General features: G+C 42.3%; 1 protein-coding gene across 2 annotated transcripts; it reads left to right on the top strand.

Annotated features, from left to right (window-relative positions):
- Window positions 1-2,288: 2,288 nt before the first annotated feature.
- LOC106599307 (catenin delta-2) lies at window positions 2,289-106,132 on the top strand. Of its 2 annotated transcripts, XM_014190470.3 has the most exons (23): window positions 2,289-2,555; window positions 18,328-18,461; window positions 28,740-28,852; window positions 46,796-46,830; window positions 47,696-47,812; window positions 50,086-50,231; window positions 50,410-50,950; window positions 51,819-51,962; window positions 54,723-54,969; window positions 58,474-58,530; window positions 72,794-72,926; window positions 76,733-76,946; window positions 81,151-81,334; window positions 87,663-87,780; window positions 90,730-90,915; window positions 92,238-92,426; window positions 92,703-92,853; window positions 97,670-97,898; window positions 98,965-99,049; window positions 99,625-99,751; window positions 102,401-102,532; window positions 102,695-102,771; window positions 103,118-106,132. In XM_014190470.3, exons 2-23 carry the CDS (start codon window positions 18,375-18,377, stop codon window positions 103,367-103,369), a joined length of 3,564 nt encoding a protein of 1,187 aa, XP_014045945.3. In that variant the 5' UTR covers window positions 2,289-2,555; window positions 18,328-18,374; the 3' UTR covers window positions 103,370-106,132. The 2 variants fall into 2 exon arrangements, with proteins under 2 accessions (XP_014045945.3, XP_014045946.3); XM_014190471.3 differs by lacking the exons at window positions 2,289-2,555; window positions 18,328-18,461 and adding an exon at window positions 24,812-25,085.
- The last annotated feature ends 3,102 nt before the right edge of the window (window positions 106,133-109,234 follow it).

The following is a 109,234-nucleotide window of genomic DNA, read 5'->3' as shown; positions in this document are numbered from 1 at the left end:
TTAACATTTGTCAGAATGTTTGAAAACATGCTTTTGTTTTTATTTCTCTGAATGTGACTCAAGCTGCCTGTGTAAAAGGATGAGCTACAATGCAATAGAGCTGTGGTGCCTCTCTCTCTCTCTCTCGTTCATAGATTTAGTAAGATTGGGTTGGGGGAGGATGTGCATTGGGGGCTAAATCCCTGGCATTTCATCCTATAATCTTCTCTTCAAGGTCACGTGCGAATTAGTTTTCTATATCCACCAGAAAGTGGACATTGATCCAAAACGGAAGCACTTGGGCTCAGACTTTGCTATCGTCTCTGTGGGAAGGCCTCCGAGCCGGGGAGACTGGCTCAGCTGGGGATTACAGCCTGGTTTCATCTACCAGGTCTGCGTCCAAAATGGCACCCTATTACCTATGTAGTGTATGACTTTTTTTTACCAGAACCCTATGGTCCCTGGTCAAAGTAGTGCACTAGGGAATAGCGTGCCATGTGGAACGCACCCCCAGGCTAGCGCAGGGGGGAGCACGGCTCACATGACATCACCACCCCATGCATGGTCTACTGGGCTGTTCTGTTGCTAAGGTTCACCAAGGAACGCAATTATGGCACAATGCTCATTTGTGAGCGATTGGATTGTTTGACGTGTTGTGTGCTATGGGATATGGATGGTGGAATATTTAACCTTTAGATGTGTGTGTGTGTGTGTGTGTGTGTGTGTGTGTGTGTGTGTGTGTGTGTGTGTGTGTGTGTGTGTGTGTGTGTGTGTGTGTGTGTGTGTGTGTGTGTGTGTGTGTGTGTCTGTGTGTGTGTGTGTGTGTGCATGCATGTGTGCGTGAAATCGTTTTTTCTCTTACTGTGTATTGTTCTCCTGAGTCCACTGACTGTGTCTCTCTATTGTTTCTCTGTCAAGGTTTATCAGCGGTTACTCCTCTGACACTGTCTGAACCCTCCCCATGCATCCTAAGTGACTGATGATGCTACTGCAAACTCAAGTGAGATACAAATCAAAGGTAGAGTCTTTGCTGCCAAATCTCCTTTCAACTCAGCAGCATTTTTTCCATACCAGAACAACATACAGTACAATGTTATTTAGGCATTTCTTTAATCACAACTGGCAATTATGTCGGGCTATAAGAGCGGTGCATGGTGTGTGATACCTGAGAGAAGAGAGTGAGCTCATGTGTGCTTATTCACCCCTAGGGACAGGATAACACACTACTGATAAAAACAATGAGCAGCAGCCAGGGAATGACTGCCTTCTTCCTCCATGTTGAATTATTATGTTATGGCTTGATAGGTACCTTCAACAATACTGATGAACATCGTTTGCTGTAAAATGTGCTTTGGTATTTATGTTGCACATTTAGAGCGTGACAGAAAATGCTAAAATATGATATTGTTTTCACCAAGCGTCCCCTGTATGCTATGTGTACCTTTGTTTGAATGTAACGTGACCTTTTGTTTGACCTTTTTTTATATGAATGATTTTTCTTAGGAAAACAGGTGCAACATGTGCGCTCCAGGCTACTGTATGTGAATTGTGTCTTGGGGCTATTCAGTGGTTTCACCTTGACAGTGTGTGCTGAAGGAATAGCAAACCTCTACATAATGCACATTTGTTTATTTCAAAGGTGGTTACATTGTGAGTGGGTGGTACAAATTTTGATCAACCTCCAAAACATCCATCCACTCCCCCAGACCCAAATACAAATGGTTTAACATGACTGATCTTGCCGTCTGCCTCAGTGGTGTGCCCTTTTGCCTCAGAGGAAGTGATGTGGCGACTGGCCCACGTTTGTACAGTAGTCATGTTGCTGCTCTATGCCAAAGGGCCCCAGGACAGATGATGTCACCTAAACTAGGTTGAGACAATGGAGGGATGACTACAAGAGTGGAGAAGAAAATAGATGCTTAGACATTTGTTTTACTTATAGAACATTAAAAAAAAGTAAGAAATATATTTGTCAATCCAATTGTATTTATGGACACCTAGTCCCATATAGGTTCAATAGATGTCCCATATGGGGCTAAAGTGACCCCCAATTTATAATTTCAATTAAAAGTATCAATATATACGGAAATATTTCTTTCTAAAAGTAAAAACTAGTAGGCCTAAGAAGAGAAGACTAAACTCATGTCAGATGATACCTATTCGCTTGATGGCTGTGTGGCTAGGCTACAGATGGCTTGAAATGTGGGGAGAGAAGAGATGCTCATCCTTGTATCACCAGGAGATGTCGTTGCCTGTACCCGTACCTAAACTGCACAACGTTGTCTGACAGCAAGGGGAATGATAAAGACAGGGGAGCATAGGAGAGAGTAAGCGCCGCTGCCTTCTCTGCTGCACAGTGCACACCGCAGTGAAAGGGTCTCCCTACACTGCCCGTACCTATAGCGGTCTCTCTTGGCCATTCAGTGGATGCTGTCTTTTCTGGCAACACCAACGTCGAGCGTAAAGTGTGTTTTCGGACAATTCGTAAGGAATGCTTTACATATTTTACATGGTTTGAATTTTGGTTACCAATCGAGGGGAGTCGAGAACAACGCGGTTCCCCGGCATATTTTACAGTAAGCGCAATGTATTTCCAGTTGCTTTTCCAGCTGTCATACACTCCAAACAGTTACAAAATAGGACGCATTTGTCAGTCGTCTCGGGAAGGGAGGAACAATCGCCAGCTCTGGCTTGCCTTTGCATACATTTTTCACCCCTTTGTTACTCTGCCAGATGTTTTTGCAGGGTCTGAAAGTGTAATATTTCAGGTTTATTGTGGGCTATAGCATGCATTGATTGTGGACTGAAAATGGAATCCATTAGAGGATGATTCGCTAGCTAAAGCGGGGATGCTCTGAGAAAACACCCTATTACTTTCTGATTGACCTAAATTTGAACGATATATTTATAAGATTATACTGGTCGACATCAGATCGCATTAGATGACCGTCATTCTTTTGTCTGTACTGCAATGCTGTAGAAAAGGTGGAAAGGTGAGATGAAATGTCTCATTTTCATAGCAGATGATGACTACCAATGAATAAGATTCATTCATTCTTAAGTTTCTAGGCTATGCATGATTAGGTATTCTATGACTAGCAGGTCTTTCATCACCAAATGTAGCCTAGCTGCATCATTTCTGTCTATTTGAATAGGGTGCATTGCCTCAGTTAGATCAACTCCATATAAAATTGCCCTCCTTTTTTTATTTTATTTGCATGTGATGCTCGGCGTTTGATCGTGTTTTGACTGCAATGTCTGGCATGAATATTTAAAGAATAGACAAATATAGACTTGTTTCCAAAACTCGTTTTTTTCTATCAGGAATAATAACATTGATGTTAAGTTGAAGGTATAAGCCATGTTGAAACCATATACATCATTGAATGAATGAATGAATGAATGAATGAATGAATGAATGAATGAATGAATGAATGAATGAATGAATGAATGAATGAATGGTTGTCCAGGTCTATAGGTAAGGCTAGGCATTTATAGTTCAATATTCTACATCAGGCCTGTTTGTGTGTAAAGGGATGAGAAACTCACATGGTCAAAATTCTATAGATTTTATGGACAAATCACCCTCATAAGCCCTGATAAATTGTTTCTATTTTCATACAATAGGACACATCCTGTGGTCAGATGTATATGATGTTTGTCTCCCCAGAGCCACACAATGACCATTGGCCCTCACTGGGTCATCAACAACAATGATACAGTGTAGTAGGTCCTATCTGGATCACAGAAGCCTTGGCCTATTCTATGACTTTCCAATGGGTTCTGCACATAGGCCTACTAGAGAGGGAGCCTTAATTATGGACAGGATGATTTGATACATTTTGTAAATATAATTAAAATGGTTAAGTGATTGAGAAAAAAGGGTCACTTCCGGTTGTGTTATGATTTTGACAGTGGTTGGAGATATAAGCCACAAGGGTAGGGGTTGTGGTGGTCGTATGGTAAGTTTCCCATTCATCTGTGGGCAAACGTGTCCTCGATACAAGGAAAACATTCCACTTATAGTTGACTGGGAGAGGGTTCTGAAAGCAGTGTCACCCAATTTGTTATCAATTTGAATCATCCATTGTTTGACCTGATAAGCTTGTATGATAAGCGTTGTTTTTCTTCAAGGGAAATGTGTTGAATGGGTTGTCGTCTGAGTGCAGGTTGCTGTATTCCAATCTTCAAAGCGGCAGATTGATATCATTGTCTGTCCCAGCCCCCTGCCCCCAGTCCCCCGCCCCAGCCTCAGTTCCTTGTGTTGATGGAAGATAATGGACATAGGCCTAGGTCATCAATTCCATGAAAGGCTGTAGTAGTACAAAAAAAAATCTAACATTTCAAACTAGCAGAATGCTGTTATTATCATTAAATATTTAAGTGCTGCACGAAATGGACCACATTAGCATTGGTAATAAAAAAGATAGTTTGTGTTATTAGTAACCAGTGCTTTTCAGTCATTTAGCCTATATGTTCATAGGCGGCAGGTAGCCTAGTGGTCAGAGTGTTGGGCCAGTAACCGAAAGGTTGCTAGATCGAATCCCTGAGCTGACAAGGTAAAAATCTGTTGTTCTGCCCCTGAACAAGGCCGTTAACCCACTGTTCCTAGGCTGTCATTATTTGTAAGAATTTGTTCTTAACTGACTTGCCTAGTAAAATAACATTTTTGTTGTTGTTGAATAATCTGTTTTACTGCTGATTAGTGGTGTTGCTGGCTGGCCCTATCTGTGAAGGCTAATTGAAACTCCAAAGAAAATCTTGCACTGACTAGAGGAACCAATGCATCATAGGTGCTGGAGGAATTTTGATTGAAGTAGATTTTTCTGAAATACCATTTGTCATGCACTACAATTTGTCAGTTATGAGAGACAGACAGTGACACATTTTCAATCAAATTAATAAGTAAGTATTTTGGTCTGCAGCGTTCTCAATGTAAATGGCAGACTGGGATGTATCTCAAAGATTGTTAATAAGAGATTGTGACACACATACACTCCCCTACGCATTTATTTGGACAGTGAAGCTAAAACTTTTAATTTGTCTCTATACTCCAGCATTTTGGATTTAAGATAAAATGTTTCACTGAGGCGACAGTACAGAATGTCACCTTTTATTTGAGGTTATTTTCATACATATCTGTTTTACTATTTAGAAATGAAAGCACTGTGTATCTAGTCCTCCTATTTGACTATGTGATAAGTATTTTGACAAATTCACTTATGTGTATTAAAGTAGTCAAAAGTGTAGTATTTGGTCCCATATTCCTAGCACACAATGATTACACCAAGCTTGTGACTACAAACGTGTTGATCTTTGTACCTCTAACTTTCTCACTCATCATTATTCACAATTCATTCATGATTATCCGTAATCGTGGTAGCATCCACATTAATGTAGATGTTTCTTATTTACAATAAAAGTGATTCCAAAAAGACACAATACATAATTTACCATTCATTCCTATTTGGCACAAAATAATATGAAACACAACCAAAATAAACTTCAAATTCATCCAACAAGCTTGTAGAGTCATTGCGTGCTAGGAATATCGGACCAAATGCTAACCTTTTCACTACTCCAATACAAATAAGTGAATTTGTCAAAATACATTCAAATACGTGGACTAGATACATAAAGTGCTTTCATTTCTAAACGATAAAACAGATACGTATGAAAATACCTTAAAATAAAAAGTTGCATTGTGTGCTGTTGCCTCATATGAAACATTTGATCTCAAATCCAAAATGCTGGAGTATAGAGACAAATTAAAAGTTTTAGCTTCACTGTCCAAATAAATACGTAGGGAGTGTAGATTTTTCTGTTAGCCCACTGGGCATAGGCCTATGCCTCAAAGGCTGCGTCTACATAGGCAGCCCAATTCAGATTCTTTTCCAACTAATTGGTCTTTTGACGAATCACATCAGAGCTTTTCACGTCAGATTTTTTTCAGAGCTGATTTGATTGGTCAGCAGACCAATTAGTGGGAAAAAGACCAGAATTGGGCTGACTGTGTAAATACAGCCAAAGCCACACTTTATCGCTTTCCAAATCAATCAATACCTTTTAATGGTTGCCAAGTTGTTGCCATGATGGCTTTTGGCTGTTTGTGTCAGTTGTAGTAGATTTAGCCTAATGAACCGTCTATTATGGATTGAAAGAGACTGTGATTACTATTGCCCTGTATTTGAGGTCAGGGCCACCCTTTAGCCACGCTTCCCTTTAGCTCACTGTTGTAATTAGTTTTACCATAATGCTGTCCTTAAGTCACTTGAGTTGTGAAGTGGAAAATTACAACCACGGTTCGACTCAGTTATTTATTACTGATCACCCTTTAGAACACTATTCCTTTTCACTCTGTCCCCGTCTTGTTTCCTCTCCTTATTTAATTATACATTTATCTCAGTTTGGATTGTTGGAGGAACATAGTGTGTTAGGGGAAGGGAGGGGAGGTAAGGGCTGGGGGTCTCTTATTGTCTTCCTGGTTCTCTTCTCTCTCCCTCCCCGGTTTCTCTTCTCTCTCCCTCCCCGGTTCTCTTCTCTCTCCCTCCCCGGTTCTCTTCTCTCTCCCTCCCCGGTTCTCTTCTCTCTCCCTCCCCGGTTCTCTTCTCTCTCCCTCCCCGGTTCTCTTCTCTCTCCCTCCCCGGTTCTCTTCTCTCTCCCTCCCCGGTTCTATTCTCTCTCCCTCCCCGGTTCTCTTCTCTCTCCCTCCCCGGTTCTATTCTCTCTCCCTCCCCGGTTCTCTTCTCTCTCCCTTCCTGGTTCTCTTCTCTCTCCCTCTCTGGTTCTCTTCTCTCTCCCTTCCTGGTTCTCTTCTCTCTCCCTCCCCGGTTCTCTTCTCTCTCCCTCCCCGGTTCTCTTCTCTCTCCCTCCCCGGTTCTCTTCTCTCTCCCTCCCCGGTTCTCTTCTCTCTCCCTCCCTGGTTCTCTTCTCTCTCCCTCCTCGGTTCTCTTCTCTCTCCCTCCCCGGTTCTCTTCTCTCTCCCTCCCCGGTTCTCTTCTCTCTCCCTCCCCGGTTCTCTTCTCTCTCCCTCCCTGGTTCTCTTCTCTCTCCCTCCCCGGTTCTCTTCTCAGTCTCTGTGTGTCTGTCTCTGTCTCCCAGTATGAAGTGCAGTCAGGTCTGTGAATATCAAAGATGACTTCAGCCATTGTTTGGACTTAAAACCTCTCTTTTCATTAGCCTCCCTCTCCAAAGGCTGCTCTGACACGGACTAATCTTCCCACTTTATTTTCACCACATATTTCTACACGAGGCTGAACATTATAGCATTAGAAACCCAGACTATAGTGCTTATAATTAGTGGAGTACAGTGGAAGGATTCTTCAAATACGCAATAGAGAAATTAAGTTGTACTTCTATTCTAACATGATGTTTTTTAATCTCATTAATATTTGTGTTGTTATTGTGGAGAATAATCTTTTAAAAACAAGTGTTGTCAATCCTACAGGGATTTACACATTTCAGTTTAATCAGCTTTGATGTTTACTAAGATGCTGAAAAGAAAATCAGAAAACATTCATCACACTAGGGACATAACAGGGTAAAGTTATATTTGTGTTTTATATCGCTGTTGAGATACATAATGAAGGCTAGCTAGGGATAAGGTATGTAGAGTAAAGATAAAGTAACTGCAGACAACATATACAGTTGAAGTTGGAAGTTTACATACACTTAGGTTGGAGTCATTAAAACTCGTATTTCAACCACTCCACAAATGTCTTGTTAACAAACTATAGTTTTGGCAAGTCGGTTAGGACATCTACTTTGTGCTTGACACAAGTAATTCTTCCAACAATTGTTTACTGACAGATTATTTCACTAATTCACTGTATCACAATTCCAGTGGGTCAGAAGTTTACATACGCTAAGTTGACTGTGCCTTTAAACAGCTTGGAAATTCCAGGAAATGATGTCATGGCTTTAGAAGCTTCTGATAGGCTAATTGACAACATTTGAGTCAATTGGAGGTGTACCTGTGGATGTATTTCAAGGCCAACCTTCAAACCCAGTGCCTCTTTGCTTGACATCATGGGAAAATCAAAAGATATCAGCCAAAACCTCAGAAAATCATGTGTAGACCTCCACAAGCCTGATTCATCCTTGGGAGTAATTTCCAAACGCCTGAAGGTACCACGTTCAATCTGTACAAAGAATAGTACGCAAGTATAAACACCATGGGACCACGCAGCCATCATATCGCTCAGGAAGGAGACGCGTTCTGTCTCCTAGAGATGAACGTACTTTGGTGTGAAAAGTGCAAATCAATCCCAGAACAACAGCAAAGGAACTTGTGAAGATGCTGGAGGAAACAGGTACAAAAGTATCTATATCCACAGTCAAACGAGTCTTATATCGACATAACTTGAAAGGCTGCTCAGCAAGGAAGAAGCCACTGCTCCAAAACCGCCATTAAAAAAACCAGACTACGGTTTGCAACTGCACATGGGGACAAAGATCGTACTTTTGGAGAAATGTCATCTGGTCTGATGAAACAAAAATAGAACTGTTTGACCATAATGACCATCGTTATGTTTGGAGGAAAAAGGGGGATGCTTGCAAGCCGAAGAACACCATCCCAACCGTGAAGCACAGAGGTGGCAACATCATGTTGTGGGGGTGCTTTGCTGCAGGAGGGACTGGTGCACTTCACAAACTAGATGGCATCATGAGGAAGGAGAATTATGTGGATATATTGAAGCAACATCTCAAGACATCAGTCAGGAAGTTAAAGCTTGGTCGCAAATGGGTCTTCCAAATGGACAATGACCCCAAGCATGCTTCCAAAGTTGTGTCAAAATGGCTCAAGGACAACAAAGTCAAGGTATTGGAGGGGCCATCACAAAGCCCTGACCTCAATCCTATAGAAAATGTGTGGGCAGAACTGAAAAAGGTTGTGCGAGCAAGGAGGCCTACAAACCTGACTCAGTTTCACCAGCTCTGTCAGGAGGAATGGGCCAAAATTCACCCAACTTATTGTGGGAAGCTTGTGGAAAGCTACCTGAAATGTTTGACCCAAGTTAAACAATTTAAAGGCAATGCTACCAAATACTAATTGAGTGCATGTAAACCTCTGACCCACTGGGAATGTGATGAAAGAAATAAAAGCTGAAATAAATCATTCTTGCTACTATTATTCTGACATTTCACTTTCTTAAAAATAAAGTGGTGATCCTAACTGACCTAATACAGGGAATTTTTACAAGGATTAAATGTCAGGAATTGTGAAAAACTGAGTTTAAATGTATTTGGCTAAGGTGTATGTAAACTTACGACTTCAACTGTAGCTGGTATACTGAGAAATAATCTCTTATGCTACTTACCTCATGTACATAGAGGAGTTGGTTTGGCAAACTATACTTGTGTGATAAGTAACCTTGCCTGAGACCTGAAGACTCGTATTAGCGCCCAGACCTAATGCTTTGGCTTTGGCTCAGCTGGATAAGGCGGTCTTGAGTTGTGCAGATATAACTCAGTAGCCTATATCTGGCCGGTTTACATTTGCCTGAGGATAAGCCAGTCATCTTCTTTTCACATATCATTTCACCAATTCAGCTACCCGTGGATGGGCAGGGACGGATATAGCTTAGCGCTCCAAATGTTCTGGATTTTCAGATTCAAGTCAGGAGAGACATGCTGTGCTCAGTGAACATTTTCACTTGTGATGATAAAATCCTCTGACACATGAAATGTGAGAGACAGCAGTGCTCCTGCGCTCTATATTTAGATTTATGGACCACACCTACTCCAGGGCATGTTTGTCATCATTTGACATAATTTTTTCATTTGTTAAGTTAAAAAAACTAAGAACAGGAGAATACCCAACTCACTGCATCTTCCATTAGGCCTACTACCATAAGTACTATTACAACTAGCTACTGTTATTACATGCAGAATATCTGTAAGCTACTTTTTCCTCTGTAGTTGTTTGAAAGGAAGCATTACTTTTTCAGATCTTTCTGATGTGTGATTTCTCTTTATACTGACCTCCATCCATCTTTCATGTCATCACCACTTCTTTTGTTGTTCATGAGGAAAATCCAGTATATGGTACATATGTGAGAACAGTGCCATAGTGTAGTTTGATACTTTGATGCTAACACAGATAATGATTTAGTTATGTCATCTCTACTGCAGGCCTTCAAAAGTAAATCTGATGTATTATGGATGTACTGTACTGGCAAGCAAAATTGTGCTACTGAGAATATCAGTGGAAAAACACTGGTTTGTTGTTGATTCAGATTTCTTTCAATTCCATTCTACATCTGAAGTCTTGAAATCGAATGTTTTACCTGTCAAGCTGTAGTATGTTAGCAGCACAACCTCAGGCGGTCTCAATCCTGATGTTCCACTTGGAACAGCCAAGCCATGTACTGTAACATCAATAGCTGGGTGGCAGGGTGGCAGTTACACCCATTTAGCCCAGGTCTTTACTCTGTGATCACTACCTTTTTGAATCATTTGTGTGATGAAGTCACTCAGCAAAACTCGTGCTTACTCAGTAGATCTAAATGCATAATTCATGATGTTGATGATATTTTTAGATCTTATTTAGATCAACAGTAGCAGATGGTCCTGAGACAAGGTTAGACCTATTATTATAATTAAGACTCACTTTTAATGACAGCTCATTTTAGTGGGACGGTGTGTAATAGTGGGACGGTGTCTTTGGGTCTAGATGTCTTCCCAGCTCCACAAATACAGATGTCGCTGTCCTTTTACTTTATGACACCCAGCCCACAAATAGCACATCAACATTGGTTGGCTGTGGTACTGCTTTGAGAGAAGGGGCTGTTTTATGCTACATGTCAAAGGAAACATTCATAGCCATCATGTTACACAGATGTAACAGTGTCATGCCCGTAGCACAGAACCGATCAGCAGATTGACTTTGGTATTGAGCTGCATATCCATCAATAACAAACAGGGTGGATTTTGAAATGTGTCCCTGCTTCAAGGTCAATTTATTCACTGTATAGTGCAGTGCATGGATGGACTGTGTGTGCGGATGTGGCAATGCTGTGGATGATGCCACAGGGATGTGAGAAGCTTTGTACTTCCTCCTCTCCTCCCCCACGCCGAGGTCCTCTCCTTTATTCCCTTCTGTCATGTCATCAGATGACCAGCAGGGGTCACCTCTGGTAACATTCACTACAACCAATTATGCAGATGGCGCAACCATGTCAATGATCATATTATCTTAACATGCAGATAGATAGGCATGGTGGTGTAATGTCCTCTAATAATGTCCTATAAAAATTATGTTTACGCTAGAGGGTTGATATGGGTTACAATGCATATCCTCTTTAGTAAGACATCCAACCAATGTAATGGATGCTGATTGGGTATTCTTCTGTTATCGTGCCTTGGTGCAGATATTGAAAATGTCAGTGGCTGTGTGTGAGGTAGGTTTACTCACTAGGCTAGTAGGGACTCTGCTGCCACCGCAGTCACATGTAAAGTCAACATTCACCAGTGAGGCTGATGCCTTGGGATGGAAAAACAACCAGGCCATGCAGCTCCTGTAGCTATACTACTGGCTTCACAGCCCCAACCTCACATTGGACGATTAAGCCCTTGACTGCCTCAATCTCAACATAGCCAAGGGTTGGTTTGGTTCATAGTAGCAGTAGTAGTGGCAGTAGTAGTAGTACAGTAAGTCATGCGGTTAAAAGCCTTGAAGCACTAGCTAACCCTCCGGCCTCATCATCACTGGAGAACACAGTATTTACAGGAACTCACATTAAATGCATGACATCAGGTGCAAACCACACATGATGCACTAGAGCACACTATCATAATGGGACTGTCATAGCAGCTTGAATGCCTAACTGATTGAGATGGAGTGAAGTCATTTTTGGGGTCATACAGAATACACAATAAATATTGGGCACATTAATGCTACATTACATAACACCAAATTGTTATTAGATTGTATTATCTGTGTGTCTCACTTTTATTGTGTAATTGCTGCTGTGGTCAAAAAGAGACCTTGGTCTCAATGGGACTCCCTGCCTAAATAAAGATTAAATAATGATCAAGGTGGTAAATTAAAGAAACAGGAAGTATTTTGATTGAAGTATGAAGAGATTGATTTAATTGTTTGGCAATGCCAGCTAGCTTATCTATTACAGATGTTGGATCTTAATTTGATCACCCTGTTGCTAGGGCTGGGAATTGCAATACGATATTATTACAATACTTAGGTGCCGATATGATATGTATTGTGATTCTTAATGTATTGGGATTCGTTACTACGATTTTATTGCGAATTCTATGTTCCAAACACATTGCTCACCATGTCTGTTGCAGAGGGACAAGAAATAGCCATGAGAATTTTTTTTGGATCAGTCAGTGCTGAAAACATGTTGGCTCACCATTTAAAAAAAGAAGATGGAGAACAAGCTTGAGAAGGAGAAATACAAGAGTTTTTGGTGCAGGTACATCTAACTACTGCTAGCTAACGCTACCTAGCAAAACTTAAAGTATATATATTTTACTAATCAATATTTAGTAGTATGTGGCTCAGGAGTATGTGGCTCAGTCGTCCCGTGTGGCTCAGTTGGTAGAGCATGGTGTTTGCAACGCCAGGGTTGTGGGTTCGATTCCCACGGGGGACCAGTACAGAGAAAAATTTATGAAATGTATGCATTCACTACTGTAAGTCGCTCTGGATAAGAGCATCTGCTAAATGACTAAAATGTAAAAATATCGATATAATATCGTAAAAAATTATGCAGAAGAATTGAAAATGTAAAACGTGTAGCTTATTGTGGTTTAAAAAGGCTTCTGAAGTTTGTCAATACCACTTTGAAATTTCAGACTTGATTTTCCCTTGCGAAAAAAATGATTAAACCCTACAAAAAAATGTAATTAATTATAATCCACATTTCCTGTTGCTGCAGGATTATTTTCCTACTCTAGCAAACTGGCTCAAATTAAGATCCTACATCTGTATGATTGTGTTGTTACATTTAAAATGTGGTGTTTGTTTAATGAAATTAGCCTGTCAATAAAACATAGCAGACACTGGCATTCTATTGAGGGAAAACAAAATGCACTCCAACCTAATCAGTACAGAGTTTGTAAGAGAAAATGTTAATAATGCGCTGGGGCTTGTTTTATCACAGCAAGCCCCACATAATTACACTTTATCATTTGTGTCACGCTCAGCCATCCTTTGAGAACATTATTGCAGGAGCTCGTTCATTGCCTCAGCTTGTGCTCAGGGCCGGCTCCAGGCATAAGCAACGTAAGTGGTCGCCTAGGGCCCCGGCCGCTAGGGGGCACCCGACCCAAAAACATAGTTGTTTGTTGTTTTTTAGGAACTCAGTCAGGGTCTCAATTTACTGTTGATAGTTAGAATAGTAGAATATACAATGTGCAAGTTCAAAAGTTTGTTGTGCATCAGCAGTGACTGACAGTCACTCAATTAGTCATGTCAGACAATAGTTTTTAGATTGGTAAGTTAGTCTAGCCAGTTATCTAAATTTGTAGTAATCATGGCTGAATACTGACCAGGCACGCAGGGCACGTGCCCAGGAACCCTGACCTCCAGGGGATCTCCATTGATTTTGTTAGTCACTCTCACACAGATATTATTAACATTGCATAAGTCTTGACAAAATGTGTAGAATTGCAGGAAATTAGCTTTAAAACTAAAGAAAAAAATCTCCACCCCATGGCAAAAGAGGGAGAATTACAGGAAATCAGCTTTAAAACTGCAAAAATATCTCTCTGCCTCATGGAAAAATGTGTAGAATTGCATGAAATGTGTTCTTAAATTGCAAAACGTTATTTCCGTCCCATGGCAAAATGTGTAGAACTGCAGAAAACTTGCTTTAAAAAACTTATCTTGGTCCCATTGCAGAATGTGTAGAATTGCAGGAAATGTACTTTAAAACTTCCAATCAAATCTCACTTAGGGCCCCCCAAAGGCTAGAGCCGGCCCTTCTTGTGCTGATGTCTTCTCTGGGTTGTTGACATTAAATGTCATCAACCCAGAGAAGACATCACCACATTTTGGGCATTGGAGGCCTATCATGTTAGTAAGTTTGCCTAAATCTTTATAAACCTAACCTATCAACATGTAGACTATTGTGGCAGCTTGTTATCATGGAACCTCCTCATGTAAAAATGTGTATAGCGCATTTTCATCAGAGGTTAATATTTTCCGTTAGAAGCCAAACGACAGACTATGGTCAAGGACTTATACCTGGTCCGTCACAGGAACATGATACTAATGTCAGTGGGTCTCATTAGTATCCTGGTCGTCAGTTGTGAATTTGTATTTTTCTGTCCCCTATAGTGCTAATTGAGATACAGTATGCTTCAAGTTCTCATTTCACACCGCAACAACCCTACATCAATTCTATATTCATGTTCCCGCCCAATTATTAAGTGTCAGAGGGCATCGCTACACAGCAGGCCATACTCTCCATCTGAAGTGGACGCTTGCAGACAATACATTGCAACAAACCATCCCCCTTTTTGTTTATTCAAACACTGAGATCCCAACGGTCTAACAAAATGTGCTGAGGTGAGTCTTTGGTTAGCGGAAAAATACATTAGTGTTAACTCCGGAGGGAACAGTCTGTGTCTTAATGGGATGTAATTGGACTGCAATTCTCACTGTTGACAGGTGTCCCAAACCAGAGATTGGGATAAAAAAAAAAGTTGAAGGGGTTGTTGAGTGTGCCATGCCTAGCTATTCTTTTCTGCCAGAATATCTGCAGTTTTTCCCCCCTCCCTCGTCTGAACAGACTTGAGGCGTGTAGGAAAAGTCTCCCGACCAACTTCCTGGGAAGTACAGCGGCTCCCCCAATGTCATTACTGCTAGCCAGGGCCAGTTTAACTCCATCGACCCAAATACTTTAGAAATGCTACTTTCCTGCTTCCTGCCTGCATTTCTCAAGGTGATCACAGATCTCATATTGTTTGTTGTGTGAGTGAATTAATATGGTTGGAAACCGTGTCTTGCTCTCAGCTACCACCCAATTCTGTCAAGTCAGTGATGGAGGGTAGAAAGGATTTGTAGGCTGACAGCTAGGCCCTACAGACTGGTGTACTACAGTAGAGATGTCAAGTGTACTGTCTCTCCAGCTTGTCACTGGGGTGAAGCCCCATGGCCACTACTTACTGTAGATTTAGAATTGATGTTACCATGGACATCTCTGCATGTCCAACAGTGGTTTCATAAATGTATTACAATATAAAAGCTGTGAAGGTTAGAGCATAAAAATTCAGAGGTAGAATATTTTTTTTTAAAAGAAGGCCTTCTTACCTGCTGTCTACCTGTAGCCACTGGTGTGTCTAAATCTGCAGATGGCTTCAAAGCCATCATAATGGCATGATACTGCCCAGAGAGCTTTAATCAATAGCCTCAAATGGCTTCCCTCTCAGATATTTTTGCCAACCTGATAATATTACACTCGATTGCACCCAGAGGTCTTTATCACAACAATGCATAATACGGAATTGCTATTCTGCAAGAATTGTATCTTCTCAAATGTCATGCAGGGAAAGTTTGACAATTTCAGAGGTCTTTATTGTTCAAGGCGTTATGGGATTATAAAAAATTATGCCGCATTTTGCACTCTGCACCTGAAGACTGATAACCTGTCAGTGGTTTCTGCATTCCCCAGCATCTCCCGCCTGCAGCCTCTGCAGTTACTGACTATACTGTAGGATTCTCTCAGGCAATTGCTTTCCTCTCTCATCGAGGGCATGCATCATACATATTATGCTGGGCAAAAAAGCAGAAAGCCAGCACCAATTCTCTCTGGCACTTTTAGCGAGTGTATTCCTTGGCTATTACCATGAATAATGCACATTTGTCATGGTTAAAAGCCCAGAGTGTATTCTTATAGTTGCCAAAACCATCCTCAAGTAACATTGAGAATACAAAATGTGAATCAATATTGCGTACCTGGTGTAAGGTTAAGCAGCCCATTACTAAACAGACATTTTTTTTTTTTTACTTAGATGGGTCTCCTTTAACATCTTGACAGGAGCCTTTTGATGGTAATGAACTTGTGATAGACTCTTTATGTCGGAAGTCTGTATTTAAAATATTAAGTGAAGGGAAAGTGTCTAGACAGATCCACAGATGACTACCAATGCAAAATAAATGTTGCACAAAGTTTTAATGAGACAACAGGGGACACTTCATCAAATACACTCCATAAACATACATTCCTTTGTGGTCACGTACAGAGTTGGTTAAGTTTGGATTTTTTTCGGTCAGAAGCAGTGGGAATAGGACTTCATTTTTGTTCGCTTTGTATTAACGGAGATACATTGTCGATTGTACGTCGTCTGGCTTGGACTGATATCTTTGGAACTTACAATCAATGCTGCTTTACTTTGTGCAGAAAGAAGTCTGCGAACAGTAATGTAAATGGAATGAGTCAGACAACAATATTGTGATGACTATACATTGTGTACAGATATGCAGATGCCTTTAAACAAAGCATTGTTTGTCTTGGACTGTGTAAAGCTATTATGTTTATTCTCAATGTTTAATTACGGATAGTATCAGAGGCAGATGGATATCTTAAGATTACTTACAACATCAAAATATAGGCTTAATTCATCCATACCCTCACTTCCTGTCTCTATGTACTGGCACAGATTTTGCTGGACTGCTACTGGTAAAGCTGATTTGTACTAGTCAATACTTAGGACTGGTCACAGGCTGGAAGTTTGACCTAGAAATGGCTGCAGCTTCCTAATTTAAAAGGCGTTCGATGCTTAGAGGGGGTATTAGTGATGGGGAACAAAATCGATACAGTTACATATCGGGATATTATTTTTGAAGATATTATATTGACAATATCGCAATATTATTTTTGTGCTAGTTGTCTGTACCTGCACCAAAACTCCATCTTGTTTCCAAATTCTTTTTAAATAGGGAGCCAATTTGTTTTCCACACTTTTTTTATTTCCATGACTGATCAAAACTAGTTCTCATGGCTCTCTCTTGTCCCTCTGCAGCAGACATATGGTGAGCAATATGTTTAGACCATGGAATCACATAAAAATCAGTATCAAATCGCAAGACGTGTAGAATTATGACAACCACAATACATATCGTATTGGCACGTAAGTATTTTGATAATATCTATTGTGAAGTCCCTGGCAATTCCCAGCCCTGGGGGGTATGTTGACATATTAACTTACAGTATAATCCATTTTCATGTTTCCTTACAACCCATTCTGTCTGCACAGATGGTAAAATAGAACGTCTGGTGGGGACATAGAATTTATTTTGTTTTCACTATTTATGACAAATAAGTCAATTAGGATAATCCTACTTTAATTCTAAAAGCCCTTGCTATGAATATCCTTGTGTAGCACTGAATGCAAATTCATTTATCATGCTAGTATTTCACTGAGGCAGAGGTCCACGCTAATGAAAGATGAGGATGACATTAGGTGTGGTGACCCAGGAGGGAGGAAACAGTGGCAAGAGAAGACATTCTGTCAGATAAGCGGCCAGTGTTTAGAACTCACAGACTGGAAGAGAGATGAGGAAGCACTGAACTAGGTCAAGGGAGAGAGAGAGAGAGAAAGGGGTGGGAGTGAGACCGAGCAGGAGAGAGGAACACTAAAATGGATGACAAGGGAAGGATTCTGGTCAGCCATGTTAGCAGTGTCCAGCAGGGCTTGTTGCTTGGCAGCATCCCAGAATAGTCTAGCTCTTGTCTGCTTCCAAGGCTGCGGTCGACTTTCCCTTACCTTCAACATGACTGACTGGGTGATCTAGTGACTGCCACGCACAGAGACAGGGATGGGAAGGATCAATTTTGACAAGCTTTCATCGGCTTTTAGAAGCTGTCATCTGTGTTGTTGTCATGGCCATTATTTGCACTCTCACTATATTAGGATTATCTGGAGATTTAGGTCCCTTCTCCTTCAGTGATGGTAGAGTCATTGTTACACACATACACACACACACTGGAATCAGTAGTACATGCTCTCGTCCAGATGATTACTTGGCAGATTATGATATATGACTGATATAGTTTACAAGTGTTAGCTATATCCACAATCTTATTAAATCAGATTAGTATATTTGTATCCAGATTTTCTACCTTGCAAACTACCCTTGAATACAGAAAGTTTTCATTATACTAGGGTTAGAAATTGTGAGCGGTATAAGTGAAACTACAGTATACAGTAATATATTTTGTTGTGATTTGTGATGAACCAACATGAGAAATGTCAATGGATTCAAACTGTTTCATGATATTTAAGTGATGGATATCATAACTGAACAATTTCTGCATTTTCTCCCATAGTGGATGATGTCCCCCTTCTAATGCTGACTGTTAATCCTTTCCCTTTCAGAAGTTATGCCAGTTCCCGACGCAACCTCTGACTCTTAGAACTTCACCATGCTGAGCCCAGTACTAAACGCCTCTAATGGAGACGGCTCTGAGACAGAGACCACGTCGGCCATACTGGCCTCTGTCAAGGAACAGGTAAGGCCTTCCATGTTAATTCTGTGTGTACCGTACATGGGTGACTTTCAGAGCGAGACCAAGGCCCTCCATGCAAAACATATAATGTGATCAGCGTTTTTGCTCATGCTTGATCTTAGGCATCAGGGGATTGAAAGTAATACATTGTGAAAACTTGAATGAAATTTGAATGCCCAATTTTGCGGGACTGTATCAAAAGGGGACAAATGAAGAATATGTGAAAAAATTGTTTTCAAGTTAAATGTCCCTTTAACTGATGGCAACCTAATATGAAGTATGTTATTGGTTCAGCTATATTGCCATCACCACCAGCTTCTTTATTACATTTCTCATCATAAGATCCTGTTCAGTACCTGAAATCCATCCTATTTGATGTTGAAGTAAATGTGTCAGTGTTCTGCAGGGGTGCAGTGAGGTATAGAGACATAAGTAATTGGTTCCATTTGTATTCTGTGTGTGTCTGGTGCAGAGGACAGACTAACATCCACACTGATTAGCAGGTGACACTATAACGGGACTCTATAGAGACTTTGGGTAGGCCCGTTTAATCTTATGCCTTTCGTTTGAAATGTCGCTATCGCTCACAATAATTTTTCTGTATAATATAATAACTAAGTCATTGTTATTGAGTAGAATGTGCAAAACTAGGTTCCGTTTTATAAGAGATTGTGCTCAATAGAATATAATTGGCTTGTAGTTACATTATGGAAGCATGCTACTGATATTCCTCACCAGCAGTAAGATGTAGCCTATTAAATCAAATCAAATCAAATGTATTTATATAGCCCTTCGTACATCTGCTGATATCTCAAAGTGCTGTACAGAAACCCAGCCTAAAACCCCAAACAGCAAGCAATGCATGTGAAAGAAGCACGGTGGCTAGGAAAAACTCCCTAGGAAAAACTCCCTAGAAAGGCCAAAAACCTAGGAAGAAACCTAGAGAGGAACCAGGCTATGAGGGGTGGCCAGTCCTCTTCTGGCTGTGACGGGTGGATATTATAACAGAACATGGTCAAGATGTTAAAATGTTCATAAATGACCAGCATGGTCAAATAATAATAATCATAGTAGTTGTCGAGGGTGCAACAAGCACGTCCGGTGAACAGGTCAAGGTTCCATAGCCGCAGGCAGAACAGTTGAAACTGGAGCAGCAGCACGGCCAGGTGGACTGGGGACAGCAAGGAGTCATCATGCCAGGTAGTCCTGAGGCATGGTCCTAGGGCTCAGGTCCTCCGAGAGAAAGAAAGAAAGAGAGAATTAGAGAGAGCATATTTAAATTCACACAGGACACCGGATAAGACAAGAGAAATACTCCAGATGTAACAGACTGACCCTAGCCCCCCGACACATAAACTACTGCAGCATAAATACTGGAGGCTGAGACAGGAGGGCTCAGGAGACACTGTGGCCCCATCCGATGAAACCCCCGGACAGGGCCAAACAGGCAGGATATAACCCCACCCACTTTGCCAAAGCACAGCCCCCACACCACTAGAGGGATGTCTCCAACCACCAACTTACCGTCCTAAGACAAGGCCGAGTATAGCCCACAAAGATCTCCGCCACGGCACAACCCAAGGGGGGGCGCCAACCCAGACAGGGAGACCACGTCAGTGACTCAGCCCACTCAAGTGACACACCCCTCCCATGGACGGCATGGAAGAACACCAGTACGCCAGTGACTCAGCCCCTGTAATAGCTCACAGAAGGCAGCCATTTTGGAGTAGAACCAAGAGCATGTGTGTAGATGGGAATGAGCCCATCCCCTGCATCATGACAGTGGTTACACTGACACTCCTCTTTCTTTTAAGCAAGAGAGAAAAGGACAAGCTGTGGAATGGTAAAGTGGGCCACTGCCACACATCACACAGACCCATGGGGCTGCTCTGGGACATACTAATGGTCCTATCAGGAGGGTAAAAAAATAAAAGCCTAAAGGCCTGCATACAGAGAGGCACGAGTGTGTGTGTGTCCCTGTGTGTGCAGACCTCCACAAGCTTGCGTTTATTTAAGCCGGTGCACCTCAGTCACAGCTCTTTGTTTTTTTTTCTTCTGTTGACAGCGTTAGGATAGTTGTGTGAATACAAATAAAAAGGCAGACATTTTCATTGTTGATGCTATTCAATGGTGGGCACAATTAGGATTTGTCTTCTTCCTGTGCATTGTGGAGCAGTGAGAGGAGGGAGGTCAAGCGTGAACAACCACTGGTTAAACATTATGACTGGGTTCAACACTAGGAAAAGCTCTACGACTAGGAATATATGCATTTTCATGTCTTCTTACATTCATTTCCATGTTTCATGTTTGGAATTAGATGTCGCCACTCTCTGATAACCTCGTAACTCCAATTTCTTCTTTTTAACATTTATTGAAAGCAGTAACTCCCCTCAATGTACTCTGAACATTTCAATATCACACTTTTTATACATCACAGAACACTGAAATATAACAAAACCATTTGACATAGAAACACCACATTTTCGGCCCCCCAACATTTTTTATTAATTATGTAAATTATGAAAACGTTATTAACATTCCACCCATGAGGCCAACAGAGGACGATTTGGTCATTTGACTGCAGGAAAATATGGTACTTTTTTCCAATTCCTGAAAAGTTTCTGTTTTGGAGATTATCTTACAATATACTGTACCTTCAATTGTGTAATAGTGAAAGGCAGTGTTAATGACGTATTATGGTCAATAGTTTATGACCCCACCACTAGATGGCAAACAGCATCAGTCAGCAAAAGGTTTAACGTGTGATGATACATTCTGTGTATTTACTTTTTTGGGGTGGGGGGGGGGGGGGTGGCCTGACTTTAACCTGCAGCCTGGGGATGGTTCTAGTACTGTATGGTGTGACGTTGTTTTTGGCCCCCAATGATATTTAGATTAACGTTCCACCATGCTTGCTTATGATTGGGCCTCATTTGGATCTGCTAGTGACCATGGTTTGAAGTAGTGATGTACAAGCCAACGTGTGATGCCTCATTTTGTCCTCTCACAATGATCAGCAGCAGGCCACAGGGACAGCAAATGAAACCAGCCAAAGCCATTTGATGTGTAGTATATAGCCTATACGTGAGGGCAAGACGAGAATGCAAACTGGTGTCATCTTATTCAGAGTGCTGGCATATCAAACATCTGGCAATCATTTGTACAGCAATATGGGGAATGCATTTAGCTAGAATATTCAGACATGATTTGAATTGGGGAAAGAGAGAGAATGCTAATCTGCACTTTTAAATCATGGTCACCTCTTAAGACTTAATGGATGTTTAAACAAATGCAGTGAAGTCATTTCAGCAGCCTTTGGTCATGAAATAATGAATGGAAATGATTAAGTCTTGTGAAACAGTCACTCTAATTTGTAACATTCTAGAATGTGGGCTGCTTTGGGCTTAGCGGAGAGGAGACTATTATAATGAATAGGACATTCTCAAATAAAGTGATAGAGTTATAGAGACTGAATTGCCATCAACTAGGCCACAGCTTATAAATAAAAGCAGTTATAATAACCCAATTTGACTCTTTGAGACATTGCATTCAGGGTATTACAGTACTGCTCTTTTAACATATACCAGTCAATAGGTTCAATATGGAGACTCATGACTTGACTGTGAGTGAATGTTGAGCTCAGATAGTAAAGATCTATATGAGGTTCATGGATGACTGGGTCGTTATTGTTCGTGGGCTGACATATGGCTAGCTAATCAGTCATGCAGGGACTTAACTCAACCAATTGTATGTCAGATACTGCGTGTACAGGGTTTATCATTTCATAGTACTGTATTATAAGAAGGGATTTTAAAACGGATCAAATATGTATCCAGTTTGAGTGTTTTGGGGAATAAGACAGGGATATGGAGTGCTCACGTATTTCCATTTCCTTTGTTTCAGACTGCAAAGTGTTTAAGACAGTATGTTTTTGTCAGTTGACTCGAGGGGGATGAACGGTGAAAATTGAACTTGTGTGAATGTCTTGGCTCTGCACCTGGCTTGAATGAGTAAGTCAGACAACCATGACAGAGGTAGAAGGGCAGTTTGAGTGGCGTGGAGGCATACAGTTGCTCTAGCAAATCAGAATGAAGCATTAGACAGATCAGAAAACCAGCACTGCGTTACTCCGCTGAGGAGTGGGTACACAGCAGTAGTGAAATGTTGTCTCAACAGGAGTATTTAAGGCAAGGATTTTAAAGCCCATAGGTTCCTAGTTCATAATTCCTGCCTCAACTCAAGTCCAGCTAATACAATTATCCTTTAATAGGGTACCTTGTTTCACTATATTTCATATTTTGAGTCAGTTAAATATTGTTTAGTAGGACACCCTAGCTTCATACGAGTGTGGTATAGTTTGTGTAGGCCTACAGTAGGTGTTTTGAATAGATGAACTCGGTACTTCCAGAATCTTCTCCAGCCAACCAATCCTGCACCAGGCAATTATTCTGTTACAGGGTGTTCCTTGGTTTTGTACTCCTTAAGTTAACCTCTGGCTTTTTAGAAATGGGATAAAACCCCCAAAATAACTTGTGAGGAATACCCAGGATGACATTTTGTAATCAAATTGTCTCCTCTGAAAAAGTTAAAATGTCAGTCTTGGTACCACAGGGCACAATTAGGCAATTATACTTGAGGACCACACAGCTAGGACCACACAGTTTCCTGAAGCTGCAAAATTCCCATCTTCTGTCCCCTAGTCATTTATTCTACCAACTAATAAATAGGTTTAATGGTGTTTTCAGGGGTGTACTGTTTGCAAGCTATTGGGCATACATCTCCCTCTCCTTCTTGTCCTTGGTAATGGGCTGGAAGTATACTTGATTTTCTTGTAATGCAATTATCAGGCAAGGTTTTAATTGAACAGTCTGCCCATTTTAAATTAGTTAATTATAGTATTTAGAGGGTAGTTCTTCAGTTCTACCACACACACACACATTTGAAAATCTGAGTATTCTACACTGTTTCACAGTATGTAACTAAGAATTTGTTCTTAACTGACTTGCCTAGTTAAATTAAGTTTAAATTTAAAATAACAATTATACGGAAATGTCCTGCTAACAAATTTAGCCATGTCTTAAAGTTCCAGAATATTTTCTATTTCAGTATCTGATTAAAGGGATAGTCCAAATTACAAAATTATATATTGGTTTCCTTACCCTGCAAGCAGTATATGGATAAGGTATGACAGCAATCCATGCTTCGGTTTAGTTTCCCTGGCACTGTTTCCAAATGCTAATGTTTTAAGATTTGTGGCACAAATCCCATTCGTCATGCGACCGATATCATAATGTTTCGCGCATCAGGTTCAAATAATCTATAAGTGACTTTGTTGAGCTTCACAATCAATTTTAGATACTTTCGGATGATTTGGACATGATGCTGGAAAAATGCTAATATCGGTTCCATGACTTGAATGGGATTTGTGCCACAAATGCTAAAATATTAGCATTTGGATACAGTGACTGGGAAGCTAAACCAAAGCATGGATTTTTGTCATACCTTGTCCATAGACTGCTTACAAGGTAAGGAAATCAATATGTAATTTTGTCATTTGGGTGAACTATCCCTTTAAGTGTGGCTATTCGAATTCTGAACATGGTTTAGAATTGGTATACTGACCCAATGACTATTTAAATAAAGACATTTGTTTGGGAGGAGATAACAAAGCTTCTCATATGCAAAGCTAAGTTATTCACTCTATTCTCTCTCAACTGCCTTGAGCTCTATCAGTTTTCATTTGAACAAAAGTACTTTCATTCAATACTTTTCTCAATCATATACCCAAATGTATTTTTCATACAGATTAGAAATAAATAGTGTTTAAAGTGGTGAGTAACAGGAAGCAAATTGTGACTTTGTCATCCCAAGCCTCTGTGGCCCTATCTTCTCTCCCATGGCAGATCCTTGTGTCTTTTTTACCAAGCTATATTTAAACCGTGTCTGGCTATGACATGCTGCTGTATTGTGTACTACCTTCTAAGCAAGGCAGCCCAGCCCAAAGAGTGGCACTGAGGCAGAACAGTCACTGTCTCTCCCTGGAGAGCACAACTCAGAGCTATGGCCAGGAGAGGGGAGGACAGGAAACGAGGGACAGAGGAAAGGAAAGGGAGAAGGAGAGGAGACATTTCTGCTGCCTCAACCCCACAACACTTCCATATACATTCACAGTCCTGCGAGTCTTTGGAGCTTTCCAATTAGCACCCCACTCTGTCCCCCCTCCCTCCCCATCCCTCCGTTCACCCAGCCCCTCCCCACCTCCGCCCGCTACCCTCTCTCTGCTTTTTCAGCGGGGGGCGCAGATGGTGTTGAGGAGAGGAGCAGTCAAAAGAGTGATTGGAGAGCGGCAGGATTTGGCAGGCAGACTGGTGGGAGGGTCCTTTTGTGATGCAATGTTGCATAAATAATGCCAAAGAGGTTCTAAATTCTCTGTTGCCATGGAGACCTTTGTGCCTGGCTGAACTCCTATTCTTCACTGCTTGGAGGCAGTCACTACTGGGCTTGCCATTTTCTCTAATGGAGTTCTCTCAATAAGGACAGAAGAACTTCTAGACATGTTGAGGATGGAGAAAAAAGTGGGATATTATGTGTGGTTGGTGCTTTCTCTGAAGTATGGTCCATGTGAAGGTATGGCTTTGTTAACTTAAATTCCAATAGTCTTTTGGCAGTAACAGGTGTTTGGTTGTTATGCTACATTTGGAGGGAATAGTAAGGTCAGTGATTTTGTTGTTTGGAACTCTGATGGACTTCTGTCATTTTGCTCCCAGATATAACTAAAAAAAGGACTTCAACTTTGCTGGTTCATTTTTGTTACTTCTTCTATCCAAATATATAGCCTACTGCATCTTATCAGCACAACGTTTAGTTGTTTATAAAGTTATGCAAAATATGCATATTGGAAGATAACTAGGCCAGACAATAGCAACAGTTTACAGTTGCTTGCATGTACACAGTTATGTAAAATGCAACTATTATACCAAAAGAAGTACATGGAAATGCACGTCTACTGACACTTGTAGCTCTTTGATGCTATAGCTCAGAGTAGGTTTAAAAAGAGTTGGATGGATCCTTCTTCATCCAGTTCAATGGGATGTTTCTGTGGACCTTGTATTCTGGGTTCTTGCCCAGAATAGCAGGTGATACATTTTGTAGCAGACTTTACATAAACTGCTCTAGAGAGAGTGTTTGACCTTATGGGCACTGGACTCATTTCAGCATTGTCACAAAAGAAGTGGACAGTTTTGTATTGACTGGAGTTGCCTGAGACTAAGGGCATTTTCACATATGAAATTCGGTACCCTGGTTCGGTTTCCTGGAGCTTTTGTGAGAATTCGACAGAATACGTTTTTGCTTTCGCAAATAACAATTTCAGGGTGCGATTAGCAAGACGAACATTCTACGTGATGTTAGCGAGCTAGCTTGTTTACAATGGGCAAAAAAGTTCCACGCGACTCGCGCTGCCGCGTCACAAAAACTGGTACTCTGGTCCTGGATCTTGGCCCCATTACTCACGCAGGTCCAGGATTCATTTCCGCCAGGGTTCATTTGCGTTTCACACATGCTTTATAGCGCGGATCCAAACGCTCCAGAATCCAGATCATAAGGGGATATGTGAAAGCGCCCTAAATGAGACTGGCTGCTCAGATGTAAGGTTGGGCGGTATCCAGATGTTCATACTGTTTCTGTACCATACCAGGGTATACGGTATTACCGGACGTGCACACAGGGGGCGCAATTATTATTTATTTTACGCACAAAACAAGGGACAACAGGGATCTTGATCCAGGAAGGTATTGAATGTCTCTGCTGTAACCAAGAAGCTTGATCTTGACATCTAGCCACTTAGCTAGCAAGTTACAAACCAAATGCATATCTGTAGCCAGGGCTGGATATAATTTATTTGACACAACTTAGATTTCTTATAGTTAACTTATAGTTAGTTATAAGCAGTGGTGTAGCACACTGCGAAGGTGCTGATTTGTGATTTTGTTTGGCCCCATGTGGCTCATGGTCCAGTGTGGCTCAGTTGGTAGAGCATGGTGCTTGCAACGGTAGGGTTTTTGGTATGTTCCCAAGGGGGACCAGAACGAAAATGTTTGAACTCACAACTGGAAGTCATTTTATATAAGAGTGTCTGCCTAGTCTACCATTGACATCAACAAGTTATTGCACTCTTAGAAAAAAAGGTTCCAAAAGGTTTCTGTGGCTGTCCCAATAGGAGAAGCCTTTTTGTTCCAGGTAGAACTCTTTTCAAATCAAATCAAACTTTGTCACATGCGCCGAATACAACAAGTGTAGACCTTACAGTGAAATGCTTACTTACAAGCCCTTAACCAACAGTGCAGTTCAAGAATAGTTAAGGAAATATTTACCAAATAAACTAAAGTAAAATATAATAAAAAATGTACACAATAAAATAGCAATAACGAGGCTATATACAGGGAGTACCGGTACTGAGTCAATGTGCGTGGGTACAGCTTAGTCAAGGTAATTTGTACATGTAGGTAGGGGTGAAGTGACTATGCATAGATAATAAACAGCGAGAAGCAGCAGTATACAAAACAAATGGAGAGGGTGTGTCAATGTAAATAGTCTGGTGGCCATTTGATTATTGTTCAGCAGTCTAATGGCTTGGGGGTAGAAGCTGTTAAGGAGCCTTTTGGTCCTAGACTTGGCACTCCGGTACCGCTTGCCGTACGGTAGCAGAGAAAACAGTCTATGACTTGGGTGGCTGGAGTCTCTGACAATTGTTTGGGCTTTCGGTGTCAGAGGAAAAGGGTTCTACATGGAACCAAAAAAGGGTTCTTCAAAGGGTCCTCCTATGGGGACAGCTGAAGAACCCTTTTTGGTTCTAGAGAGCACCTTTTTCCTATGAGTGTTGTTTTCATCTCCAAATGTGAATATACAGTGGGGTCTGAAATGATTGACAGCCTTGATAAAGATGAGCAAAAATTACTGTATAAAATAGATAACCTATAGCTCAGTATTTGAGTTATGCTCCAAATAACTGGGAAATTATATTATTTTAATATAATTGCTCAGAGAAAGAGATGGTTGTTTAAGAAGCAATACTTTTTTTCTCTCTAAAAAAGGTAGTGTCAAAATTATTGACACCTCTGTTTTCACTACCTTTCAATACCTCACCTTGCGAGGATAACGGCACTGAGCCTTTTTCTAAAATGTTTTATGAGATTGGAGAACACATTGGGAGGGATCTTAGACCATTCCTCCATATCCTTGATATCCTTCGTCTGAGCTTACGGACTACCCTCTTCAATTCAAACCACAGGTTTTCAATGGGTTTCAAGTCCGTTGACTGAGATGGTCATTGCAAATGTGAACGTCTGGAGTTTGCTAAATGGCATTGGCACTTGGATTGGAACCGGTGCGTTGGTCAGATGGCATGAAACACCGGTGGTGAGTTTGGCGTCAAAATGAGAATGCATAAGCAGAAAATAACTCCATACCTTCTGTAAAATGGTGAATCTTTAATGTTATGGGGCTATTTTGTTTCAAACGGTCCTGGGACCCTTGTTAAGGTCAATGGCGTCATGAACTTTACCCAGTACCAGGACATTTGAGCCAAAAACATGGTTGCCTCTGCCAAGGAGGCTGAAACTCGGTTGTAAGTGGATCTTACAGCAAGACAATAACCCCAAGCACACATCAAAATCCACAAAGAAATGGTTCATTGGCCACAAAATCTATATTTTGCAATGGCCATCTGTCTCTGGATTCGAAACCTATTGTAAACCTGTAGTTTGAATTGAATAGGGCAGTCTATAAGCGCAGACGAAGAATATCAACGATCTGGAAAGACTCTGTATGGAGGAATGGTCTAAGATTCTCCTGTGTTCTCCAATCTCATAGAACATTTTAGAGAAAGGCTCAGTGCCGTTATCCTCACAAGGTAAGGTATTGAAAACACGGGTGGTAATTATTATTTTGACCCCTACCTTTTAGAGAAAAAAAGTACATTACTTGTTCAACAAAATCTCTTTCTCTGAGCAATTGTATTAATATAAAATAATATCCTCTTTTTTTTGCATGCAATATCGCTAATTATTTGAATTATTTATGCTATACAGTAATTTTAGCTCATCTTCCTCAAGGGTGTCAATAATTTCGGACCCCACTGTATATGATTTAGGCTTACACTCACTGGATGTTTTGAAACATTTGAATTGTCAATCTTCTTAAGCATAATTGCATGAAGCTATATCTTATGTAGCACAATACAGGTATGCTTACTGACAATCACTTTTTCATGTCTTTCGACAGGAACTGCAATTTGAACGGCTGACTCGAGAGCTGGAAGCTGAACGGCAGATTGTCGCCACCCAACTGGAGCGATGCAAGCTAGGATCTGAGACCGGCAGCATGAGTAGCATCAGGTGTGTTCAGTAGAGTGGCGCCACATGCTCTCCCTCCCTCCCTCTCTGCTTTCTTTTACTCCTCTGTGATGCCATCCTGTTTCCCATCCTCCCCAGCCCCTCCCCTACTTGTTTTCATCAGGTGTGTTCAGTGGAGTGGTGCTACCTCCCAGACCCCCTACCTGTCTCTTTCATTAGGTGTGCTCAGTGGGATGAAAAAACTATTTTGTAGCTTTTCCATAAGAGACAGACAGTCCTTGGAACAATATGGGGGTCAGTCAGCAAGGTTGCTGAAAACCTGGGTGGAGATATAGAATTAACAGCCAGGTTTTGTTGTTTCAGTGTGAAAAATGCAGTTCACATTGGAGAAAAGAAAACACGTTCATGTTGTTTTACCCCTACATCCCCCAATATCACATCTTTCCAATCTCAAAACAGAACAGACACATTAAGAACCACGCCTGGCTGTCTGGCACATAATAGCAATAATAGCCTACTATGGCATCAAGGGGCCAACACAACAGAATATTCTGTATCTCTTTTGTATACATACTTTAACCCAGAAGGGATTTCATCCACAAACTAATTAGTCATCCTTTTATTGTAATTCTCAATTCAATTTACAGACAAACAATGAGCTAGAAGCTCGTTCTGATTTTCAATTAACCATTTGACCTCTTAAGCACTAAACTCTGTCTCTCTCGCCGTGGAATCCTTTTGAATAGAATCTGCAGCGGAAAATGTTGTGTGGGATTTATGAAAGTCTGTCTAGTCAGACAACCAATGGAATGCTCTAACTTGATTGCATGCTCAGTAACAATTGTGTTGTGTGTGTATTGTGCAACATTTTTCTGGTGGAGACTCATCTTTGTGGGGTCACTATGAACCATTTAGGCTGATTATACCAAAGTATTACATTTACGTTTACATTTAAGTCATTTAGCAGACGCTCTTAACCAGAGCGACTTACAAATTGTATTCCCAATCAAAAACGATTAAACTGCTCCTGTGTTTGGTAAAACCCTGTCAAAACATTGAATGGACCACTTCCTAGCAAACATGTTGATTCACTATTGTAGTAACCCAGCATTTCCATAACAACACTTATCCCCAAACTAGTAATAGTGATGTCAAAGTGTGTTCTGGGGTTGAAAGACCTTAAGAGTTGCTAATGACTCGCCTACTCCCCCCTTAATACGTCAGGTCAAATGTCTGGGGTGGCATATGTTACCTTATCCGTTAACTCAAAAACCAAGAGGATCATCCACCTGCAGATCCAAAGAAACAGATTCTCATCCACAGTATTATTACACCAAACTTCTTGCTGTTGCTGAGTCTGAAGACTTCTCAGTGAGATTCACAGGACTCACATTGTTAGTTGACCAACTTGGGTTGAGTAAGGCACATGACATAGTATTCTGTCAAAACAGGACCATAATATGTCCCAATAGTGTCTCAATGTGTGGGTAGTGTCCATTTACTGAGGAGCCAGTGTGTTTGTATCTTTGTTTGAGTGTGATGCAGTGGGCCTATTTCCCATGATGCTTGGTCCAGACACATCACTTTTATCACTGTTTTCCACCCGCAGTCAATCCATTATAGGCTAGCTCCTACCCACAGATAATCTTTATTCAAGACTTCCAAAAACATCAGATTCCTTAACCCCTAGTTTCCCAGTCAGGCATTGATTACAGTTGACTGAAATATTAGGGTTGATTGACTGACCTTTAAAAACTTCCCCCTTTCAAATGGGTCTTGTGTTTCAAGGGCCCTTGTCAAGATTCCATCATGACAGCTCATCCTCCTCTCAGACTTTTAAAGGGAACATTACATAATTAGGTTGCTGTTAAACATTCTGATTGGTTTCATCCTTCCAAGTAAAAGTCCTAATACGACATATCACTTCATATTTGTATTTTGGGAGAAATGTGTATATATTTTATATTTGACCGAAGTCATGTCGGAAAAGCATTCAGAAAAGAACTAGAATGGCGCCGGAGGGGATGGCTGACTCCAAACCAATTGTGCTATTTTGTGTGTTTTTTCGCATTGTTTAACTTATTTTGTACATAATGTTTCTGCTACCGTCTCTTATGACCGAAAAGAGCTTCTGGATATCAGAACAGCAATTACCCACCTCATACTGGACAAAGATTTTTTCTTAATGAGTCTGGCGCTAAGGATATACTGTTGCTCCCGGCCAGGCCCAAATCCCCATCATTCGCATGAAGAAAAGACGGAGATACAGGGGGCGCAGATCCGGGTGCCTTCTGAGAATTCGTCAGCGTGTGGGTAACCCGCCTCTACCATCCGTTCTATTGGCCAACGTGCAATCACTGGAGAATAAACTGGATGAGCTCAGTTCGAGACTATCCTACCAACGGGACATTAAAAACTGTAATATCTTATGTTTCATAGAGTCGTGGCTGAACGACGATACGACTAATATACAGTTGGCTGGGTTTTCCGTGTATCGGCAAGACAGAACAGCTACCTCCGGTAAGACGAGGGGTGGTGATGTGCATCTACTTATCAATAACAGCTGGTGCGCGATGTCTAATGTTATGAAAGTCTCGAGGTATTACCTCCCGTGAGTTAGAGTAGCTCATTATAAGCTGTAGACCACACTATCTACCAAGAGTTTTTATCTGTATTTTTTGTAGCTGTCTATTTACCACCACAAACCGATACTGGCACTAAAATCGCACTCAATGAGCTGTATAAAGCCATAATCAAACAAGAACATGCTCATACAGAAGTGGCGCTCCTAGTGGCCAGGGACTTTAATGCAGGCAAACAAATCAGTTTGATCTTATTTCTACCAACATGTGTAACCAGAGGGGGGGGGGGGGGAAACCCTCTTGAGCACCTTTACTCCACACACAGAGAGGCGTACGAAGCTCTCCCTCGCCCTCCATTAGGCAAATCTGATCATAATTCTGTCCTCCTGATTCCAGCTTACAAGTAAAAAACGAAAGCAGGAAGTACCATGATGTGCTTTGAAAGGCTGGTCATGGCCCACATCAACACCATCATCCTGGAAATCCTAGACCCATTCCAATTTGCATACCGCCCCAACAGATCCACAGATGACGCAATCTCAATTGCACTCCACACTGCCCTTTCCCACCTGGACAAAAGGAACATATATGTGAGAATGCTGTTCATTGACTACAGCTCAATGTTCAACACCATAGTGCCCACAAAGCTCATTGCTAAGCTAAGGACCCTGGGAATAAACACCTCCCTCTGCAAATGGATCCTGGACAGGTAAGGGTAGGCAACAACACATCTGCCACGCTGATTCTCAACACGAGGGCCCCTCAGGGGTGTGTGCTTAGTCCCCTCCTGTACTCCATGTTCACCCACAACCACTATATTTCAGTTTTTTATTTTTAAAACATTTGCAAAAGTTTCTGAAAACCTGTTTTTGCTTTGTAATTATGGGGTATTGTGTGCAGATTGAGGGGGGGAAACTATTTATTCCATTTTAGAATAAGACTAAAGTAACAAAATGTGGAAAACGTCAAGGGTCTGAATACTTTTAGAATGCACTGTATCTAACCACTAGCAGTCTTGAAACGCATCACTTATTAGCAGTTCAGCATTTCTTGTATTGTTAAACAAAATCATGATAAACCTTTACCATTGTAGTAGACATTGAACATCTATAACCAAACAAGCTAAAACTGTGTTGTTGGCTGATGGTTGCCATAGCTAGCCACATGCTAACCTGAGTGCTAACGTTACTAGCAGCAGTAACAGTAAATCCAGGTATAGTTAACACAAACATTGGCTACCATGATATCCTATAAGTTATTGGCCAATAAAGATCAGGCAGTTAAGCAAAAACAAAGACATACCTTAAAATAAACAATGACATTAATCCGATTGATATTTGACCATACATTTCTGCAAACGTACATGTTTTTTTAGCTTGCTTGCTAGATAGCTAGCTTATTTCACCCCCAAACACCATGCTTGATCCGAGTTGGCCAGTTTGTTTTGCATGGCCCGGTGAACTTAGATAGTTGGCTATCTTATAATTTCTTTGTATCATCTACTAGCAACATAACATGACAACACACTTTGTGCACTTTACTACCTACTTACCCGATTCACCTCCATCACCGAAGCCACCAGCAGAATGTTGCTTTATTGACGTCAAAGCTGCAATATATTGGTATGAGTTTTTGATTAATGTAATTCAAATTGCAAAAATAGTTCATATTTTATAAACTTTTGCATAAAGACTGTTTAGATGGAATATAATCAATCTAAGTTGTTAGAGTTGTGGAATATATATTGTGCAACCTTTCTTTTAAGACAGTTTGTTTTCAAGTCTTTCAAATGGATAGTTTTGAGGGCAGAAAGGTTTGATGTGAAAGGCATAGGATGGAAATGTATTTTCTTGCTTACTCAGTGTTGTATGAAGCTTGAAGGACATTCCCTGCTCCTCCTCCATTGCTATCTGAACCTGAGTGTGGTGCCCCTGGGGTAACTGAATGTCACAGTGAAGGTCAGGGTGGGGGTGGTGATTAGGCCAATAATGGAGGAGCCGTTCTCTCCTCTGACAGACAGGAGATCTCATCCCACTGATCAGTTACTCATAGAAGACTACACCACACCAGACCAGACCCTATGGGTTAGCAAATAGAGGAGACAATATTGGATTCTACTGGTCAATATCTGTGTCTTCTGTTTTACAGGACCTGAGGTGGTGTCTGTGAGGGACCAATCAAGTATGTGATCTGATGATTGGCTTCTTTTTCAACATTTATGAATTCGACGTTGCACCAGTTTTTTTGTAATTGAAAAAAAATCTAAATCCCAGAGGAACTCTGTCACTGAACCTGAAAGCACAGTGAAACACAATTGCCTGTGGTCATCATCTTCTGTATGCTTAATATATGCACACTACAGATTGCTATAGTGATGGGGGGGAACCATCGATACAGTTATTAGATCAATATTTGACTCCAAGTATTAATTAGTAAAAATATATACAGTGCATTCGGAAAGTATTCAGACCCTTTCCCTTTTTCCACATTTTGTTACGTTACAGCCATATTCTAAAATGTATTAAATAAAAAAAATCCTCAATCTACACACAATGCCCCATAATGACAAACCAAAAACAGGTTTTTAGAAATGTATGCAAATCTATAAAAAAAACGGAAATACCTTATTTACATAAGTATTCAGACCTTTTGCTGTGAGACTCGAAATTGAGCTCAAGTGCATCCTGTTTCCATCCTTGACATGTTTCTACAACTTGATTGGAGTCCACCTGTGGTACATTCAATTGATTGGACATGATTTGGAAAGGCACACACCAGTCTATATTAAGTCCCACAGTTGACAGTGCATGCAAGAGCAAAAACCAAGCCATTAGCTCGAAGGAATTTTCTGTAGCGCTCCGAGACGGGATTGTGTCGAGGCACAGATCTGTGGAAGGGTACCAAAACATTTCTTCAGCATTGAAGTTCCCCAAGAACACAATGGCCTCCATCATTCTTAAATGGAAGAAGTTTGGAACCACCAAGACTCTTCCTAGAGCTGGCCGTCTGGCCAAACTGAGCAATCGGGGGAGATGGGAGGTGACCAAGAACCCGATGGTCACTCTGACAGAGCTCCAAGGTTTCTCTGTGGAGATGGGAGAACATTCCAGACGGACAACCATCTCTGCAGCACTCCACCAATCAGGCCTTTATGGTAGAGCGGACAGACGGAAGCCACTCCCCAGTAAAAGGCACTAGACAGCCTGCTTGGAGTTTGCCAAAAGGCACCTAAAGGACTCTCAGACCATGAGAAATAAGATTCTCTGGTCTGATGAAACTAAGATTGAACTCTTTGGACTGAATGCCAAGCAGCACGTCTGGAGGAAACCTGGCACCATCCCTACAGTGAAGCATGGTGGTGGCAGCATCGTGCTGTTGGGATTTTTCAGCGGCAGGGAATGGGAGACTAGTCAGGATCGCGGGAAAGATGAACAGAGCAAAGTACAGAGAGATCCTTAATGAAAACCTGCTCCAGGGCGCTCAGGACCTCAGACTGGGGAAGGTTCACCTTCCAACAGGACAACGACCCTAAGCACACAGCCAAGACAATGCAGGAGTGACTTCGGGACAAGTCTCTGAATGTCCTTGAGTGGCCCAGCCAGAGCCTGGACTTAAACCCGATCAAACATCTCTGGAGAAACCTGAAAATAGTTGTACAGTGATGCTCCCCATCCAACCTGACAGAGCTTGAGAGGATCTGCAGAGAAGAAGGGGAGAAACTCCCCAAATACAGGTATGCCAAGCTTGTAGCGTCATACACAAGAAGATTCTAGGCTGTAATCGCTTTCAAAGGTGATTCAACAAGGTACTGAGCAAAGGGTCTGAATACTTATGTAAATGTTATATTTTAGTTTTTTTTTTTTTAATTCTAAAAACCTGCTTTTGCTTTGTCATTATGGGGTATTGTGTATAGATTGAGGGGAAAAACAATTTAATACATTTTAGAATAAGGCTGTAACGTGACAAAATGTGGAAAAAGTAAATCGGTCTGAATACTTCCTGAACGCACTGTATATACAGTATATATATTTTATGCTACTGTAGGTAGCATTAGCTAGCACTTATCGGCTGTACCTGAGCCAAACCTCCGGTCTTTTTAATCCTTTAGCTTGTTCTCCATCTTCTTTTTAAATAGTGAGCCAACATGTTTTCAGCACTTTTTTCACCTTGACTGATGAAAAACTTGTTTTCTCATGCTCTCCTCTCTGCAGCAGACATTTTTTATTTATTTTTTTACCTTTAATTAACTAGGCAAGTCAGTTAAGAACAAATTCTTATTTTCAATGACAGCCTAGGAACAGTGGGTTAACTGCCTTGTTCAGGGGCAGAATGACAGATTTTTTTTACCTTGTCAGCTCGGGGATTCGATCTTGCAACCTTTCGGTTACTAGTCCAACGCTCTAACCAATGCCCCAGTAGTAAGCAATATCCTTGGAATATCAAATCGCTACAAAATCACAGTATCAAATCGCAATACATATCGTATCGGCACCTAAGTACCGTGATAATATTGTGAGGTCCCAGCAATTCCCAGCCCTAGAGTGCTAAATTTAATCATGCGTCCTACATATTTTGCATCGCATCCACTTCAATGAGTAAAATAGACAATTTCTGAGATACTTTTTGAAAAACAACTCTGCCATTCTATCACAGACACACACACCTATTTCCCTCCCTAATTTGCCTCAGCAGAAATTAGACATGGTTAGACTGTTCCCTGGGGCTAAGTCTGGTCTAGTTTATTGCCGTGGCTATGTTTGTTCTGATCTTCAGATCTTCAAGTAGTCATTGTTTTGGCAGTCTGAATCCTTGTTGATAGGGCTGCAGCCTGCTTATCTAATAGTCTAACAGGGGCTCCTGTAGGCAGAGCCCAGGTGGTTCTGTGCTCCATTTAGGCCAGAGCGAGCCACTTCCCAGGGCGTGGGTTTGTCTACCTCCTAAACGCTGTTTGTCGGGCACAGCGAGGGCGTATTAAGCGGAAGCTGCCAGCTTAGTCTCTCCTAGTCTCCTGTGGCTTTAGCAAATACTGTAGTATGAAATGCAAATGGCACCATATTCACTTTATAGTGCACTACTTTGGACCGGAGCCCTATGGTAGTGCACTATAGGGAATAGGGTGCCATTTGAGACTGTACCACTGAGGAAAGGGTGAGAGACATTGTGGTGCATGTGTGGTATTGTGCTCTTTGTTGCTTTCAATGTCATCATGTTGGAATTTCGATAACTGACACGGTTTGATATAGACGTTTTTAAAAACTGGGATTGAGATCATGAGATGCAGCATGTTTGACAGCAGTTTCAGAATCGACATAACAGTAAGAAAAGGCAAGTTATATTGCCACAATATATCTGTTGTTCTGCATCAGATTGCAGATTGATTGTGCACTTATGGTATATTCAAAATCCTGTATTGTCTTACATTTAAAAGTAAAAATATGTAAGGACATTTGAAGGTCCCCCCCCTCCTGTTAAATAGCATCAAATGAAATTGTATTATAAATCTTCTAAATGCCATGCTCACAATGTACTGGCAACTTTCTGCTCTGATGAAACATTGCTCGATTTTATTAAAGGGCATCCAAAAGGCATCCACCTTACAGTTCAGGTGAATAGACCGCATTATATTTTCATTCAAACATGAAGAAAAAAAAAGTTCACATGACATTACATCAAAGGACTGCACTGTGTCAACAATCACACTGTGATAAATTTAACTTCATATCCTCATATTTCCACATTACATTATAATGGAATAGTCTCGACAATGGATGCGACTCACCCCCTACCACCTCAGTATATCTCTTTCTGTCACTTTCTCTCTCTCGAACCTCCCTACTCTCTCTCCGTCCATTGACTCTGTTTATTCTCCTAACAAAGCCGTCACCTGTATTCTAAATGACAGCATCCGGTACGATCCGTAAGGTCTTCCTTATTGATCTAAACAAGTGACAAGGTTAAAGACTTCTTGCACTTGAAGGCAGTGGAATGGATGCCTGGTGTAATAAGCCTTTTAAACCTCCCTCCTTGCTCCCCCTCTTCCCACCCCCGTCTGCTGTGTACCCTGGAGTGCCTCAGAGAGACCCTGTCTGATTGTAAAGGATATTAGGCTTATTAAGGGTGTCTGGGCAACTGAATGACTCATACTAACTGCCTTCCCTGTACAGTATGAGAAGACAGGGCACAATGATTCGCCGGCCAATCCGTCGTGCCTAAGCAGTGATAAAAGCTTCCAAGCTGATGGTCAAGGCTCTGGCTTAATAAATCTGTCTTAACTCTGTAGACTTGAGCCTGGCATTACTGACTGAAATACTCTAGATCCAGCTTCCAGGGGAACATTACACTTAACCCTGACACTAGAACAGTCAGTCTGACAGGCCAGCTGGATCTGACAAACACAAGACAGAAAGAGGTGATGGATTGGGTGATTGTTTTTCACATGTGAACTTACAATTCCACATGTGAAAGGGAGATTATCACACGTGAAAGTTTTTAATAATGTGAAACCTCACATTTCACATGTGAAACTGTAATTCACATGAGGTGATTTAAAAAAAAATCTCCTCACGTGAAAAGATGGTGTTAACATGTGAACTTTAAATTTAATACATGTGAAAATATGGTTACACGTGAAATTTAAGTTAATGTGAAAACAGCTATTTCACATTTGAAACTGCAAATTTGACATGTTTTTTTTGTATGGGTGCACTGTGAGTTAGAATGGAAAGTGTGATCGAGACACTGCCATCTTGGATCTGATTCTCTCACTGAGCCATCCTAAATATATCTCTGGATATCTGCCACTCAATAATATAGCTTGGCCTGCGCTCATCACAACTGATAACGAATATGGCAGAGATCTCTTAATGAAGCAAAGAGCTCCAGTTCAAAACCATTTCACAGCTTAGCCTCCATCTGTGTGTCTGCCAGAGACTGTTCCTCTCTGCCCGGGTACCAGTGGTCTGTCTCTGTCACACCCAGAGCCAGCCAAGTGGAAGGGTGGTGGCTCAGTAGGATGAGCCTGCAACAGAGCTAATCTCATGGTGAGAACCAACATGGCTCTTCGTTTGATTCAGTCTCATTTCTTCTTGGACCATTATAACAAAGTGGGTCCAATTTGGCAGGATATGAATTCAATTTCCCCAATTTAAAGGTTCACCAGAGACAATTTGGTCGGACCTCCTAGTGTTCATCATACAGAACCTCTAATCAGCACACTCCTCCTCATTGAGAGTTATAAATGGCGGTGCCTGGTGTATGTGATATAGACACATAGGCAGAGTCCTCAGGTCTCAAAACGAATTGGCCAGAGGCACCTGGGCAGTTACAGTAGGTGTCTTCAGTGCTAACATTCAGATAATAGAAACCCCCTCAACCTGACAGTGAAATCAAACAGCAGGAACACAGATAGGTCCCTAACAAAGGGAAATGTGATTTATTCAAACTAATTAAGGGAGACCAATTGCAGAAATCCAATTTTAGTGAAAGTGTTGAGATGAAAGGAAATAGTCAAACTTCCACAGAGGAAGCTTAGGTTTTGCACACCACTATGCTATATCCAAAAACTCCTAATGCCTAAGATAGACCTGTGTGTTTCTGAGCTATGGCCGAGGTTACTGAAGCATCTAGGTTGTTACCATCAACATGATAAATCCTGGACTATGAGCTTTATAAAACCTATTATTGCCAATAGACCCCCCCGGTATTAGATGGAACGTCACGACCCTGTGGGGAAAACAACCTGTGGTTACCTAGGTTAGCCCATTGGCTCACAGCAAAATGTGACCTTTTTCAAAAACAATTTATATGTTGTCTGATTGTTTTAGTGAATTACAAAACAACATTTAAGAAAAGTACAACATGTCTAAAGATTACTTTTCAACATTGCCTGCTCCCTAGCGTTCTAACTACTTAGAAACATGTAATATAGGGCTTCCCTCATGCCCCTTTTCATGACGATGCTAGCAGCCACTTGAGTGAGTGCTAGCTAGTTAACGTTATCGACCGGAACATTAAGCTAGCCAAGACCAAAAACACAAAGAAACAGACTAGAGGTCGACCGATTATGATTTTTCAACGCCGATACCGATTATTGGAGGACCAGCAAAGGCCGATACCGATTAATCGGCCGCTTTTTTTTCTTCTTCATTTATTTTTATTTGTAATAATGACAATTACAACAATACTGAATGAACACTTCTTTTAACTTAATATAATACATCAATAAAATCAATTTAGCCTCAAATAAATAGTGAAATGTTCAATTTGGTTTAAATAATGCAAAAACAAAGTGTTGGAGAAGAAAGTAAAAGTGCAATATGTGAAATGTAAGAAAGCTAACGTTTAAGTTCCTTGCTCAGAACATGAGAACATATGAAAGTTGGTGGTTCCTTTTTACATGAGTCTTCAATATTCCTAGGTAAGAAGTTTTAGGTTGTAGTTATTGTTTTAGCGGAGCTGGGGGTCTCCTTGTCCCCCCAGCAGTCAAATCGAACGTATTTTGACGTTTTATTGAAAACGACCTATATCTGAAGCCTGTGGGAAATACTGTTTTGTTGGTTCCAGATTGTGTTGAAATACAGCATTGATCTCCTATTCGGAGAGAGTTTCAGCATCCCAAACGGCACATTGTTCCTTATATAGTGCACTACCCTGTCAAAAGTAGTGCATTACTTAGGGGATAGGGTGCTATTTGGGATGTAGTAAGAGTGTTCTATCTGCGCAGGTAACAAGTAATTAAGAGTCACCATGGCGATCCAAGGACATGCCTGGCTTCTTTCCTTCCTTCCTCACAGGAACTGCCTGGCGAACCTTCACCGTAACGAAGCTTCCCACTTCCTTGACTCAGCAGATTTCCCCCAGTTGATCTGTTTCTCCTGGGATTTAAATGAGGGAGAATTCATTTCCATCAGGGCTGTTTACCTCTTCTCACAGTCACAGGCCCCAGCTTCTCACTCTAGTGTTTTTCAATCTATTATTTCAATGCACTAGTGCACACTAGGGATAAAGTCCCCATTGTGCCCAGTCCTGATAAAATATATTATCCAAGACGAGGAGAAAAAAAAAAGAAACACATTATAATTGGATTCCAAATGTGTTTATTGAACAGATAAAATGACCGGATTTCTATCCACTATCTCTGGCTTTATTCACTGTGGCTAAGCCATTCTCTGTTTCTTTCTCTTCTCTCATCTTTCTCTCTTCTCTCTCTCTTCTTTCTCTCTCTTCTCTTTCTCCTCTCTCTCTCTCTCGCTCTTTGTAATGGATGCTGGGGGTGTCTCAGCTCTTTTAGTGAATGACTGCCTTTGGGATGTACTCATTTGTACCATCTCATGGAATCCCTCTCATCATGACACTGACACCACCAGTGCAGCGCAGCGCCCACTGAGTGGATACTACACTGAGTGGGAAGGATGTAAGTGATGAGGTAAAACCATACCCCTCTCTCAAGCATCTTAAAGACCCTCTTTTAGTCTCACTCTCACTGTTGGCAACATACTCTCTGTTCAAATGAGAGGGGCGGCCAACCTGCAGAAATAGATATCCTAACAATTTAGTTAAGCACAATAGTATGTGTTTAGCTACTCTGCTATTTCTATCTAATCACATAATGTTGAACTCCATGCCCACTGCCACCATTAGATGTTACTAGGACAAAGTAGTCTCCCACTCTATCCTACAGCATAACAAGGTTGTCAGACAGGTGCTATGCCTTTTTATAGAATAGAGTGGGGGACTACTTTGTACTAGATTTGTCATCTCTCCACTCTCCAGTCAGTGAGCAGCTCCACTATTGCATATTAGGGCGTCCTCCTCTGTCCTCTGTGTGGGCCTGCCACTGTGAAACCTAGTAGTGTTTGGCCTGCTCAGGCCGTGATCCCTTCTGGTTTCTCCTTTCACATTCATCTGTAGAGAACAATGGATTGCTCCCTGCATATTCTCTACACTGTCACAGCCTCTCACACATAAGGGGGGCAGTGGTTGGGAATGGGAATACTACTCCTCCTCCTTCCTCAGACCCATTTGAATGAATGATTGATCAAGATCTGCATTGGAGGATTGTAAGTTGCGGTATCCAAATGCCACACGAGGCACATTGAAATATTGATGCTTTCATCTGTACAGTATTTGCACAGAAGAAATAGGAAAGCTTCTGATGAGCTCTCATGCCAGGCATGATGTGAATGCAATGCATTCCTCCACATGCATGTTGTGGGAGAGAGGGTTTGTACTGGGAAAATGTTGTTCAATGTTCCTTCACTGTACTGTATATACAGTGAGGGGGAGGGAGGGAGCTGTAGAGAAAGCAGGCAATTTGAGGAGTGCAGTAGCAGGGCTCCATTGGTGCTCCCTTGCAAAAGAGACCTTTGTCTCAATGGTGACTCCCTGTTCAAATAAAAGTCAAAGACATGGGCCTACAGAGCAGGGATGTTGAAACAGGAGAGTGTTCGACTGCCCTGCTGCCACGCTGCATAACCTCCTCTGGTTTTACAAGCCATTCGTTACAGTTCTATCTTTAACTGCTCTAACACTGAACTCAACCTTCCTCTTCCTGTCCTCAGTTTACAGTGCTTCTCTCAGCACTAACATTCCAATACACACACACACACACACTTTGCTCCACACTTTACTACTATAATAATAGCTTATTTACAGTATGTATATTTTCTTAATTACCACCAACATAATTATACGAGAGAGGGTTGATATTAACAATCTCATCATGGGAATGTAACCGGGCCCTTGATTGTCTCTCAATATCCAGCACATCTCCATAAAAGTAGTGTGATTAACGGTGAGAAACTGTTAGAATATAGACAGTGACCTGCAGCTGCAGCACCAGTTAATCACACTATCAATTACTCTCTCTTTTATAGTTAATTATCCAGCCAGACTAGATTGATTGTGTAGTAGTAAATCAATATGAGAAACAGTTTTGAGCTAAAGTTCAATTAGCTATTTAAAGGTAGGTTTTAACCTGCCGTTTGCACGCAGAGCTTAGAAAGATTGTGGAATAAAGAATGTTAGATGCAACATATCGGGGATGAAAGTGGGTTGTTACGGTTTCTATTTCTGTCCAGTCATGTCTCTGTATAGGCTAGTTGTTTTAGAGCTTGCAGACTGAGATGTAGGCAAGCAGGTATGCCATGGTAACCAACATGAAGTTCCAACATTTGTGGGAAACTATTGAGGCAAACACAGGAGTGAGATGGGAGGTACTGGTTATTATCATCCATCCTTTAAGACAAGCAGAGTGTCTCTGTGAAAGGCCACTCAAGCCCAAAACACTGTCCCTCTCCTCTCTTCCTCCCGTGCCCTGTTTCGGTGCGGTTCTGTGTGTGTGTGTGTATAGTTCAATAAAGAGCGTGTGATGAATGAGCACTCGCGGCCGATGCAGAGCCCCTATTAACATATGGCATTTGTGTTCTCTGGCAATTCTTCACCCCAATGTAAACAGAGACAGCCTCACAATATGAATCCTCTCACACTCTGCAGAGGAGAAATCAATTGGATGATATAGCAGCTTCTACTTGGCCAAAGGGCCGGTGAATGACCATTTAGCCTGGTGATAACAGTGGCGTCTGAGCTCTGAGGCAGCTAGCGCTGGGCAGGCCATCGCTCTGATACTCTCACATTGATTAAGGGATGGAGGAGCAGCGGAGTTCGATACCCATCTCAAGCTCCCATTTCCAGTGAATCCATAGTTATTATGATTTTTGTTTGTGTGCTCCAGATCAGAGATAATCTCCCATCGATCCCAGTGTGGTTATCTGACATAATAGTCCATATGTGAGCAGGTTGACATTTATTGGGAGGAATCTTGTCCTGGAGGCAGAGCCGAGCGATTTCCACTAGATGGGCCAGTGGAAAAGTCTGTCTATGCATGAAAACAAAAATGTGCCTTTTGGTCTTAATTTAAGGTTAGGATTAGGCATAAGGTTAGTAGTGTGGTTAGTGCTACGGTTAGGTTTAAAATCAGATTTTGTGGCTGTGCTAGTTAGTGACTACCCTGCAGAGCTGCCTCCAGTACATGAGTCATCCCAATAAATGCCAGCTTGCTCCGTTTGACGGCCCCGGTTTAGCGACTACATCAACATATTGGCCCATGTAAATGATTAAGGCTGCTGGCTGGTAGCCCAACCGGCCGCAGGATGGCACTATTATTCCTTTTATGTTGTTTGTCATCTTACGTCCTACTTTAATGTATTCAGCCAGTGATACACTCGTGTCCCCCACAGACCGGCTCATACATAAAACATGCTAAATTCTGTCTGCAAAGGTGTCAGTTTCCTCCTTAACCTCTACGGGATGAGTCCCCCCTCCCCGCGGGACAGTTGAGCTAACGTGCACTAATGTGATTATTATGACGTTGTAATTAACAAGAACATTTCCAAGACATAGACTTGTCTTATATGGGCAGAAATTCTTGTTAATCTAACTGCACTGTTAAATTTTCACAGCTATTACAGTGAAAAAAATACCATGCTATTGTTTGACGAGAGTGCACAACAACAAAAAACTTTTATCATGGCAACTGGTTTGATACATTCACAACTGAAGGTAATAAATGTACTTACATTCAGTAATCTTGCTCTGATTTGTCATCCTGTGGGTCCCAGAGATAAAATGTAGCATAGTTGTTTGATAAAATCCATTTTTATATTCAAATGTAGGAACTGGGTTCTACAGTTTGAACCCCTGCTGTGTCTGCTCCCCACCCCACATCTAGAGGTGAGAAGTTTAGTATATTTTCTGTAGGGAAGCGAATTATCCATCATTTATTACATTTCTGGCAGTGTGTAAACATCTATATTTTTTTATGACCATATCATTTTTGTATGTTCTCTACGGTTATGTACTTAACAATGTATCAATTGACCAATTCGGCACATTTGGGCAGACTTGATACAACATTTTGAACAGTAATGCAATGGTTCATTGGATCAGACTAAAACTTTGCATCTTATAAAAACACATTTTCCGCCACCATTTTTGGATGTTGCATACCGCGTGAGTCTGTTTATCCTTTGCTGAAGGCGTACCGCAACATCAGGACGTAGCATTAGCCACCCTAGCATGGTGGTTGAGAATTGTGTTTTATTAAGACAGTACGCATATTTTCTTGTTTTCTTCCCACCGACGAGCTATTAAATATAGTTTAGGAGGAAACTGACTTTGCAGCCTGAATGGAGGATGTTTTATGTACAAGCCGGTCCATGGGGGACACAAGTGTATTGGGCTGACTGCATCAACACCTAGAGGTAATACGACATTAGGAAGAACTACACTCTCTAGGGGTCTCAGCGCTTGCTGGCTTGCTGAAGAAGCATTCTGTGCATATCAAATCAAATGTTATTGGACACATTCACATATTTAGCAGATGTTATTGCGGATTTAGTGAAATGCTTGTGTTCCTAGCTCCAGCAGTGCAGTAGTATCTAACAATTCACAACAATACACACAAATTTAAAAGCAAAAGAATGGAATTACGAAATATATAAATATTAGGAGGCCGTGGCTCGGGTGGTTGATGTCCTTGATGATCTTTTTGACCTTCCTGTGACATCGTGTGCTGTATGTGTCCTGGAGAGCAGGCAGACCGCACCACCCTCTGGAGAGCCCTGCGGTTGTGGGCGGTGCAGTTGCCGTACCAGGCGTTGATACAGCCCGACAGGATGCTCTCAATTGTGCATCTGTAAAAGTTTGTGAGGGTCTTAGGGGCCAAGCCAAATTTCTTCAGCCTCCTGAGGTTGAAGAGGCGCTGTTGCGCCTTCTTCACCACTGTCTGTGCGGGTCGACCATTTCAGATTGTCATTGATGTGCACGCCGAAGAACTTGAAGCTTTCCACCTTCTCCACTGTGGTCTCGTCAATGTGGATAGGGGCGTGCTCCCTCTGCTGTTTCCTGAAGTCCACAATCGCCTCCTTTATTTTTCCGACGTTGAGGAAGAGGTTATCTTCCTGGCACCACTCCGCCAGGGCCCTTACATCCTCCCTGTAGGCTGTCTCGTCACTGTTGGTAATCAGGCGTACTACTGAAGTGCGTGGCCACGCAGTCATGGGTGAACAGGGTGTACAGGAGGTGGCTGAGCACGCACTCTTGTGGGGCCCCTGTGTTGAGGATCAGCGAAATGGAGGTGTTGTTTCCTACCTTCACCACCTGGGGACAGCCCTACAGGAAGTCTAGGACCCAGTTGCACAGGGCGAGGTTAAGACCCAGGGGCCCCTAGCTTAATGATGAGCTTGGAGGGTACTATGGTGTTGAATGCTGAGCTATAGTCAATGAACAGCATTCATACATAGGTATTCCTCTTGTCCATATGGGATAGGGCAGTGTGCAGTGCGATGGCGATTGCATCATCTGTGGCTCTGTTGGGGCGGTAAGTAAATTGAAGTGGGTCTAGGGTGTCGGGTAAGGTAGAGGTGATATGATCCTTAACTAACCTCTCAAAGCACTTCATGATGACAGAAGTGAGTGCTACATCTCTGCTCTGATAAGAGGGAAGCCAGTTGATTTCTCAGTGTGGAGCCATTTTCCACTCATGTAGAATTAGAAATGTAGCCTACATAAAATGAAACACCCCTGTCTGTAACCTCAAAATGCTGGCAGAATCATTACAGACAATACTGATGGTCTCTATAAACAGCAGTGAGTTGCAGTTCATTGTTATGTGTTAATTTGGTCTTGTGTGACCTTGCCTTGCTCCTGTAGGTGGTGTTTTCATGGCTACATTGTTAATATGTGTCACCTGCCCCATGGCCCATGGGAAGAGGGGCAGTAGAGGCCCGGGATGTTTTTTTTCTATGGTGTGTCGGGGGAGGGGTGGGTGGCGCCTCTGTGGGGAAAAGAGGAATAGGAAGGGGTGGTCGACAATGGGGGAGAGGAGAGAGAGGGGCAGTGGCGGCTTTGAAAGCTTCTCCTCCCAAGACCACGTGTTGTGTACCCCACTCCCCTCCCCCTGCAGGGAGACCCCGTTCAGGCTTAGTGCTGCACTGGCTGGCTGGGCTACTCTGACAGAATACACCATGTTGACCAGACTAAAGGAGGAAGGGATCCCTACAGTCAGCCCCACTCCCAGTAATCTCTGCTCTACAGTACTGTAACCTAGTGATGCCACACGGACATACAGACTGGGGACAGAGCCAAGTGTTACGGTAGCGGCATCTCACCCAAACCTTATCCTCCCTCTCTGTCTCTAAACAGGGAATTCTCCTTGCGAGGTACACATATATTACAGTGAGTTCATGTGGACGTGTACTGAATTCCTGGAGATTTTTGTTTTTAAATGAAAATGTCCCAGTCACCAGGTAATGCTCAAGGCTGGGCCATTAAAGTGCTACGGCAGAGGAAGATGGTTTGCTGTTTTTCCTATTCTGACCATGCTCTGTTTCGTTCTTTCTTTCAGTTCAGCAGATGAGAAGTTTCGCTGGAATAACCAAGGTACGTACGTTTTACATCCCGCGCATGTAGTTCTGTGTTATGTCACAGTTATGTCACAGAGCACGCGACAACCTCAGTTGAGTTGCATACTTTGAAATGATAGGTGTATCTTGCGAGTAGAGTGGAGTGGACCGTGCCTAGCTCCTAGGTGTGGACAGCTGTCATCATTTGTCAGATAGACACAGCTTTGTTGCTGTTCTGTCTTGTCAGTCCGGCGTGAAATTTGCATGTCTAGTTGAGACTATATCGATGGGCTTAGAGCAAAGCATGAACGACGGAACACACCTTTGTCTTCTGAAGTATCAAACACAGGTAGTCTTGGATTTGATCATTGAAGCGGCGGTGGTCAAAGAATTTATGACTGCAAGTCATGCTCAGGATTCTGCTGCTCCTGCTTCTCCTTAGTCATCGACTCTGGGAAAGTTCCACTGATGTTTTGGATGAGATTATAAAAATGTTGCACAAACAGAATTATCCCGGAGTTAAAACACCAGTAATCATCATCATGACTCTAATAGGGTAGAGGACTAAGTGTCTGCTGCCAGTAGCCTCAGCCTTAGATGAGAGATTAATCCTGATCTTAAACCTCTTGTGTAAGGCCTTAACGCCTTGGCACTCTTTGCCATACTGATGACACTAGACAGAGGACAAGTATGTCAGTTACTGTAGGTAAGGACAAACAGATAGTCAAGGAGAAGGTACGGCACGGCAGAGACACATTTCAGTGTATAGTCAGGAGCTTTTTGCTTATCTAGCATGGTCACTACCACCTGGCCGTCAGAGTGTGTCTGTAGTAAACTCTAACCTCTTTTTAAGGTAACTGAACACTAATCCTGCTTCTCTATTCATTGCTGTGTCTCCGCAGACGGACAGAAGGACATTGAGGAAGAACTGACGACCGGCTTGGAGCTGGTGGACTCCTGCATTAGGTCACTCCAGGAATCTGGGATACTTGACTCCCAGGAATTCTCCGCTGGCGACAGTAAGGACGCTCCTCACCTTATGCAGTGCAGATTCTTTTTTTTACTTACTTTTAGGTATATTGTTTAGCACCTTTTAAAACAGCAGAAACATTGTGAATAAAGTGATTTGATTTCAGAGCTGAATTACATCGTATCCTTACTATAGTGAAGATATTTTCAAATTCACTAGAAATAGACAAATAGCTTGACATGTGCCAAATGAAAGCTAAGTTGACTGCAACACTTTTTTAACTTAGACATTTTTAGAACTGATTACGCTTATCAATATTCCAAATAAATGTCAAGAAAAATGTCAAGAATGATCTGTACAAAATCCCCCAGATACAGAAATGCTAGGTGATAGGTCTCTCTTTTGTAGAGCCCAGAGTGATGTCAATGACAGTGAATGTTTCAATCAGGAACTATATACCGCAGGTGTTTGTCTCTTATCACCTCTGCCTTCTGCATTCGAAACAGTTGTTTTCCTTTCTCTTTTGAACCCAAATGCCCTCACTTCATTTGATCCAAGCAATGATCTTCATCTTTCCACTAAGAGCCACTGAGAGAGTATTATCTGTCAGGATAGATTCAGTATATGTCAAGGGTTTGATATGGAAATGATGTCTCGCCGAGGTGTCAGCGGCTTCCTTCGGGCATAACAGAGAACACACGTGTACGAGGAACACAGTTTCGAATCAGCCACCGCAAAATCAAACGCGTTCATATTCAATCTGTTGAAAAGTGCAGGGAGTTTTGGGGCTAGAAAGGGAGAACATTTTCAGATAGTACTTGTGTGTGTTTTGGCACGTCTGTGTGTGTACGTACGTGCATGTGCACGTCTCATAGACTGTGTTTTCACACTAATGTGCACAGCACATCCATCTTACTCCCCTCTCGAGTAGTGAGGCTAAAAATAGCATCTTGATGAAATATTGAAATGTTTTGATACAGAATGCAGGTCGTAGACTAGATGAATAAAGGAACCCCTCCCTGTATATTTCAGGCACCCAGAGCGATCACCACCCCAGGGATATTCCTCTGGTCTGCTAGACTACTTGACTCTACCACACACACCACAAATGAACTCTCCTATGAAAGCTCCTGCAATATTCACTTTCCTTCCTGAAATCCTCTCCCAAAGATTCACTTCCGTTGACATGATTTCTGTATTTAGGAAATACTCAATAACTTAACAGCCCGAAGTGGTCGCAGAAACATTTCCGTGGTCATTTTCATACAGCCGCTATTATATGAATGTTAAACAATAGAGACACTTATGACAGCATTTTCAGTGCTAATGACAGAGAGAAAGACTGTGTGTCTTTGCGTGTTTGGGTGACAGATTGTGTGTGTGTGTGTGTGTGTGTGTGTGTGTGTGTGTGTGTGTGTGTGTGTGTGTGTGTGTGTGTGTGTGTGTGTGTGTGTGTGTGTGTGTGTGTGTGTGTGTGTGTGTGTGTGTGTGTGTGTGTGTGTGTGTGTGTGTGTGTGTGATGCATGCACATGTGTGTGTGCCAGAGGCAGTTATTGGGCACAAATTGCCAGTGCCTCCACGCTAATGTGAAAATGAGGCCGGTGTTGCCAGAACAACGTGGATGTGAGAGTAAAAGCAGAGGAAGGTGTGAAGGCAGTCAAGGGAGGAAGTCTCACAGACCTTTGAGCAGTGTAGTGCACTGAAACAGGTCACACGGAAACAGGTTCACAGCATTTTACTTAGTGACACGCACAGCACTCACAGCTATATCGCGGAAAATAGTATACTATTATACTGTAGTGTAGAGTGCATTTGATTTGTTTTTGTGTGTGCGGTAATTCTATTTCGATTTACAACTCTTACAACTGTGTCTTTTATACAAAATATAATATACTGAATCCTATTGCTGATGTAATAAAAATATAGGCCTATGAAAATAAAATGCTGACGTTAGTGTTACTATTTGAATTGAAGGCAAACCTTTAGTGTTGGCCTCATTCTGAATCACTTGTGCTCAGTAACTCCCAGTTCCTCCTGATCCATTATGCATGCCCTACTCTCTCCATTTCTGGGTCTTAGAGAGAGAGAGAGGTATTTCGGTAGAAAGGTAGGTGTAGAGAAAAGCAGAGAGAAAGTATTTGAATTTTAAAGACCCCACAGTACATCAACATTCAACCATCAGACGTCATATGAGAGACTGGGAGAGAGACTGGGAGAGAGACTGGGAGAGAGACTAGTAAAAGAGAGTGTGGGGGATATAGAGACAGAGGGTAAGAGGTTGTCTCAATATTTCAGCTCCACTATTCTCTCTGCCCTAAACAGGACAAGGCCTGCTATCCCAGAGTGCACTGCAGCTCAACAATCAGGATGGTTCACTCTCTTACCCAGCCGGTTACCTCAGCAACCAGGCACTAGAGGCCCTGCCCCGCAGTGGCCAGGTGGGAGGGGCAGTCCACAGTTACAACCAGGTGGGTGAGACTTAGAGCCCTGGTCAAAAGTAGTGGACTAAGGAATAGAGTGCCATTTGGAACGGGCTCCTAGATTGCGTCAGTCAATGATAATTTAGACTCTTTGCTGTATAGTCTGGATTTCAATATGGCATGTGATGTAGGTGTAAGATCTAAGGTTATTTCTGTGCTTCTCCAGGTGACGTCTAGCCGTGCGGCCCAGCTGGCTGCCAGTATAGACTCCTCCCAGTCCAGAGAGTCGTTTGCCCAGGGCCATGGCAGCGCCTTCCACATGCCTGACGCCCCGCCAACTCCTTCCATGTACTACTCTTGCTCCACCCTGCCTGCTCAACGTGTGAGCTCCCCCCACTCCATGCAGGCCGTGGGCTCGCCCACCAAGCTTCAGCGCCTGGGCTCTGCATCTGACATGCCCAGCTACGCCACCCTGCAGCGGGTCTCCTCGCCCAAGCAGTCCCCCAGCCGGCTGGCCAAGTCCTACAGCACCAGCTCCCCCATAAACATGGTGGTTGGGTCTGCTGGGCTGTCCTCCACTTCCCCGCTGCACATGGCCTCTTCAGGCAACGCCTCGGGCTCATCCCCACTCCATCAATTCAGCTCTACCGTGGGTAATTACGCTACCCTGTCCCCCACCAAGCGCATGCAGCACTCCTCGGACCAGTACAAGATCTCCCACGAGCTGTATGCAAACGCCACCCTCGGGAGGCCTGGCAGCCTGGCAGGTGGGTGCACAGGCTCAGACAGAGAGAAACTGTCTTTATATACAAAACATTAAAAACACCTTCCTAATACTGATTTGCACACCCTTTGCCCTCAGAAAAGCCTACATTCGTGGGGCATGGACTCTACAAGGTGTCGAATGCGTTCCAAAGGGATGCTGGCCCATGTTGACTCCAATGCTTCCCACAGTTGTGTCAAGTTGGCTGGATGTCCTTTGGCTGGTGGACCATTCCTGATACACACGGGAAACTGTTGAGCGTGAAAAACCCAGCAGCGTTGCAGTTCTTGACACAAACTGGTGCGCCTGGCACCTACTACCATACCCCGTTCAAATTCACTTAAGTCTTTTGTCTCGCCCATTCACCCTCTGAATGGAACACACACAATCCATGTCTCAATTGTCTCAAGGCTTAAACATCCTTCTTTAACCTGTCTCCTACCCTTCATCTACACTGATTGAAGTGGATTTAATAGGTGACATCAATAAGGGATCATAGCTTTCACTTGGATTCACGTGACCAGTCTATGTCATGGAAAGAGCAGGTGTTCATAGTGTTTTGTACCCTCAGTGTATATATCATGTCTATAAATAGGTGTTTTTTCTTTGGGCTCAGCAGTCTTTTATTTATATATGTTTTCTCAAATGACTCTAAATGCTGTAGTTAATAGACTTGTTAATACTAGATATTATTAACCATGTTTGGAACACAGGAGGCTGCTGGTTTTATGGAAACCATGTGTTCAATACCATTCCATTTATTCTGTTCCAGCCATTACTATGAGCCCATCCTCCCCAATTAAGGTGCCACTAGCCTCCTGTGGTTTGGAACCACGTAATGATGTTTCCTATGTTTTTGTTGTGGTGTTCAGGATCCAGGGGCTCTTATAGCAGCCAGCACAGTCACCTGGGCTCAGAGCTGCGACCTCTCCAGTCTCCTGAGCACCACATTGACCCCATCTACGAGGACAGGGTCTACCAGAAGCCTTCTATCAGGAGTCTCAATCAGAACCAGGGTGAGTGAGATGGTCCAGAGCCCCTGCCCTGCTGCGCTGGGCATCCCCTTATATTTGACTAGGCTTTTGTCAGGCTCACCTACTTCTTTTGACCAACTAAATGTTAATATTCCACTGTTGGTTTCAGAGGGTTATCATTCAAGGAGAGGTTCAAGAGCCAAATGCATTCTCAGTAGATACTTATATTTTATTGGTTCTTTGAAGTTCTGTGTCAGCACTTGATTAATCCTTGATAGGGAGAATTTACTTAAAGCAACGATACATTGTATAATGTCAGAATTAGATGGGAATTAAGCGAACACAGCAAGCCCAAAAGGTAAGGAATCAGGTATTTCAACAGTCAATTCCCCACATTTAGCTTATTATTCAGGTGGAACTTAGGTGGGCCTTTAAACTGTGGTTTTCCTGCAAATAACGCTAATGATCAAAAACAACATTAGCGTTTTTATCACTCCATCAGATCGTTTATCTCAATTTTTCAGTTATGCAAATCCGATTAGTATCTTGATAGCAATCACAATCACATAACATTAGATAATTAGATATTAGACAGAAATAAATCTAAATTATTCCCGTAGAATTTAAACTCAAGCGTTGAAAAATGCATTCCACAGTATTTAGCCTAATGCTTTCTTTAATGAGTATGTGTACCCCCTCCACAGATATTCCGCCTCACGTCACTGCATATGATGATATCCTACTATACGATCTGAAAAGCTTTGTAGTTTCCTTAAGGCTAGGGAATTTGAGTTACAATCTTGCTTCCTGTTTGTAAAGACTGCAGGCGACTAAATTATGAAAGACCTGAGGGAATACTGTGATTCTTACTGGTGTTTCATTGAGCATGGGTTGAGATGGTACAGATTGTGCATGAAGGCTGTTGGCTCATATCCTCACAGCCTTCTGTACAGTCCTGTATCCATCCTCTGCTCAGGCTCAACCTAATCTTTTATTTTATTTTTAACCTTTATTTAACTAGGCAAGTCAGTTAGGAACAAATTCTTATTTTACAATGACAGCCTACCAGGGAACAGTGGGTTAACGGCCTTGTTCAGGGGCAGAAGTACAGATTTTTATCTTGTCAGCTCAGGGATTCAATCCAGCAACCTTTTGGTTATTGACCCAACGCTCTAACCTCTAGGCTGCCTGTCGCCCCATCTTTCACCCCCTTCAGGCAACCGTCTGGGCAAAATTTCGCATCTAGCGGTTTAATGTTGTTTTTTGCTCATTTGGTTGTCCAAAAAACGTTGCATCAACATCAAATACATAACTAACATAAAAATATCACTTAACAAAATTGGGATGGGACACCATTTGTTTCTGTGATTATATACATTTCCAACCCTCATACAACATTCATCCAATGTGAATTGGTCTGATATTCCATTTATCCAACTATAGTACAACTACGAGCTGCTCATGTGGAAGGTTTCAATGTGTGGAGCCTAGGTCATGGCTCTTAGGGAGGAGGGAGTCGTGTAAAAGCTGCTACACTGTAACTCTATCCACCTCTCACACTGGCTGAAGCTGACAGGCAGGCAGTGCTCCTCAGAGATAGATAGAGGCCTTCTACCTACATGGTCAGGATCATCAGTAGAAGCATCTCGGCCAATGCGTGCAGCGCAGCACGGTAGTGGATGCTTTCGGACTGGACTCACAGTTCAAGTGCTTTAGAGATACATCGAGATGCGTGGCAATAAGTGAGAGAATAGTGTTTCAATCCAAGGCTTTGCTGAAGCTATTTTTCCCTAACATTTATATGTTCAAAATAGCATTGAATTACATTTATATAAGAGGAGTGAGTGTCTTATATAGGCCCTTATGTATGTATGTATGTATGTATGTATGTATGTATGTATGTATGTATGTATGTATGTATGTATGTATGTATGTATGTATGTATGTATGTATGTATGTATGTATGTATGTATGTATGTATGTATGTGCATTTATGTAGGCTCTTATAGATGATTTTCAGCTAGTACCTGTCAGTGATTTTCTTAAAAAGCAAAGTCTTCACAGACAGAAAACATAGTTATCAGAGGCCTTCCTTGGACTTTGTTTGATATGAAATCGTTAGCTATTCATCACTGTCCCCAATGAATCCTTCTGACATTGATTTTTAACAACATAATACTCTCTGGAAATGAAAGTGTTCTGTGTTCAAGGTCATGGCACTCAGGTAGATTATGAAAACACAATGTTGTAAAAAAATAAAAATACTTTTCACAGTGAAATGCTGACCAAAGCCCTTTCAATATTCTGAGCGAGATCAATCTGTTGGGTCGTATTAGAGTGAATAGTCATCTATCTACAGAATGCCCACTTCTTGTCATGGCCATTTTTATTATGGGTTAATTTGACAAAGCACTAACTTTAATTTGACAAAGTGACATTTGGTGCATTCATTCGTCATAATTCATATAAGATAACTGTCCTGAAAGTTAGCATTTTTTCCTGACACATACATTTGCGTATTTTTCGGACACTTTTTTATTTTTCTGGTTTTCTTCCTATATTATAGTTTCTTAGTAGGGCTGCTGGGAAGTATTGAAATGAATTCAATGAAATTATCCTTTTTGGCTTTCTTTTGACTTTGCTTTTTTCCTTCTTGTTCCCCTCTTATTTCTCTGGTGGTTGGCTGTTCCGTTTCTCTTCTCACTGTGTGTTCTTACTCATTCCTCTGCCTAGACCCAGTAAACCAGTTTTGTGAACAGGTCCTGAACTTTCTTCTCTGTCCCTACTTCCCTCCTGCCGTAGCCCCGTCTTCCCCTGGTGTTGACTCCACCCCTTTGCAGCGTACAGGCAGCCAGAACGCCTCAGGCACTTTGCCGTACCAGAGAAGCAGCTTTGCCACTGCCTCGGCTGCGGACTACGCCAACCCGTACCGCACCCTCCAGTTCTGCCCGTCTACCGAGTCTCCCTACAGCAAGTCTGGCCCCGCCCTTCCCCCAGAGGCCGCACTGGCCCGCTCACCTTCTGTCGACAGTATCCAGAAGGATCCCAGGTAAGTGCCGCTATAGCAGTTTAAAACACACCTCTCTTCTCTTTCAGTCAGGCCACTGAGTATGGAGCACACGTCCACATCACATCACAGCCTCACAATATCTCCTCAGTTTGATTTGAAGTCCTGTCGGTACCACTATGCCTTAAATGACACCACCACTATTATTTGGAGGGCACATGAAGCTTGTGTTAAACCTTACCTTCTCCCTCTCACATTGTGTTGTTGACACGTTTATGTGTGTGAGTGTGAGCGTGTGAGTGTGTGTGCGTGCGTGTGTGTGTGAGTGTGAGCGTGTGAGTGTGAGCGTGTGAGTGTGCGTGTGTGCGTGTGTGTGTGTGTGTGTGTGTGTGTGCGTGTGCGTGTGCGTGTGCGTGTGCGTGTGTGTGTGTGTGTGTGAGCGTGTGAGTGTGTGTGCGTGTGTGTGTGTGTCATAAAGTGTTTCACTGGGAGAGCCTAGATTGATACGCTGTATGGCTGTATCGCTGTACAATCAGAGTTGCTTTTGTTTGGGTCTGATCAAGGAGTTTATTCCTTTAGAGCGAATATAAAAACCGTACTGTCAATGCCGATAACAACAACAACATGTTTAATCACTAGGAATACACAATAATTAAAGAGTTATCAGAGAAAACAGGAATACAGGAATCTGTGTTTGCATTCTCTACAATTTCATTACTGATTTCTCCTGTTCCGTTTTCTTCATTCACCATCCCTGTACTGTTTGTTTATTTTAGTTTCTTTCCTTTTCCACATTGCACCTTTCTGCTGTAGCTCTGGCATTACATTGACGTTTGCACACTCTTTCAGTGGATTTACTTGTGATGATGCATTGCATTGACTGAATGCAACCAACTTCACAACATGCACAGTCAATTACAGTAATCTCCAAATGAGAAGGTCTTCTCTTTTATTTGGCTACTTCATATTCATTATTGTTAAAGGGTGGGTCTCACCAAAACAGTTCTCCAATCTTTCTTCATTTCAATTCATTGTGGAAAAACTAGGCCAATATTGGGCATAGCGAAGCAATGAAATTACAGAAATTGATTAAGTGTTTTAATGAATAATGTTCAAAATCAGCAAGCGAAACAATGTTTTACTCAACAAATACTTAACCACAATTAAGGATGTTTTATTTAGTTGACTATCTACAGGTAACTGCCAAAATAAAGGAATCACCTATTGTCAAGGCTGTGGGTAACTGGTGAAAGGAGTCAGGCGCAGGAGAGCTGAGATGCGTGGACAAGGTATTTCATTCAAGAAAAAAACACCAGTATAAACACAATACTATGGTGCTGGAAAAATACCGGTACCACGAAATAAACGGGCGTAATAACAAAACCCGGAAACAATAATACCAGCCGTCAGATACAGCCTTACAATAAAACAAACACGCACACAAACATGGGGGAAACCAGAGGGTTAAATAATGAACATGTAATGGGGGGAATTGAAACCAGGTGTGTTAAAAACAAAGACAAAACAAATGGAAATTGAAAAGTGGATCGGTGATGGCTAGAAGGCCGGTGACGTCGAACGCCGCTCGAACAAGGAGAGGGACCAAGGAGAGTGACCGACTCCGGCGGAAGTCGTGCCACCTATATAGGGTCTTAATAGGGCGTTGGGCCACCACGAACTGCCAGAAGAGCTACGATGCGCCATGGCATACATTCTACAAGTGACTAGAACTCTATCGGAGGGATGTGGCACCATTATTCAATGAGAAATTCCATCATTTGGTGTTTTGTTGATGGTGGTGGAAAACGCTGTCTCAGGCGCTGCTCCAGTATCTCCCATAAGTGTTCAACTGGGTTGAGATCTGGTGACTGAGACACACACCCACACATACATACACACACACACACACACACCCACACCTACACACTCTTTAAACCCCCTATGGTCCTTTGTGACCCGTCTTTCATGGTAGCCAAAATAATGGGCAACTGGGCATTTTTATACAAGACCCTAAGCATGATGGGATGTGAATTGCTTAATTAACTCAGGAACCACACTTGTGTGGAAGTACCTGTTTTCAATATACAGTACATTGTATCCCTCATTTACTCCTTTATTTTGGCAGTTGCATGTATCTGGAAGTTAAAACCTTTTACTGCAGTGGGCTAAATCAGGGTCACACAGAGTGTTTCTTGGTCGTCTTAAACAAATATACTTGGAAACGATAGTATGCACCTCACACACATGGTTATGGGCTTAAAAAAAGAAGACGCCTGTACCATGTCAGATATACACTGAGTATACCAAACATTAGGAACACCTTCCTTGATATTGAGAACATGGACTCTACAAGCTGTCGAAAGCGTTCAACAGGGATGCTGGCCCATGTTGACTCCAATGCTTCCCACTCCAAACCCAGCAGCGTTGCAGTTCTTGACACAAACCGGTGCGCTTGGCAAACCGGTGCGCCTTTACCCCGTTCAAAGGCACTTCAATCTTTTGTCCTGCCCATTCACCCTCTGAATGGCACACATACACAATCCATGTCTCAATTGTCTCATCGCTTAAAAATCCTTCTTTAACCCGTCTCCTCTCCTTCATCTACACTGATTGAAGTGGATTTAACAAGCGACATCAATAATGGATCATAGCTTTCACCTGGATTCACCTGGTCAGTCTATGTCATGGAAAGAGCAGGCATCCTTAATGTTTTGTACACTCAGTGTAGTGTTGAAATGTATTCAATTTTGAGTTTGCATCCCAATATTACACTTTATATACATCACAGAAGACTGAAATATAACAAAAGCGTTTGACATAGAAGCACCGGATAAAAAAATTAGAATACAAAAATGATAGTTTATTAATTCTGAAAAATATGAATAACATTCCACCCATGAGTCCACGTGAGGGTGATTTGGTCATTTGACTGCAGGAAAGGGCTACAACTTTCTGAATGGTCAATGGTTGTTTGCAGGGTATAATCAATGTCACTATTTAGCAGAGAATCCTAAACCATAGGAAAGCTTATTCTTTAAACACCTATCCAGATGTAAGTAAGACAATAATACGATTGCTAGAACGGGTCTCTCCACAAACCATGATAATGCTTCTGGTGACGGAACAATCCTTAATTGGTCTAGCTGATAGAAAATGGTTATTATTATTTTAGCATTATCCGCTGAGCTTTTGAACTACAGCGTGCGACATCATTCAATGTGCCAATAAATCAGCACAATCTACTTTTTCGGGTTTTTTTTCAAATTGCCGGCAGCAATACAAGGAATGCGTGGTAAGTGCATGGGGCTGCCATCTTTATGCACCTCTGCTATTGATCCTCACGTTTCTTGGTTTTTGTAAGACCCCCTCCTTAATGGACTCCCATCGACCACAATCAAATCATCTAGTGCATGTTCTGAATCCAGTGTAAATGTGTAATATGAAAAGTGTTAAGAAAGACAGTCAAATGAGTATTTTATTCTTGTCAAGCTCCTTTGTGCGAGACACCCACCTACCTTTTTTTTCTTTCTGCCTGTCTCCTGATAGGTACGACCCTGAATTCCTTGTCTGGAATCAAAATCAAGCCGAGCAAAGAATGACAAAGTAATCCAGCATTTATTTACGTATTTCTATCTCTTATTCACTGAATCTGTCTTTCATGTCTACTGCACAAAATGCCAGGCACATCTCCTTACCAATGAAAGAGCATGAATGAGAATAGTTCAATTATATTTTCCATTGCATTGTCTTCTGATTCCCAACTACTTAAAGTAGCTCCTTCACTGTGAGATTAATAGCTGTGTTATTAACTTTACTTCCAATTGAGCTCAGGTAAAGGTTGCACTAGGGGTCCATGTCCAACATATTATATTCCCTTCTCACAAATACACAGTATACATTAGGCTTATGTATCTATTTGGCTTAAAGTTTCTCAAGTTTACTTTTCAGGCTTATCTAGTATTTGATGGTAAAGATGTGACATTGTGACATTTGTCACTCTTTAGTGAATTAAGCTATAAGGGTTTTCTGACAGCAGTTAGAAGCTTTTTGGGTAGGCTACGGGTACTTGCTGATTGTGTTTGTAGGATAGTGACAGTATTGTCCAACGCTCATCCATTTTCTTCTTCGTTTTACATCCTTCATCATCATTTTTCACTCATGGTTTTCGAAATGTGCTTCATCATCCCAAGATTTACTGAGACTTGTTCAGTATTTGAGGGCAGAATCCAGGAGTTTAGAATGTCACTTTTGCAGAATGTGTTCATTCTCCCTTTATGCAATCTTTCTCAACTAATACAAATTTTAGTACATACATGATATATCGTGGAGTGTGACTGACCGACATCTATGGCCCACATAGGCTAGTAGAAACAATATGGGATTCCCATTCACTGACTGGTAATCCATACAGATTAGCACATGATACGTTTTATGGGCGATTTTTGGGGGGGCAGGTTGACATTTATTGGGATGAATTTTGTGCTGGAGGCAGAGCTGAGCGATTTCCACTAGATGGGCCAGCTGCTTAGTCAAAATTGGCTACATAGCCTATCGTAAAAATTGGTTTTAATATAAGGTTAAGGCATAAGGTTAGCAGTATGGTTAATGTTAGGGTTCAAGTTAGGGTTAGGTTTAGGTTTAAAATCAGATTTTAAGACTTTGTGGATGTGCCAGCTAGTCACTAGCCTGCAGAGCTGCTTCCAGTATGAGTCATCCCAATAAATGCCAACCTGCGATGTTTAAGCCCCCCCTTTTGCAGTCTTATCCCCAAGACTACAGTGATGTGTGGGATTCAAAGTACAGTGCAATCGAAAAGTATTTAGACCACTTCACTTTTTCCACATTTTGTTACGTTACAGCCTTATTCTAAAACAGGTTTTTAGAAATGTTTGCAAGTGTATATACAAAAACAATGAAATATCACAATTACATAAGTATTCAGACCCTTTACTTAGTACTTTGTTGAAGTACCTTTGGCAGCGATCAAATTACAGCCTCGAGTCTTCTTGGGTATGACGCTACAAGCTTGGCACACCTGTATTTGGGGAGCTTATCCTATTCTTCTATGCAGATCCTCTCAAACTTTGTCAGGTTGGATGGGGAGCGTCGCTGCACAGCTATTTTCAGGTCTCTCCAGAGATGCCCTGATCGGGTTCAAGTCCGGGCTCTGGCTGGGACATTCAGAGACTTGTCCAAAAGCCACTCCTGCGTTGTCTTGGCTGTGTGCTTGGGGTTGTTGTCCTGTTGGAAGGGGAACTTTCGCCCCAGGCTGAGGTCCTGTGCGCTCTGGAGCAGGTTTTCAAGGATCTTTCTGTACTTTGCTCCATTAATCTTTCCCTTGATCCTGACTAGTCTCCCAGCCCTGCCTCTGGATAATATCTCCACAGCATGATGCTGCCACCACCATGCTTCACTGTAGGGATGGTATTGACCAGGTGATGAGTGGTGCCTGGTTTCCTCCAGACATGACACTTGACATTCAGGCCAAAGAGTTCAATCTTTGTTTCATCAGACCAGAGAATCTTGTTTCTCATGGTCTGAGAGTCCTTTAGGTTCCTTTTGGCAAACTCCAAGCCGGCTGTCATGTGTCTTTTATTGAGGAGTGTCTTCCGTCTGGCAACTCTACCATAAAGGCCTGATTGATGGAGTGCTGCAGAGATGGTTGTCTTTCTGGAAGGTTCTCCCATCTCCACAGAGGAACTCTGGAGCTCTGTTTGAGTGACCATTGGGTTCTTGGTCACCTCCCTAACCAAGGTTCTTCTCCCCTGGTTGCTCAGTTTGGCTGGCCGGCCAACTCTAGGAAGAGTCTTGGTGGTTCCAAACTTCTTCCATTTAAGAATGATGGAGGCCACTGTGTTCTTGGGGACATTCAATGCTGCAGATGCACTGTCAACTGTGGGAGCTTATATAGACAGGTGTATGCCTTTCCAAATCATGTCCAATCAATTGAATTTACCACAGGTGGACTCCAACCAATCTCAATGATGAGCAATAGAAACAGGATGTACCTGAGCTCAATTTCAAGTCTCATATCAAAGGGTCTGAATACTTATGTAAATAAGGTATTTCTGTATTTCTTTTAAAAATTATACATTTCCAAACATGTCTAAACCTGTTTATTCACTTTGTCATTATGTGGTATTGAGTGTAGATGTATTTAATCCATTTTAGAACAAGGCTGTAATGCAACAAAGTGTGAAAAAAGTCAAGGGGTCTGAATACTTTCTGAATGCACTGTATGTTAAGTAGTTGTAATGTAAGTGCTGTCTTCTATCATGCAAAGTATACTGTATGATGGTACTGTCTTGTATGGTATGCGTGATAGCAAAGTATGGCTCATAAATAAACCCAGGAACCATAACTGGCAGTGTGTGTATGCATTCTTACCAAAGCTATGGCACGGAGACAATGCTCACATTGTGGAGGTGAACACATGTACAGCATTTAACCCTTAGCACTTTATCGTGCTTTTAAAAGCTTAGTCTATGGAGCTCATTGATAGCGTCTATCCAATAGTGTTTAGACAGGAGGACTGTGGATGGATTAAAGCAACAAAGGAAGCAGAGAAGCAAGTTGCTCGTGAAAGTGTTTGTTTAAACGCCGTCCACACTTGAATGGCTAAACTAAACTCGAACATTGAACGAGGGCAATTACATGGACTATCGCACTTCAACCGTGTTCACTTGTACAATGTTTATACCGTTAGCTGCTCTTCAGTCTTGTCTATCAATTCTGCACAACCAGTCATCATCTGATATTGTGGCCAAGTTAACACATGGTTAATTACAGATACTAACATATTTCTACGATGGAACTCATTAGTATTGGAATGGATCGGTCAGCTCTGTAACATCTGTCACATTGTAAAGGTCTGTCAGATTGTATACTTTTTCTTTATTGTGAAGCTGAACCAAACTAATCCTAAATGTTTTCGATCATGTTTGTTGGATGATTTTTACATCATTGTGTCTCATCGACAATAGAACTACATTGTGTTTTTACATCTGATATCACCTTTTGCCGAAGAACGAAGTCCTGCACATTGAACGACTGTGTGTGTGTCTTCCAATCTGAAAGGCCCCTGTCTGTCTGTTTATTCGAGTGATTGCATGAGTCATCAATAATATGTTTCCTTTCCCTCTGTGTCATTTCTCTGTGGTGGAAGGCAGCTGGGGTTGCTTACAGTTTTGACGTGTCTCTATTGTTCACTCTATTGAACAAGCCTCAAGTCTTAGGAAATATAATTTGGGCCCAAGACAGTAGTCAACAACATACTCAGTTAAAATGTATACCCCATTCCCATGGTCTTTAATTACAATGCCCAACCATGCATTTAGAATATATCATTTATAACTATTTAATTTGGTGGGGGGGAGGTTGTTTGATCGCTTCAAGAATGGCATTCTGTATTCTGGTGCAAATGTTCCCAGCTATGGAGCCGACAGATAAGTTCACCTGGCTGCTTTTGAACAAAGCCCCGAATGACGAGCTGTCTGCAACCCTAGGAGTTAGTTTCAATCCAGTGAGTCGCCATATTTTACACTACTGAGGGGATTCAGCCTGAGCCTCAGCTCCACTGCCAAGCTGGAACGTTTTGCCGTATGATTTTTAGAGATGACATGAGGGAGACCTTGAGAAAATGACTACAATAGCATGCGCTCTTACAAAATGAGTGGCGTTTAAAGTTAAAAGCTACCATTTTAGTCCTCAGTAAAGGAAGGCTGTTGGAAGGCCAGCTTAGGGAGTTGACTACTCTTCACACTACTCTAGAATGCATGCTATAGACATGCCAGTCTGCTATCCCAGTGCTGTGTGAGAGAGAGATAGAGAGAGCTCGTTGACTTGGCCGGTTCGGTTGTAAATCAGCAGATTCTTTGATCAGTCAGTCGTTTGTTCCTGAGAGGACGAAGCTCATCACTGTGAATCAGTCCATTTGGATCCCAGATATGTAACTCATGTGAAGTGTTATGCAAACCGCTCTTTTCTGCTTCAAAGCACTGAGAGCGTTGCGATGGGAATACACACATAGACAACATTTCAGAAACTACAGTACCAACACTGACAAATAGATAAAAAGATAAATATACAGTGCCTTCAGAAAGTATTCATACCCCCTGACTTTTTCCACATTTTGTTGTGTTACAAGTGGGATTAAAATGGATTTTATTGAATTTATTTGTCAACGATCTACACGAAATACTCTTATGTCAAAGTGGAACAATTCTAACATTTGTAAAAAAAATAAAATGAAAAACCCCCCCACTAATACTATATATCTTAATTAGATGAGTGTTTAACCCCCTGAGTCAATACATGTTAGAGTAAGTCTCTAAGAGCTTTCCACAACTGGTTTGTGCAACATTTGTCATCATTTGCCACTTTTCAAAATTCTTCTAGCTCTGTCAAATTGGTTGTTGATCATTGCTAGACAACCATTTTCAGGTCTTGCCATAGATTTACAAGCATATTTAAGTCAAATCTGTAACTTGGCCACTCAGGAACATTCACTATCGTCTTGGTAAGCAACTCCAGTGTAAATTTGACCTTGTGTTTTAGGATATTGTCCTGCTGCAAGGTGAATTCAACTCCTAGTGTCTGGTGGAAAGCAGACTGAACCAGGTTTTCCTCTAGGATTTTGCTTGTACTTAGCTCCATTCTCTGCATTTATTTTTTATCCTGGAACAACTCCCCAGTCCTTAACGATTACAAGCATACCCATAACATGATGCAGCCACCACTATGTTTGAATATACAATATGGAGAGTAGTACTCAGTGGTGAGTTGTGTTGGATTTGCCCCAAACATATGGCTTTGTTTTTACGACCTAAAGTTAAATTTCTTTGCCACATTTCTTGCAGTTTTACTTTAGTGGCTTACTGAAAACAGGATGTGTTTTTAATTCAGACTGTAACACAGCAAAATGTGGAAAAAGTCAAGGGGTGTGAATACTTTCTGAAGGTACTGTACATGTATGGAATTAGAGTAAAATAAAATGTACTAACCAAAGTTAGCATATGACGTTTTCAGGTCATTTGACTGAGCGATGCTTCTCTCTTTTATAGCTTTCAGGGCTGTGGTGTGAGATTAAAGAGGGAGGATGAGATGAGATGTGAGGACAGTGGCATTATCATAGGCAGTTACACAGCCGTTTGGATGAATAATGGCCCTTGGGTAATTCTCTAATGAAGAAGTGAACTGGCAAACACAGCACTAGTCCCTAAGGAATCGATGAGCCTACGTAACCTTTGTGGCTGTGGTTATGTGATGAGGGTGAGAGGCTGGATTTGATCATACTGCCGCCCGCTGCAGATAGTGTCCCCTAATGTTCATGATTCAGAGTCCGAGTCGTATATCCGTCTTTGCCCTCTTGAAAGGCCAATGCGGTTGAGAAAGAACAGTCAATGTAGCTGAAAAGCGTGGCTACTGCTGAGGGCAATGAATGAGTACATTGAATATACGGTACATCAATTCAGGCCGGTACTAGTGTACGGTACCCGCTAAGCAGCATTTATGTTTTTCATATGCTGCTCTGTGCATTGGGATGCACAATTTGTTTCTTTATTTACTGCTATTCTGTAAGATTCTATAGTAAAGTAATGCTTGTCTGACTGTGCTCTAGGTAGGGAGATGCAGTGGTCATAGGCCAGTGTGTGTGTGTGCACACATGTATGCTTGCATGTGTGCACATGTGTGTGTATGCGTGCGTGTGTGTGCAAGTGTGTGTGTTTGAGTGCAAATGAGTGTGCGTGCATGCGTACGTGAGTGCATGCGTGTACATGTGTATGTGAGTTCTTGAGGATGTTGGTTTGAGGACTCCCCCTCTGAGGCTAATCCAGTCTGATCGGCCACATCTCAGACACTACAACACGGAGTACGGCCACTAGAGTCCTATTCTGAGCTCTACCCTCTCTCTGATGCTGTAAATAAGAGCCATAACCTCCATTTTAATGGTTGGACCTGGACGCTCTTGTAGTGGTCCGTTTATGTTCACTTCATCCACCCGGCCCCGGTGTCTGTCTGGCAGACTGGGGGATCTGAGAGCTTTGCGTCACATTCGGTTTCAGAGCCTCCTAATGTATCCCAATACATGTGGGCTAAACAGCTAAACTAACACAGACATAGGTCTGAAATGGCATCCTATTCCCTATATAGTGCACTACTCTTGACCATGGCCTAGGACTCTGGTCAAATGAAGTGCACTATAGTGCCTTCAGAAAGTATTCATACCCTTTGTCTTGTTCCACATTTTGTTGTGTTCTAGCCTGAATTCAAAATGGATTGCATTTATTTATTTTTCTCACCCATCTACACACAATACCCATAATGACAAAGTGAAAACATGTTTTTTTTTTTAAATAAGAAAAAATGAAAAAGCTGACAAAGGCCTTGAGGCCGATACATAAAGCTTAATAAAGAGCAGTGATATTAGCCAGAGCAGTTTGCGTGTTTCTTCTTTTTTCTCTCATGTGTTTTCATATAAAAGTCCCAAAACGTATGTATCAATCGCAGATTGCCTCTTTAAGAACTTAAAACCCTATGTACAGTACAGTACTGTAATGACTCTAGGCGATGTTTCAGCGAGTGACCTACTTCCTAATTGGATATGATTAAACATACAGCAGTTTGCACAAACTCTTTGAGCATTTAACCCATATGCCCATATGCCCAATTAACCCATATGTGACTTATGCAAGGTTAAATCATCTTTAGATAATTTTTTATCAAGTTATATTTGGTCTACAAATGCTCATATGCACAGATGTAATCATCATTATAGTACTGTACATAGCAGACAATAGCTAGTTAATAGCAGTGGTGGAAAAAGTACCCAATTGTCACACTTGAGTAAAAGTATAGATACCATAATAGAAAATGACTCAAGTAATAGTGAAAGTCACTTAGTAAAATACTACTTGAGTAAAAGTCTAAAAGTATTTGGTTAAATATACGTACCCCACACGTACAATTATCTGTAAGGTCCCCCAGTCAAGCGGTGAATTTCAAACAGATTCAACCACAAAGACCAGGGAGGTTTTCCAATGCCTTGCAAAGAAGGACATCTATTGTTCGATGGGTAAAAATAAAGCAGACATTAAATATCCTTTTGTGCATGGTGAAGTTATTAATTACAGTTTGGATGGTGTATCAATACACCCAGTCACTACGAAGATACAGGCATCCTTCCTAACTCAGTTGCCGGAGAGGAAGGAAACACAGGCAATGGAACATCTGGATAGAAGAAACGGCTCGGGTCGCACAAAAGGGAATATATCATTGCGGATAAAGTTAGTATAAAGCTTATGCCACAGACTCCAGCTCCGAGGGTCACGTGTTCAATCCCAGTGCTAAGCACTAGTGATGGGAAACCGAGGCTTTCTAAATGCTTCGGAGCTTACCACAAATTGTGCCGAAAGTAAAAGTATAAATTATTTCAAATTCCTTATATAAGGCAAACCAGATGGCACGATTTTCAAGTTTTTTTAAATTTACGGAGAGTCAAGGGCACACAACAACACTCAGACATAATTTACAAATGAAGCATGTTGTCACGGTTGTAGTATGAACAAGACCAAGGCGCAGCGTGTGTATCGTTCCACATATTTATTTATCTGTGAAACTATGCAAGACATATAATAAACTATAAACAAAGAAACAACAAACCGTGACGAAGAGGTGCAACATATACTAACTCAAAATAATCTCCCACAAAATAAAGGTGGGAAAAACAACTACTTAAATATGATCCCCAATTAGAGACAACGATGACCAGCTGCCTCCAATTGGGGATCATCCAAAAAAAACAACATAGAAACACAGAAACTAGAACCAAAACATAGAAATAGACGAAGCGGCCACCTGGCCAGGCTCCGTAGATGTGCACACCGCCCACCGCTCCCGAGTATACTACTAACCAATGTCCAGTCTCTTGACAACAAGGTAGACAAAATTCGAGCAAGGGTTACCTTCCAGAGAGACATCAGAGATTGTAACATTCTCTGTTTCACGGAAATATGGCTCTCTCGGGATATGTTGTTGGAATCTGTCCAGCCACCGGTCCGGCTTCTCCATGCATCGCGCTGACAGAGATAAACACCTCTCTGGGAAGAGGATGGGAGGGGGTGAATGCTTTATGATTAACGACTCATGGTGTAATCAAAACAACATACAGGAACTCAAGTCCTTCTGCTCACCTGATCTAGAATTCCTTACAATCAAATGCCGGCCATTTTACCTACCAAGAGAATTCTTATCAGTTATAGTCACAGCTGTGTACATTCCCCCTCAAGCAGACACCAAGACGGCCGTCAAGGAACTTTACTGGACTATATGCAAACTGGACACCATACATCCTGAGGCTGCATTTATTGTAGCTGGGGATTTTAACAAAGCAAATTTGAGAACAAGGCTGCCTAAATTCTACCAGCATATTGATTGTGCTACGCGCATGCGCAATACCCTCGACCACTGCTACTCTAACACCCGCGATGCATACAAAGCCCTCTCCCGTCCTCCCTTTGGCAAATCCGACCATGATGCGATCTTCCTCTTTCCGTCTTATAGGCAGAAACTCGAACAGGATGTGCCAGTGACGACAACCATTCAACTCTGGTCCGACCGATCGGAAGCCACACTTCAAGATTGTTTAGATCAATATGTTCCGGTCAGCTTCTGAGAACAACATCGACCAATACGCTGACTCTGTGAGTGCGTTTATAAAGAAGTGCATTGGAGATGTTGTACCTGCTGTGACTATTAAAACCTACCCTAACCATAAACCGTGACTGGATGGTGGCATTCGCACAAAACTGAAAGCTGAATCCAAAACTGAATCCACCGCATTTAACCATGGAAAGAGGTCTGGGAATATGTCTGAATATAAACAGTGTAGTTATTCCCTCCACAAGGCAATCAAACAAGCAAAATGCCAGTACAGGGACAAGGTGGAGTCGCAATTCAACGGCTCAAACACGAGACATATGTGGCAGGGTCTACAAGAAATCCCGGACTGCGAAAGTAAACCCAGCCACGTAATGGACTCCGATGTCACGCTTCCAGACAAACTAAACACCTTCTTTGCCCGCTTTGATGATTATACAGTGCCACCGTCACGGCCCGCTAACAAGGACTGCCCCCCCCCCCCCCCCCTCCTTCTCCTCGCAAGGCTGCTGGCCCAGACGGCATCCCTAGCCGTGTCCTCAGCACATGCACAGACCAGCTGGCTGGGGTGTTTACGGACATATTCAATCGCTCCCTATCCCAGTCTGTTGTCCCCACATGTTTCAAGATGGCTACCATTGTTCCTGTACCCAAGAAGGCAAAGATAACAGAACTAAATGACTACCGCCCTGTAGCACTCACTTCTGTCATCATGAAGTGCTTTGAGAGACTAGTCAAAGATCATATCACCTCCACCTTACCGGCCACCCTAGACCCACTTTAGTTTGCCTACCGCCCCAACAGGTCCACAGATGACGCAATTGCCATCACACTGCACACTGCCCTATCCAATCTGCACAAGAGGAATACCTATGTAAGAATGCTGTTCATTGACTACAGCTCAGCATTCAACACCATAGTACCCTCCAAGCTCATCATCAAGCTGGAGGCCCTGGGTCTCAACCCTGCCCTGTGCAATTGGGTCCTGGACTTTCTGACAAGCCGCCCCCAGGTGGTGATGGTAGGTAACAACATCTCCACTTCGCTGACCCTTAACACTGGGGCCCCATAAGGGTGGGTGCTCAGCCCCCTCCTGTACTCCCTCTTCACCCACGTTTGTGTGGCCATGCACGCCTCCAACTCAATCATAAAGTTTGCAGACGGCAAACAGTAGTGGGCTTGATTACCAACAACGATGAGACAGCCTACAGGGAGGGGGTGAGGGCACTCGGAGTGTGGTGTCAGGAAAACAACCTCTCACTCAACGTCAACAAAACAAAGGAGATGATCGTGGACTTCAGGAAACAGCAGACGAAGCACCCCCCTATCCACATCGAAGGGATAGCAGTAGAGAAACTGAAATGGTCCACCCACACAGACAGTGTGGTGAAGAAGGGGCAAACAGCACCTCTTCAATCTCAAGAGGCTGAAGAAATTTGGCTTGTCACTCAAAACCCTGACAAACTTTTACAGATGCACAATCGAGTGCATACTGTCGGGCTGTATCACAGCCTGGTACTGCAACTGCACCGCCCTCCATGACACCTACAACACCCGATGTCACAGGAAGGCCAAAAAGATCATCAAGGACATCAACCACCCGAGCATATTTGCCTATTAACACCGCTACCATCCAGAAGGCGAGGTCAGTACAGGTGCAACAAAGCCGGGCCCGAGAGACTGAAAAACAGCTTCTATCTCAATGCCATCAGACTGCTAAACAGCAATCACTAACTCAGAGAGGCTGCCGCCTACATTAATACCCAATCACTGGCCACTTTAATAAATGGATCACTAGTCACTTTATACAATGCCACTCTAAATATTGTCACTTTAATAATGTTTACATATCTTACATTACTCATATCACATGTATACACTGTATTTAATACCATCTATTGCACCTTGCCTATGCCGCTCAGCCATCGCTCATCCATATACTTACATGTACATATTCTCATTCACTCCTTTAGGTTTGTGTGTATTAGGTTGTTGTTGGGGAATTGTTAGATTACTTGTTAGATATTACTGCACTGTCGGGAACTAGAAGCAGAAGCATTTCGCTACAATCGCATTAACATCTGCTAACCATGTGTATGTGACAAATAACATTTTATTTTATTTTATTTTATGAAAACCTGCTCCAGAGCGCTCAGGACCTCAGACTGGGGTGAAGGTTCACCTTCCAACAGGACAACAATGCTAAGCACACAGCCAAGACAATGCAGGAGTGACTTCGGGACAGGTTTCTGAATGTTCTTGAGTAGCCCAGTCAGAGCCTGGACTTGAACCTGATCAAACATCTCTGGAGCAGCAACGCTTCCCATCCAACCTGATAGAGCTTGAGAGGATCTGCAGAGAAGAATGGGAGAAACTCCCCAAATACAGGTGTGCCAAGCTTGTAGCGTCATAACCAAGAAGACTTCAATCAATTTTAGAATAAGGCTGTAATGTAACAAAATGTGGAAAACATCAAGGGGTCTGAAGACTTTCTGAATATACTGTAAATTGTCACGACCGTCGTAGTGAATGGACCAAGGCGCAGCGGGTCGAGTGCTCATCGCAACTTTATTTGTGAACACTTATTAAACAAAACAAGAAACGAACGAACTAACTAACAGTCTTGCAGGCAAACCACAGCAGTGCAAAGAACAACCTCCTACAATACCCATAACAAACATACTCCTAAATATAGGACCTTCAATCAGAGGCAACGATAACCAGCTGCCTTCAATTGAAAGCCCCAATCCCAATTACCTAAACATAGATCTAAATACCCTAGAACAGACATAGAACTATACAACATAGAACTAAACCAAAAACCCCGGAATACATATATCAAACGCCCCTCTACATAAACACACACTCAAAACCATATAAAACAAATACCCCCTGCCACGTCCTGACCAAACTATAATAACAAATAACCCCTTTACTGGTCAGGACGTGACAGTAAATACACCACTGGTTAATAGACAGATTAATATGGCTATGGATTAAAGTTTTTGCTAGTGCAACCATGCCTCACAGGGACACACCACAGACTATGTGAACAAGCTTCATAATCATCAGCGATGAGAGGAGAAAAAAAATCTACTTTTGAAACATTCTTTCTCCCATTGGTCAATTTTTTGAAACAAAAGGATCTCAATCCCTCCCCGCTCCTCTGCATTCATTCCCTTTGATGAATTATATTCACGGGCAATCATTTCTGACGACTGCACACCAGTCAGCTCCAATCACTCAACAATAAGTGCTCAGTTGGGTAACAGTGGAGCCTAGCCAATGCCGGAACTCCACTGAGCATGCCCAGTGCTCACTAGTGTGGGGTTCAGATACTTGGTAGAAGGGTGCAGGGAGTCTTGGCAACTGCCCATGTATTCTGGAAATAGAATGATATTCCACAGTGTTTGGTTGGTACACTGCTCCCCTACCGTTTGAAACACCACTTTCATTGTGACAGTTCTGAAGAGGCTCAGAAGAGACATTGAGAGCTGGGCTTCCTGGTGTTTTATTTCTCTGGGTTTTGTTTTATGTGATCGAGGTCCGAGAGAATCCCAACTAGACCCCCATCCCTCCGTTGACCTTTCTGAAAGTAAACATTTCTCTTTCTTTGTAAATGGTCATGGCCTCTTCCATTTCTCCCTTGCTCACGTTAGTAATGGTTGGTATTGCTGGGAGAAGGATTGTGAGGAGATTAAATGTTCCTGAGGCTCTTAGCCGTCGGAGTGTGTACATCACTGACTGTGGCAGCTCCGCAGCTTCCAAGCCTTTTGGATCAGAATTAGCTCTGTGTTCCTAGTTTTCATCTCTCTCACACCCTCTCTCTCGCTTGCTCTCTCTCTCCCTCTCATCACACATCTCTCCTTCTCTCTCACATCTCTCTATTCCCCCCTCATCTCCCTCCTTCTCACATTTCTCTTCCTCTCTTCCCCCTCCTCTCTCTCTCTCTCGCACATGTCTCTCCCTCATCCAAACTCTCTCTCTCTCTCTCTCTCTTTCTCTCTTACGTGAACCCACTCGTTAATGCAATTGATTCTCGGTCTTTGAGAGCCGGTGACATGTGGAGTTGAGAAGCCAGAACTGGGGCATCTGTGTTGTCAGTGAGAGAGCTAACTGACAAACTGAAAGGCCTGATTGCAGACAGCTGTGATGGTTTGAGGTTGGACAGGTGCTAGAAGGTGTGTACAGGGAGGGTGCTGCCTTTGCACCAGTGTGTCTCTCTCTTTCTCTCTCTGTCTCTGCCTCTTTGTCTGTCTGTCTCTGTAGGTGTGCCGATAAGAGAGGTGTGGTAGTGGGGTGTGGGGTAACACAGTGGTCAGGGGGATGACAGGGGGCTCTGACAGTCCATAGCTAGCCTCAGGCTAACGCACTAAAGCGCCATAGCTAGCATCGCCAGAGGATAATGCTGGATGAAAGTATCTCTCATTCCTCTCATTCGCCAAGAGCAGGGATTCAGTTCTAGCCTTTATCATTCTCTGCTGAATGATTTAATTCAGAACTTGTGGGAATAGAAAACAAGCCTTGTTCTTGATTTGAATATCTCTTAGAACTAAAATGTTTTTTTTTTTTCACACTAGACCATGTGCTATGGGGGTGGTTTGTTTGGCAAATATGTCACACACACTCAAGCTTTTTCATGCTCAACAAGCACACTACGTTGTTCATTAGTCATGCCGATGTTTTGTTTTAAATGGACAATGCCCATGTCATGTGTCACGTTGTTTTTCTGCTCTGTAAGTGAACCCAATGCAATGTAGCCTTAGTGTCTAACTTAGTAGTCATAGATGAATACTGCTACACACACAATAAACCAAACCAAAGGCATTCAAAAGAAAGAGAGAACAAAAAGGTGCCTTATTATTTTCTGTAATGCAGAAATTACATTATACCCAAACACCACTTATAGGAATTACCACCACAACATCTTCTGCAATTTACCACGTTCAGTAATCACCAGATTTCAGTCATCTGAAAAGATAGATTGAAGATTGCAGTATAATAGACAGTGAGTGAGTGTTTTGTTTAGCACTGTATTGCAATGCTTGTTCTGAGTTCCAAATGGCACCCTATTCCCTATGTGGTGCACTGCCTTATGGGCCCTGGTCAAAAGTAGTGCACTAAATAGGGTGCCATTTAGGATGCGGATGCCTGTACAGATCCAGTGGTGTTCTGCATTCATCCCCGTGTTTCCTGTGGTCCCCTACAGGGAGTTTGGCTGGAGAGACCCAGAGCTGCCTGAGGTGATTCAGATGCTGCAACACCAGTTCCCCTCAGTCCAGTCCAACGCTGCAGCCTACCTCCAACACCTGTGCTTCGGAGACAACAAGATCAAGTCTGAGGTAACCTGCACCAGGCCGATATGGCTACTCATACATTTCTACTGCCATGTGATAGCGGGGACACCTGCATCCACTGCTACATATTATGAAATGTATAGGCCCCATGAAGTTGTTAAATCCGTGGCTAACACACTGGGCTTAAAGAAAGTCAGAATCAGTCAGTGGGATGGCCCTGGGCAGCTGTTGTTTCATTTGAAACTTGTGAAATATAGCAAAATCCGCCTCCACCTTCATGTTCAGTACATCATCTAAAATCTATACCTTTTGTGAAACCTTTTTTGAGAATAATTTACAATTCTAGCTCAGGATCTATCCCAGGTGCTAGAATTGTGAATTCTCCTCACATTAGTGGTCAGATAGTATTGCCTGATCTTGCCTCACCTGACTTTCCTCACCCTAATGTTGGATAGCTTGGTGGTGTCATATCTGTGTGTGATATGTGGGGACATTGGCTGGGTGAGGTGGAGGGATGGTGAGATGGAGGGATGGTGAGGTATAGGGATGGTGAGAGGTGGAGATGGAGGGATGAGTTGCAAGTGAGATGCTGTCTTGGAGGGATTGGAAGAAAGTCATTAGGTCAGCTGATACCTTTTCCTGGAACACTGCTGACGCTCATCTCATCGCCTCTCTCAGACAGATATATCACAGGCAACATGGGCAGACACACACTCCACACACACACACACACACCCCACACACACACCTTGGCAATCACACACATATGCATACACACATACAAATATAGACACACATACAGTGATATACTATGTATACAAAAGTATGTGGACACCCCTTCAAATTAGTGGATTTGGCTATTTCAGCCCGTTGCTGACAGGTGTATAAAATCGAGCACACAGCCATGCAATCTCCATAGATAAACATTAGCAGTAGAATGGCTTTACTGAAGAGCTCAGTGACTTTCAACGTGGCACCGTCATAGGATGCCACCTTTCCAATAAGTCAGTTCGTCAAATGTCTTCCCTGCTAGAGCTGCCCAGGTCAACTGTAAGTGCTGTTATTGTGAAGTGGAAACGTCTAGGAGCAACAACGGCTCAGTTTTGAAGTGGTGGGTCACACAAGCACACAAAACGGGACCGCCGAGTGCTGTAGCTTGTAGCGTGTAAAGATTGTCTGTCCTCGTTTGCAACACTCACTACTGAGTTCCAAACTGCCTCTGGAAGCAACATCAGCACAAGAACTGTTCGTCGGGAGCTTCATGAAATGGGTTTCCATGGCCGAGCAGCCGCACACAAGTCTAAGATCACCATGCGCAATGCCAAGCGTCAGCTGGAATGGTGTAAAGCTCACAGGCATTGGACTCTGGAGCAGTGGAAACACGTTCTCTGGAGTGATGAATCACACTTCACCATCTGGCAGTCCGACGGACAAATCTAGGTTTGGTGGAAGCCAGGAGAACGCTACCTGCCCCAATGCATAGTGCCAACTGTAAAGTTTGGTGGAGGAGGAATAATGGTCTGGGGCTGTTTTTCATGGTTCGGGCTAGGCCCCTTAGTTCCAGTGAAGGGAAATCTTAACGCTACAGCATACAATGACATTCTAGACGATTCTGTGCTTTCAACTTTGTGGCAACACTTTGGGGAAGGCCCTTTCCTGTTTCAGCATGACAATGCCCCTTTGCACGAGGTTATACAGAAATGGTTTGTCGAGATTGGTGTGGGAGAATTTGACTGGCCTGCACAGAGCCCTGACCTCAACCCCATTGAACACCTTTGGGATGAATTGGAACACCGACTGCGAGCCAGGCCTAATCGCCCAACATCAGTCCCCGACCTCACTAATGCTCTTATGGCTGAAGGGAAGCAAGTCCCCGCAGCAATGTTCCAACATCTAGTTATAGCAGCAAAAGGGGGACAACTCCATATTAATGCCCATGATTTTGGAATGAGACGTTTGACAAGCAGGTGTCCACATACTTCTGGTCATGTGGTGTATTTATAGTACTGCGAGGCGATGCACGTTAGCTGTGTGTGTCATCATGGTACCTTGTCTCGCCTAGCAGTATCTTGGTTATTTTTGGAGCAGAAGGCTGTGTGAAGGAAATGACTACTTAATGGGCACTCTATTTTAGTAACAGTAGAGCAATGGAGATGAAGGAGGGAGATTTGTATAGTAAGTCAGTGTCTTCATAAACAGCAGGGAATAGAAGGCATGCTCTGAATAATGGCAGCATGTACTGTATGTAGCCTGCAATCTTGTGAGCCAGTGTCTATCACCTTTGCCAACAGAGCACTCAGATAAACAGGCTCTGATTTGTAATGGTTTTTCTCCTCTGTGTTTAATTGGAGTTGAGATGGACAGCAAGAGCAGCAGTGCTGATCCATTCTGTTGGGCCTAGCAGCACATCTGCTGACTGTTGGCACCACTCCTCTGGTGTGCGTGCGTACGCACACGTCTGTACGTATGTTTGTGACACTCTACCTGGTCGTCTTATCTCACTTCCTCTGTCAATATGTCACTCTGTCCTCTGTCTCTCTGTGACAGTGTTTCCTTGGCATGTCTGTCTGTGTGCAGATTAACCAAAATGTCTGTTATTTTTCATTTTTTAAACAACTGACCGACGTTGGTTGAATTATTTGAATTCCATTTAGTTTGTTTTTTTTCTTCTGTGAGCTCAATGCACACATTGCACCATTTTTCTAGAGATAAATCAATCCAGTCTAAACTTTGCTATGTAGTTGGGAGTTAGTTGTAGTTTCCAACAGGCCAATATTCTACATAGTTTAGCGCAGAAAACGTATAACTACAATGACCATGATCCATTGCGTATCTACTTGTCCGGTCTGTGTTTCTTTTACGCCTGCTACGGAAGACAGAAGAATGCGCGATCGTGAGGTAATATAGAGAGCAGCTGTTGCTTTGCAAAGTATCTCTACCTGAAAATACATGATCTAAGTGATTGATAGTCGGTATTAAGCATTCATAAAAGTATGCCTTATTTACTTTGAAGAAAATAGTGATTTTGTCAGACAGCATAAGAAGCAGCTCTATAGAGATGAGATGATGATTTGGAATGAAATAATAAAGTCATCAAATAAACAAATGTGTTATATTTTATTAAAGTAATGTGAATACAATATGATTAGTAAGTGATAAGCAGTAATAGACAGTCACTACCATCATGGGACTTTTATTTAATTGGTTTATTCTGTGTTGTTACAGCATTCAACCCACATAATGCATAGCGCATTTAATGTAAATAATTAAACATAAATATTTTTTATAATCGAACCGAAACTGAACCGACCTCAAAAAGCACTAATCGCTCAGCACTAATATGCAGCCACGTGACTCTAGAGCCTTCAAGCTCAGCTGTGGACCTCGAAGCCACTTCCACTGCGTCTTTTCATTGTTCCCCTCTAATCAGGGACTAATTTAGACCTGGGACACCAGATGAGTGCAATGAATTATTAGGTAGAACAGAAAACCAGCAGGCTCCGGACCTCGTAGGGTAGGATTTGAGGACCCCTGCTCTAGAGTAATGAGGGAGGAAGGAACTGTCTAATCTGGCTCTAGATGATTTATAGAGGAAAGGTACCTGAGTGAAATAAAGAACAGGATTCATAGGGATGCCTCCAGGGATATTGTTGTCCATACTGAAAACTATAGATGACTTCAATGGCAGAAAGTTTGTAAAATTGAACTGTATAGAACAGTAGCTAGCTACACTATTGCATGCATGTTTGTACTGTTCTTTGTCTATCTATTCATTTTGATCGAGTCTTGATCGATTCGTTATGATCCACTAACGTCCTCCTTTTCTCTCCTCTCACTGTTCCTCTCGCCAGATCCGAAGGCAGGGAGGAATCCAGCTGCTGGTGGATCTGCTGGACCACAGGATGACCGACGTGCACCGCAGCGCCTGTGGAGCTCTGAGGAACCTGGTGTACGGAAAGGCCAACGATGACAACAAGATCGCCCTGAAGAACTGTGGGGGGATTCCAGCCCTGGTCCGCCTTCTGAGGAAGACCACCGATGTGGAGATCAGGGAGCTGCTTACAGGTACACAGAGTTTGGTGCTAAGTTTTTACAAAGAGAGACATAACATAGCCTTGCTATATGACATTATAAAGGCTCATACCTGCTTATAGCCAGTTATTAAGCATTTTACCTGGATGCTTATATCTAGAGTTTATACACAAGCTGAATTTAACAGGACATTGGTACTGGGAGCTGGATAACTAACAACTACTGAAGGCTATAGTGGTGAAGAATCACAAAGGGACTTTTCACATCAACATCCTTAGTAGTGGTTAAGCAGTGGTTAAAACTAATATCCGCAAATTACTTACTGGATAGAAAATTCCTATATTTGATTAAATACAATATGATGTAATACTTGCATGGTGCTATTATCTATTAAAGGAGAGCTGTTCTAATTGAAACATTGCCTAAATGTACTTAGTCAATAACAAGTGAGAGGTTAAATCCCCTAGTCATGTTTATAGAGGGCATTATTTTATTATTTATTTTTTTACTGTAGAGAGGATTCTGAGCCTGGAAACGCTTTGGAAATAAATGGTTTGTGCTGGTGCTGTCTTAAAGGAGATTACCATATAAATGAGAAAGCAGTTCAACGCGCGGAACACAGAGTCCCTCCTGTCACAAATGAATCAGGCATCAGAAAACCTTCCCGGCCCAGAGGAATTCTGCCTCTTCACTTCTTCTCTTCTGGCTGTTTAAATCAGAGTCACAGTGACCGCCTGCGCCTCCTCTCCCCTCTCTGTGACTGGGCATGGATTAACGGGACTATTTACCCGTTTCTCTCCATTTCCCAGCCTTCCCCGTGCCACCGACTGCCAGGAGGCACCTTACTTAGGGAAGCGGTAGCGGCGGTTTATGACATCACAGGAAGCCAAACCAGGTTGTTGTTTTCTGTGCTGCTCTAGCAACCCCCCCCCCCCCCCCCCCCCCCCCCCCCTGGGAGCTAAAGATGATTATTTAGCGGGAATAAAGCTCTTTTAAATGGCGGATTTCTTGTCTCCTGAGATTAGAGATGTGGATTGTGTCCTGGACTCCAAGTGACATCGAACAGGAACCCATGTCGCTGCACTTACGCAGCCAGGACGCAATTAGTCTCGTTTAGTGGAGGGGTGGATGAGATATGGTCGTGCTGGATTATGGTTAATCAACTTGTCCTTCTGTAGTTCTTGGAGTAAATTAATTGAAAAGTAGAGTAGTTGGATGAGATTGAAATGTAGAAATGTACAGCCATCTACAGACAACAATTCACAGACATTTACACTGAGTGTACAAAACAGTAGGAACACCTGCTCTTTCCATGACATAGACTGATCAGGTGAATCCAGGTGAAAGCTATGACCCCTTATTGATGTCACCTATTAAATCCACTTTAATCAGTGTAGATGAAGGGGAGGAGACTGGTTAAAGAAGGATTTTTAAGCCTTGATACAATTGAGACAGAGATTGTGTATGTGTGCCATTCAGAGGGTGAATGGGAAAGATAAAATATTTAAGTGCCTTTGAACGGGATATGGTAGTAGGTGCCAGGCGTACCGGTTTGAGTGTGTCAAGAACTGCAACGCTGCTGGGTTTTTCACGCTAGACAGTTTTCCGTGTGTATCAAGAATGATCCAACACTCAAATGACATCCAGCCAACTTGACACTGTGGGAAGCATTGGAGTCAACATGGGCCAGCATCCCTGTGGAACGCTTTCAACACCTTGTAGTCCATGCTCCGACGAATTGAGGTTGTTCTGAGGGCAAAAGGGGATGCTCTATATTAGGAAGGTGTTCCTAATGTTTTGTACACTCCGTGTATATTTGGTACCCTGGTGGCTCACTATAGAGTGGCTGATTTAATTAGAACGTCATCTGCACTGAATCAGTCCTTTGTCACTTGACTGCGGGCTCACGACACAGCGGCTGCCTCACCTGAACCACATTAAAACAACAGGCTCCTTCCTCAAATTCCATTTCCGTCACCTTGACAACCTGCACAGTGCCCTCACCTTCCACGGCCCCCTGTAGAGTTAATTTAGGTCCAGTTCTGCAGACGGCCCCTTTCTCCCCCTGTAATGATGCTCTCGCTCCCCACCTAGCACCCCCCGTACCGCATTGCCTCCCCGATGATGTAAGGCTGAGGCAATTAACCTCTTTCATCTGTCAGGCGAAATAAAAAAATATGTTATAGGTAGTTATTATGCGCCGAGCCTGCCGCCACTCTAGGCAGCAGCCCTTTCATTTTTGAAAACACAGAAATGCTGTGCGCCGCCCCGAGCGCGGTAAAGTGATGCTCTCTGTAAGATTACTGTTTCCACTAATTATGAGCAACGCAGCTAGTTATTTAGATGCAGAGCAGACCACAAGGAAAACATCCCGACATGACTGATAAGACGAAAGTAGATCTGTGTAATTACATTGTTGTTGTGAGAGGAACGGGTGAAGAGTGACTGTCTGCCTCATCACTGGTAATTGCAATCATAGATGCTACAGTGTCCTGGGAGGGACATGACACGGTGAAGGTCAACAAGAATTATAATGTGTTGGGCCAGCTGTCAAGGTCATTACTGTGTGTGTGTGTGTGTGTGTGTGTGTGTGTGTGTGTGTGTGTGTGTGTGTGTGTGTGTGTGTGAGCCCTCTCAACAAATCACAGTGGTATGTGGTATGGAGTGTTGTAGAGTGAAGGACCCTCTCCTCTTCCTCCTCCTCCCTCTTCCTCTCTCCTCTTATAGATAATTGGCCAGCTCTTGTGCTGTGTGTGTATCTCGACCTTTGGCTGACAGCGGCTGCTCACCCCTTAACACCATCCATGGTAGAGTCACCATGTTCCGACCACATCCTATTGAAAGCAATTTGTGGTGACACGTGACTCGGTTGTCTTTTCATTATACTTAACAAAAATATAAACGCAACAGGTAGTCCCATCTTTCATGAGCTGAAATAAAATGTTCCATTCTCAAAAAAGCCTATTTCTCTCAAATGTTGTGCACAAATTAGTTTACATCCCTGTTAGTGAGCATTTTTCCTTTGCCTAGATAATTCATCCACTTGACAGGTGTGGCATATAAAGAAGCTGATCATTATGCAGGTGCAGTTTGTGCCGGGGACAATAAAAAGCTGATGAAACTGTGGGTTTGCACAACCAAAGATTTTCTGCACAAACTGTCAGAAATCGTCTCAGGGAAGCTCATCTGCATGCTCGTCGTCCTCACCAGGGTTTTGACTTGACTGCAGTTTATTCACCAAATACTTATTTTCCACCATAATTAGCTAATAAATTCATAAAAAATCCTACAATGTGATTTTCAGGATTTTTATTTCTCATTTTGTCTGTCATAGTTGACGTGTACCTATGATGAAAATTACAGGCCTCTCTCATCTTTTTAAGTGGGAGAACTTGCACAATTGGTGGCTGACTAAATACTTTTTTGCCCCACTGTATCTGTATTCCCAGTCATGTGAAATCCATAGATTAGGGCCTAATGAATTTATTTCAATTGATTGATTTCCTTAAATGAACTATAACTCCGTAACATTTTGAAATTGTTGCATGTTGCATTTATATTTTTGTTCAGTGTATTATGAGGAATATTATTTTAGTATCATCATACAGCTGCTGTAATTCAGGTTCAGTTGAAGTCATATGTAAACTGGGATGTGAGATGCTCTCTGTGGACACGTAATGCCTCTGTTCAGTGTTCAGTAAAGCACCCGAGATTGAGGAGGAAGACTGAAGTCATAGTCAGTGTGGTTAAAGAGGAGAGAGGAGAGCCCAGCTGCAGAGAGAGAGCTTCCTCCCTGTCTCTGTGTAGGTTACGCATACAGTCTGTGCCAAAGCCGCTGGCTTGGAATGTAATTGGTAGGTTGGCTGGTTGCACATGAAATTACAGAAAAAATGATCCAAATCTATGAAGCCCTAGGTGACCAGTTTATTGCACAACCACGACGGCCTCTCACTAAATCACAACTAGGGGCTGCAATATGCTCTTTTGTGAACATATGCATGACAAGTAATTAAACATTTATAGAATCTTACCGTTTCTTTTCAGTGTTTCGAAAAATGTTGTCACACATTATCCTCATTTCAATTTCAGAGGAGGTATATTGAACTTTTTTTCATCACAAAGTCTATACGATTCAGCACAGTTTCCACTCTCATGTGCGCAATATACCTCCTGACCATTCTCCCACGTTAAATCACTGTTCGTCAACATCTTACCCTATCTGATGTTCTGTGTTCAGGTGTGCTGTGGAACTTGTCGTCGTGTGATGCCCTGAAGATGCCCATTATCCAGGACGCCCTGGCCGTGCTGACCAACGCTGTCATCATCCCCCACTCGGGCTGGGACACCTCGCCCCATCAGGAGGACCGCAAGCTGCACTTGCACTCCTCCCAGGTGCTCCGCAATGCCACTGGCTGCCTCAGGTCAGTACTGTTACTGGACCCTCGGTTCAATCAATCAATCAATCAATCAATCAATCAAATGTATTTGCTAGATTTTTACATCAGCAGTTGTCACTAAGTCCTTTACAGTTACCCATCGTAGACCCCAAAGCAAAGCAGGAGTGAAAGCACAGTGGCAGGGTCAGAGGTTAAATTTCACAAGTCATGACAGCGTATGTTAACTCTGAGGTTACATGCAATGGGTGGTAAGGTCTCTTCTGGGGACTTGAACTCTTCTTCTCTGGGTAGATTTTACTGAGAGCAGTCGGCTTCTCGTAGGTCAGTATCTTCCTGCTTTGTCGATCCCTGGCTTGTTCCTTTGTGTTGGTAATGCAGTATGTAACACATTGCTCTTTCACACATGAATACTTTGGAAGCTTTGTTCTCATTGTGAATATTGACTTGACGAATGAGGGTTATTGATTAAGGAGGTTTTATCACAGACAGTGAATGCCACAAGTGTCAGACTGATTATGTGAACCCATGTATCATGTTTCTAATTACCCACATTATGAGGGGTGTTGTGTGAAAACACCATGTCAGCACTCTTTGAGGCTTAAAGATGCCTCCTCTGCATTAAAGCATTCTATATTGTCAAAGGACTTTCTGATTATAGCGCTGGCATCGGAAGACAATTGGCTGTGTGTCAAGTGTTTCAACTCTTGATATCTGGGCCCTCGTCCCCTGCGTACCAGCAGGAGAAGCGTCTGTGAAGGAGAATAATGAGATCTTAGCTAATACATTGCCTGTCTGCTCATTCTGGGGTTATTCATTTTAGCTACAGTGCATTACCCTCTCTGTGCAATATGTCACCGCTTCTCTGTTGTGGTATTACCTGCTAATAGTTGATGGAAAGAAAACAAAGGCTTGGGGTCTATTTTAATATGCACACATTACCTTGTCAAAGCAGGAAGTGATTAATGAAAGGGAGGTCGGGCTTTGTGGGGACATGTCCCATTCCCATTGGCACCCAGACAGGTAGTCTTCTGCAGTACAACCAATCAGCAGTGCAGCAGAGTGAAGTGGGAGGAATCCCGCTGTAAGTGAAATGTGCTGAGTCTTAATGTCTGCCTGTGATGAGGGATGGCTGACTTTACAGTAAATCCCTGAGCTGAGCAGGCTAATTCATCTGTTTCATGGGTTGTTAAGGAACAGAACAGAACAGAACAGGGGCTTTGATTGAATGGTTAATGTGCGGGACCAAGATGCCTTGCCACCTGCCGCCTCATCACACATTTGTCCCTCATCATGTGACACTCACTCTGGCAGAACAGAATCACCATGGCTGACGGGGAGCAACGCAGCACACTAGTTGACTTTCATTCTTCACAGGATGTCTCTCTGCCAGGCATCAACTGCTGTGTAATGGGAGAAAGTCTGCCAATAGGACCATGGCTCTGACTGATCAGCAAGATAACATACTCACCATCTCTATCTATCACACCCATACTCACCATCTCTATCTATCACACCCATACTCACCATCTCTATCTATCACACCCATACTCACCATCTCTATCTATCACACCCATACTCACCATCTCTATCTATCACACCCATACTCACCATCTCTATCTATCACACCCATACTCACCATCTCTATCTATCACACCCATACTCACCATCTCTATCTATCACACCCATACTCACCATCTCTATCTATCACACCCATACTCACCATCTCTATCTATCACACCCATACTCACCATCTATATCTATCACACCCATACTCACCATCTCTATCTATCACACCCATACTCACCATCTCTATCTATCACACCCATACTCACCATCTCTATCTATCACACTCAAACTCACCATCTCTATCACACCCATACTCACCATCTCTATCTATCACACCCATACTCACCATCTCTATCTATCACACCCATACTCACCATCTCTATCTATCACACTCAAACTCACCATCTCTATCACACCCATACTCACCATCTCTATCTATCACACCCATACTCACCATCTCTATCTATCACACCTATACTCACCATCTCTATCTATCACACTCAAACTCACCATCTCTATCACACCCATACTCACCATCTCTATCACACCCATACTCACCATCTCTATCTATCACACTCATACTCACCATCTCTATCTATCACACCCATACTCACCATCTCTATCTCACCCATACTCACCGTCTCTATCTCACCCATACTCACCATCTCTATCTATCTCACCCATACTCACCATCTCTATCTCACCCATACTCACCATCTCTATCACACCCATACTCACCATCTCTATCTATCTCACCCATACTCACCATCTCTATCTATCACACCCATACTCACCATCTCTATCTATCACACTCAAACTCACCATCTCTATCACACCCATACTCACCATCTCTATCTATCACACCCATACTCACCATCTCTATCTATCACACTCAAACTCACCATCTCTATCACACCCATACTCACCATCTCTATCTATCACACCCATACTCACCATCTCTATCTATCACACCCATACTCACCATCTCTATCACACCCATACTCACCATCTCTATCTATCACACCCATAGTCACCATCTCTATCTATCACACCCATAGTCACCATCTCTATCTATCACACCCATACTCACCATCTCTATCTATCACACCCATACTCACCATCTCTATCTATCACACCCATACTCACCATCTCTATCTATCACACTCAAACTCACCATCTCTATCACACCCATACTCACCATCTCTATCTATCACACCCATACTCACCATCTCTATCTATCACACCCATACTCACCATCTCTATCACACCCATACTCACCATCTCTATCTATCACACTCATACTCACCATCTCTATCTATCACACCCATACTCACCATCTCTATCTATCACACCCATATTCACCATCTCTATCTATCACACTCATACTCACCATCTCTATCTATCACACCCATACTCACCATCTCTATCTCACCCATACTCACCGTCTCTATCTCACCCATACTCACCATCTCTATCTCACCCATACTCACCATCTCTATCTCACCCATACTCACCATCTCTATCACACCCATACTCACCATCTCTATCTATCTCACCCATACTCACCATCTCTATCTATCACACCCATACTCACCATCTCTATCTATCACACTCAAACTCACCATCTCTATCACACCCATACTCACCATCTCTATCTATCACACCCATACTCACCATCTCTATCTATCACACCCATACTCACCATCTCTATCTATCACACCCATACTCACCATCTCTATCACACCCATACTCACCATCTCTATCACACCCATACTCACCATCTCTATCACACCCATACTCACCATCTCTATCTATCACACCCATACTCACCATCTCTATCTATCACACCCATACTCACCATCTCTATCTATCACACCCATAGTCACCATCTCTATCTATCACACCCATAGTCACCATCTCTATCTATCACACCCATACTCACCATTTCTATCTATCACACCCATACTCACCATCTCTATCTATCACACTCAAACTCACCATCTCTATCACACCCATACTCACCATCTCTATCTATCACACCCATACTCACCATCTCTATCTATCACACCCATACTCACCATCTCTATCACACCCATACTCACCATCTCTATCTATCACACTCATACTCACCATCTCTATCTATCACACCCATACTCACCATCTCTATCTATCACACCCATATTCACCATCTCTATCTATCACACTCATACTCACCATCTCTATCTATCTATCACACTCATACTCACCATCTCTATCTATCACACCCATACTCACCGTCTCTATCTCACCCATACTCACCATCTCCATCTCACCCATACTCACCATCTCTATCTCACCCATACTCACCATCTCTATCACACCCATACTCACCATCTCTATCTCACCCATACTCACCATCTCTATCTCACCCATACTCACCATCTCTATCACACCCATACTCACCATCTCTATCTATCTCACCCATACTCACCATCTCTATCTATCTTACCCATACTCACCAACTCTATCACACCCATACTCACCATCTCTATCTATCTCACCCATACTCACCATCTCTATCACACCCATACTCACCATCTCCATCACACCCATACTCACCATCTCTATCACACCCATACTCACCATCTCTATCTCACCCATACTCACCATCTCTATCACACCCATACTCACCATCTCTATCTCACCCATACTCACCATCTCTATCTCACCCATACTCACCATCTCTATCACACCCATACTCACCATCTCTATCTATCTCACCCATACTCACCATCTCTATCTATCTTACCCATACTCACCAACTCTATCACACCCATACTCACCATCTCTATCTATCTCACCCATACTCACCATCTCTATCACACCCATACTCACCATCTCCATCACACCCATACTCACCATCTCTATCACACCCATACTCACCATCTCTATCTCACCCATACTCACCATCTCTATCACACCCATACTCACCATCTCTATCACACTCATACTCACCATCTCTATCTCACCCATACTCACCATCTCTATCACACCCATACTCACCATCTCTATCACACTCATACTCACCATCTCTATCACACCCATACTCACCATCTCTATCACACTCATACTCACCATCTCTATCTCACCCATACTCACCATCTCTATCACACTCATACTCACCATCTCTATCTCACCCATACTCACCATCTCTATCTATCTCACCCATACTCACCATCTCTATCTATCTCACCCATACTCACCATCTCTATCACACCCATACTCACCATCTCTATCTATCTCACCCATACTCACCATCTCTATCTCACCCATACTCACCATCTCTATCACACCCATACTCACCATCTCTATCACACTCATACTCACCATCTCTATCTCACCCATACTCACCATCTCTATCACACCCATACTCACCATCTCTATCACACCCATACTCACCATCTCTATCACACCCATACTCACCATCTTTATCACACCCATGCTCACAGAGGCAACAAACCTATGTTCCCTTTTTTGTATAATTTCCTTTCATCTCTGGGGTCAGCTGTTGCGTCTGGTCTACCCTGGGGGGGTCAGTGGACAGTGTCTGCTGTTTGTGTTGGAACGACCTGATAAAGGACCCCGTGTCTCACCTCCTAGACCCTGTCTCTCCCCCCATGGTCAACTCACTGATCACTGGAAGAAAATAAACAAACGTAACAGAACCGATACACATAGATTAGATTGATCAATGGCCTGCTTTGTTCATCAGGACCATTACAAAGTGCTGGAGGTGCTGACGGGGTCACAAACAGGCCATCAATAATCTCCCTGTCTTTTGACCCCAAACTCCACCAGCAGGCACCCGTAGATAATGGCCATGGTGTCCATCTAGAGGCTCCCTATAAGACAAGGCTGTCTGCATCATTACAGACTCTTAGTGACCCGACATTTAAAGGGCAGCGGAGAGGAGCTCTTTAGGACAGAGGCTGTGTCCCAAATGGCACCCTATTCCCTTGTCAAACATGGGACACTAGATGGGTAATATGGGCTGAAATGGGGCTGATGGGCCAGTCTTGTCATGGAGTTAAACTATACTATCGTTAACGCCATTTAGCTATAGCCTACATTCATTCATTAATTCATGTTTATGTATCCTTATTTTACCAGGTTAGGTTGACTGAGAACATATTCTCTTTTACAGCAGCGACCTTGGGAAGTTATAGGGGGGAGGAGATTGGATAAATGAGCCAATTGGAAGCTGGGGATGATTTGGTGGCCATGATGGTATGAGGGGCAGATTGGGAATTTAACCAGGACACCGGAGTTAATACCTCTACTCTTACGATAAGTGCAATGGGCTCTTTAGTGACCACAGAGAGTCAGGACACCCGTTTTTGTAATGCGTCTGTGTGTAGCTGGTGTAGAAGAGTCAGGCGCAGGACAGCAGATATGAGTAAAGTCGTAATTTTACTCAATAATAATACAATACACGTCAATAATTCCAAGGCCACAAATACGGATCGCAATACAATAAACAATCACTCACAAACAAACATGGGGGAACAGAGGGTTAAATAATGAACAAGTAAGTGAGGGATTGAAACCAGGTGTGTAAGACAAAGACAAAACAAATGGAAAATGAAAAGTGGATCGGCGATGGTTAGAAGGCCGGTGATGTCGACAATTATGACAACGGTAAGCGAAGATGTATATATTTAGGCCTGAAATTAAACTGAACTACCTGTAGCTACAGTACAATATAACAGGGATACAGTGCTGAAGAGAAATGTGTCTGTTGTTGCAGGAATGTGAGCTCGGCGGGGGAGGAGGCTCGCAGGAGGATGAGGGAGTGCGAGGGCCTCACCGACGCTCTGCTCTACGTGATCCAGACCGCCTTGGGCAGCAGCGAGATCGATAGCAAGGTTTGACTTTGTGTTTCCTTTCATCTCCTCCCATAAAGAATACCCTTTAACATGACGCTGAGGAAATGACAGACAGGGGCGGCCCATCATTACAAAACACGCACACTCACTCACTCACACGCACCACAACTATCAAAAGTTGTTGATAGCTTCAGTGACACCTAGATAAAACGAAGACGTAACGCCCAGTATAGACCCCAGACAGTTTGGAAGCAGACCAGAAATATAATCTATCCACAAACCTTTTAGCTTCCTGGACTGTTTATAAGTGTACTGTTTAAGCAATCAGACATCCTATCCACCATAACCACCCTCATCACAACTGACTTCTCCAAGGCCTTTGACAAAATCGTACACACCATCACCATTGAATGACTAATCCAACTGGGTGTCAGACCTGCCCTCACACCATGGCTCTGACAGCCTCTCAGACTGGCAGGAACTGATGGGAGGTGTCCCTCAAGGAACTTTTCTGGGCCCTCTCATCTTCCTTCTGGTCACGGACAGTGCAGCCTGTGATTTCGACAATAGGTGGAAATATGTGGACGATCTAAATCTGGTCCACACGTCTACAACAGGAAACATCAGCACAGCACAGCCCTTGAACAACTTCGACACGTGGGTACATGCAAGCAGAATATCACTGAACCCTGCCAAGTACAAAATCCTATTAGTGACCTTCTCAAGAAATCCACCTATCCCATGCCCTCTCTGGAATGAGGGCCAGGATCTCAAAGTGTGTGATAGTGTGAAGATTTTAGGGTTAATGGTACAGAAGGACTTACAATGGAGCGAGCAGGTTGCTACAATGGTAACCAAGAGGAACATAATTATTTTTTGCCGCCTTAAAAGGTTCCATGTGTCAGGAAGACCTGGTTAGCATTTACACCGGCTACATACGTCCCACCCTGGAGTTTGCCGCTCCTGCTTGGCACAGTTCACTGACCCAGGACCAGTCTGATGACCTGGAGCGTATTCAGCAGAGAGCATGCCGCACCATCCTCGGAGGATACTCCAGTTATACTGAAGCACTTCAGACCCTGTCCCTACCCCGGCTTCATGAAAGACAGACACAATTCTGCTCTGACTTCACTGTCAGCCTCCTAAACTCTCATTTCAGAGACTGGCTACCCCCTGAGCAAATCACAGTAACCCGCAGCCTAAACAAACTGACTATGCTAAAGTCTAGAACTGAATGCTACATGAGGTCACTAATCCCATATTTCTGCTCATTGATTAATGAGTCACTTTAAGACCACAGGACATTATTGATTTACATTTTTTTACTCTTATTTTTGTATTTTGTTGCTCTTATCGATTAATATGTTGTATGTTAATGGGTTTCAGTTTCTATTGACTGCTATATCAGTAAAATAATACTAGAACAACACGCGGTTGGACCTTGATCGGTGTGTGTCCTGAAGGTTGCCTCCCTGACGCTCTCCACCTCCTCATCCCCTGTAAATGACCTTCTTCATCAGGATTTAGTTGCTTAACACCTCTCCTGTCCTTGCTGGTGCACTGCATAGAGAGATAGGGAGAATCTACTGTGCATTCTGGCTAGACGCTAGCAAAGATCATCAACCGCTCTGATTACACTGGCCATTTCCCTAAAGCCAATACCAGATGTCCAATTTCCTGCGAATGAATTCCTCAGAGTCTATGGAGTTAATGTTTTGAAATGTATTATTTAGGATAATACAAACAGCGCCTGTTTATATTATGTTGAGATTATATCCTTTATACGTACTAGTCAATGTTCAACTATTGGAAGGATTCAATCACAGGTCAGGCATGGAGAAATTGACACACTCAGTCAATGTCAGATTCTGTGTGGTTCAAGGTCACCTGTTTATGGCTTGTGGAATACCTTGTGAATCGGAGAAAAAAAAGGGACAAGGTACTCCGTACATACGGTGCATGATAACCTGGAGCAGTGCAACGCACACACTACATTATCCCGATGTCAAGCAATAACAACTGTTCTTCCCTAATAAAATACCTTCCCTATCTGCCCTCTCTGCTACAGTCATAAAGATACAGTCGGTTATGGTACCGTAAAGCTCCTCTGATTGTACCACTGCGTACACGCTCTAAATGAGCTCCCTATTTTGTTTGGTTTTCGATGGGCCTTTGTTATGTCTGGACTACTTTCTACCAACCAGTTTGAAGGAGATCTGGTCAGCTCTAATCCCACTGAAAATCCTTTACAAGACCAAAGTCCCCCCCACTACATTATTTTCTGCCTCAATGATCACGACAATGGGATTAGCACTACAGTACTGCTCTGGCCTGGTCCCAGCACAGCAATCTAACCAGTACAATGAGTTAGTCATACGTTAGGAACAGATGCACTTGACTTTACTATACCAATCGCGTTTGCGAACTTACAGACTGGTCAATTAATGTACCAATCGTCTTGACATACTGGTCGCCTTTAAATACTAGTTAAAGAGCTATTCTTTAATTCTTTCACTGTTAATTGTATTATTGAAGGGTTGCCATCTGCTTTGTTTAGCTGTAGGCATTCTGTAAGATGACATTAAGTAAAAGTGTCAACATACATACATTAAGCAATGGAGCCATGGCCTATTGCATTGCTTGTGCTGTCTATTCGAAAGCAAACAGCAACAGACAGATATTTGACTTATGCATGTGCCCCAGTTTATAGCATCCTTATAACATCCTGTCCACTTACATTGGAGGAAATGAACAGTCGTATCACTTTTAACTGTATTTACCACTACATGGCCGACATGGCCAAGCATCTCATGGCACGTCTCAAATTAAAATACTGCTCTCATCTCTTGATCTCTCTCTTTCTTTCTTTCTCTCCCCCCTCTCTCTCTCTCTTTCTCTCTTTTTGTCTCTCTCTCTTCCTCTCCCCCTCTCTCCTTTCCCCCACTCCCTCCCTCTATCTTTCGTCATCTCCCTCTTTTGTCCTTGCAGACCATTGAAAACTGTGTGTGCATTTTGAGGAACCTCTCGTATCGACTAGCTGCAGAGACATCTCAGGGACAGCAGATAGGCACAGACGAGCTTGACGGATTGCTTTGTGGCGATGCCAACGGCAAGGATGCCGAGAGCTCTGGTTGCTGGGGGAAGAAGAAGAAGAAAAAGAAGGCCCATGATCAGGTGGGTTCCTCTCCTCTCCACTGCAGCTGTTAGCAATTAGCCAGCATGTTACAGCAGTGGTGCTGTAAGCCCGGCTAGGGAGGGGGGTCTACATCTCATGGATAATTACACATTTACTGGGTTTAGTTCTGAAAGAGGGTCTTCTGGTTTCTTCTGGTTTCTGCTGCCAAGCCTGGGAAAATAAACTGGCAAAAGTCAAGGTTTGATTATTATCCAACTGAGTTGGATTATGCTATTCAGTGGCATTGAAATGGCGGTACAAATAATCTAATCTGGCGTACATTAGATGCTCATGCAGTTGGTAAGGTGGGGATGATTTAGTATGTGAGATATGCCACATGGATGTTATGTTGCTGGATGCTCATTCTTAATAATTTTTATCTTGTAAGTAAATAATTCAGAAAGCAGTGCGTGACTCACTTGTCACTCAAGGCTCAACCATATTAGGTGTTTTCAATATTTTCATTGTTGTTTGATAATTAAAGACAACTGCCCCTAAAACCCAAAACCATGTGGCATCGATATGAGTCAGAAACATTTATTCTACTGTGGAAATGACTACAAAGTGAAAATAGGATAATTTTGGTCATAAAGTCAGTCTCGTCCAAAACAGAGTTTTGTTAGACTTGTGGTTGTGACTGCATCACAACGGAAATTAAGGTTGGGTTTGTTTTAATCCTGCCCACATGCCGACAGCTGGCAGCACACAAGTGATCATACATTTCGGAGTGCAGCTGCACATGACCCGATCGTAATGCCTGTGTTAAATGTGGGTTGACTTTGGTTATCCCTTTGGGTCTAGTTGGGGACCAGCGGTAAATTACACAAAGTACATGCAACAATATGTTGACATTTCAATGACTTGAAAACCTCAAACCAAACTATAAATTGTAAAAATTAATATACAAATATTAAAAGCATTTAATGGGAACTAAAAGGTGTGCAACATGAAAATATTGTCTCATTTACATTGTGTAATTTATTGACAGTCCCTAACTATCCAAAGTCAAACCAATTTTGCTGCAGTCGCACACCAGCCGGCTGAAGCTAATTGGCTAAATAATTTGGCTAACTCTTTACACCTGCGAACACACCCACATCAAACCACACCCCGAAACCATCTCACGTTTGAGTTCAGTCATGGCCGCTAGCATTTCTTAATCAACCAAATCTCAAACAAGGCCAAATCAGGTAGTGCAGTCACCCTTTAAGCAATTTTTAGTGGCACTGTAAACTAAGTGGCGTTGTCAAACTGTTTGATGTCACATCTTATGCCTGTAGTATTGATAAGTAGTAATATTCCACCATTCTGTGTCACCCAGTGGGATGGTGTGGGGCCCTTCCCGGACTCGGCTGACCCGCCCAAAGGCATTCAGATGCTGTGGCACCCCACCATCGTCAAGCCCTACCTCACACTCTTGTCTGAGTGCTCCAACCCAGACACCCTGGAGGGGGCAGCCGGGGCTCTGCAGAACTTGGCTGCAGGCAGCTGGAAGGTACAGCACAGTACAGTAAGCTATGGTCTCCCTCCTCAGAGCTGCTCCAGCGGCAGCCATTTTCTTTTCACACTGTCATTGTCAAACTGTCAAAATGAACTTGCTTTAGACATTGGTTGCTCTTAGCTCACTGCAACATTAAGAAAGCATGAGGTACTACTGGAGAAATACTATATTGGGCAGTGTTGTGGGGTATACTACTCTGGTTGTTGTCCCATATATAGATCATAATGATGTGTGTTTTATATGATGAAGTGCGACTCTGTCTTCTCTTTCTCCTCTCCTCTCCAGTGGTCTGTGTATATCCGTGCGGCGGTGAGGAAAGAGAAAGGTCTGCCCATCCTAGTGGAGCTGCTGAGGATCGACAACGACAGGGTGGTGTGTGCCGTGGCCACAGCTTTAAGAAACATGGCCTTAGACGTCAGAAACAAAGAACTCATCGGTAAGTGTAGTTGTCAGTGAATCAATATCGTACATTCATACATTCTATATGCACGTTTATGTGTGTGTATGTGCGTTCGTGCGAGTATGTAAGCGTGCTCATGCATATGCGTTTTATATGCAGTGCATTCGGGAAATATTCAGACCCTGTGACTTTTTCAACATTTTGTTACATTACAGCCCTGTTCTAAAATGTATTCAATAATTTTTTTCTTTATCAATCTACACACACTACCCCATAATGACGAAGCAAAAACAGGTTTTTAGAAATGTTTGCAAATGTCTACAAAAAAAACCCCAACTGAAATACCTTATTTACATAAGTATTCAGACCCTTTGCTATGAGACTCGAAATTGAGCTCAGGTGCATCCTGTTTCCATTGATCATCCTTGACATGTTTCTACAACTTGATTGGAGTCCACCTGTGGTAAGTTCATTTGATTGGAAATTATTTGGAAAGGCACACACCTGTCTATGTAAGGTCTCACAGTTGACAGTGTATGTCAGAGCAAAAACCAAGCCATGAGGTTGATTTTAGTACAGAGAGATCCTTGATGAAAACCTGCTCCAGAGTGCACAGGAACTCAAACTGGGGCAAAGGTTCACCTTCCAGCAGGACAACGACCCTAAGCACACAGCCAAGACATCGCAGTAGTGGCTTTGGGACAATTCTCTGAATGTCCTTGAGTGGCGCAGCCAGAGCCCGGACTTGAAACCAATCGAACACCTCTGGAGAGACCTGAAAATAGCTGTGCAGCAACGCTCCCCATCCAACCTGACAGAGCTTGATAGGATCTGCAGAGAAGAAGGGGATATACTTCCGAAATACAGGTGTGCCAAGCTTGTAGCATCAAACCCAAGAAGACTCGTTGCTGTAATCGCTGCCGAAGGTGCTTCAACAAAGTACTGAGTAAAGGGTCTGAATACTTATGTAAATGTGATATTTTAATGTTTTTATATATTATACATTTGCAAACATTTCTAAAAACCTGTTTTGCTTTGTCATTATGGGGTATTGTGTTTAGATTGATGAGGGAAAAAATATTTACTCCATTTCAGAATAGGGCCGTAACTTAACAAAATGTGGAAAAAGTCAAGGGGTCTGAATACTTTCCGAATGATGTGTGCCCCCATAGACAATGTGTGCACTTCTCTGCAGAAAACTATACCAGCCTATTTCTCTACTAAGATGGGTGTGCACTGCAGAGCTCTCTTTGTGGACTGTGTTCACATGGTTGAAATTCTCCTCATGACAGCACTAAAAGACTATTGATCTCTCTAATAAACGAGATGTTCTGTTGGACCGCGGCATCTCCATAGCAACTGCTCTTGCCGTCTCAGGCTGGTGCTCTGTGCTAAGTAGATGTGTGTATCATGTCATAGAGCTGCAGGGCTTCGGACTCCCAACTCTGTGTTGGTAGAATAAAGGGTAGTAACCCACAATTATCTGTTTACATGCTTAAGTCATGTTAAGACAATGTTATGTCTGGCTAAATCTGACACTACTGATAGCCATGTAAAGGGGGATTTCGTTATTGGCATTTCATTGACATTATAGCCACTATTACACACAGCATATATAAAGTGTGTATTACGTGTAAATGACGAGGTTAAGCTGATAATCATCAACTCAAATTATCTTCACCCTCTGTTTATCTACATTACAAACAGTGATGTAGTTGTTAAAAAATAGGTAGGTAAACTCACTGTTTGCGGTGAATAAAGTAAGTATATACTTTCAACCGTCACGCAAAATCCAGAAGGGCTCCCGAGTGGCGCAGCGGTCTAAGGCACTCCATCTCAGTGCAAGAGGTGTCACTACAGTCCCTGGTTCGAATCCAGGCTGTATCACATCCGGCCATGGTTTGGAGTCCCATAAGGCGGCGCATAATCGTCCCAGCGTCGTCTGGGTTTGGCCGGGGTAGGCTGTCATTGTAAATAAGAGTTTGTTCTTAACTGACTTGCCTAGTTAAATAAAGGTTCAATATAAAAAAGGTGCATAAACTGCATTTACTTGCATTTATCCTCCACTACACCACTGATTACAAACACATGTTGTGTTGTTTTCTAATGCTTTGAAGACTATACTATGAATCACAGAAAAGCGATTGTGCACTGGCAAAACATTGTCAGTTGTTCTCGTTCCCAGGCCTCCCTTTAAAACGTAAGTGTTTTCTATGAAAATGCCATTACCTGGGAGGTGTCAAGGGGTTTGATATTTCCATCCCATCTACAAATGTTGTGTCCTCAGGCCTACAGCAGAGTATGAGTGTATAGCGGGGTATTAAAAAAGCCCCATTGAGCAGAAGATGGATGTATTAAGCCCTCATCACATAGCTGTAAATGTCAGGCTGGGAGTTTGAGGCTGTATTGTGAATTATTAAAAGCACTGCTCCATCAATTTCTCTCTCTATTTCTCTCTCTCTCTCTCTCTCTCTCACCTTTCACATGCTGATACACATCCTTCCTTTCTCTCTCTTCCTCTATTATTCTCTCTATCCTTTTCTTATGCCCTAGTTTACTTGTTTTTGACAAAAATCCATAAGGATTGTATTATATATTCTTAAGCATCATTCCCATACGTATATCCTTTGTCTTCTTTATTCTTCTTCAAGTGGATGCCGTATTTATTGTTCTCCTGTCAAGTCAAGAAATCCTCTTTAGCTCAATCGCTCACTGCTCATGGGGGACATAGCCTTTATAGGACAAGGGGCTTGTACACGTCTCTGACCTTGAAGGCTCTCCTGCTGTCCACTGAGTAGGTTAGATAATGTGAAGTATAGTAAATACTGCTTGTCTTTATCAGTTTCTGTTATATTGGCCATTTGCTACCATTTCCCCTCTCTTGCTGTTGTGAATATGAAGGTATACAAACAGAACACTGCATCGTGGAGAACATGCGTATGTATTTATAGAAGAATATTGTTCTTCTGCATCCATGGTTTTCTAATCTGTTCCCTAATAGCACATACAGTACCAGTCAAAAGTTTGGACACACCTACTCATTCAAGGGTTTCTCTTTATTTTGACTGTTTTCTACATTGTAGAATAATAGTGAAGACAACAAAACTCTGAAATAACACATATGGAATCATGTAGTAACCAAAAAAGTGTTAAACAAATCTAAATATATTTTAGATTCTTCAAAATTCAAAAGGCACTTGCACATCTGAGCTATCTTTTTTGCAGGTGCACGGTAACAGTTGAACAAGATGAATGGAAAAAGGAAACCGCACACTGCTCTTAATAGTATCACTGATCTTTAATAAGCTTACGTATCGGCCTCACGGCCTTCGTCAGAGCTTTTGTGAGTTTAAAAAAAAATAGCACCCTTATGTAGATTCTTCAAAATAGCCACCCTTTGTCTTGATGACAGCTCTGCACATTCTTGGCATTCTCTCAACCAGCTTCATGAGGAATGTTTTTCCAACAGTCTTGAAAGGATTCCCACTTAATGCTGAGCACTAGTTGGCTGCTTTTGCTTCACTCTGCGGTCCAACACATCCCAAACCATCTCAATTGAGTTGAGGTTGGGTGATTATGGAGGGCTAGGTCATCTGATGCAGCACTCCATCACTCTCCTTCATGGTAAAATAGCTCTTACACAGCCTAGACGTGTGTTTTGGGTCATTGTCCTGTTGAAAAACAAATGACAGTCCCACTAAGCGCAAACCAGATGGGATGTCGTATCACTGCAGAATGCTGTGGTAGCCATGCTGGTTATCTGTGCCTTGAATTCTAAATAAATCACTGACAGTGTCACCAGCAAAGCACCCCCACACCATCACACCTCCTCCATGCTTCATGTTGAGCACCACACATGCAAATATCATCCATTCACCAACTCTGCGTCTCACAAAGACACGGTGGTTGGAACCAAAAATCTAAAATTTGGACTAATCAGATCAAAGAACAGATTTCCACCGGTCTAATGTCAATTTCTTGGCCCAAGCAAGTCTCTTCTTCTTATTGGTGTCCTTTAGTAGTGGTTTCTTTGCAGCAATTTGACCATGAAGGACTGATTCACGCAGTCTCCTCTGAACAGTTGATATTGAGATGTATCTGTTACTTGAACTCTGTGAGGTGCAATCTGAGGTCCAGTTAAATGCTGATTTTTGAGGCTGGTAACTCTAATGAACTTATCCTCTGCAGCAGAGGTAACTTTGGGTCTTCCTCTCCTGTGGCGGTCCTCATGAGAGCCAGTTTCATCATAGCGCTTGATGTTTCTTTGCGACTGCACTTGAAGAAACGTTCAAAGTTCTTGACATTTTCCAGATTGACTGACCTTCATGTCTTAAAGTAATGATGGTCTGTCGTTTCGCTTTACTTATTTGAGCTGTTCTTGCCATAATATGGACTTGGTCTTTTACCAAATAGGGCTATCATCTGTATACTACCCCTACCTTGTCACAACACAACTGATTGGCTCAAATGCATTAAGAAGGAAAGAAATTCTACAAATTAACTTTTAACAAGGCACACCTGTTAATTGAAATGCATTCCAGGTGACTACCTCATGAAGCTGGTTGAGAGAATGCCAAGAGTGTGCAAAGCTGTCATCAAGGCAAAGGGCGGCTACTTTGAAGAATCTCAAATATAAAATGTATTTTGATTTGTTTAACACTTCTTTGGTTACCACATGATTCCATATGTGTTATTTCATAGTTTTGATATCTTCACTATTATTCTACAATGTAGAAAATAGTCAATATATAGAAAAACCCTTGAATGAGTAGGTGTGTCCAAACTTTTAAAAGGTTATTAAAAGGTTCATACACAGTATAACTAACCATGAGGTTTTTTCTTTCCACAACAGGCAAGTACGCAATGAGAGACTTGGTCCACCGATTGCCCGGGGGGAACAACAACAACAGTGATGGGACTGCTGCCAATGCTATTGGGAAGACCATGTCGGACGACACTATCACGGCTATCTGCTGTGCCCTGCACGAGGTCATCACTAAGAACATGGAGAACACCAAGGCTCTGCGTGATGCTGGAGGCATCGAGAAACTCATCGGCATCGCCAGGAGCAAAGGAGACAAGTAGGTGTCCAGAAGTCATGCTGTGCTCACCCTAATTTGGGAACCCAGAGGAAAAGCTTGCATGCCTGCTGTCCAGCTATTCTACTGTATATAACATTTTAACACACTATCACAAAAGACTATGTTCACTGACTCTAACCTTCAACCCGAACACCAACACACAGCCCTCTTGTTCAGCTAGTAATAGTATATGGATTGAAGTATTAATGTAACTGCTGATCAGGACACGGGAGCTGTAAGTACATACTAAGTTTCTGATCATTTCCCTCTTAATTCACTTCACTAGATTTTTTTATGATGTTTTCTCTACAACTCACCACTGTAGAGAAATGCCTTTTTAAAGGTAGCTAATTGTGTTTTTTACGTTTTCTCGTTTGGGATTTTATGAGCCCAAATTTCCCTTATAAGCTTTTAGTTTGCTATTAGCAAGGTAACTTAAGTGAGTGGTGTACCTTGGCTTCCTCTGCAGTTAGTCCGGTGATGCACTTGCCTAATGTTGCCAAGGGCAACAGACCCTGTACAACTGTAAGAATATATTGCCTCATAGAGTAGAAATGTGTTATCTGGGATAAAGAGAAAAATCATCTTTAAGAGTCTTGAGAGAAGAGAAGTGTTTCTATATCTGCAGTGCTGTGATGTAATAACTTTTGATTATTCCATATCTCTGGTGTGAATCAGAATGAAGGATGCGTGGTTAGTTGAATCACCTCTGGCGCTGACAGTTGTGGCTCGTGGAGTTTCTGTGCAGAGATAGAGGATAGGTGCTCTGTGAGAGAGAGGGCCTCTGATGCTAAACTGATTGGATTTATCTCTGCTAATTGCTTTTTCCATTTGAGATTGGTCTTGTTTTTGTGCAAAAAATGACAATGGTGCTAAAGTAGAGTTACCTTGTTTTCATTTTATGTTCGCTTTGAATGTTTGTCTGAAAAATGATCGATTGAATTTGTTTCTAAAATGTTTTTGTACTGGTGATCTTTCATCCAGCAGCGAGCGTTCCAAACATTTTGTTTAGAACATTTGGTTCTAGTCATCTGAGTAAAATTAAGTCTTGTTTTTCTCTTCCCAGACACACACCCAAAGTGGTGAAAGCAGCCTCTCAAGTCCTCAACAGTATGTGGCAGTACAGAGACCTTCGCAGCCTCTACAAAAAGGTGCGTAATACAAATAACTTGCTGCCACCACAAGACATCTGCTGAAGGAGCTCTAGAAAGTTTAACACATTAGTCTCTTGAGTTGGTTTTTATGCTCTTATTAAAGAGAGAGAGAGAGTAAATGGCTAAAACTGTACAGCAGAGCATGCGTGACAGTTCAGTAAGCTCACTAAGCAACACAAGTGCAAGAATGTATAGTGAGAGAAAAGCTGGAATCCCTCTGGGCTGCAGTTTAATGAACTAAAGAATCTATCAATGTTGACCTGAGGAGAGGAGACAAACATGCTTTAATGAAACAAGACAGATTAAGAATTAGAGGGTTTAAAGGCTTTGAGAGGGGGAGAAAAACCAAGCTCTGCAAGACTGGTGTTGCATGCTTTACTAAAATGGATAGACGGTCATTCTCGTAACATCCTCCTGTTCTATTTTGCCTCATTTTAATGTGAGGATAGTTTCTAACCCATTTGCTATTTGACCAGATTATCTTAGATCATTGAGTATGGTCATTCAGTACATAATATAGTATGTTGCAGTTCATTATAGCTAAATTCCCTAATGCATCTTATTTTCTCCAGGATGGCTATTCTCAGTATAATTTTGTTGGCTCATCCTCTACAATAGAAAGAGATAGACAAAGACCATATTCTTCCTCCCGCACCCCATCCGTCTCGCCCGTACGGACATCTCCAAATAATCGATCAGGTGAGTCCACTGTTGTCTGTCCTTCTGCCCTCCCACTCCATCAAGCCACCGCTGACAGACACCCAGGATCAGGACCAGAATGTGGACTAGTAGTATGCATGTCAGTGTCTAGGAGTATTCTCTCTTTACCCCATTAAAATACTGGACATCTTTTGCAAACTCACGAGGCCGATCATCCTTTAGAGCATGTGTCAAATGGAGGGCCGGGTGTCTGTGGGTTTTTGCTCCACCCTTGGACTTGTTTGATGAATTAAGGTCACTAATTAGTAAGGAGCTCCCCTCACCTGGTTGTCTAGGGCTTAACTGAAAGGAAAAACCAGAAACCTGCAGACACTCTGCCCTCCGTGGAATGAGTTTGACACCCCTTTAGAGCTTTAATTGCCAGACATTGCAGAGCATTATGACCATGCAAGTCAGACGTAGATTCTGAGAACGTAGTAATATGTTGGATTAAAGATAGGATGAACGAAGGATAAGGTGGTGTCTGCCCAGACACAGCGGTGCACAGACACTAATAAGCAACTGGCTGTTACTCACTTACCCTTTTGAGATGAAAGGAGAGAAGAAGAGAGGAAAGCAGGAGGAGGATGGAGGGATGACTCAGATGACGCAGAACAAGCTGATTTTTTTTTTTTGGGGGGGGGGGAGGGGGGTTTGAATAGCACAGCTCAGGCTCTGTTCATCACCACAGCAGCCTCATAGGAGAGCCCTTGGGAGTTAGGGCCCGAGGCACAATAAATAGTTGTCAAAATACACTGACTAGAAGTCGCTCTGGGGAAGAGCATCTGCTAAATGACTAAAATGTAAATGGACCAGGTATTGGTACTACTGTTATTGAAACCTATAACTTGGCACTGTAGCCTTTGGCTGTGTTTTAATGGTGATTATAAGAGGGTTTTCTTGTTACAGGGTGTTCTAATTGGAGTCTAATGAAATTCAAAGTGGAAATACTGACCTTAATGGATCCTATTAGAAAGCAATAATCTCTGAGTAAAGATTTCATAGAAGAGCCATTTAGGGATGTTAGATCTATTTAGCCTACAGTATATAATTAGGCCTATGTATTTGTTTTCATTACATGCATGTTTTCTCTGATGTCATCAGCCGCTTCACTGTCAGCTTTCCTTGACCTGTTTCAACAGAATATGTTAATGTACAAGAGTGGGAGGATTATATGCTGAACAAAAATATAAACGCGACATGTAAAGTGTTGGTCCCATGTTTCATGAGCTGAAATAAAAGATCCCAGAAATGTTACATATGGACAAAAAGCTTATTTCTCTCAAATGTTTACATCCTTTGCCAAGATAATCCATCCACCTGACAGGTGTGGCATATCAAGAAGCTGATTAAACAGCATGATTATTACACAGGTGCACCTTGTACTAGGGACAATAAAAGGCCACTCTAAAATGTGCAGTTTTGTCACACAACACAATACCATAGAGTGTGCAATTGGCATGCTGATTACAGAAGTTTCCACCAGAGCTGTGACCAGAGAAGTTTATGTTCATTTCTCAACCATAAGCCTCCTCCAACGTAGTTTTAGAGAATTTGGCAGTACGTCCAACCAGCCGCACAACTGCAGACCACGTGTAACCAAGCCAGCCCAGGACCTCCACATCTGGCTTCACCTGCGTCTGAGACCAGCCACCCGGACAGCTGATGAAACTGTGGGTTTGCATAACCGAAGAATTTCTGCACAAACTTTCAGAAACCGCCTCCGGGAAGCTCATCTGCGTGCTCATCGTCCTCACCAGGGTCTTGACTTGACTGCAGTTCGGCGTCATAACCAACTTCAGTGGGCAAATGCTTACCTTCGATGGCCACTGGTACGCTGGAGAAGTGTGCTCTTCACAGATGAATCCTGGTTTCAACTGTACTGGGCAGATGGCAGATAGTGTGTATGGCGTCATGTGGGTGTGCGGTTTGGTGATGTCAGCGTTGTTAACAGAAGGCCACATGGTGGCGGTGGGGTTAGGGTATGGGCAGGCATAAGCTACGGACAACGAACACAGTTGCATTTTAACGATGGCAATTTGAATGCACAGAGATAGCGTAACGAGATCCTGAGGCCCATTATTCTGCCATTCCTCCGCCGCCATCACCTCATGTTTCAGCATGATAATGCACAACCCCATGTCACAAGGATCTGTTCACAATTCCTGGAAGCTGAAAATGTCTCAGTTCTTCCATGGCCTGCATACTCACCAGAGATGTGACCCATTGAGCGTGTTCACGATGATTTGGATCGACGTGTACGACAGCGTGTTCCAGTTCCTGCCAAGTGGTGTGGGACAACATTCCACAGGCCACAATCAACAGCCTAATATGCGACGGAGATGTGTCGTGCTGCATGAGGCAAATGGTGGTCACACCAGATACTGACTGGTTTTATGATCCACCCCCCTGCTTTTGTTTAAGGTATGTGACTAACAGATGCATATCTGTAGTCCCAGTCATGTGAAATCCATAGATTAGGGCCTAATGAATCTATTTCAATTGACTTATTTCCTTATATGAACTGAAACTCAGTAAAATGTTGCGTTTATATTTTTTGTTTAGTGTACATGACAAAGGGGCTCAAATGGATGCCAAACGTCTTTTACAGCTAATCATATACTTGATGTGTAATCTGTGTGTTTGCAGCAAGTGCCCCTGCCTCTCCCCGAGAGATGATCAGCATTAAGGAGAGGAAGACAGACTACGAATCAACGGGCACCAATGCCAGTTACCATGGCAACAAGGTTGAGCACACTTCGAGGAAAGATGCCATGGCAGGTAGGAAGGAATTTCAGGGCCTCCAGCTTCCTCCTCGTTTCTGTGTGTTTTCATCAGATGATGTGTACTGTAAAATCAATGTGAAGGCTTTTTGTCATTTCATAATAATCAACTTGGCAACAATAACCACATATCTTCTCTCTGTTTCTCTCCCACCTGTAGTTCAAATTTCAAGTGGAACCTCAACATTGTTCCGAGGTGCCTACGTCTCTCCTAGTGATGACATCAAACACAACCAGGTAAGGTTTGAAGAAATGACTTGATATCATGACAAGAGCAATGTTCACTGCTAGGTAAACTCTTAGAAAAAAGGGTTGCAAAAGGGTTCTTTGGTTGTCCCCATAGGAGAACCCTTTTTGGTTCCAGGTATAACTCTTTTGGGTTCCATGTAGAACCCTCTGTGTAAAGGATTCTACCTGGACCGCAAAGGGTTCTACCTGGAACCAAAAAGGGTTCTTCAAATGGTTCTCCAATGGGGACAGCCGAAGAACCCTTTTAGGTTCTACAAAGCACCTTTTTTTTCCTAAGAGTCTACTGTCTTACCAGTAGCAGAGTAGTGCTCTAACCTCTGTGTGTGTTGTCTAGGTCCCTTCCCAGGGCCCCAACCCAGGCCAGGAGCCCTACCCTCCGTTCCAGAACCCTCCTGGAGTACAGTTTGAGGAGGCATTCTACGAGGACCAAGTGCACCAACGCCCTCCTCAGGCCACAGACTTGAACATGCACCTGGGCCTCAAGTCCACCGGCAACTATGTGGACTTCTACTCAGCGTCCCGCCCATATAGTGAACTCAACTATGAGACCAGTCACTACCCGGCCTCCCCGGACTCCTGGGTCTAGTGGACTATAGAGGAAGTACTGGTCGTCAGCAGTGTGCTGGGATGGGGGGAGAGGAGCCGAAAGAGAGAGTAAGACAAAAAGGCCATGCATGCTTGCATGCACACCACAAGACATTTCTTCAGCGAGTTTAGTTTGTCCTAGAGAGCGATGTCCCGCGCCCATATGTCTTTGAAGAAAGAAGGAGAGAGAGAGACAGTCACAGAGCAGAAGGGATAGAAAGAGAGAGTCAGAAAGAGAGGAGGAGGGAGGGAAAGAGAGGAAGAAAGAAAGAAAGAGTATGATCTTGTAAGGAAACGACTCACAAAAGGCAAAAGGAAGGTGTTAAATGATGGGGTCACCACCAGAAGCTTGGAGCGTTGAAGTGTGAGGAGCGGAATATCTTGGAGATGAGCAGGAGTATTCTAGACCGAAGACAACTGTAAATATGTGCTATAGTAAAGAGATTAGTATGTGAAGCACAAGAAAATGAAGTGTCATACACAAGCTAGAGAATAGTTGTCAGTCACACTCTTATTAGGATTAACTTACGGCTTCAACCTGTGTTGTATGTAAGGAGTGTCCTCTCATGGGCAAAGGAATTGCTTCTAGACTTTGTATCTTTTGATTTGTTACGATTCTTTTTTTATTTGTACTTTTTTAATTCAGAATTCTGGTGTTAAGTATTTGATGTACATTACAGAGATACAAGTGCATTGTGTATATTACACAAAGACCTGTGTCCCTTTCGTCAGTGTCTCAACAGAACATCAGTCTGTCTGTTACATTCTGGGGGGAGAATGGAGTGTACAATGTCTGCACACAAACAAACAAATACAAGCAAATATGTTTTAGCAGCAAAATTAAGAAATAATGTTGAAGTTATTGCTAATCTGATGTGAATTGATGGAACTAAGCATCTCAACAGCATCATTCTACTCCCTTGGTGCTTTACCACTGCCTAAAACAGTTTACGGATGGACGGTAGATATGCTCAAAATACTTTTTATTTCCTACACGCCATGCAATTTTGTTTGTTAAACCATATCTACATGAAAACAAGTTTGTTCCTCCACAAGCCTCCTAGTGAACTGTGCTCATGGTTAGTTTTTAAATGTGCCAAACATGGTTATCTCCAAGCCGAGGGGGTAACGTTAAACTTCTGTTGAAGTTTACATTCAACAGCAAGTCGTTGGTTCTAATAATCCCAGTTTGTAAATGCTTTTTTTATGTGTTTTAATGGAATAAAGCTATATATATACACTGTAACAAGACTGGAACATTACCAGGAGACGAAAATAAGATCTTTGAGAGCTTAATTCCCTCCAAAGATGTACAAATTAGTTGGGTCTGTGTTGTAAAATAATCAATGTTTGAGAAAATGTGTTTTCTTTTCCAGAGAGGGTTGGCAATCATGTTCATGGTAGACTGTTAATAGAGTATGAATATATATATTATATAAATATAAATATATACTTTTTATGTGCAGATGTGGATGTCACTTAAAGCAGCAACATTATGGAAGAGACTTGTAAAAAAATATATTTGTTCACCTTCATTTTCTGGTCTACACACTAAAATGTTGACTTTGTGTAGTCATGTTGTTGCTATGTGAAATAGGGGAGACCAGGAGCGGAATATCCACAGAGATACAGAAGTTGTCACAGACCTCGTAACGACAAGAAAAGGTACTAAAAATTAAAGCTACAGATCTTTGTATTTTGGTGTTTACGGAATGTATTTAGCTGCTTCATATCCCTAGCTTTGAATATTGAAATTGTCACAGGTGAATGTCTTTCACCACCTAAGAAAATGATCTGCTTTATCCTTGTTGGATTCCCTCAAACTTGTCAATATCAGTGGGGTGTACAGTTATCAACAATGGAGCTGATGATCCAGTGGGTATGTTTTCTGTCAAAGAGATGGAAACTGAATGAAAGAGGGTTTTCCCCAGCAGGACACACGGTTTCATAGCGAGCCCTCCTTTGAGGAAATGTTACAATAACATTTATGTGGCAACATAGATAAAAAAAAATATTTAATTGCCCAGTAATCCATGAATAGCTCTTCTTTCAGTCAATGTGAAACAAAATGGTGGTAGGCTACACACTAAAGCTGAATTGAGGAGAAAACGGTCACACTTTATTTAGATAGCAAGCAGTTGTTAATCAACAGATAGACTAAGGTTAGGGTAAGGGTTAAGTTTAGGGTTATGATAAGGGTTGAGATTAAAGCTAGGGTTAGTAGATAGTCCATCTGTAGATGCTCTACAGACTATCCAAATAAAGTGTATCCAAAAAAAGAAATCTTAAAAGTTGTGACAACAAGCCCTGGTCTCCCCTACATATCATTTATAAATCTCTCGGTCATCTTCAGATGCTTGAACAATGAATAAATGATGCAAAACCCAAATTGTTCAACATATCCTCCAATGATCCCCTTCTCATTAGTAAGCATCTGAAAACAGACAGTCCTTGTGAAAAGTAGGCATACCTGACAAACTGTACTGAACTATGTCAGTAACCTTTTTGTTGCTAGACAACGTGTTTTAAAGACTTGTGAAACTTTTTATTGTCTCAACAGATTGCAACTGCTACAAAAATATAAACGGACCATCTAAGAGTAACTGTTTTGGGGGTTGTTTGTTCGTTACCAAGATCTATTTGTGTGTGGTCTGCCTGTGCTCTCTGTGTTCTCAAACCTTTGGTTCAGCCAGAAGACTTGTGTTTACTCTACATGAATATGCTCATACAGCTTAGTAAAAAAAATAAAAAATAATTCTTTGAAGTAATTGATTTCAGCTCAAATACAAAGAAGTTTGATCTGCAATGAGAGCCCATTTTCATCACGTTGTGGATGAGACAATGCCCTGTGTGTCGTCAGTGTTGATTTGACGAATTGATGTTCCAGATTCAGAACATAGTGTTTCCTTAACTTTCCCTGTAACCAAGGGAAACAGCCCACTGGGCAAAAACTGGTTGAATCAACGTGGTTTCTACGTCATTGCAACAAAAGAATGTGATGTGATGACATTGAATCAATGTGGAAAACTGATTGGATTTGCAAAAAGTAATCAACGTTAGGGAATTTTTTTTCTTTTTTTTCACCCAACTTTTATCCTAAATCCAATTACATGGTGACATGTTTTGTTGATTTCACATTGAATTCACGTTAGTTGACAAATCAACCAAAATGATATCAAAACTAGATGTTGAAATGACGTTTGTACCAGGTATGAAACAGGTGTAACAGTCTGGAATAAAAAGTTGAGATTTTCATTAACATTCCAATCAGACACTTACCATATTCGTTCAGTGCAGTGAACTCTTTCCTTTGTAGCTTGGAATCCGTTAATTCAAAATGAATTAATTTTTATTAGACGTGCTGAAGGTTACAGTAGCATGGTGCAGTTACTTTGAGAGGTTTTTTTTTTGTATAAAGAATTTGTTTTTCTTATTCCAATCTACAATGCTTATTTCTTGCCTATTCCAAAGGCCTACTGAAGAGTTTCACACCAATTAGTGACTGATAGAAATCCTCCACAGCCAGCCCAGGCAGGGGACTGAGGGCGGCAGACTGAGTGAGGAGTGCCCTTACAGTTTCTCTCTAATTGTTTTCTCTGTGACATTGAGTTGAGGTAATGCTGACAGGTCTGTGTGAGATTACCACTGTGATAGGTGTTAATTGCCAGGCTGCAGGCCTAGTTGGGTAATGTTAAGCCTGAGATTACCGTCCATGTTCATCGTCATGCCACCATGGTGCCCATCAGAAATATGCTGTATACACTGCCTGGCCTATATCTATACATCTCCATGAGAAATGCTCCCAAAACTTCTCTCTAAAAGCTAAGAATATAGATTATGAATGGATGAAGGGAGGCACAAGTAGGCCTAGTGGTGCTTCTGTGAAAATGCTCAAATGTGTCACCAGTGTGCCAGATACAGCATTTTGTATAGCTGAAAAGAAGCGATCTAAGCTTCTATAAAGTAAGAGATGGAATATTCCATGGACGCATTAAATTTTAATTGCTTTGCTAATCCTGGGAGAATCCATCACTATGAGGACTGTCTACTGGGAAGGAGCATGCAGTGTGTAGCCTATGTCAACGTCAAAAGCTTGGAAGAGTCTGCAGTGCCCTCTACTGGGCATTAGTGACTCATGCATGTCAGGTCTGCCATTTTACCCTGCAAGGCCTAGTACTACTGTGATGTGCGTTGTAGGTACAGATACCGATGCAAGCAGAAATGTGCTCATGGTACTGACTGCATGGCCCATGAATTGATATTAGTTTGGAACAGTATACAACATTTTCTCTCTTCATAAATGTGAAACATGCTAATATGATGTGACATTGTGATTATGCAAGTACTGTATGTGGTGCTGCAGAGAATATAGAGCAGTTATATAATCACCTGGACCATTTTGAATATTCTATTATATCCATGTGGAGGGGCACCTATTTTTGTGGATTGTCTTCTTAACATAGACAAGGATCATTTAAAAAAAATTGCCTAATGACTTATAGTAAGCCAAATAGTTTTCTACTTTTAATCTCCAGCACCACTCCAACATCAATGTGAAAATGGCATGTTTCTATATTGTTTTTGTTAATAAAAAAGAAGACAAGCGTTTCCAATGACATCATCAACCAATTAGTAGACAATTAGTAGGTAATTCCTACTCATAATGAGTTAAAATCACGATGCACACCAATGATGTCATTGGAAACACTTATTTACCGCTATCTTTTTACTACAATACATAGAAATGCACCATTTTCACATATGTTGATGTTGGGGTGGTGCTGGAGATGATGAATATGATGTTGAATTTTTTATTATTTTTCCCTTTAAGCCTTGTTCACATTGGCAGTTTGAAGTGACTATTTGTTTGAAGTGACTATTTGTTTGCATATCCGATAACAATCTGTTATTTTTCCATCGGTCTGAACAGCCAAAAAGCACATGGAATAGGATATTTCAAGCCACATTTCAAACCATCTTCGTGGGTGGTTTGAAATTCGATTCAAATCTGATTCCTGGCAATGCGACTTGTATGATTTATTTGCCCTAAAAGTCGTTTTTAGACTGTTATTTGGCATATCTTGTTGCTTGCTAGCTACTCTACTGACAGTCTGACAAGAACATGTGCTAGCTAACTAGCTTTTTAATTGTTTACAAAGAAAATTAGTGAATGTGCTAGAAAGATAAACAGCTACTTAGCTAGCTAGTTGACTGCTGTGGCTAGCCAAAATACACGTTTTTGAAAGTTGGATCATCTTACCCTTTGAGGCTTTAAAAGTGTTCTTACATTATGATTTTGAACATTCAAAGCAACTTGGAAACGTCCATGGCAACATTGTTGTCACCTTGGCTTGCTACATAACTTCTGAGTGATAGAAAGCACCACCACCAGTCAGCCTATACCACTGCACACACACACACGTCGTTACTTTGACAACTACCATCGCCATGTCAGCAAATCACTGCTGTCTGAACACACAAATCCGATTTGGACAGTCAGTATTCCAAAATGGATTTGAAAACTGATTTCGCATTAAGGCCTGCAGTGTGAACAAGGCTTTAGAGACCTACAGGTAACTGCCAAAATAAAGGAAACACTTGAGTAAATGAGGGATACAAAGTATATTGAAAGCAGGTGCTTCCACACAGGTGTGGTTCCTGAGTTAATGCTTAGGGTCATGTATAAAAATGACCAGTTGCCCATTATTTTGGCTACCATGGCTAGAAGAAGAGATTTCAGTGACTTTGAAAGAGGGGTCTCAAATGAGCTTAGAGGGGTTAATGTGTGTGTGTGTGTGTGTGTGTGTGTGTGTGTGTGTGTGTGTGTGTGTGTGTGTGTGTGTGTGTGTGTGTGTGTGTGTGTGTG

This window comes from Salmo salar, chromosome 03 (genome assembly GCF_965601325.2).
Source record: "Salmo salar chromosome 03, fSalSal1, whole genome shotgun sequence".
Taxonomy (NCBI): Eukaryota; Metazoa; Chordata; class Actinopteri; order Salmoniformes; family Salmonidae; genus Salmo; species Salmo salar.
Note: the sequence above shows the minus strand (reverse complement) of the source record. Positions and strands in the feature narration are given on the sequence as shown.

What these genes read in the sequence shown, in the direction of transcription:
- LOC106599307 (XM_014190470.3), top strand. Translation starts at nt 18,375, where the DNA reads ATGCTGAGCCCAGTACTAAACGCCTCTAATGGAGACGGCTCTGAGACA. An exon ending in GGCAGCATGAGTAGCATCAG is followed by an intron (nt 28,853 to 46,795) that starts GTGTGTTCAGTA and finishes TCTTTCTTTCAG; the next exon opens with TTCAGCAGATGAGAAGTTTC. An exon ending in ACAACAAGATCAAGTCTGAG is followed by an intron (nt 72,927 to 76,732) that starts GTAACCTGCACC and finishes TCCTCTCGCCAG; the next exon opens with ATCCGAAGGCAGGGAGGAAT.